Source organism: Hyperolius riggenbachi, chromosome 7 (assembly GCF_040937935.1).
Source record: "Hyperolius riggenbachi isolate aHypRig1 chromosome 7, aHypRig1.pri, whole genome shotgun sequence".
In the NCBI taxonomy this organism is placed as follows: domain Eukaryota; kingdom Metazoa; phylum Chordata; class Amphibia; order Anura; family Hyperoliidae; genus Hyperolius; species Hyperolius riggenbachi.
The window spans coordinates 166545365-166689543 of record NC_090652.1 but is presented as its reverse complement, the minus strand read 5'-3'; the positions used below and the strand labels follow the sequence as shown (position 1 = coordinate 166689543).

The window sequence follows — 144179 nt, the reverse complement described above, 5'->3', positions numbered from 1 at the left end:
GGTTTGCATACTGGCTGGAGCCAGCACCTGTTTGGTAAGTCATTTTTTTTAGTAAAACTCCTCAATGTTCCAAGGTGGCATTAAGGGTGCCTTAAAGTGAACCAGAGACAAAGCACCCTTATGTATATTACCATGTATATCTATGGAAACATTCGAGAAAACACCTACCCTGCTCTCTGTTTCATCCTTCACTGCTCAGCCGGCTTGTTATCAGCCCTGATAAAATCACAGAGTGAGCATTCAGTCTGGCTTTGCTCAGGAATCATTATAGCTGAGTCATTATAGCAGAGCCAGAAGGAGGCAGGATTGGGCTTGAAAAGACATCAGAGAAGACAGACTCAGCTATAATGATTCCTGAGCAGAGCCAGACTAAATGTTCAGTTGGGGATTTTATCAGGGCTGATAAAAAGCAGGCTGAGCAGTGAAGGATGAAGCAGAGAACAGGGTATGTGTTTTCTCTAATGTTCCCACTGATATATATGGTGAAATACATGAAGGTGCTTCATCTCTGGAACACTTTAAGTGGTTGCAGCTCTCAAGTACTTTGAGTCAGACAGGAGAGAAGCACTATATAAGTGAGATTTTTTGTGATTAATCTCATTTTCAAAGTGTATTCAGATCAAAAGAAAATATTGTATTTAATTGATTCAGAGCATAAAAAAATCCTACTACTGATCGTATGTATGAAAAAAAAAATCTCCCACGCCAATTGACAAATTCTTTAAGGCAATGATTGATAATGCGTTCACTCGATTTGGACCCACTAGCTTTTTTTCTCATGTATGGCAATCTGAATAATGTGATACAATACGATCATTGGCTGAAAGTTGCACTGTCAATGGGCACCTTTAACCACTTGCCGACCGCCCACAGCCCATGGGCGGCGGCAAAGTGGATCCCCTAAGGACCGCAATACGCCTTAAAGAGAATCTGTATTGTTAAAATCGCTCAAAAGTAAACATACCAGTGCGTTAGGGGACATCTCCTATTACCCTCTGTCACAATTTCGCCGCTCCTCGCCGCATTAAAAGTGGTTAAAAACAGTTTTTAAAAGTTTGTTTGTAAACAAACAAAATGGCCACCAAAACAGGAAGTAGGTTGATGTACAGTATGTCCACACATAGAAAATACATTCATACATAAGCAGGCTGTATACAGCATTCCTTTTGAATCTCAAGAGATCATTTGTGTGTTTCTTTCCCCCATGCACTGAAGTTTCAGGCTGCTCTTTTCTTCTTGCAAACAGCTTTGCCCTTGTTTGTAATTCCTCAGTATGTGAAAGCCCAGCCAGCTCAGAGGACGATTTATCCAGCTGATTAGAGCAGCTTCTCTCTTCTCTCTTATCTAAATAACACACAGGCAGTGTGCATAGAGGGGCCAGAAAGGGTGAGTTCATAGCAGAACCACAACACTGAAGAACTTGGCAGCCTTCCAGACACAGGCCGACAAGTCTGACAGGGGAAAGATACATTGATTTATTACAGAGACTGTCATAGTAGAAAGTGCTGCAGTTAGCCAGAACACATTAGAATAGCTTTTGGAACATGTAGGATGATAAAAAAACAGGATGCAATTTTTGTTACGGAGTCTCTTTAAGGCGGTGCGTCCTTTTGCTACGCCGGGGGAGCGATCGCGTCATTGATGACGCGCGCTTCCCCCGGCAACTGGCTCCGCCCACCCGCCGTAACATCCTGCCGGCCATACGGAAGCGCCGGCGGGATGTTAACCCCGCGATCGCCGCTACAAAGTGTATAATACACTTTGTAATGTATACAAAGTGTATTATACAGGCTGCCTCCTGCCCTGGTGGTCCCAGTGTCCGAGGGACCACCAGGGCAGGCTGCAGCCACCCTAGTCTGCACCCAAACACACTGATCTGCCCCCCCCCCCCCGCCCACTGATCGCCCACAGCACCCCTCAGACCCCCCCCCCACCTGCCCACCCCCCAGACCCCTGTTTGCACCCAATCACCCCCCTAATAACCCATCAATCACTCCCTGTCACTATCTGTCAACACTATTTTTTTTATCCCCCCCCCCCTGATCACCACCCCACCCCTCAGATTCTCCCCAGGACCCCCCCCAGACCCCCCCCCTGTGTACTGTATGCATCTATCCCCTCTGATAACCTGTCAATCACCTGTCAATCACCCATCAATCATCCATCAATCACCCATCAATCACCCCCTGTCACTGCCACCCAACAATCAGCCCCTAACCTGCCCCTTGCGGGCAATCTGATCACCCACCCACACCAATAGATCGCCCGCAGATCCGACATCAGATCACCTCCCAAATCCATTGTTTACATCTATTCTCTCCTCTAAACACCCGCTAATTACCCATCAATCACCCATCAATCACCCCCTATCACCACCTGTCACTTTTACCTATCAGATCAGACCCTAATCTGCCCCTTGCGGGCACCCAATCACCCGCCAACACGCTCAGATTGCCCTCTGACCCCCCCTTATCAATTCGCCAGTGCATTAATTACATCTGTTCTTCCCTGTAATAACCCACTGATCACCTGTCAATCACCTGCCAATCACCTATCACCCATCAATCACCCCCTGTCACTGCCACCCATCAATCAGCCCCTAACCTGCCCCTTGCGGGCAATCTGATCACCCACCCACACCAATAGATCGCCCGCAGATCCGACATCAGATCACCTCCCAAATCCTTTGTTTACATCTATTCTCTCCTCTAAACACCCACTAATTACCCATCAATCACCCCCTATCACCACCTGTCACTGTTACCTATCAGATCAGACCCTAATCTGCCCCTTGCAGGCACCCAATCACCCGCCCACACGCTCAGATTGCCCTCAGACCCCCCCCCCCTTATCAATTCGCCAGTGCATTAATTACATCTGTTTTTTCCTGTAATAACCCACTGATCACCTGTCAATCACCTGCCAATCACCTATCACCCATCAATCACCCCCTGTCACTGCCACCCATCAATCAGCCCCTAACCTGCCCCTTGCGGGCAATCTGATCACCCACCCACACCAATAGATCGCCCGCAGATCCGACATCAGATCACCTCCCAAATCCATTGTTTACATCTATTCTCTCCTCTAAACACCCACTAATTACCCATCAATCACCCCCTATCACCACCTGTCACTGTTACCTATCAGATCAGACCCTAATCTGCCCCTTGCGGGCACCCAATCACCCGCCCACACGCTCAGATTGCCCTCTGACCCCCCCTTATCAATTCGCCAGTGCATTAATTACATCTGTTCTTCCCTGTAATAACCCACTGATCACCTGTCAATCACCTGCCAATCACCTATCACCCATCAATCACCCCCTGTCACCTCCTGTCACTGCCACCCATCAATCAGCCCCTAACCTGCCCCTTGCGGGCAATCTGATCACCCACCCACACCAATAGATCGCCCGCAGATCCGACATCAGATCACCTCCCAAATCCATTGTTTACATCTATTCTCTCCTCTAAACACCCACTAATTACCCATCAATCACCCCCTATCACCACCTGTCACTTTTACCTATCAGATCAGACCCTAATCTGCCCCTTGCGGGCACCCAATCACCCGCCCACACGCTCAGATTGCCCTCTGACCCCCCCTTATCAATTCACCAGTGCATTAATTACATCTGTTCTTCCCTGTAATAACCCACTGATCACCTGTCAATCACCTGCCAATCACCTATCACCCATCAATCACCCCCTGTCACCCCCTGTCACTGCCACCCATCAATCAGCCCCTGTCACTGCCACCCATCAATCACCCCCTGTCACTGCCACCCATCAATCAGTCCCTAACCTGCCCCTTGCGGGCAATCTGATCACCCACCCACACCATCCGATCGCCTGCAGACCCGCAGTCAGATCACCTCCCAAGTGCATTGCATCTGTTCTCTCCTCTAAACACCCACTAATTACCCATCAATCACCCCCTGTCACTGCTACCCATCAGATTAGACCCCCATCTGCCCCTAGGGCACCCAATCACCCGCCCACACCCTCAGACCCCAGCCCTGATCACCTCGCCATTGCATTACTTGCATCTATTCCCCCCACTAATCACACCTTGAGACACCCATCAATCACCTCCTGTCACCCCCTAGCACACCTACCCATCAGATCAGGCCCTAATTTGCCCCGTGTGGGCTCCTGATCACTCGGCCAAACCCTCAGATCCCCCTCAGACCCCCTTCCGATCACCTCCCCAGTGCATTGAGTGCATCTATTTTCCCCTCTAATCACCCCCTGAGACACCCATCAATCACCTCCTGTCACCCCCCTAGCACTCCTATCCATCAGATCAGGCTCAATACAACCGGTCATCTAAAAGGCCACCCTGCTTATGACCGGTTCCACAAAATTCGGCCCCTCATAGACCACCTGTCATCAAAATTTGCAGATGCTTATACCCCTGAACAGTCATTTTGAGACATTTGGTTTCCAGACTACTCACGGTTTTGGGCCCGTAAAATGCCAGGGCGGTATAGGAACCCCACAAGTGACCCCATTTTAGAAAAAAGACACCCCAAGGTATTCTGTTAGGTGTATGACGAGTTCATAGAAGATTTTATTTTTTGTCAAAAGTTAGCGGAAATTGATTTTTATTGTTTTTTTTTCACAAAGTGTCATTTTTCACTAACTTGTGACTAAAAATAAAATCTTCTATGACCTCGCCATACACCTAACGGAATACCTTGGGGTGTCTTCTTTCTAAAATGGGGTCACTTGTGGGGTTCCTATACTGCCCTGGCATTTTAGGGGCCCTAAACCGTGAGGAGTAGTAGTAAACAAATGCCTCAAAATGACCTGTGAATAGGACGTTGGGCCCCTTAGCGCACCTAGGCTGCAAAAAAAGTGTCACACATGTGGTATCGCCGTACTCAGGAGAAGTAGTATAATGTGTTTTGGGGTGTATTTTTACACATACCCATGCTGGGTGGGAGAAATCTCTCTGTAAATGGACAATTGTGTGTAAAAAAAGTCAAACAATTGTCATGTACAGAGATATTTCTACCACCCAGCATGGGTATGTGTAAAAATACACCACAAAACACATTATACTACTTCTCCTGAGTACGGTGGTACCACATGTGTGGCACTTTTTTACACCCTAAGTGCGCTAAGGGGCCCAAAGTCCAATGAGTACCTTTAGGATTTCACAGGTCATTTTGCGACATTTGGTTTCAAGACTACTCCTCACGGTTTAGGGCCCCTAAAATGCCAGGGCAGTATAGGAACCCCACAAATGACCCCATTCTAGAAAGGAGACACCCAAAGGTATTCCGTTAGGAGTATGGTGAGTTCATAGAAGATTTTTTTTTTGTCACAAGTTAGCGGAATATGACACTTTGTGAAGAAAAACAATTCAAATCAATTTCCGCTAACTTGTGGCAAAAAATAAAATCTTCTATGAACTCACCATACTCCTAACGGAATACCTTGGGGTGTCTACTTTGTAAAATGGGGTCATTAGTGGGGTTCCTATACTGCCCTGGCATTTTAGGGGCCCTAAACCGTGAGGAGTAGTCTTGAAACAAAAATGACCTGTAAAATCCTAAAGGTACTCATTGGACTTTGGGCCCTTTAGCGCAGTTAGGGTGCAAAAAAGTGCCACACATGTGGTATTGCCGTACTCGGGAGAAGTAGTATAATGTGTTTTGGGGTGTATTTGTACACATACCCATGCTGGGTGGGAGAAATACCTCTGTAAATGACAATCTTTTGATTTTTTTACACACAATTGTCCATTTACAGAGTTATTTCTCCCGCCCAGCATGGGTATGTGTAAAAATACACCCCAAAACACATTGTACTACTTCTCCCGAGTACGGCGATACCACATGTGTGGCACTTTTTTGCACCCTAACTGCGCTAAAGGGCCCAAAGTCCAATGAGTACCTTTAGGATTTCACAGGTCATTTTGCGGAATTTGATTTCCAGACTACTCCTCATGGTTTAGGGCCCCTAAAATGCCAGGGCAGTATAGGAACCCCACAAATGACCCCATTTTAGAAAGAAGACACCCAAAGGTATTCCGTTAGGAGTATGGTGAGTTCATAGAAGTTTTTATTTTTTTTGTCACAAGTTAGCGGAAATTGATTTTAATTGTTTTTTTTCAAAAGTGTCATGTTCCGCTAACTTGTGACAAAAAATAAAATCTTCTATCAACTCACCATACTCCTAACGGAATACCTTGGGGTGTCTTCTGTCTAAAATGGGGTCATTTGTGGGGTTCCTATACTGCCCTGGCATTTTAGGGGCCCTAAACCATGAGGAGTAGTCTTGAAACCAAATGTCGCAAAATGACTTGTGAAATCCTAAAGGTACTCATTGGACTTTGGGCCCTTTAGCGCAGTTAGGGTGCAAAAAAGTGCCACACATGTGGTATCGCCATACTCAGGAGAAGTAGTATAATGTGTTTTGGGGTGTATTTTTACACATACCCATGCTGAGTGGGAGGAATAACTCTGTAAATGGACAATTGTGTGTAAAAAAAATGAAAACATTGTCATTTACAGAGATATTTCTCCCACCCAGCATGGGTATGTGTAAAAATACACCCCAAAACACATTATAGTACTTCTACTGAGTATGGCAATACCACATGTGTGGCACTTTTTTGCAGCCTAACTGCGCTAAGGGGTCCAAAGTCCAATGAGCACCTTTAGGCTTTACAGGGGTGCTTGCAATTTAGCACCCCCCAAAATGTCAGGACAGTAAACACACCCCACAAATGACCCCATTTTGGAAAGTAGACACTTCAAGGTATTCAGAGAGGGGCATGGTGAGTCCGTGGCAGATTTCATTTTTTTTGTCGCAAGTTAGCAGAAATGGAAACTTTTTTTTTTGTCACAAAGTGTCATTTTCCGCTTACTTGTGACAAAAAATAATATCTTCTATGAACTCACTATGCCTCTCAGTGAATACTTTGGGATGTCTTCTTTCCAAAATGGGGTCATTTGGGGGGTATTTATACTATCCTGGAATTCTAGCCCCTCATGAAACATGACAGGGGGTCAGAAAAGTCAGAGATGCTTGAAAATGGGAAAATTCACTTTTTGCACCATAGTTTGTAAACGCTATAACTTTTACCCAAACCAATAAATATACACTGAATGGGTTTTTTTTTATCAAAAACATGTTTGTCCACATTTTTTGCGCTGCATGTATACAGAAATTTTACTTTATTTGAAAAATGTCAGCACAGAAAGTTAAAAAAATAATTTTTTTGCCAAAATTCATGTCTTTTTTGATGAATATAATAAAAAGTAAAAATCGCAGGAGCAATCAAATAGCACCAAAAGAAAGCTTTATTAGTGACAAGAAAAGGAGCCAAAATTCATTTAGGTGGTAGGTTGTATGAGCGAGCAATAAACCGTGAAAGCTGCAGTGGTCTGAATGGAAAAAAAGTGCCTGGTCCTTAAGGGGTAGAAAGACTGTGGTCCTCAAGTGGTTAATCTTCTGAATTTGAAATAATCTGGAAGCAAAGATTTGTTGTAAATGTGATAGGAAATGTCTAGCAGAATATGTGACAAATGTTATGTTTTATGATTAATTCCTGTATTTACAGAGTGTATAAACCATTTAAAATACAAACTAATGAAATGAAGTACCTTCAAAACAAACATCAATTTTGAATTGATCTTCTTGTAGACTCAATCAGAATTTACAGTTGTACTTAAGAATAATAACTTTTGATGGTCTTCCCATATTTTATATGTTTTATTTAATCATGTATTGCAACTGTAATTATAACTGTTTCAAAATGTCAATTTGATTGATTTTTTTATTGGCTGTTTACACAGATACCTTATTTAAACCAGCAGATATTTTACCACCTGCCCAAACATATTGTTTTCAAACTTTAGAGAAGAAAATAAATTCAAAAGTACTATGTGTGAGTCTCTTTTCTGCAGTGTCAATGAAGTACTTTATATTGCAACCAAGCCCTAAAGGTGAATGACTTGTGCAGGAAACGGGGCTATCATTTTCTGACTGCTGGTGGCATTATTATTATTATTGATTACCATCTACAATCTCATTAGATAACCCCCCTCATTTAAAAAGTGAGACTCTTATGCGTCGTGTCATGTACCAGCAACAGCCTCTTGTTACCAGGAACAGGTAGAAAATAATATTTATTCAAATAAAAAACTTTTCCATTTATAAACCGCTAAAACGTTATAGGGTCTGATGCTATTCTGAGAATCACACATCAAACTGTGTGATATAAATGTTGCATTCGCAATATTCTATTGTGCATAACGCATAGCGTTAAAATTTCGTGATTATTTATCATTTGTGTGTTTTTTCTGTTTTTCTAGTTTTTTTGGCTTATTCCATTGTCATTTGCACACGTAAAAAGCAAAACAGTAACGTTAATTAGTAGTTTTATCTTAACACCAAGTTCCAGCAGGTCTAAAGTGAAGTGTTAAGTGACTTTAGTTTTTGTAATTATAATTTGAAAAGTGCATGTTACCGTTTATGCAGAGTAAGTAATCATTGATCAATGTTAGTTAATTTATATGTGTTTACATTTTTCATAGTTTATGTGATATGGGTAAACATATCCAAAAATGTTGTTTGATGTAAAATAGCATAATCAATAATAAATATTACAAGTAATTAAAATAACAAAATGTATTTTTATTCAGTAGTGTAATTAATGATTGCATTGATATTCTCAGCTGGCTGGATGACATAAATGTAGTGCAACAGTCATTTATTTTTACCTGCAAAGCCACAGAGTTAAGTTCTCTGACAGCCGGATGGAGCCATTTGGATCTGTCTATGCAGAATTTTGCAGGTTACCACGGAGCACAAGAAGGGCTTATTTGCGGGCTCACCCTAGAAAATATCGTTCTCGTCTTCTTTATGAGCATCTTTCTAGGAGAGAGGTTTATGAGCTAACTCGATTAAACCATGTTGGAATACAAACTGCTGACCTACAACCATACTTGGATCCCATATCAAGAATCAATTGGGCAATATCTGGGATGAGTAAGATGCTAGCCTGCCTGCAGTTTCTTGCAAATGGATCTTTTCAGAGACTGGGAGCCCTGACTTGTGGCATGTCTCAATCCTGCTTTAGTCATGTGTTATCCAAGTTTTTGATCGGCATGAGGACTATTACACCCAAATATGTCTGTATGCTTAAAAATACTCAGGAGTTTAATGCTTAGGTGGAGTTCCTAATGTAGTTGACGCAATTGACTGCACACATGTGGCCTTGACCAGTCAACTTGAGCACCTTTTTCGGAACAGGAAATATGGACATTCTATCAATGTGTAGGTTGTGTATTCTTCCATGAGAATACTACATGTGCTTGCGGGGTATCCTGGCTCTTGCCATGATGCCTATATTCGGAACTTCAACCTCTATCATCAGTTTCAGTCGAACACATACCCGGGTGGCTTTTGGGGAAGAACTGTATATTGAACTGTATATTATTGGGGAAGAACTGTATATTAATGTATATTAATGTTTATATATAACAGTGGTTTGCAAAAGTATTCGGCCCTTTTGAAATTTTCCACATTTTGTCATATTACTGCCACAAACATGAATCAATTTTATTGGAATTCCACGTGAAAGATCAATACTAAGTGGTGTACACGTGAGGAGTGAAATGAATATCATACACGATTCCAAACATTTTTTTACAAATAACTAACTGCAAAGTGGGGTGTGCGTAATTATTCAGCCCCCTTTGGTTTGAGTGCAGTCAGTTGCCCATAGACATTACCTGATGAGTACTAATGACTAAATAGAGTGCACCTGTGTGTAATCTAATGTCAGTACAAATACAGCTGCTCTGTGACGGCCTCAGAGGTTGACTAAGAGAATATTGGGAGCAACAACACCAGTCCAAAGAAGACACCAGACAGGTCAGGGATAAAGTTATTTAGAAATTTAAAGCAGGCTTAGGCTACAAAAAGATTTCCAAAGCCTTGAACATCCCACGGAGCACTGTTCAAGCGATCATTCAGAAATGGAAGGAGTATGGCACAACTGTAAACCTACCAAGACAAGGCCGTCCACCTAAACTCACAAGCCGAACAAGGAGAGCGCTGATTAGAAATTCAGTCAAGAGGCCCATGGTAAATCTGGATGAGCTGCAGAGATCTACAGCTCAGGTAGGGGAATCTATCCATAGGACAACTATTAGTCGTGCACTGCAGAAAGTTGGCCTTTATGGAAGAGTGGCAAGAAGAAAGCCATTGTTAACAGAAAAGCATAAGAAGTCCCGTTTGCAGTTTGCCACAAGCCATGTGGGGGACACAGCAAACATGTGGAAGAAGGCACTCTGCTCAGATGAGACCAAAATGGAACTTTTTGGCCAAAATGCAAAATGCTTTGTGTGGCGGAAAACTAACACTGCACATCACTCTGAACACACCATCCGCACTGTCAAATATGGTGGGGGCAGCATCATGCTCTGGGGGTGCTTCTCTTCAGCAGGGACAGGGAAGCTGGTCAGAGTTGATGGGAAGATGGATGGAGCCGAATACAGGGCAATCTTCGAAGAAAACCTCTTGGAGTCTGCAAAAGACTTGAGACTGGGGCGGAGGTTCACCTTCCAGCAGGACAACGACCCTAAACAAAGCCAGGGCAACAATGGAATGGTTTAAAACAGTGGTCAGGAACCTTTTTGGCTGAGAGAGCCATAAACGCCACATATTTTAAAATGTAATTCCGTGAGAGCCATACAATATGTTTCAAACTGGGACAGTACGCATGTGCAGCAGAAGGCTCACGCCCCTGTTGCCATGGTGATGTGTACACAGTTGATTCTCCAGGCAGAGGAAGTGTCAGACACGTCTTAAACTTCTCTTGGGTTTCAGCAACATCAGCACTTTCCCCAAGAGCCAAACAGGAGAAATACCGACTAACAGCTTGTACAATTAGCTAGCTGCCTTGGGGGATGATTTACTTTGTAGGACGAGATCCCCGCACTTAGGCCTTATAGGCTGCCTGTCAAGTGACAGGCAGCCTATTGGGCCAATCAAAGTGCATGGATCTCATCCTACAAAGTCACTGGACCTGACAGGGTCCAGAGTGGGACAATTGGAGCGGCCGTTAGTTTTAAGGGAGCGTAGGTAAGTTAGTAGTGCATGCTATAGCAGTAGCATGTCTACTTTGAAAATGTTACTTGCGCTGTCACACTAAGCTGCGCTGCTTGAGCAGTGTAGCTTAGTGAATCAACCCCTACTGATTCGTCTATGAGCCAGATGTAGCCATCAAAAGAGCCACATCTTGCTCCCGAGCCATAGGTTCCCTACCCCTGGTTTAAAACAAAACATATTCATGTGTTAGAATGGCCCAGTCAAAGTCCAGATCTAAATCCAATCGAGCATCTGTGGCAAGATCTGAAAACTGCTGTTCACAAACGCTGTCCATCTAATCTGACTGAGCTGTGTAATGATCCGCGCTGCTGTCTGCATAGGCAGACAGCTGTTTGACCATTGTTTAGGTCTGAGTGCTGCAGGTCTCTGGAAAAGAGACCTGTCTTCACTCTGTAAGTTTCTGCTGGTGAGGAATTTGCATACACTTGTCATGCAAATTGCTTAGCTGCTTCCTTTGATGGCTTGCAGTATAAATACCTTTTGCTCCCAGAATTCCCTGCTGGTCATGATGGTTTGTTCCTGCTACTTGCCTGGAGTCTCAGCCCTCTGCTCATTGTTGGCTATTATTGCTAGCTTAGAGTGAGTAGATACCCTTTAGGAGTGCTCCTTGCATTCCTGTTTAGTGCAGTCAGGATTGTGTATATTTGTACTGCCTATTCTGTCGTGTCTTGTTCTTGCGATTGTGCTGTCGCCAGCGGTAGCGAATCGTTCTGTCTTTCCTTTGCGATTGTCTTGTCGCCAGGAGCGGTCGACAGGAAATCGTTCTGTCTGTTGGGATCGCATTCACCCTAGCGGTAGTGGCGGTGGTTCCTTCTGTACTCTGTCTGGAAGTGTAGGCCAGAGCTGCGGTTGCTACTGGTTACTCCTTCTGTCTGTCTTGTCTGGAACGAACGCTTGCTGTAGGCTCGGTGAGGTAACCGTTTAGCAAGCGTTCCCGTACTCTACTCATTTTTGTGTTACATTCGTTAGTTAGGGTTGGCGCATTTTGTCTCTGTTGTGCTTTTCGTGCGGAGACCGCGCCATTAGCATGTTTCGTCGCTGTTGCGCTTTTCGTGCGGCGACCGCGCTTAGCGAGTGCGTTTGTTATTTTCCTTGGCGTTCTGATCATTGTTGTTTGCTGTGTCTTTCTCGCTACACTTGTGCTCTGTCTCTACTCGGTCTTGTGTCACTGTTGGCAATCGCCACTCTTGCGATTGCGTTCCCACTTGGTTTCCGCTGTTGTGTGTTCACCGTCGCCGGGTGGCGACTAGATTGGTGGACACACATACATTCTGTCTCTGTGCTCATTCTCTTTCACTGGGGGCTATCTTGCCCTGTATTGCTTCCCTTCGTACAATTCCCATCTGGCATCTGTGGCAGTACAGAGGCTTTGTTCCTCTGCACTCCACAGCTCCATCTGCCGGTGGGAATTCCCCTCTACATGTGCATTGCACCAAAGCTGGGTTCTGTCGTTTTATACGCTTGTGGAGGACTTCTTCTTGTGCGCTGACCACGGAAATAATTCCTCAATCGTTACAAGCTGGAGCTGTTTTGCAAAGAAGAATAGGGAAACATACCCTAAAAGACTGGCAGCTGTAATTGCAGCAAAAGGTGGTTCTACAAAGTATTGAATCAGGAGGCTGAATAATTACGCACACCCCACTTTGCAGTTATTTTTTTTCCATATGTTTGGAATCCTGTATGAGTTTCGTTCCACTTCTCATGTGTACACCACTTTGTATTGGTCTTTCACGTGGAATTCCAATAAAATTTATTCCGGTTTGTAGCAGTAATGTGACAAAATGTGGAAACCGTCAAGGGGGCTGAATACTTTTGCAAACCATTGCATATATATATATATATACTGTATATCCTATACTTTAAAATGCATCAACTGAATGGTTGTGTGTTCCTGGCTGTTTTGAACTGAGCATTAGAGATGGCCCGAACGGTTCGCCGGCGAATGGTTCCCCGCGAACTTCCGGGGTTCGCGATCGCGGGGAAACACTAACTTTTCCGGAAATTTGATTTACTCCCATACTGTATCATAAGGGGGTGATGAAACGCGGAAAAGTCGCTGTCTCTCAAGGCGAGGCGGCTGTTTCCGCGTCCAGCATGGCGTCACAACGCGGAAAAAACGCCGCATGCCGCTTAGGCAGAGCGGCGGAATCCGCATCGGAGGCGGCTCCCGCACTCAGTTCACTGGATACATTGCAAGATAGTACTGGTGTGGCTGGGACTGATAGTCCACCAAGATTCAGACTTACACGCGCGCGAGCACAGAGGCAGAGTTTAAATAGCAGTTAGAAGGGTGTCGGCTGACCAGCTGGGTCAGCTGACAAATTCCACTGCTTTCATTGGACCAGCAATTAGGGAGGTCCTGGAAAGGTCCTAAAGTATATATACTGCTGGTTGTTCACTTGCTCTTTGTCTGGCGTGCGATCACATATGTGGAAGCACCCAGATCCGTAGTCAGATCCGCAAGTGTGCCGGGACCAGCTGGAGCTGTAATCCTACACTTAGCTAGATTTTGTTGATAGCTTAAAGTACTAGTTTGATTGTGATTATTTGTTATGACTTTTGCCTGCCTTGACTACCCTTCTGAACTCTGATCTTGTACCTTGATATTTCTGATACCCTGTTGCCGAACCCCGGCTTGTTTCTAGACTCCGCCTCAGCCTCCTGATTCTGTACCTCGATATTTCTGATACCCCGTTACTGAACCCTGCCTGTACTTAGACTCCGCCTTTGCCTCCTGATCTTGTACTTTATCTGCCCGTGTGTGTACGACCTGGCTTGTCCGACCTCGAGAACCGACCTTACCGTTAGAGGCGGTTCCTCGCTCTGTTAGCGACCTTTCCTCCTGAGGGTCACTTCCAGACATCCTTCCTACTGTCAGTTTGACTCCTCCCATCTTGGAGAGCTCAGGTCTGCAGAAGGAATCTGTGCAGTACTCCTTGCTGCACTGAGGCCTAGTCCTCAAAGTGTTACTGTTATACCAAACAAAACACTCTACTCAGGTGAACAGAGGTTAGCTAGTATATCGGATTATCGGTGAGACTGCAGATCACTTATAATCTGGTATATATCTGTATTCCCAGTGATACTGCAGATCACCGGTAATCAGATCCTCTCTGTGCTTCACCGATCGTTACAGAACGCCAGACCAAATACAAAATGGACGCAAACACTGATTGTCTGGGTGTACTTGCCACTTCGGTGGACAACATCAATCAAGTACTGGGCGCCCACATAACTCTTATTGATGCCCTATCAGGGTCTGTACAAACCCTCCAGACATCAGTGGATCATGTGCGATCCTCTCCTAGCTCTGACATACGTATGCCTGTACCTGAAAGCTTTTCCGGCCACAGATCTGACTTCCGGAATTTTAGGAGTAGAGTATTGTCCTATTTTGAGTTGAGACCCCAATCTTCGGGTACTGAGACCCAGAGGGTCACGTTTATAAAGACTTTGTTGTCTGGCGACTCCCAGTCTTGGGCATATAGCCTGCCCGCCAGAGACAAAGCTCTTACCTCTGTAGAGGAATTCTTTAAAGCTATGGCAGTAATTTACGACGATTCGGACCTTGCTTTGACTTCTGAGCGGAAGCTCAAGCTTTTGCGTCAAGGCGAAGGTCCGGTCGAAGATTACGCGGCCGAGTTTAGGAGGTGGTCAGTTACGGCCAGGTGGGACACTTATGCCCTATTAGATCGTTTCTTGTCAGGGCTGTCCGATGAGGTCTCTGATTTGATGTTAAGCTAGCCCGAGCCCAGAACAGTCGATGAGGCCATCTCAGCGGCCATCCGAATCGACCGCAGGCTGCGCTACCAAAAACAGACCAGGGGTAGTTCCCATGTCAGAGGTGTATCTTACACTACGGTCCCAGTGACTCCACCTCCTACTATTTCACCTTCTCCCGTCTTGCCTCCATCCGAGCCGATACAGATTGCTCGGTCAAAATTGACCCAGGTAGAGCGAAGACGGAGAATGACCGAACAGCTGTGTCTGTACTGTGCTGAAGGGGGGCATATAGTACAGAACTGCCCTAACAAGCCGGGAAGATGCTACCGTTTAGGAGTGGTAGGGGGTAGCACCCTAGGTGCCCGGCTCATACCCTTAAACGAAAAACGTTTGCTCCTTCCATGTATGATTACATGGGGGGACAAATCTGAAGCCACAGAAGCTTTTGTTGATTCTGGCTCCGCGGCTAACTTTATGAGTTCAGAGTTCGCAGAAAAGTTGGGCATTCCGCTCACCCCAGTAAAACCACCTATCCAGGTTACTGCTGTGGACGACTCCCCGCTGCAAAGGGACCGTCCGCTGTCTCAGACACCAGAGGTGGAAGTCACTATTGGGGTTCTGCATAACGAAAGTCTAAGTTTCTTTGTATTACACATGACCACCTCCACAATTGTTTTAGGAATGCCCTGGCTGCAGCTCCATTCGCCACAGATTAATTGGGCTACAGGACAATTAACTAGTTGGTCAGACTTCTGTTCCCAACAGTGTCTAGGGAAGGTGACTTTAGGTCAGACCAAGTTGCATGTGGAGAGGGTTCCCGAGCAATACTCCGAGTTCTCGGATGTATTCTGTCCCAAGGCTGCTGACAAGTTACCTCCTCATCGCCCTTTCGATTGCCCCATCGATCTCCGTGCCGGTTGTATGCCCCCTAGGGGCCACCTGTATAATTTGTCTGGACCAGAGAAAATAGCGATGCAGGAGTACATTCGTGACAATCTAGCCAAAGGGTTCATTCGCCCCTCCCGGTCGCCTGCAGGGGCCGGATTCTTTTTTGTTAAGAAAAAAGACGGAGGGCTGCGACCATGCATCGACTACCGTGGCCTGAATAAAATCACGGTGAAGAATCGTTATCCGTTACCATTGATAGACGATTTATTTACGCAAGTCACCAACGCTAAGATCTTTTCAAAATTAGATCTGAGGGGTGCATACAACCTGGTCCGCATTAGAAAGGGTGATGAATGGAAGACGGCCTTCAACACTCCCGACGGGCATTACGAGTACTTAGTGATGCCCTTCGGGTTGTGCAATGCGCCAGCCGTCTTTCAAGAATTAATCAACGAGGTATTCAGGGAGGTGTTGGGTAGGTTTGTACTAGTATACCTTGACGATATACTAATCTATTCCAACAACCTCCCCGAGCACAGGGTCCACGTTAAATTCGTGTTGGACAAATTGAGGCAAAATATGCTGTATGCCAAGGTGGAGAAATGTATTTTCGAGGTGACCACTGTCACATTTTTAGGGTATGTGATCTCCACCTCAGGCCTGTCAATGGATCCTGCCAAGGTCACAGCTGTCCTGGAATGGCCACAGCCAGTGGGGTTGAAGCCCCTGCAAAGATTTTTAGGTTTTGCGAATTACTATAGGAGGTTCATAAAGGGATACTCCACGATGATTGCCCCTCTTACCAGTCTCACAAAAAAGGGGGCAGATACCAACCACTGGTCTCCTGAGGCTGTGGCAGCTTTTTCTCACTTGAAAAAATTGTTTTGCTCTGCACCCATATTGAGACACGTAGACACCTCTTACCCATTCATTGTGGAGGTTGATGCCTCAGAAGTTGGAGTAGGGGCTGTGCTGTCTCAACGCTCTGGGCTGCAGGGAAGGTTGCACCCGTGTGCCTATTTCTCTCGGAGGTTTTCACCGGCAGAGAAAAACTACGACATAGGCAACCGGGAACTTCTGGCCATTAAATTGGCATTTGAAGAATGGCGCCACTGGTTAGAAGGGGCAGAACACACGATCACGGTGTATACTGATCACAAGAATCTGGAATACATCGAGGGGGCTAAGAGACTAAGTCCCCGACAGGCCCGTTGGTCGTTATTTTTTACGAGGTTCAGATTTATTATCACATACACTCCAGGCAGCAAAAACATCAAGGCAGATGCCCTGTCCAGATGTTTCGAATTAGAGACAGCACAGCCCCCCGCTCCTGAGTCCATCATCCCGCAGAGGCTGGTGTTAGCAGCCACAGAGACCTGGGAGGATTGGACAAAGGTTTTGGGTCCCTTTCAGCAGGATGTCCCTGAGGGAAAACCGGAGGGGGTCTTGTTTATCCCACTGTTTTTTCGTCTACAGGTCTTACAAATGTTTCACGCCCATAAGAGTGCTGGTCACCCTGGTGCTGCCAAAACGCAGGATCTGATTGCCAGGTGTGCTTGGTGGCCTTCTATGGCATCAGACTGCAAGGAATATGTCAGGGAATGTGTGGTATGTGCCAAAAGTAAACCCTCCCGGCAGGCACCTGTCGGTACCTTACAGCCTTTACCCGCCCCGAGTGAACCATGGACCCACTTGTCCATGGATTTTGTGGGTGAGCTCCCCAGGTCTGAAGGCATGTCGGTCATTTGGGTGGTAGTCGACCGCTTCAGCAAAATGGCCCATTTCGTGCCTTTGAAAGGACTCCCCTCGGCCCAAGAATTGGCTGACCTATTCATCGTCCACATTTTCCGGCTGCACGGCATTCCGGAGAACATTGTGTCCGATCGGGGAGTCCAATTTATCTCTAAATTCTGGAGGGCATTTTGCCACCAAATGGGCATGAAGCTGTCTTTCTCGTCAGGCTACCACACACAGACGAATGGGCAGACTGAACGAATTAATCAGTCTTTAGAACAGTTTTTAAGATGTTACGTTGCGGAGGCACAGAATGACTGGGTCAAGTTTCTGGCTTTTGCAGAATTTGCGCAGAATAATTTAAAGAGTTCTTCTTCTGGTTTTTCCCCGTTCCAGATTGTGACAGGGAGGTTGCCCAAGTTCTCCCCTTTGCCAGTTGCCTCTTCTCCGTTCCCAGCACTGGAGGATTGGCAGAGGTCACTCAGGGACAATTGGGGAATTGTTAGAGATAATTTGCAGAAAGCGTTCCAAAGTCAAAAGGGTCAAGCGGACAAGAGACGTTCCATGGAATGGAAGTTTCAGCCAGGGGATTTAGTCTGGGTGTCCACACGTCACTTGACCCTGAAGCAGCCTTCTGCCAAACTGGGCCCCAGGTTTGTGGGTCCGTTTTATGTGACCAAAAAAATCAACAACGTCACTTATACCGTTGATCTCCCCGCCAGCATGCGTGGGGTGAGATCATTTCACGTATCCCTGCTCAAACCTGCAGTCCATGTGGGCCCTACTCCTCCTCCTCCTGTCCTGGTGGATAGTCATCCTGAGTTCGAAATAGAGAAAATTTTGGACTCTCGCATTGTCCAGAACTCGGTACAGTATCTGGTACACTGGAAGGGATATGGCATTGAGGAGAGACAGTGGGTACCGGGGACTCGCATGCATGCGGATGAGTTGAGGAAAGAGTTTCATGCCTTACACCCCGAGAAGCCTGGTAGGAGTTGTCCGGAGTCCACTCCTCGAGGGGGGGGTACTGTGATGAAACGCGGAAAAGCCGCTGTCTCTCAAGGCGAGGCGGCTGTTTCCGCGTCCAGCATGGCGTCACAACGCGGAAAAAACGCCGCATGCCGCTTAGGCAGAGCGGCGGAATCCGCATCGGAGGCGGCTCCCGCACTCAGTTCACTGGATACATTGCAAGATAGAACTGGTGTGGCTGGGACTGATAGTCCACCAAGATTCAGACTTACACGCGCGCGAGCACAGAGGCAGAGTTTAAATAGCAGTTAGAAGGGTGTCGGCTGACCAGCTGGGTCAGCTGACAAATTCCACTGCTCTCATTGGACCAGCAATTAGGGAGGTCCTGGAAAGGTCCTAGAGTATATATACTGCTGGTTGTTCACTTGCTCTTTGTCTGGCGTGCGATCACATATGTGGAAGCACCCAGATCCGTAGTCAGATCCACAAGTGTGCCGGGACCAGCTGGAGCTGTAATCCTACACTTAGCTAGATTTTGTTGATAGCTTAAAGTACTAGTTTGATTGTGATTATTTGTTATGACTTTTGCCTGCCTTGACTACCCTTCTGAACTCTGATCTTGTACCTTGATATTTCTGATACCCTGTTGCCGAACCCCGGCTCGTTTCTAGACTCCGCCTCAGCCTCCTGATTCTGTACCTCGATATTTCTGATACCCCGTTACTGAACCCTGCCTGTACTTAGACTCCGCCTTTGCCTCCTGATCTTGTACTTTATCTGTCCGTGTGTGTACGACCTGGCTTGTCCGACCTCGAGAACCGACCTTACCGTTAGAGGCGGTTCCTCGCTCTGTTAGCGACCTTTCCTCCTGAGGGTCACTTCCAGACATCCTTCCTACTGTCAGTCTGACTCCTCCCGTCTTGGAGAGCTCAGGTCTGCAGAAGGAATCTGTGCAGTACTCCTTGCTGCACTGAGGCCTAGTCCTCAAAGTGTTACTGTTACACCAAACACTACACTCTACTCAGGTGAACAGAGGTTAGCTAGTATATCGGATTATCGGTGAGACTGCAGATCACTTATAATCTGGTATATATCTGTATTCCCAGTGATACTGCAGATCACCGGTAATCAGATCCTCTCTGTGCTTCACCGATCGTTACAGAGGGTCAACTTTGACCCTCTACATCACAGTCAGCAGGCACATTGTAGCCAATCAGGCTACACTCCCTCCTGGAGCCACCCCCCACCCCTTATAAAAGGCAGGCAGCGTCAGCCATTTTACTCACTCGTGTGCCTGTAGTAATTAGAGAAGGGAAAGCTGCTGCAGACTCTCATAGGGAAAGATTAGTTAGGCTCTTGTAGGCTTGTTAGCTTGCTCCTTGCTGATTCTTATTGCTAAAAAAGCACCCCTCAACAGCTCTTTTAAGAGCTAATCTTGCTCTTGTGATCATTTTTTTTTGTGTGTGTGTGTCCCACTGACCCTTATTGCACAGACAGCCTTGGTAATTCCTACTGTGTGCCACTGCCAGCCAGGTCCAGCACATTCAGTGACTACCTGTGTGTGACAGGTGCACATTTTAATACCCATCACTGCATATACCTACCTGCTGTTCACAGTGCACCCACCTACCTACGTGAGTTGAGCACACGCAGTGTCACTGTGCCTGTCTGGTACCTGTCTGTGTGTGACAGGTGCACATTGTAATGCCCATCACTGCATATACCTACCTGTTGTTCACAGTGCACCCACCTACCTACGTGAGCTGAGCACACGCAGTGTCACCGTGCCTGTCCGGTACCTGTCTGTGTGTGACAGATGCACATTGTAATACCCATCACTGCATATACTGTACCTACCTGTTGTGTTCAGTGCACCCACCTACTTACTTGAGTGCACGCAGTGTGATATACCACTCTGTGCATACCTGCTAACTGCACCTGTGTGAGTGCACATTGTATTAGTCAAGTCAGTGCATACCTTTCACTTCATCCCCCCCAATATGGACAAAACAAAAGGCAGAGGCAGGCCACCTGGCAGGTCTGTTCGAGGTCGCGCTGTCGTGATTTTGTGCGGCCCTTGACCAAAGTACAGTGTTCAGAAGAAGGCACGTGCCATCAACCCCCAATATTGTCAGGACGTAGTTGACTATTTAACACAGAACACCTCATCTTTCTCAGCTTCCGCACAGAAGCGTGACATATCTTCCTCCTCCCGCTCTGATTCTGGCACCCCACTTAAAACACAGTCAGCCGCCACCACCAAAGTGCCATCACCCCAGGGCTCAGCGTTGTGGAAATTTTTGTGTGTGTCTGCCTCAGATGAGAGCAATGCCATCTGTACTCTCTGCCACCAAAAATTGCGCCGTGGAAAGACCAAGACCTGCGTAGGGACAACTACCTTACGAAGGCACATGATGAAAAAGCACAAACTGCAATGGGATGACCACCTGAGGAAAAGCAGCACACAAAAGCAAAGCCACACACTGCAGTGGAAGATACCAGGCCGAATTTTTTTCTCAGAAAAAGGCGATACCTAAACTGTACCGTGATGTTGAAAGGCAAGTGGTGACATCTCTAGCACACAGCGTTGGGTCTAGGGTCCAGCTGACCATGGATTCCTGGTCTGCAAAGCACGCTCAGGCCTGCCCGAAGACTTAGTCAGTCCCCACACACAGCATCTCTGCCTGCACGCCGTGTGACTGCCTGCCCCAAGACTAAGTCACTCCCCACATAGCACCTCTGCCCACAGGCCGCTTGACTGCCTTCTCTGCCACCACCAATAGGGTCCAGGACTCCAGGTGGATTCCTGAATTTTTAAGGCCCTGCTAGCAGCGGCCACTATAATAATTTTTCTGGTGCATGTACACGCCTGCCTAATTTTTCTGGTTGCACTGCAGCTGCAACAACAAAACAAAAGGCATGTACATGTGCCAATTCCCCTTCGTGATCATTACCTTGCCGCGGTGAAGGGGCTTGCGTATCACAATGAAGCAATGACCGCCGGCTATATGAGTGTCTCGGGGGGGGGGGGGGGGGGCACACTCAAGATAATAAGGTCATTGCTTCATTGTGGACAGACCATATTTGATCAGCTGGACAGTCACTGTTGTTCTCTCATTGCGCATCATCGTGCACAGCCACGGCAGTTAGAACACAGGGCCAGATCTGACAGTTTGCTGTGTGTGGTTCACAGAGGTTCTCATTGCATTTTAGGAAATAACAACTTTTTCCAACTGCCAAGCAAGCAGTGCCCTGTGTGCATATACGTCAGATTTTATTCAGTGGTGGGGAACGAGCAAGCGGGATGCATATGTGCCTGCATTGCGGGGGGTAGCGGCTGGGACCTAGCGCCCATTTTTAATCGGGCGGGCATTTTTTATAGTGTATATATATATATATATATATACATATATATATATATATATATATACATACATATATATACAGAGAGAGAGAGACACCACATGTACAGATTGACAAAATCTGAATGTTGTATGCCTAATTGCATGTGTTCCTCAATAAGTATGTTGATTGAACTACTAACTGCGAAAGCCTTTTAGCATTCGTTAAGATTTGACACTGAAAAGTGTGTTATGTTATGTTGTTTGCTATCACTATCAATCTGTATACATACATACCACATGTCCAAGAATTCTCGCCATTGATATTAGCAAGAAATGTATGTGTGATGTACGCTATATACGCTAATGCATTTTCGCATAGTGAGCAAAATCAAGTTGTTGAGCTTTAAAGAACATGTGGGTGTGACGGAATTCATCAGTTGCGTGCGTGCCGACGGCTGTTGCGTTACAGCATACGCAGTTCCAGTTGTTGAAAATGTAGAGGTGTGCTTTTATATTTATGTGTTGTGTTGTCTAATGTTCTGCGGCCTACTCTGTCCTTCTCCTGGCTAAAGCATGACTAAATACACAAGTGGCATAAAGGGCTTGCTACTTACTTGTGACTTCCTTCTGCTCCATAATAACATATATTTTTCTCTCGCTTTTCTCCTGCAGTCCTGTGTTCATCAGCAATGAGGGCCGGGCCATACTAAAATCGCATCTGTTGTGTTTTTCGGTGCATGCGGAGAGGACGATGACTGAAAAACCTCAGCCAGTTACCAAGCCTAATTGCTGTTGAACGGAGGACTACAGGAGGACAGCGAGGGACGCGTACATAATTATGTGTCTTGAGTAAGTCACAAATAATTAGCACTTCCTTTATGCCAGAAGTTTTATTTTATCCATAAATGGAGTCCTAAACTCGTCTTTATTTATTATTACATGTTACCATGAGGTATATAATTTGGGGTTTCATATGTTATGTTTTGAGGTAATAACATTTACATATGCTAATGTTGTAAACTGTTAGGGTGATTATTATTTATCTACAGTCTGTAGGATAGTGTAATTTTGTTATTATGTTTTTAATAAGATATGAACTGATTTGTATGGTGCATTAATATTTTACAGACATTCATCTTGAGTTCCTATGACTCCCTACACTCTCTATATGCCAAACGACCAATCGTGTTACGTCTTCAGGACGCTTTGATGCGCCTTAGTGGGCACAGGCATTCCATTGTACAGATCCAGAGCCAGTGGAGTGATTTAAAGTGACGGAAGGGACCTTATGTGGCATGGGTGAAGAGGCGTATTGATTGATGACTAATGTAATATAATATGACTGATGCTTTATTATGGTGTTATAATAATGATTTATCATATTTTTTATATTTTAATTATTTACATCTCAGCCTGGTTAGACTCTTTATTTAAAAATATTTTATGCCAATTTCAAGCAACTTAATTTATAATATTTTTTTTTTACTTTTCTAGATCAATGTGCACAACGTGCATCTTTTGTTCGCTCCTCATCATCATCTTTCTCAAGTACAGAGTCTCAACAAGTATCTGATGATGAACCCTCTGGTGTTAAGCTTCCTCCTGACTCCCATCCTCATTCTCCTCCAGACTCCCATCCTCATTCTCCTCCTGACTCCCATCCTCATTCTCCTCCAGACTCCCATCCTGATTTTTCTCCTGACTCCCATCCTCATTCTCCTCCAGACTCCCATCCTGATTCTCCTCCTGACTCCCATCCTCATTCTCCTCCAGACTCCCATCCTGATTCTCCTCCTGACTCCCATCCTCATTTTCCTCCAGACTCCCATCCTGATTCACAACATTCATCTGGACATATTTTACCTTGTGACTGTACTACTACTTCACACAACATGTACTCCTACACACACAATGTTTCTGTATCCTCATCCTCTTCAGATACTTTATCACAACATGCCACACACGCTTCTTGTGTGTAACACTCATACTCTTCCAGATATTCCATCTCTTACCAATCCTATATCACCTTCCTTACCTGATACCAAGTATACATTATTACAAAATATTAAGATCCAGTCCTCTGATTGGTCCAATATTACCACTACTAGTTACCCAGGCTCCATTCCCTCATCTCCAGCGACTTTGCAACAGCACATAGATCTTACAGTTAAGGCCTCTACTCCTACCTACCCTATTCCTTCCTCACCTTCACACCTTTCAAGTTGCCACAGTAGTAGTATTCAGGGTTTAATACTTACCTGGTTCACCGTACTTCATTCAGGCGGGTTATCACTGCGCCCCTCCCTCAAAATTGCAGCCATGGCAGGTTAAAAAAAAATGATGGCAGATCAGGTAAGTAATCAACCCTGAGAACTCCCCAATCCTGCAGCATTAAGACACAGCCTGGCATGACAGGCTCTGTCTTTTTACTTCAAGTACTCTTTAAAGGCTGAACCACACTGCAGAGTGCTTCAAAGAAAAATTAAGGATTTGAATGCAAGTCAATGGGAGTATTTTTTTAAAAAAAAAATGGCAACATTACCCCCCCCCCTCCCCCAACATCTATCCCTGAGAATACATCCCTCCTCTCTTTAGAAAAACATTGCCCCCATAAAAAACAGTACACTTCAACTGTGAGGGATATAATGGCTGCAATATTTTTTTCCTTTTAACCAATAACAGTTGCCTGGCAGCCCTGTAATCTCTTTGGCTGTAGTAGTATCTGAAACATATGGCTAATCCAGTCAGACTTCAGTCAAGCACTGTTTCAAAGGAAATAAATATGTCAACCTACATGTCCCTCTCAGTTCAGGTGTGCTTTAACCATTTTGGCCTTTTGGACAAGACTGTCACATCCAAAAGGCTGCTGCTGCGCGCTCCTAGGACCGCGCGCTCCCGTGCCGCCCCACGTTAGCCCGGAGATCAATGAATGGGAACATAGTTCCCAATCATTGATCTAAGTCTCCGGTAGAAAGACTGACAGATTCTTATCAGAAGCCGTGGTCTTTCTGAACAAAGAAGAAAAAATCACGCCCTCTTTATACTTCCTGTAAGCAAGAGTGCTCGCTTACAGGATGGAATTAAAAATTGACTGTGGCCATCTTGTGGCTAAATAGTAAAATTACATGTACATACTGTGAGAATCTGCTCAGCTGCCTGTGCAGACAGGCAGCTTTTTGACCACTGTTCAGGTCTGCATTCTGCAGGTCACTTGAAGAGAGACTTTTTGTCAGTATTGCAGCTTGCTGCTGAGGAATTTGCATACATTCGTTATGCCCCCTACCTGCCTCCTGTGATGACTGGCAGTATACAGGTTGGGATTACCCACAGTCCTTGGCTGGTCATTCCTTTAGGGTTTGTAGTAAACACTCCTAGAGAGTGTCAGCCATGCTACTTCTTGTTGAAGTTATCTTAGAGTAATTTCTGGAAAACTGCATTAGGCAGGTTTCCTTAGTGCAGTTAGGCTTGCTTATCTGTTTGTTTGTTCTGTTGCGATTGTCCTGTCCCAGCGGTGGTCGACAGGAAATGGTTCTGATCTCTGTTCTTGGAGTATAGCTGGTGCAGCGGTTGCTACCAGCTATCTCTTCTGATCTGTCTCCTTGGATCGCGCTAGCCACTTTCCGCTAGTGCTGTGGATCCTTCTGTTCTGCTACTCTGAACCTGGATCGCGCTAGTCACTTTCGCTAGTGCTGTGGATCCTTCTGTTTTGCTACTCTGTACCTGGATCGCGCTAGTCACTTTCGCTAGTGCTGTGGTTCCTTCTGTTCTGCTACTCTGTACCTGGATCGCGCTGGTCACTTTCGCTAGTGCTGTGGATCCTTCTGTTCTGCTACTCTGTCTGCCTGGATCACACTCGCCTTGCGCTAGTGCTGTGGATCCTTCTGATCTGTCTTCCTGGATTGCACTAACCGCTAGCGGTAGCGACTGTGGATCTTTCTGATCTGTGTTTCTGCTTGGAGCACACTTGCTCTGACGGAAGAGCGGTGGATCCTTTCTGCTTAGTTCCTGTTTCACGTTTGTCTGTCTTGTCTGATACGAACGCTTGCTGTAGGCTCGGTGAGGTAACCGTTAAGCAAGCGCTCGCGTTTTCTGTTTCGTGTTTGTCTGTCTTTGGTTAGTTAGGCGTGCTTGTCTCTGTTGTGCGTAACACGCGGAGACCGCGCACGAACGCGTGCACTGTTGCGAATGAGTGCGGTGTTCGCGTTCAGCTAGCGTTTGTTATTTTCCTTATCTTTCTCTTTGTATGATTTGCTGTGCCTTTGCTACCCTTGTGCACTGTCCTGCTCAGTATTGTGTCCCTATTGGCAATCGCCATTCTTGCGATTGCGTTTCCTACTTCGTTTCCGCCGTTGTGTGTTCGCCGTTGCTGGGTGGCGACTAGTTAGGTGGGCACACATTAGTTCTGTCCCTTTGCTCTGTTCCCTGTGGGCTATCCAGCCCTGCCTGATTGTACCTCATCCTGGATCTGTACAATTCCCATTTGGCATCTTTGGCTGTGCAGCGGCTGTGTTCGCCTGCACTCCACAGCGCCATCTGCCGGTGGGAATTGCCCTCTGCGGGTGCATAGCACCTAGCCTGGGTGTCCTCAATTATACGCTTGTGGAGAAAATCCGCCGCGTCAGCGCACGTCTGGTGCGCTGACCACGGAGACGATTCCACAATCGTTACACATACATTTTTTTTTTTAACACAAAACACAATAAATTACATTTAAAATGAACTGTTTACCTCCCACACTCCAAAAATACTGAATAAAAACTGTAACTAAAAAAAAAAATACAAAAGTTACAATTAAAAAAAAAAACATAAATTGTTACCTAAGGGTCTGGACTTTTTAATATGCATGTCAAGAGGGTATATTGCTAATATTTTTTTAAAATTATAAGCTTGTAAATAGTGATGGATGCAAAACTGGAAAAATACACCTTTATCTCCAAATAAAATATTGGCGCCATGCATTGTGATAAGGGCATAATTTAAATTGTGTAATAACAGGAACAAATGAGCAAATTAAATGTGTAGGTTTTAATTATGGTAGCATGTAATATTTTAAAGCTATAATGGCTGAAATAATGATTTATTTCCATTTTTTCTTAATATTCCTGTTAAAATGCATTTAGAAAAAAAATAATTCTTAGCAAAATGTACCACCCAAAGAAAGCCTAATTGGTGGTGTAAAAAAAAAAAAAGATATAGATTAATTAATTTTGATAATTAGTGATAAAGTTATTGGTGAATAAATGGGAGGTGATAAGATGAAAAATGCATAAGACGCATAAGATGAAAAACGACTGAAGGCTGAAGTGGTTAATGTCCCCTGATGTCCTTGGTGTCAGTGGTGGCACATAAAAGTAAAAATAATGTACTCATCCGGATTCCGGATATCCGGGTAACCCGGATATCCGACCTTCTTTCAGCTATCCGATTCGGATTCAGATTCCGGATTTCTGTGCAAATCTGGATAGCTATCTGAAGATAGTTGGCAGGCAATCCGGATATCTGTGGATATCCACAGAAATCCGACTATTGAGATACTGTAACTAAGGAGATGACATCATTGAGCCAATCAGAGGGCTCCCAGCAGAAGCCCTAGCAACCAATCACAGAATGGAACCCTGGCCAGCCCCACCTGACCTCATTGAGCCAATCAGAGGGCTCGCAGCCTAAACCCTGGCACCCAATCACAGAAAGGAACCCTGGCCAGACCCCCTGTATAATAAGTAGGTCTGCCATGATGAGAAATATCGTCCTTGCTTGTGAATGTTCACTGAGAGACATGCTCCAGTGCTGCTGGCCTAGCAAGTGCTGTACACAGTGATAACCCTAAAGCTGTTCAGTGATTAACCCCTTCACTATCACTACACTATTGTTATATTGTTAATTAGGTACAGCCAGCTAGCTTGATTTCATTCAGTGAGTGACAGTCAGAGTGTGTGCTGCAGGGCTTGCAGCAGCTGCTATGTGTCTGTGTGTGTGCTGTGCACAGACCAGGCCAGCTGCTGCCTGCTGGCCAGCTAGCCTTAGCTACAGTATAGGTTAGGTTAGGGAATAGGATTACTGTGTTATTGTGTAGTTAGTACTGTAGTACTGCAGTCAGTGCCAGTAGTTGTTAGAGTAGTAGTACTACTGTGTTAGCTTACTACAGAACTGCTGTGCTGCTGAGCAGTACCAGTGTGACAGTTAGTGTCCTCTCCTCTGCTGTCTGACTGTCACTCGGCACTTGGCACGTGGCACTTTGCACTTGGCACATTGCACTAGACACGTGGCACTTGGTACGTGGCACTTTGCACTTTGCACGTGGCACTTTGCACGTGGCACTTTGCACTTTTGACGTGGCACTTTGCACTTTGCAGGTGGCACTTTGCACGTAGCACTTTGTGCCATAGTTAGGTCAGTGCATGTCATCAAATACCAATCCATGGCCTCTACCCCTCCATCATGAGGGATGGAGGTGTAGAGGCTTTCCACATCCTTAGTTACCTGGAGGACCCTCCCTCTAAGTTCATGCCCTGTAATTTATCCAGAAACATTGACGTGTCACGTAAATATGATGGTAAGGCTTGGACTAATGGTTGGAGGAGACCATCAAGGAACTTGGCAATGGGAACAAAGATAGAACCCACCCCTGCCACAATAGGTCTTCCCGGAGGTCTGTCCAAACACTTGTGGATTTTTGGTAATATGTATAAATGAGGAGTAGTTGGATGTTTCTCCCTTAAAGTGAATGTTTACCAGTAAAAAAAAGAAAAAGTCAGATACTCACCTAAGGAGAGGGAAGGCTCGGTCCTAATGAGCCTTCCCTCTCCTCTTCCGGTGCCCGGTCCCGTGCAGGATCCCCCGTGGCAGTATTCGACCAGTTCGGTCAAATACTGCCACTTCCGCATGCCTTCGGGAGCTTTCGGAGGTCTTCGGGAGCACTCGGGCTCCGGATGACGCGGCCGCTCCATACTACGCATGCGCGAGCGCCCTCTATGACGCACTCGAGGGTACGTAGTATGGAGCGGCCCGTCTTCGGAAGCCCGAGTGCTCCCGAAGACCTCCGAAGTCCCTGCGGCGGCGGACGCGAACGGGGGAGCCAGCGCAGCACCGAGGGCACCGGGAGAGGAGAGGGAAGGCTCATTAGGACTGAGCCTTCCCTCTCCTTAGGTGAGTATCTGACTTTTTCTTTTTTTTAAAGGTACCCATTGGCTTTAAATACCTAAATAAACCTGCATCGATAAGACCTGTTTGCAATGCAGAATTTAATATACCATAAATTTTAGCTCAAATCATTAACACAGGGTCATATGCTATAGGTTCATAAGCCTCGGTGTCCGCCAGTTGCCAAAACACCTTGGCTTCATACATGAAGGTGTCCATCACAACTATGGCACTGCCTTTGTCAGCAGGGCAGACCATAATGGCAGTGTTATTCTGTAACATGCCTATTGCCCTACGTTGAGCGGGAGTCAAATTGCATTGGACCCTATAAGCACCATGCTGAAAGTTTTCCTCCAATTTCTTGAGATCCTCCGGGACTTTACTGATGTAAGTATCGATAATCGGGTGGCTGGGTGGCACAAAGTCACTCCGATTTCATAGACCCAAAGTCTTAAGTTCAAATTGTCCATCAACTGGAACCGATGTATTGGGAAACTGTGGTATGATAGAGAAAAAATGTTTCAACTTAATACACCTAAAAAAACGGTACAACTCTTGATCCAAATAAAAAAAATTAGGAAAATACAAAGGGGAATATGACAGGCCTAACTTCAGAACTTCCACTTTATCCACAGACAAGGGGTATGAGGAGATATTGATGACCAGGGAGTCTCTTACTTCCATGGTTTCAGTACTCTGGGGCTCAATGGTGGTTTGCCTTTGCCTGCGCTGTCACCCACCCCTTCTGACCCTCCCATGGCTCCCACGTTTGGGAATGGATCTCTGTAGCCTGTACTGGAGGCTTCAGATATAGGGTCCCCTCAAGAACCCGAGCCAGGAATTCTGGGTTTCCACCCTCGTGGAAGTTTACCCCCCTTCGGTCCCGGGTGTCGTGGGGTGGGTTGCTTCTGCCAGGCATAGACCTATCCGGATGTATAGTCCGCTCAATCCCGTGCAAACTTGCCCCTCTTTTCACTCTGTACTGCCTTGATAAAGTCCTCCATTTTCTTGCTCGGAGTATCGATGCATGTTTTGAACTCATCCGGAGTCATGTTGTTCTTGACCGGTGTAGTCAGTAGGTCAATTTTGGCACCTAGGAGTGGTAATTCTTGATGGATGCGTACAATTGTGTGTAACATCGCGTCGAATGACACTTTATTCCAGATGCAATCTCAAACCTTAGTAAATGCCACATCCTGTGGAAACTTGATGGGAGCAATCTGAGAACTGATAGCACATGGAATTGTTCTCACTCTGCAATATTCCTACAGGGTTTTTGCATGGAGACGAAGGTTAGCTCGTCGTCTTTTTACAGTTTCCAATTCCCTCTGGAATGATTTTACATCGGGAGCCTGCAGGAATTCAACTTCACCTTCATCCAGAGCCAAAATCTTAGAGGCTTGTTGTTCATTGTAGTAAAAAATATTAACAGTAGCTGTCTCAGTCATCTTCTAGCAATGGGCTTGTTTCACAAAGCGGTGCTAACTGTTAGCACTCTTGTGAAAAGCCCCTTATCACGCCAAAAGATGCTTAGGGCACGCTAAATAGCACATGCGCGCAAAGTCATGCACACAAAACTTTGCGCGTGCAAAGTCCAATGTGCTCGAAACGTCGCATCGTAGTGCGACAAAAACGGTGCACCCAATGCGCCTATAAGAGCGCATTGAGTGCGACCTTAATGTTTTTGTAGCATCGCGATGCGCCGTTTCACGCGCACCGGTCTTTATGCGCACAAACTTTTGCGCACTGGACTTTGCGCACGGCATGATTCACCTTTCTGCGGGCTAACTACTTAGCACCCTAGTTAGCACGCCCAAAGCCTTTAGGCGTGCTAACTAGGTTAGCACCGAATAGTGAATCAGGCCCAATGTGTTCACTCACAGAGACACTCCATGCAATAGTAACAAATTAAGTGAGGAGCACCAAGGCACAAGGTGGTGTGCCATGACCCCGTCCCAGTGTCTTTTGGGACCAGTGAAGTCAAAAGAATGAATGGGTCGGCACCACCAAAATGTATTAAAGCTCTTTTAATAGGTCATGAGACAGCAGTGACAGACGCTGTTTTGGGCTAACAAGCCCTTTCTCAAACTGTTTTCAAGATATGTGAGCACACACTGACACCATGTATTTATACACCCACTACTGTGGGTGGGTGCACAAATGGACCTGATGGGGAACTTTAAACATGTTTATAAGTCAAGAAATCACTCACCATCTGTGTAGATACACAAAATGCCATGCTGCAGCCTCAAACGGCACTGAATCGCACACTTCACTAGTCCCAAGAGACATTGGGACGGAGTCGTGGCCATGGACGTCCGCAGAAAATTTTCCAGGGGGGGCAAAAAGGGGGGGAGGAAAAAGAGCAGCGGAAAATTTGGGGTGCCGTTGGGGCTACGTCATGGGGCGCGCCGAAAAATGGGTGCGGTCATAAACCAAAATGTGGGTGTGGTTGTGGGTGGAGACAAGTTTACATGAACTAAGCAATGGTGGGACATTAGATTAGGATAGTGGTGGCGAACCTTTTGGAGGTCGAGTGTCCACACTGCAAAGTCATTTTACTATCACAAAGTGCTAACAGCAATTTAAACTAAATATAAACGTTTTAACTCATACATGAACATTATGGAAAATCCAAGTTGAAAATAAACTGTGAAGATAAACAATTTCATACATCCTACTCCTGAAAAGTGTATTCTTTTTTTAGAACCTCCCAGTTTCATTTTCTGTTTTAAAAAGCGGAAAAAGTAGGTTTAATGCTATTGTCTCATATGATGATGATTCAGCTTTTTCCATAGTCTCGCAGTTAGCAATCATGTGACCCCCAACAAGACAAATTCAGCAATCATGAGGCCCCCAACAAGACAAATTCAGCAATCATGAGGCCCCCAACAAGACAAATTCAGTAATCATGAGGCCCCCAACAAGACAAATTCAGCAATCATGAGGCCCCCAACAAGACAAATTCAGTAATCTTGAGGCCCCCAACAAATCATGAGGCCCCCAACAAGACAAATTCACCAGTCATGAGGCACATAAATAGACAGCATTTCACATAAATAGGCAGAATGCCCCCTTAATATGGTAGCATAATACCATAATAACACTCAATCTGACAGCAGTGGTTCCCCAAAAATAGGTAGCCCCAGGTCTATAGGTGTCCCCAGAATAGGTGGCCAGCGGTATAGATGTCCCCAGAACTGGTAGCCAGGGATAGAGATGTCCCCAGAACAGGTAGGCAGGGGTATATGTGCCCACTATATGTAGCCAGAGGTATATGTGCCCAGTATATGTAGGCAGGGGTGTATGTGCCCAGTATATGTAGGCAGGGGTATATGTGCCCAGTAAATGTAGTCAGGGGTATATGTGCCCAGTATATGTAGTCAGGGGTATATGTGCCCAGTATATGTAGTCTGGGGTATATGTGCCCAGTATATGTAGTCAGGGGTATATGACCCCAGTATATGTAGCCAGGGGGATATGTCCCCAGTATATGTAGCCAGAGGTATAGATGACCCCAGTATATGTAGTCAGGAGTATATGTGCCCAGTATATGTAGCCAGGGGTATATGTGCCCAGTATATGTAGGCAGGGGTATATGTGCCCAGTATATATAGTCAGGGGTATATGTGCCCAGTATATGTAGTCAGGAGTATATGTGCCCAGTATATGTAGCCAGGGGTATATGTGCCCAGTATATGTAGGCAGGGGTATATGTGCCCAGTATATATAGTCAGGGGTATATGTGCCCAGTATATGTAGTCAGGGGGATATGTGCCCAGTATATGTAGTCAGGTGTATGTATCCCAGTATATGTAGGCAGGTGTATATGTCCCAGTATATGTAGGCAGGTGGATATGTCCCAGTATATGTAGGCAGGTGTACATGTTCCCAGTATATATAGCCAGGGGTATATGTGCCCAGTATATGTAGTCAGGGGTATATGTGCCCAGTATATATAGGCAGGGGTATATGTGCCAGTATATGTAGGCAGGATTATATGTGCCCAGTATATGTAGGCAGGGGTATATGTGCCCAGTATATGTAGGCAGGGGTATATGTGCCCAGGATATGTAGTCAGGAGTATATTTGCCCAGTATATGTAGTCAGGGGTATATGTGCCCAGTATATGTAGGCAGGGGTATATGTGCCCAGTATATTTAGGCAGGGGTATATGTGCCCAGTATATGTAGCCAGGGGTATATGTGCCCAGTATATATAGCCAGGGGTATATGTGCCCAGTATATGTAGCCAGGGGTATATGTGCCCAGTATATGTAGGCAGGGGTATATGTGCCCAGTATATGTAGGCAGGGGTATATGTGCCCAGTATATACAGTATAGCCAGGGGCATATGTGCCCAGTATATGTAGGCAGGGGTATATGTGCCCAGTATATGTAGGCAGGGGTATATGTCCCCAGAATAAGTAGCCAGGTGTATATGTCCCAGTATATGTAGGCAGGGGTATATGTGCCCAGTATATGTAGGCAGGGGTATATGTGCCCAGAATAAGTAGCCAGGTGTATATGTCCCAGTATATGTAGGCAGGGGTATATGTGCCCAGTATATGTAGTTGGAGGTATATGTCCCCAGAATAAGTAGCCAGGTGTGCCCCAGCGGGAGGGGAGCAGCGCAGAGAAAAGGGAAAGCTATGTGCTTTCCCTCTTCTCTCCCCTCCGGAGTCCGGAACGAAGTGTGCAGCGGCTGGGCAGCGGGCGGAACTTACCTCGTCTCGTCCAGACCAGAGTGCGGCACCAGAACTTCCGGCGCAGGAGTGAGACGAGGTAAGTCCCGCCCGCTGCCCAGCCGCTGCACACTTCGTTCCAGACTCCGGAGGGGAGAGCGAGTCAGGGAAAGCCTCCTAAGGTGAGGGAAGGGGGGAGACGTCTGCCCTTCCCCGCTGTCCGCACATAGCTTTTCCTCTTCTCTGCGCTGCTCCCCTCCTGCTGGCTGCACGGGCATGCGGCCAGGGGGGGCAGCAGGCGCCCATGGTCGTGGCACACCACCTTGTGCATTGGTGCACCTCACTTCACTTGTTACTAAAGGACAGACAAACAGACAGGCAGAAGGAATGTTTGCCATTCGAATCACTGCCCCAGCAATAGCAAACATCCACACAGGCACAAACAAGTCAAACAGGAAGGAGTGTAACTAATAGCAACCGCAGCTATAGTCACATTCACAGGATGAGAACTAGCTGGAATGCAAGCCGGACTAGAAGGACTATGAAGTCCACATGATCAGAACTAGCTGGAGCACTAGCCAACCACACCATAGTGATGGCTGTGTCCAGGACTAGGATAATGATGTTCACAAGCAAGGCTAAACAAGGCAAGGCAAGACAAGGTAATTCTTGATTCAAACATGGACCCCAGCAAGCAGCTAAAACAAAGCTGAATGCTATGACAGGCAAGGTGTGATAGGAGGACACTTTTCTATAAGCAATGAGAGCAGGCATGCAAATGCCCACACAGTTGAATCGTAATCACTCAATTCTGTGCCAGTCTGATTGAAGGCTACAGGTTGACTGCAGATGGGAAAGACTCTCATTACAAGTGCATGCCATATTATGCAGCAACATGCATGTAGGAAATTCAGTGCTGTCTGGCTGCAGTTCAACTGCAGCAAGTCATGATAGCATCCTGAGCTGCTCTGAACTGCAGAACAATTGCAGATGGCAATTACACTCATTGCAAATGCCATCAAAACCAAACAACCAAATGCATGCAGAGAAAATCAGAACTCCCTGGTTGCATTTCCTCTGCAACCAACAGGACATGATACAGGAGAGATCCTGACAACTTTATTGGTCTGAGGAGCTTAGCTGTTGATTGACACTGACCATCTTTCATGGTTATCTGATTTGCTAAGATGTTCCTTGGATTAGTCACATTTTTAAATGTGCGATGTACTGTAGAAATTTGTTAAATAAAGAGATTTTCTATTTTTGGAAGAATCTCCTGGGGGGTGGTGGTCCTCTGTGGAAGTCTGAAATAGGTCCGACCTTGTGCTCTACTGAACTGACATGCACCTCTTTTAGGGCTGGTTCACACGGGCATTTTTGTGGCGTTTAAGATGCAGGGTTTTAGTAGCGGCATTTTTGGTATCTATCGTCATCCCAATGAAGTGAATGGGAGCGTTTAGAGCTGGCTTTTGCAGGCTTTCATGAAAGCCTGCTGGTACATCCCGGGAAACAATTGCAGAGACCCAAACTGCTAGCCTTGAAGGCTTCCCAAAAGCCTTCAAAAGCTAGCGTCTTGAACGTGGCGCTGAGTGAAAGCTCTGCAGAAGCACATGTGAACTAGCCCTTATGAAGTTGGGGGGTGCGGCCTGGAGACCACTGGTGAATAACTAAAACAAATGTTTATGACATTTTAGGTGAAAATCTAGAATGTGTACAGTTGTCATCCAATGTTACTTTTCTTTTAGCAATTTAGACGGATAAATCCCCACAACTTTCGCACGGCACCACTCAGAGGCAGCCTTTGGGGGGGCAAGTTGGGCGATCGCCCCAGGCCCTGCACCTGAAGAGGGCCCCGCATGTCATGTCCGCCATGTCCTGCTAATTTTGGTGGTGGTGAAGGAAAGGTCTACAGAAGTCTAGCTGTTTGTGTACTGAGCAGTGTGTCATTTACAAATACTCAGATCTTCTGATTTTGTTTTATGCACCTTATATTTTGCATCGACCTCCCTTGTATTGCTTAGGTTTTCATCTTCAGTATGCTTTACTGTACTATGCCATTTGCATTTTTGTAATGAATTTCTGCACTGACATGAAGCTTGTCAAATGTCAGATTAAGGTAACATGCAAGAGCCTTAGCCTCAGGGCCGCAGGGGCATTTAGGTAATTTCCTATGGTGGTTGGCTTAGTGGCCTTTAACAAGTTTTTAAACAATAATAAAGCATACTGCATTAGAGGTGGACAAGCCTGTGAGTGCGGTGGTACAGTACATGGCCTACACTTATGGCTCTAGGCCCCGCATATGACACTCGCCCCAGGCCCTCTAAGGGCACCTCTGGCACCACTCATTTGTACATACAATCTGTACATGAAGGCAACTTTGTATGTATGGAACATTGTAACTTAAGTCGTTTGTAAGTAGAGGATTGTCTGTACATTAAAGGTAACCTGAAGTGAGAGGTTACGTTTAATGTACAGGTGCGGGACTTCTGTGCTTATGCTCTGCCTCTAATACTTTAAGTCACTGGCCCAGAATAAGCATGTAGATCAGATTCTTTGACTGTGGTCTGATTCCACTGGCTACATGCTTGTGTGTGACTCAAAAACAACTAAAGCCAAAAACACTCAGTATGACAGCCAGTCAACTGTATTCCTTTCCCTACCGGTTCCCTTTATCCTCCTGAGCGGTATGCCCGACACTGTGTCAGGCAAGGAATTTATGCTGAATGTGGTATGCCCGACACAGTGTCGAGCAGGCCACTCAGGGGGTTTCCCTAGCTACAGGAGCCCCACTGTGTGTGTTAGCTAGGTGCAGGGGCTACTGTACATTATAGGCAGCGTCCGTAACTGTGGGTAGAGTGCCCCCGATCCCCCACCAATCCCCCGATGCAGCCGCCATACATATTGAGCCTCGTTCCAGCGAGCACCCCAGCCGGGCTGCACAGCGCCACATATCTTCCGGTATGCAGAGGATGTGTACTGAAGTCATGTGACTTCTGACGTCAGATGTCACATGACTTCAGCCCTGATCCTCCCCATACCGGAAGATATGCGGAACTGTGCAGAGAGACTGGAGCGCTCGCTGGAACAAGGCTTGGTATGTAAGGCGGCTGCATCGGGAGGATTGGGGGGGATCGAGGGGTGGGGGGCACTCTACCCACAGTTACTGCCGCTGCCTATAATGTACTGTAGCCTCTGAACCTAACTAACATACACTGTGGGGGCTCATGTACCTAGCTAGCCTATACTGGGAGATTAGAGGGGTTGGGTTGAAGGTCAGGTCACTATACCTAAACTTACTGATGCTGCCTATAATGTACAGGAGCCCCTGCACCTAACTAACTTATACAGTGGGGCTCCTGTACCTACTTAGCCTATACTGGGGGACACCTGTACCTAGCTATCCTATACTGGGGGCACCTAGACCTGCTTACCTACCTACAATAAGCTGCGGGGGATTTTGAAGGCAGATGGGCACCACGCGGTGGGTGACACAAGACAAGTAATGTATAAATGCACACACGGGAGTACATTTTTACATTGGGGGCAAGCGACGAGGCAACGGGAGCAGCCAATTCCCGAGCGATTTCATGTTGAAATGTATCGGGAATCAGTCTGCGGAGTATGGGCAACCGACCGATCTGCAGCTTGGAAGTATAAATGATCAGAGATTTTGGGGAGTAATTTTGAAATTTAGCTTAGATTTTTTTTGTTTCAAGCTTTTTTTGAACTAAAAATGTATACTAGACTCCTGCCAGGGCCGGCGCTACCATAGAGGCAAAGCGGGCAATTGCCCTAGGGCCCCAGACCCTGTAGGGACCCCCAAGGTGTCTCCCCCAACTTAAAGAGACTCTGTAACAAAAATTTCATCCTGTTTTCTACCATCCTACAAGTTCCTAAACCTATTCTAATGTGTTCTGGCTTACTGCAGCACTTTCTACTATCACCGTCTCTGTAATAAATCAACTTATCTTTCCCCTGTCGGATTTGTTGCCCTGTGTCTGAAAGGCTGCCAACTCTTAAGTGTTGTTGATCTGTTACGCACACTCCCGTGTGTGTTATTTTTCATTAGGCAGCCTCTCTGCTCTCTTATCTTTTACAAGCTGGATAAATTGTCCTCTGTTACGCTGTGAAAGGAGCTGGCTGCCTGGGCTGTCACATGCTGAGGAATTACAGACACCGGACAGAGCTGTCTGCAGGAAGAAACAATCAGTCTGTCACTCTTCAGTGGGTGAGAGCTGCAAGGGGAAGAAGGTAAACACACAAATGATCTATTGAGATTCAAAAGGAAGACTGTATACAGCCTGCTTGTGTATGGATGTATTTTCTATGTGTGGACATACTGTACATCAACCTACTTCCGGCATTGCCAATTAGCGGGCATGCGTTTGTAGCGCTCGCTATGCTACGCTGATAAGGCGTGTTAACTTTGATAAGGCATGTTACTGCTGATAATGAGTGTTAACTCAGATAAGGCATGCTATTTGACTTAGTGAATCAAGCCCTATGAGTGCATACACACATCCAATTTTGATTGGCCAATGATTCACCAATTTTACCACTAGTACCTACAAAATATGTTCATCGTTTTTAAAGTTTGTTGTCCCTTATTACATGGGGTTGGAAAAATTGGCCACTCTCTGACCAATCAAAATTGGATGTGTGTATGGTGCACCCTTAGACCTGAGTAATAAATTGTGCCTGCAATTTCCTCCCTGTCAGGCTTGGTGGTATATTCTCCACAGTCAGCACGACATGCATAACCTGACGTGGAGGAGGTACACACGCTAGCACAAGGAACCAGGATATACCCAGTTTAGTGGAGGAGAGGACTGATTCCAACAGGAGATGTGGCGCACAGAGCAGGCGTAGATCCGAACAGCCACAAACAATCCTTTCACTATAGTGGCTCAGCGCAAGGTAGCGCTGAGCGCATAAACCAGAACTCATAAGATCAGGACAGGAACAGAATGAACGCTTGCTTAACTAGTCACTGCTTAAGTGACAGCACGCGTCTATAACAAGACAGACTGGAATGAGGCAGCCAATGCGATTGCAGCGGTGGTGTGCCTCACAAGGACAGGACAGAATAGTCAGAAAATAGAGTCAAAGAAGGCAGACATAATACACACAAATATACAATAGGTATGATTTCCTAGCGTATTATAATTACAGCTATCGATGAACTACAAACGACTAACTGACATGTATATATCGGCGATAAACCGATATATGACATAAGCAAGGAACACTAACTAAGAACTGGAGCAGGACTAGGAAGGATTCTCTACTTCTATGCAGAAGTTAGCGCAATCCACGCAAGGTAACAGGAACAGGACTGAACTAGCTAAGCACGGGTGATCACGATACGTGCAACCTACCAAAACATGCTGTAAGCTGACTGACTGAACACAGGATATAAACAGTTCGTGTACGTATATATCAGCGACACTGATGTATTAACGTAACACGAATACAAGGAAAATAACAAAAGTGCTAGTATGCGTATATATCGGCGATGAACCAATATATGATGCAAGACAAGCAAAGTAACAAATACAGATAAACAGGAGCAAAACTAGAATGACTCACTGACTCCTACGCAGTAGATCAGTGCAGTCCACATGAATTAACATTAGAACTATGAACACAGTCTGGGGCCAGAGCAGCAGCAAGGCAGGCTTATGCTGAAGCTATGATAGCCCGTGGAGCCCTGCAGGAAGCAGATCTTTATACTGAGGTCATCCAATGGGAGCAGACATGCAGATTCCCACACAGGTGAATGGTAACTATTCAATCCTGAGCTGGCCAGAACTGCAGAGCCACTGTAGATGGAATCAGCAACTAGTTTGAGTGCAAACCAAACTATGCAAGCAAATGCATGTAATGACATAAAAAACTGCTTGTCTTCAGTAAAACTGCAGCCAGCAGTACATGCTGCAGACGTGATCATAACACTCCCTCTCTAAGCTACTGCCATTATTCAGCTGTTGCCATCTCTAGTCATGTGACACTTGTGACAGAATTAGTGAGTACAATCCATCAAGTGAATCCAGTCTATGCAGAGTGTACAAAGACTATAAACACAGCCATTTCTACGGGCGTGCGAATAGTGTGATCGCCAGATTGAGCGGCAGGAAGGGTGGCGCAGCAGCGGGAGCAGGCATAGCGTAGTTACAACTCACCTTCCACGATGCCCCACAGCCTCTTTTTTCTTCCTATTTCCGGTGTCGGTCCCGTTGGTAACAGTGTCCCCTGTGATGACAAGCAGTTACCAAAGTGCCAGATGCAGGAAACAGGAGGAAGAAAGAGGCTGTGGGTGTAACTACACTATGCCCACTCCCCCCGCTGCTGTGCCTATGCTGGAGGCACCTACCTATCTAACCTATACTCGGGGCACCTACCTATCTAACCTACCTAGCCAACCTATACTGGGGGCACCTATCTATCTAACCTATACTCGGGGCACCTACCTATCTAGCCTATACTGAGGGCACCTACCTATCTAACCTATACTCGGGGCACCTATCTATCAAACCTACACTGGGGGCACCTACCTATCTAACCTATACTCGGGCACCTACCCATCTAACCTATACTGGGGGAATCTCCCTATCTAACCTATAATGGGGTAACCTACCTATCTAACCTATACTCGGGGCACCTACCCATCTAACCTATACTTGGGCACCTAGCTATCTAACCTATACAGGGGGGCAACTATACTAACTACCTATATTGGAGACACCTACCTAACTAACCTATACTGGGGGCACCTACCTATCTAACCTATTATGGGGAACCTACCTATCTAACCTATACTGGTGGCAACTATACGTTCTACCCTATTCTGAAGACCCCTACCTAGCTTACCTATCTAACCTATACTCGGGGCACCTACCTATCTAGCCTACACTGGGGGCACCTACCTATCTAACCTATACTCGAGCCACCTACTGATCTAACCTATACTGGGGCACCTACCTATCTAACCTATACTGGGGGCACCTACCTATATAACTTATACTGGGACAATTATACTGACTACCTATATTGGAGGCACCTACCTAGCTAACCTATACTGAGGGCAACTATGCCTGGCTACCTATACTGGGGGACCTATAGCTGGCTAACTGTACTGAGGGCAACTAGACCTGGCTAACCTATACTGCGGGCACCTATAACTGGCTCCACGGGGAGGGGGGGGATTTTTACATCCTTGCCCTGGTTGCAATTTAGTCTAGAAACTGCCCTGACTATAAATACTTTACTAAAACTACAAAATATTAATTTAAATGAAACAATGATTACAAGGCACCACTCTTCACTTTGCCAAGCTTGTGGAGAGTTTTTGGAAAGTATGTGTGCTTATTGTCTTATTATATAATCAATCACATTCCTGTTTCATTGGCAAATCAGGGCTGTAAAATGACAGTTGCGAGTAGGATAAACATTTTAGCACAACTAACAATCATTTTCACATACAGTGAGGAGATCATAGCAGAGGACTGACTTCCTGTGCTGATGTTTACCACATAGATTTAAAGCATGAATTATTAAATACAGACAGCAGAAAAAGAAAACAGATCGCTGTCAAGTCCTTACAATCACTCATTACCACTGTGTATGCATTTACCTTGTTAAGCACATTTCATTATTCTATGTAATTATGTATTGTTGAAAAACATCCCAACTTGATAGGGCAGACTTAATTGGTGCTCTCATACACTGGATAACTAATTGCATCACGGTACAAAAAAAAATAAAATAGTAAAATGTGTTTACTAAATAAAGCACCGTGATTATTTTCCATTGATTTTAATACAAAAGCCTATCTCCCATCCCCTATGTAAATAGCCTGATCCATTTTCCCCCGAATTCTTGTATTTTTGGATTGTGTCCATCACTAGAACTTATGCTTCTTTCAGTCTCCAGGAAATTTAACATTTCTGATATCAATTCTGCCAGGGTTGGTGAAAATTCCTTCTTCCAGTTTTTAAATATTACCTTTCTAGTTACAAGAGCAAAATACTGTACTTAAAGAGACTCTGAAGTCTCCTAAAAACGAGTTTTTTACTTTAAAAACCTCTTTAACCTAATTGCCCCTCCTAAAACGCTGCATCCCTGCCGCTGACAAAGCCATAAATCACCCCAAATTACCTGAGGGACATCACAGGGCTCCTTCCGCATAGAGGCAGAGCTTTCAGCTTTCAATTGCAGCTCTGCCTCTACACGCGTCTATCAGAGCGGATCGCCACCTCTCCCCCACCTCTCTCAGTCTTCCTTCACTGAGAGGGGCAGGGGAGAGGCGGAGATACGCGCTGATAGATGCGCATGGAGGCAGAGCTGCAGCTGAAAGCTCTGCCTCCTCCAGCAGCAAAATCCACAACCAAGAAAGTAGTGGATTTTGCGGAGGTAATTAGGGGTGATTTATGGCTTTGTCAGCGGCGGAGATGCATCGTTTTAGGAGGGGCAATTAGGTTAAAGAGGTTTTTAAAGTAAAAACCTCGTTTTTAGTAGACTTCAGTGTCTCTTTAATTAAGGTATGTCTCTCAGTCTCCTCTTTTATCCTACACTGGCCAAAAAGGGCCATCATTGGATTGAATTGGCACCTGAGTTCAGTATCGCTTCTAAAGATATCAATATTCCCATCGACGAAGCCCAGAGCTCTGCTGTGACCCGGCTACTCACCATTGCCAACTCACTTGGACTTGTACAACACGCCAACACCCCCACTCACACTGCAGGTCACACTCTCGACCTTTTATTCACCAAATCCACCACCATTGCAGACCTTGACATCGCACCCTTTCCACCCTCAGACCATCACCTTCTCACCTTCAACCTCCTCACGGAAGGCACCTCCAAATTAGCCACCCACCCACCTGGTCGATGGCAGCGAGACCTACGCAAGCTCAACCCTAGTGTCCTTGCTGACCCCCTCCATGCCCTCTCCTCCACTCTCCCCACCCTAACCTGTCCTAATCTTGCTGCAGCTCAGTATCGCCAAACTCTCTCATCAGCCCTAGAGAAAGCTGCTCCACCAATATTTCGCCACAACCGACCCCCTAACCCCCAGCCCTGGCGCACTACCCATATTCGCATCCTCCAGAGGAAAACACGCGCCACTGAACGGAAATGGAGAAAAACTAGACTTAACCAGGATTTCCTACAGTACAAGACCAACCTGCTGCAGTTCCACACTGCCCTTGCTCATGCGAAGCAGGAATACTTTACCAAGCTCATCGGAGCACAAGCTTCCAACCCCCGGCGTCTTTTTGCCACCTTCAACTCCCTGCTTAAACCCACCCCCCCACCCTCCGTTTCCTCCCTCTCTGCCACAGATTTAGCCACCCACTTCACCAACAAAATTGTCTCCATCCGCCAGGAAATATCCAATCTCCAATCTTCACCTCCCACCCCCTCCCAACCAGCTCCTCCTCCACCCTATCCTCCCCTCACATCCTTCACTCCTACTACCACCGAGGAAGTCAACCACCTACTGCAGACTTCCCATACCACTTCTTCCCCCCTTGACCCCATCCCTTCTGACTTACTCCAGCCTCACTTCACGGAATTGGCCCCAGTCCTCACTACCCTGTTCAACCTCTCCCTATCCTCAGGCACCTTCCCCACAGACTTCAAGCAGGCCACTGTACTACCCCTGCTCAAGAAACCCTCACTCGACCCCTCGCTACCCTCCAACTACCGTCCTATCTCCCTCCTCCCCTTTGCCTCAAAACTCCTTGAGCGTCTGGTTCACAAACGCCTGACCCAGTACCTCAATGCCAACTCACTGCTAGACCCACTCCAATCTGGATTTCGGCCTGCCCACTCAACTGAAACTGCTCTCACCAAAGTGGTCAACGACCTTGCCTTAGCTAAAGCTGAAGGTAAATACTCCATTCTCCTCCTCCTTGACCTGTCAGCAGCTTTTGACACAGTAGATCATCCCCTACTTCTCCAGTCCCTCCAGTCCTTGGGCATTCACGATCTCGCCCTGTCCTGGCTTTCATCCTACCTCTCCAACCGCTCCTTCACGACCACCTTCAATGAGTCCTCGTCCACCCCCAACCACCTCTCGGTGGGAGTCCCCCAAGGTTCGGTCCTTGGCCCCCTACTGTTCACCCTATACACATCCTCCATTGGCAAGGTTATCTCCTCCATGGGTTTTAACTATCATCTGTATGCAGATGACACCCAGATCTACCTCCACACCCCTGACATATCCACCACTACCATGGACAAGGTCTCCTCCTGCCTATCCGCCATCTCCTCCTGGATGTCTGCTAGGTTCCTGAAACTAAATCTAGACAAAACGGAATTTATGATCTTCCCACCCCGGCCATCCACGAACCTCCCAGATGTGCATGTCACCACACTACCATTCGCCCTACCTCTCAAGCCCGCTGTCTGGGTGTCACCCTGGACTCCGCACTCTCCTTCACTTCCCACATCCAAAACCTCACAAAGTCCTGCAACTTCCACCTTCGTAACATCTGTAAGATTCGACCTTTCCTGACCTCTGCCACCACCAAACTCCTCATCCATGCCCTCATAATTTCCCGCCTTGACTACTGCAATGCCCTGCTGTCTGGTCTCCCTATGACCCGAACAGCCCCACTGCAGTCCATCATGAATGCGGCAGCCAGAATTATCCACTGCTCCCATCGCTCCACCACGGCAGATTCCCTCCTAGAATCCCTCCACTGGCTTCCTATCCAGTCCAGAATCAGATTCAAGATACTGTGTCTGACCTACAAATCTGTCCACAAAACCTGTCCAACCTACATTTCCGATCTTACTCAGAGGTACACACCTAGCCGCTCACTCCGCTCTCCCAATGAACTTCGCCTAACCGCCCCCCGCATCACCCAGTCCCATGCACGCCTCCAGGACTTCTCAAGAGCTGCTCCAACACTATGGAACTCCCTACCTCCACCCATTAGGGCAGCCCCCTCCTTCAACATCTTCAAGAAAGCCCTCAAAACTCACCTTTTCACTCTGGCCTACTACCCCTCACAAGTGCTCTAAACCTACAGCTGAACTCTGGTCCCCTACCATTCGTGTCCTTACCTCTCCCTCTAGATTGTAAGCCTTTGGGCAGGGTCCTCCTCCTTTTGTGTCCTACCTGATCTGGCACCTCCATTACTGTGAACCCATGCTATGCATCTGAGTGAACATAACTTGCCTAATCTCCATGCTTCATCCAGTGACTGACTAAGCATTACCTTGTACTAATACTGTGCTGTGTGATCTGGTTTTCTTGTATTCCTGTATTGTCATATTGCTGTATGTCACCCCTAAATATTGTCTGTAACCTAAATTAATGTTCAGCGCTGCGTAATATGTTGGCGCTTTATAAATACAATAAATAAATAAAGAAGAGCTTAATTTCTTTCCAGAATAAAACAATCTGTATATGTATATTTTAAATACTCCACATGCTACTAAAGATGTCATGCCATGAAATTGTATTTACAGATCTTGGGCAGGTCCATGTTTTTGATGATCTCAACCCTTAAATACTCTTTCTCATAATTGGATTCACCTGTGTATGTAAGTGAGGGGTCACTGAAGTTACCAAGCCAATTTGAGTTCCAATAATTAGTTCTAAAGGTTTTGGAATCAATAAAATGCCCAAATTTATGCACCTGCCTAATTTTATTTAAACAATTATTGTGCACTTTCTGCAAATCCAATAAACTTTATTTCACTTCTCAAATATCACTGTGTGTGTCTCGTATATAATATATTTAACTGACACTTTTATTGTTGTAACAACCAACGATTTATACAGGAAAATCAAGACAATTAACAAGGTTGCCCAAACTTTCGCATCCCACTGTATGCGTGTGCTCCTGCCGAAACTGACACAGATGTGATTGGTAAATGGGAACATGTGTTCCCTTACCCAATCAAAGTGCTTGTAAGTCCATGATCATTCCTGTAACAAAAACTGCCTGTGTGCTCTGAATCCAGTTCAGAGCACAAAGCATAAAGTGTGTGGGTACATCTAGTGGTAAAAACAAAACATAAAAAATACACATTTTACACTACATAAACATAAATAAATTAACCCCTTTTTTCCCATTCCCCCATAGTTACCATAGTAAAACACTACTTTAAAAAAATGACAGCATTTAAAAAAATACATAAATTGTTACCTTAGGCGGGACTCAACTTTTTTAATATGAATGTCATGGCATATTACTGTTATTTCACCAAATAAGGGCTTGAAATTATTGATAGGGTACAGTGAGAAAACAAAAAAACACAAAAAAAATTCCCCTTTATTTCCAATAAATATATCATCACCATACATTGTACTAGGAAGGATCTAGTAAAGCACCTCTCCTCTTGTGTGCAGTTGATGTGTCTTGGTCAGGTCTGGCAGCACCCCAGAACAATCTTGTGTAGAAAGGTATCAGACCGGTACCATCTGTCGTATTAATGCTCTTTTATTGATTAACGTTGCAATACAGCCATAATTGGGATGTTTCGAAGCTCCAGCTTCTTTCTCCAGCTAGGCTGAATGTCAAATACATCATAAACCCTCACCAATGCTTTATATAGTACACATATGAAGGATATAGCCAATAGCGTGGGTACATACCTCTCAACCAATCACTACGGTCCATACCAAGTCGGACCTGATGGGGAACTATGCTACTGGTATCCCATTGGACTCCCTTATGTGGCCACTCCTCTCGAAGTTTAAATCGGCTGGCCCCGGCGGCTATAGCCACTTCTATGTGCCGGCAACTACCCCTGTCTCAAACATCTGCCCACCACTCAGCGGACCTGATGGGAGACAGTGTGGAGTCATGTGAGGCGGCGTGACGTACCCCGTCATCATCGCCCACTCCAGCCGGCAACCAATGACGAGAGCCCCGAAAGAAACACATTGTGTGAGCACTCTTCTATGGCTGACATGGAGGATACCAATATGGAGGCCCTCATACTTTCCTACACAACAGAGGAGGCATAAAGAATTATTTCTCAAGTATCCACGGAAGTAGCCTATCTCAATATGGAAGATGATAAGGCGATATGCAAACAAGTTACAAAGATTGCCAAGATCTATATCCCATTTGAGCTACATGCTAAGACTCTAGCGGAGTACTATAGAACCAAGCGTGTTCCCAGAGAAATGCGGTCAAATGTAGCACCGATAATGTTCCCTACTGATCAGGTCTTTTGCCAAAAATGGAGCCTTATATGGAATAAAGCATCTTTTGATGCTAGGGTTCTCACAACAGAACGATTACAAGAGCAGTTACCTAAACTGGCTACACAATGCCAGAAACTTCAGGAGAAATTACAAACTCTAATCTCCAAAGAAAAGTATGATCGTTTTAAGATGGAACTTATTGTCATACTGGAAAGTCATCAGAAACAGATTGAGGCTACAAAGAGAGACAAATATCAATGTGATACACAGGATTACACCTCGGGGTATGTGTACCAATGGCAAAGAACGGTCCAAAGTAGAAGACCCATACGTAGACCACGTATCGGTGGAGTTCATGGTCCTTTACAAATGAAATCTCGACAGGATTCCTCAGATTTTTATACGAGTTCCTCACAGGAGGACCTCTCTGATTATCCATCAAGTGCAGTAGGAGGCGCAGGGGCGGGTGGAGGCGAAGGCAGCATCAGAGAACGACTCACGTCATGTCAGACCAAACCATACAAGAAAACACAGTGGTAAACATCTCGTCAGTGGTCCTTACTCCTGCACAGCTATCTGCACTCAACCATGGACTGTCTTTTGCACCAGTGCACGGTCCAGATCCACTAGAAATTTATGTTGACCTCCAAAGATTTTTTCGGTCCATCAAATAGAAATACTTTTTCTCCACTCCCAGGAAATTTCCATCAATGTTGCCCACTATTGACACTGATCATTTGAAATTACAAGATACTGCCCTGAGATTGAAAAGTAATTTTCAACCACCTTCCTGTCAAGTTATGGACATCTTTATTAAGAAAGTTCAAAATGAAATTGATACCTTATTGCGCACAAATAGAAAGAAAGGTTTTACAGTGTGTAACAATATTACAAAATCAGAAAGAATGGCCATCAGTAAATTGGCAGAGAATTCTGCTTTAACCATTAAACCAGCGGACAAAGGTGGAGCTGTTGTGGTGATAGACTCTATGATGTACCGGCAAGAAGTGTTAAGACAGCTCTCTGATCAGGCTACGTACCGATTATTACAGAGGATTCCTTAAAAAGAACATACAATCTAGGATTGCAATTGTTGTGAAATCCGCGGTGGACAATAATATAATTGATATTAAACTGGCTAATTTCCTTATCCAATCACACCCTATTACTCCAGTACTATATGTATGCCCAAAAATACATAAGAGACTAGATAACCCCCCCCCCCCCCCCCAGTAGGCCAATTGTTGCTGGAGTAGAGTCAGTGTTTGTACCTATTGCTAAATATTTGGACAAAATTCTAAGACCCTATGTAATATCGCAAAAGTCATACTTGCGGGACACTCCAATGTTTTTTAATATCTTGCGTAATCTGCAGCCAATTTGTGGGGATTGCCTGTTGGTGACGATGGATGTGGAGAGCCTTTACACCTCTATCCCTCATGATGGGGGTGTGGAGGCTGTCCGCTACATGTTATTGACTGCTTTGGATTATACCAAGATGCAGATTGAATTTGTGTGTTCCTTGCTGGAAATTGTTCTGACATGTAATTATTTCTGATTTGAGAATGAATATTATATGCAGATTAGGGGTACGGCGATGGGGTCGAATGTGGCCCCGTCCTATGCAAATATTTACATAGGCGTTTATGAGGAGATGTACATCCATTCAAACAAGTTGTTTCAAACATATGTCCTACAGTGGTTTCGGTATATAGATGACATCTTTTGCATATGGGCAGGACCACATTCGACCCTACAAGCTTTTGTCTCAGAGGTGATGGAAAAATGCCAGGAGATCAAACTCACAATACATAGCTCTGAGGAGCAGGTTAGTTTCTTGGATACTCTTGTAATAAGGAAGGAAAATCGATTGGTCGATGATCTCTATGTTAAGCCCACGGATGTGAACTCCCTTTTCCATTATTGGAGTTTCCATCCTAGGGCTACTAGGAGATCGGTGGCAATTAGTCAATTTCAAAGGGTACGGATGATTGCGGATGAAGGAGAGACTAGAGATGCTAGGATGGAGCAAATGCATGTTACATTTTTTAAGAGAGGATATCCACCAGATGTTGTGCAGAAAGTACGTGATAGGAAGTTAGGAGAGAAAGCCTCTAATAGATTGTATAAACTGGCTAAAAAAAAATTCCTTTCATCACTAGGTATAATACAGCCAGTTATGGAATAGCTAAAATTGTTAAAAAAAACACTGGTATCTATTATCTGAGAGCTTTCCACATGTACATCATTTTGCTAACCCACCATTTTTTTTCCTATAGAAGGGCTCACAACTTACGTGATCGTTTGGTACATGCAGATATGCAGGAAGCGGCTGGAGGATCTGGCCTCTCACGTAGGGGTACTTTCCCATGTCTGAATTGCGTTCACTGCAACTCAGTTTACACAAAAAAAGCATCCAGGGTCTAGAAACCAGGCAACGACGACTAAATATGGCAAAAATATAAATTTATTTAGAGGATGTATCCCAATTCAAAACAATAACACTTCACCAGCGTGGCTGGGAGGGAAACATATGTCAAATATAAAACATTGAATAAATATTAATCACACAGTGCAGGAGGAAATAGATGTCCACATCGAAAATGAATGACATACAATTGTGTCCAATTGTCATAACACTAACCAACAACACAGCCTACCAAATGAGGTTACCATAATGTATATCAATATATATGGCTGTTAGTGAAAAGATAGTAAAAGATGAAATAACATCCTCACCTCTCAAATGCACTGCCCCACTCAGCATCCGCCGGCTAAGGTGAACTCACATGTATCGCACCTCCTAACAGTGCTTCTTCAGAGATAAACATTAAAAGCAAGGATCCGCCATAAATACCGTGCTGGAAACGCCGCTAATCGATACAGGAGGCGTGGCCACGCCCCCTGTGCTTCACTCCGCTACGCGACCTCTCGGTCGTGTAGACTGAGCGGCGCACACCCGATGACGCTGTATGCTCAGGGTCAGTGCATAGAGCGGCTGGCGAAATAATGAATAAAGTTTGCAAAAAGCCATATAAAGGAGAAAGTCGCCATATAAATAGTATGAATACCAAAAAAGATATTAATAGTAACGGAAGCAATTTGGTCATCTGCATACACATATCAAATAAATGCCATCTTGTGGCTAAAAGATATATTACACACAGATAGTCATAATGAATTTGAACAAACATGATTCAAAGAGCGCATAGGACCTCTAGTGGTTAATAATTAATATGCAAGTGATGTAAACAATACACAATGAATTACAAGAAGAAGAGGAAATACAAAAAAATTATTTAATATATATAATAAGGTGCTAATCAAAAGTGAAGAAATTGATCATCAATGGTAGGTATATATATATATATATATATATATATATATATATATATATATATATATATATATATATATATATATAAAGTGTCTTGTGCTTGAAATTGATTGAAGACTCATAAGTGAAGGCAGGTAAGCGCGTCCCATCTTGTGCCAATTACAAGATGCAATAAATCTTGTTAAAAAAAACACAGGCAAAAAACAATGAATAAAAAAGCCATCAGTACAACAAATGTGAAGAGACCACTCAATGTACGCAACCATACTAGAGCTGCTTCCAAATATATACCACTACTCTGTATATATAACCATCAACAAAGTGATAAAGTGCAAATGTTGTGCAAATAACAATATTCCAGTGGTCAGTACTTACCACCGACACACTGGAACAACCTAAAGATATACAATCCAGTGTCAGTACGCACTTCTGACAGCTGGAGAGAGAAGTGCAAACTCTAAACGTGACAAACCACACGTGATCATCCATTGTCGTACTCACAACGACAAGAACGAAAAAAAGAAAAAATGAAACATATTAAGGTGCAAAGAGTTAGGCCTGGTGCACACCAGAGGAGTTTTTCTGAGCGTTTTGAGTTTTTAAATCTGCTGCTAATGTTATCCTATTTGTCTGTGCACACTGGAGCAATGAGGTTTTGTAAAAAACCCCATAGCATTACATTGGGAAGAGCTTTTGAAACCTCTAAAAGCTCTTCCCAATGCAATGCTATGGGGTTTTTTACAAAACCTCATTGCTCCAGTGTGCACAGACACATAGGATAACATTAGCAGCAGATTTAAAAACTCAAAACGCTCAGAAAAACTCCTCTGGTGTGCACCAGGCCTAAGAGTGTATGTGGACAAATGGACAGATGATTGTGTCTCTCCACTATACAACACCAAAAACACATGCCCTAGTAACAACCCCATAAAGAATGAATACATAAAAATAAATTCATTATTCTTTACTCACTTGCAAGGAATGCGCGTATATCAGTATGGAGGTGAATTGATATCTCGATTCACAATTCAACCTAAGGCTATTCATGTCAACATAATGGATATTTATGATACACCTGTCAATAACAAGAAGTTTATTTAGCATGAATTGCACTTACAAACATGAAACACAAACCAGGAAGAAAGCAGTCTATTGAGGCAAAAAACATGAAAAACTGGCTTCTTCATTTAGACCCTTTGGACTTCTCGTTTGTAACCTAAATATCCAACGTAGTTCAGAACGTAAAAGTTTATTAACAACATCACCACCCCTAATGTCAGTCCTAATTGTCTCAAGTCCACAAAATAACCAATCCCTAAGGGATCCTTGATGTACATTGAGTGCATGAGTGGCTAATGTCGTAAGTGTTTTTCCTCATTCCCTATCTCTGCCAGCCAATTTAACCACTGACTGATACTTCTGTAACGGAATCTTCAAGACATTCTTCGTTTATTGTGAGTACGACAATGGATGATCACGTGTGGTTTGTCACGTTTAGAGTTTGCACTTCTCTCTCCAGCTGTCAGAAGTGAGTACTGACACTGGATTGTATATCTTTAGGTTGTTTCAGTGTGTCGGTGGTAAGTACTGACCACTGGAATATTGTTATTTGCACAACATTTGCACTTTATCACTTTGTTGATGGTTATATATAGAGTAGTGGTATATATTTGGGAGCAGCTCTTGTATGGTTGCGTACATTGAGTGGTCTCTTCACATTTGTTGTACTGAAGGCTTTTTTATTTATTGTTTTTTTTTTTTGTTTTTTTTTTCAAGATTTATTGCATCTTGTAATTGGCACTAGATGGGACGCACTTACCTGCGTTCACTTATGAGTCTTCAATCAATTTCAAGCACAAGACACTTTATATATGTATATATATATATATCATTTTCTTCACTTTTGATTAGCACCTTATTATATTTATTAAATAATTTATGTATTTCCTCTTCTTCTTTTAATTTATTGTGTATTGTTTACATCACTTGCATATTAATTATTAACCACTAGAGGTCCTATGCGCTCTTTGAATCATGTTTGTTCAAATTCATTATGACTATCTGTGTATAATATATCTTTTAGCCACAAGATGGCATTTATTTGATATGTGTATGCAGATGACCAAATTGCTTCCGTTACTATTAATATCTTTTTTGGTATTCATATTATTTATATGGCGACTTTCTCCTTTATATGGCTTTTTGCAAACTTTATTAATTATTTCACTAGCACTGACCCTCAGCGCACAGCATCATCGGGTGTGCGCCGCTCAGTCTATACGACCGAGAGGTTGCGTAGCGGAGTGACGCACAGGGGGCGTGGCCACGCCTCCTGTATCGATTAGCAGCGTTTCCAGCACGGTATTTATGGCGGATCCTTGCTTTTAATGTTTATCTATGAAGAAGCACCGTTAGGAGGTGCGATACATGTGAGTTCACATTAGCTGAGAGGGGCAGTGCATTTGAGAGGTGAGGATGTTATTTCATCTTTTACTATCTTTTCACTAACAGCCATATATATTGATATACATTATGGTAGCCTCATTTGGTAGGCTGTGTTGTTGTTGCTTAGTGTTATCACAATTGGACACAATTGTATGTCATTCATTTTCGATGTGGACATCTATTCCCTCCTACACTGTGTGATTAATATTTATTCAATGTTTTATATTTGACATGTGTTTCCCTCCCAGCCACGCTGGTGAAGTGTTTTTGTTTTTAATTGGGATACGTCCTCTAAATAAATTTATATTTTTGCCATATTTAGTTGTGGTTGCCTGGTTTCTAGACCATGGATGCTTTTTTGTGTAACTTGTGGTAGTACAGTCCATGGATATGGATATGTCTATATTGCTCTGCTTTTTGATATTATGCACTGCAACTCAGTTATCAGAGCAGAGGAAATAATTCACCCCTACCGGGGTACAAAGTTTGAGATCAAGGGATGTCACACATGTGACTCTGCATTTGTAGTGTATGCCCTAAAGTGCCCCTGTGGGCTTTTATATTAAAAAAAGACTTTCATCTCTTAAACATGCCATACATGAGAAGCTAGTGGATCAAGCCGTGCCTTATTATTTTGTTCAGGCTAACCACAATGTTAGTGTAACGATTGGTGTCAGCACACAGAGAGAATCTGATTATGGATGATCTGCAGAATCACCAATAATACAAGTATGACTAACCTCTGGACACCTAATGAAGTGTAAGTGTTTGGTGTAACGGTAGGCTATCTCCCGTGAGGCGGGAGACACAGGCAGCTCGGTCAGGAACCACCTGAGGGGCAGGTGGCCCTCGGCTTTGCAGGGACTATCTCCTTGAGAGAGGGAATAGAGAGAACCTGGCAACCAGTGATACTTGGTGATCACATAACAGACTGTACTGCAGCCAGGGGACTCCAGAGGAGTAAAGGCCACTGGCTGCTAGCAGGCCGGACTCTCTGAGGAGCAGGAGTCCTAATAGCTAACTGACACTTGGTGGAATAGTGTCACAGCTAGTACAGATAGACTGAGCACTCAAGGGATGAGTGACAGCCTGGAGGGTTGGGCAGCCCAGGTCGGCAACACACGAGCAGATAAGGTACAGAGACAGAAGGCTGATTCGGTAACCGGGTACAGGCAGGGTTTGGCAACAGGTAGGCAGATATGCAGAGGTACCGAATCAGAAAGCAAGAGAGAGGTCGACAGAGCAAATAGTCATAACAGATATAAAGCACAGTCCTAGTCTGAGGTGTGAGGTCCTTGGTCTCGACAACCAGGAACTAGTCTAGAGAATAACTCAGCAATGACACAGTAATCCTAAGCTTGGGTGTGAGGTCCTTGGTCTCAACACCCCGGAACTGGTCTAAAGTATAACACAGTAATGACACAGTGATCCTAAGCTTGGGTGTGAGGTCCTTGGTCTCAACACCCCGGAACTGGTCTAAAGTATAACACAGCAATGACACAGTGAGCCTAAGCTTGGGTGTGAGGTCCTTGGTCTCAACACCCCGGAACTGGTCTAAAGTATAACACAGCAGAAATCTGGCTAAGTGTGAATTCCCAGGTCCACGTGGTTCTAACACACTGTGGGATCTGACTGAGGTCTGAGTGCTCACACGTAAGTATTCGCAACGGCAGACAACCAGAGACTGACCAGCAAGATCTATATATACTGCAGCGCTCCTCTGCGCCGCCCTGTGCCACTCAGCCAATCAGTAACCGCGCTGGAATCAGCTGATCGACCTGATCAGCTGATCCCTCTCCTACTGGCATAAAGGGCTTGCCTTCTTGCGCCCGTGCGCGTAGCTCTCCATCCGTGTGCACTAGAAGGCCCAGGCAAACTAGACGCATGCTGCTGTGCGGAAACCGCCGGTCTGAACGCGGAGACAGCCGCCCCGCTGCCAGACCGCGCGGCGGCATCTCTGCAATCCATTACAGTACCCCCTCCTGAGGAGTGGACTCTGGACACTTCCCACCGAGCTTCCCAGGATGTGAGTCATGAAATTATTTCTTGAATTCTTCCGCATGCATGCGACAATCTGGCACCCAAGTTCTTTCCTCCACACCATATCCTTTCCAGTGGACCAGATACTGCACAGAATTCTGCACTAATCGAGAGTCCAGAATCTTTTCAATCTCATATTCAGGTTGATCATCAACCATCACAGGGGGGGGAGAGGCATCCACATGCACTGTCGGCTTCAACAGAGACACATGGAATGATCTCACACCTCGCATGCTGGCTGGGAGATCAATTGCATAAGTGACATTATTAATTTTTCTGGTCACTGGGAATGGTCCTATGAATCTAGGACCCAGTTTGGGTGACAGTTGCTTCAGGGCCAAATGCCGAGTGGACACCCACACCAAGTCTCCCAGAGAAAATTTCCACTCTACGGACCGCCTCTTGTCTGCCTGTTTTTTCTGGGTCTGGAAAGCTTTCCCCAAGTTCCTCTTAACCATTCCCCAAATCTGCTTCAAAGCCCTCTGCCAATCCTCCAAGGCTGGGAATGGTGTAGACGCCACAGGCAACGGGGCAAACTTGGGTGATCTTCCTGACACTACCTGGAATGGGGAAAATCCTGAGGAGGAACTTTTCAGGTTGTTGTGCGCAAATTCCGCAAACGGCAAAAATTTTACCCAATCGGACTGAGCATCTACAACATAACATCTGAGAAATTGTTCTAGAGACTGGTTAACTCTCTCGGTCTGGCCATTGGTCTGTGGGTGGTAGCCTGATGAGAATGCAAGGTCCATATCCAGCTGATGGCAAAAAGCTTTCCAAAACTTAGATACAAATTGGACTCCCCGATCTGACACTACATTTTCCGGAATGCCATGCAGCCGGAAAACATGCTGGATGAAGAGATCAGCCAATTCCTGAGCCGAGGGGAGTCCTTTCAATGGAACAAAATGAGCCATCTTACTGAATCTGTCTACTACCACCCAAATGACCGTCTTGCCCTCAGACCTGGGGAGTTCTCCTACAAAATCCATGGACAAATGAGTCCATGGTTCACTTGGCACTGGTAGGGATTGTAAAGTACCAGCAGGAGCCTGGCGAGAAGGTTTACTCCTAGCACACACTGCACATTCTCTTACAAACTCCTTACAATCTGTTGCCAACGTAGGCCACCAAGCACATATGGCCAGTAAATCCTGAGTTCTGGTGACCCCGGGATGACCAGCATTTTTATGGGAATGAAACAAATGTAGGAGTTGCAGACAAAAAGGCAGTGGTACAAACATAACCCCATCAGGCTTCCCCTCTGGAACATCCTGTTGGTAGGGACTCAGAGTGACTGTCCAATCCTTCCAGGTCTCAGTGGCTGCCAAAACTACCTTCTGAGGTAGAATGGTCTCAGGGGCTGAGGGCTGTACTGTCTCGGGCTCGAAACACCTGGACAAGGCGTCGGCCTTGATGTTTTTACTACCAGGGGTATACGTAATTACAAATCTGAATCTTGAAAAGAATAAAGACCACCGTGCCTGACGAGGGCTAAGTCTCTTGGTGCCCTCTATGTACTCCAGATTTTTATGATCTGTATAAACTGTGATAGTATGTTCTGCACCTTCTAGCCAATGTCGTCATTCCTCAAAAGCTAACTTGATAGCTAAAAGCTCCCAGTTGCCTATATCGTAGTTTTTCTCTGCGGGTGAAAACCTACGAGAGAAGTAGGTGCATGGGTGGAGTTTGCCCTGCAAACCCGATCGCTGAGACAATACAGCCCCCACCCCGACCTCTAAGGCATCAACCTCCACGATAAAGGGGAAGGTGACATCCACATGTCTTAATATGGATGCAGAACAGAACAGCTTTTTCAGTGTACAGAAGGCAGAATGTGCCTCTGCTGACCAGTGGTAAGTATCAGTCCCCTTCTTGGTGAGACTGGTGAGAGGCGAGACCACTGAAGAGTACCCCTTTATAAACCTCCTGTAGTAGTTGGCAAAGCCCAAAAATCTTTGGAGCGCCTTCAGTCCCACAGGCTGAGGCCACTCCAAGACAGCAGAAACCTTTCCAGGATCCATGGAGAGGCCAGACGTAGAGATAATGTACTCCAAGAAGGCAACAGAGGTTACTTCGAAAAGACATTTCTCTAATTTAGCGTAGAGCAGATTCTGTCTTAACTTCCCTAGGACAAACTTAACATGTTTTCGATGTTCCAAGAGATTGGACGAGAAGATCAGTATATCGTCCAGATATACTAAGACGAACTTCCCCAACACCTCCCTGAATACCTCATTAATCAACTCCTGGAAGACGGCCGGGGCGTTACACAACCCGAAGGGCATCACCAGGTACTCGTAGTGCCCGTCGGGTGTGTTAAAGGCCGTCTTCCATTCGTCACCATCCCTAATTCGAACTAGGTTGTATGCGCCTCTCAAATCCAGTTTAGAGAAAATCTTGGCGTTGGTAACCCGAGTGAACAAATCGTCAATCAAGGGCAAAGGGTAACGATTTTTCACTGTAATCTTGTTTAAGCCTTGATAATCAATGCAGGGACGAAGGCCTCCATCCTTTTTTTTTACAAAAAAGAATCCTGCCCCTGCTGGTGAACGAGAGGGACGGATGAAACCCTTGGCCAAGTTTTCTTTGATGTATTCCTGCATTGCCAGTTTCTCAGGCCCAGATAGATTATAGAGGTGACCCCTAGGGGGCATACAACCAGATCTTAAATCGATGGGACAGTCGAAGGTACGGTGGGGGTGAAGTTTATCTGCTGATTTGGGACAGAATACGTCAGCAAATTCTGCATATTGAGTTGGCACACCTTTAACCTGAATCTTGGTGTTACCCACGGTTACTTTCGCTAAACAGTGATGATGACAATGGGTAGACCAGCTCGTTAGCTGACCTGAAGCCCAATCTATCTGAAGGGAGTGAAGTTGTAACCATGGCATGCCAAGAATAACGGTGGAGGTTGCCATACGCAGGACCAGAAACTGTAGACTCCCTTTATGTAGCACCCCAACACTGAACATCAATTCCAGGGTCCGCGATAAGGGATGTCTACTTTGCAGAGGAGAGTCATCTACCGCAGTGACCAAAACCTGTTGGTCTAACGGAAGCATGGGAACCCCCAAATTCTTTGCAAACTCGTAATCTATAAAGTTAGCCGCTGAACCAGAGTCTATAAAAGCTTCAGTGGTAACAGTCTGATCCCCCCATGTGACAGAACAGGGAAGGAGCAGACGATTATTGTTTAGAGGTAATAACTGCGCGCCTAGGGTATTACCTCTGACTACACCTAGGCGGCAGCGTTTCCCGACTTTTTAGGACAATTCTGTACCTTATGACCCTCCTCTGCACAGTACAAAAAGAGCTGTTCTGTTTTCCTGCGATTCTTTTCCACCAGTGTCAATTTTGACTGTCCAATTTGCATTGGCTCTGGCGGAGGTGAAACGGGTGGAGGAGGGGCGTAGGAGACATATCTTACAGTGCTCTTACCCCGGGTTTGTTTCTGATAGCGTAAACGGCGATCATCCCGTACTGCTAAAGAGATTGCCTCATCAATAGATTTCGGTTCAGGGTGTCCCAACATCAAATCAGAGACTGCGTCTGATAGCCCTGATAGAAAACAGTCTAATAACGCAAATGTCCCCCACCTAGCTGACACAGCCCACTTCCTGAACTCAGCTGCGTAGACTTCTACCGGATCCTTACCCTGACGCGAAGTCTTAAGCTTCCGCTCAGCAGTAGAAGCAATGTCCGGATCGTCGTAAATTATGGCCATGGCTTTAAAAAATTCCTTAACTGATGACAAAGCCTCATGCCCTGCCTGAAGGCTATATGCCCATGTTTGAGAATCCCCTGACAAAAGGGTCTTAATAAACGTAATTCTCTGTGCCTCAGTTCCTGATAAATTGGGTCTTAACTCAAAATACGACATTACTCGATTTCTAAAGTTCTGAAAGTCAGATCTATGACCAGAAAACCTTTCGGGTACAGACATATGCAAGTCTGTAACTAGAGGAGATCGCACTGCATTCACAGCCATTTGAAGGACCTGTATGGACCCAGACAAAGCAGTAATCTGGGTCTGATGACCGTGCAACACTCTGATGAAATTCTCCACCGAGGTGGTAAGTGCATCAAGATGGCTGTTGAGTGCGTCCATTTTGTTTTTCAGGTCTGCCGTTCTGTAACGATTGGTGTCAGCACACAGAGAGAATCTGATTATTGATGATCTGCAGAATCATCAATAATACAAATGTATACTTGATTATGGATGATCTGCAGAATCACCAATAATACAAGTATGACTAACCTCTGGACACCTAATGAAGTGTAAGTGTTTGGTGTAACTGTAGGCTATCTCCCGTGAGGTGGGAGACACAGGCAGCTCGGCCAGGAACCACCTGAAGGGCAGGTGGCCCTCGGCTTTGCAGGGACTATCTCCTTGAGAGAGGGAATAGAGAGAACCTGGCAACCAGTGATACTTGGTGATCACATAATAGACTGTACTGCAGCCAGGGGACTCCAGAGGAGTAGAGGCCACTGGCTGCTAGCAGGCCGGACTCTCTGAGGAGCAGGAGTCCTAATAGCTAACTGACACTTGGTGGAATAGTGTCACAGCTAGTACAGATAGACTGAGCACTCAAGGGATGAGTTACAGCCTGGAGGGTCGGGCAGCCCAGGTTCGGCAACACACGAGCAGATAAGGTACAGAGACAGAAGGCTGATTCGGTAACCGGGTACAGGCAGGGTTTGGCAACAGGTAGGCAGATATGCAGAGGTACCGAATCAGAAAGCAAGAGAGAGGTCGAGAGAGCAAATAGTCATAACAGATATAAAGCACAGTCCTAGTCTGAAGTGTGAGGTCCTTGGTCTCGACACCCAGGAACTAGTCTAGAGAATAACTCAGCAATGACACAGTGATCCTAAGCTTGGGTGTGAGGTCCTTGGTCTCAACACCCCGGAACTGGTCTAAAGTATAACACAGTAATGACACAGTGATCCTAAGCTTGGGTGTGAGGTCCTTGGTCTCAACACCCCGGAACTGGTTTAAAGTATAACACAGCAGAAATCTGGCTAAGTGTGAATTCCCAGGTCCACTTGGTTCTAACACACTGTGGGATCTTACTGAGGTCTGAGTGCTCACACGTAAGTATTCGCAACGGCAGACAACCTCCTCTGCGCCGCCCTGTGCCACTCAGCCAATCAGTAACCGCGCTGGGATCAGCTGATCGACCTGATCAGCTGATCCCTCTCCTACTGGCATAAAGGGCTTGCCTTCCAGCACGCGCGCGCGTAGCTCTCCATCTGTGTGCACTAGAAGGCCCAGGCAAACCAGACGCATGCTGCTGTGCGGAAACCGCCAGTCTGAATGCGGAGACAGCCGCCCCGCTGCCAGACCGCGTGTTGGCATCTCCGCAATCCATTACAGTTAGCCAATTGAAATACATGATCATAGAGCAGGCACCTTCTCTTAGAAGAGTGACCTGATTAAGAGACTCCTATGGAGAGAAACACATTGGATTAAATTACTTGACACCATGGAACCCAAAGGTTTAAATCAGGAATTGGATCTCCTTCCCTTTATTTAATTTATTTTATATTATGTTGTTTTGTATGTACCTCTGGTTTCCATGGTGGCAAATCTATGTTTATAATTGCGTTGTATCAAGGTGTTTTCTCTATGATCATTTACCTTGTTTATACCATGTTAGTATGTATCACACAGTGATGTGAGTCCTCCTGATGTCTGCCTAAACCTCTTTTTTCTGCTCTTGCGCAACCCCCCCCCTGCCCCCCCCCGACTGAAAGGAGTGGTTACATTTAACTTCAGGCTACGGCCTTGTCAGATATCAGATGTTTTAGACTACTTAAGTTCCTGGCACCAGGACATAAAATGGTTAACAGAACACACACAGACACAGAATGTGAGCACACAATATGCTAGTTCTTTACTTCACTACCTTCCTTATATCCTACTGAATACAGGGTTTTGCTCATGCGCAGTATATCATCATATGTCACCATAATTACAGAAAATCATGTGATTTACAAGAAATGACACAGTTCAATGATCACGGGGAAATATGTTATTTATGACCATACCGACGCTTTCCCAGGGACACTCAGGGGATTTACCAGAGAGAATTTGACTATTCTGGGTTTCATACAGCCAGCTCTTCCTGCACAGATGTGAGAGATGTAGAGATGTATGGCTGGTTGTTCTGACATTCTAATATCACTCTAATATCACATTGATCAGATACATGTATACTTGTATATGAAATTGATCTATATACTAATATATATATATATATATATATATATATATATATATATATACATATGTATACATATATACCTACATATCCTTTCAGTCCCCCCTTTGGTCATTTCTTCCAAAGGAAGAAGATGACCATACTAAAGCCAATACCTAAACCGGGCAGAGCTAGCATCACAGTGGGCAAAATTTTGGTCGTAGTCTCCTAATGGTCAAAACACGAATAGCTATTTGGTAAAGTACTCCTAACAAAGAAAATGATTAACCAACCTGTAACCTTAAACAACCAATTAAACAATGTTGGCCAATCTAATGGTCAAACAAATCAGAAAAATCAGAAAAGAACCAAATCAGAAATTACTCAGGAAAAAACCCAATAATTATTTTTCCTGATGCAGATTAGAACTAAGAACACTTCTCTTTCCTGATGTAATCTAGTAAAATCTTTTGCGGACTGCATGCATGGAGTAAGCTCATGTGTTTAATTTAGCCCGTGGCAGGAATATTTCTCTTAGATCAATATAAGGAGCTTTCTTATCTCATCACTTCTCCAAGAGAAACTTCCATCTGCTCTATTTTAGAAAAGGCTTGTCTGAATACTAGGCCTCAGATAGGCCAAAGTCAAAAACCCTTATAATAGCAACTAACTCCTGCATAAGGTGGCTATGCTACAAGATATGAGATTTGGGAGAGGGTGGTCTTGACTCTACAAAACCGTTTGACAGGCATGGCAGACTTCTCACCCTCCATCAGCCACTGTACTCCAAGCTATTTCTGTATTCTTTACTCTAAGTTACACACTCCTGTCAAAACAGGAGGTGGAAAGATAACACCAACCCAACTATAATCATACTCAGGCCTTAATGCCCAGAGTACAGAGGATGAGATCAGAAATACAGGAGTGCTGCCAGAACCCACTAAACAAGTCAAACGTAGCTACAGGCCTCAGTACAGGACATATTTGTGAAAAGGAATACACAGATCACAGCAGGAGACTAGGGAACAAGGCTACATGAGACCATAAACATCTCTGGCCTTCCAATTATCCCATATTAAATATACCAATCCGGTTGCTCAAGGCAACTGTGGTGCTGTGAAATTGTAGTCCATAACACCAATCATACCGACCAAAGCCTGTTATGCTTGCTCAGACAACAGATACAACTCTGATTTAGTAGGGGAAGGGAATATTAGCTATTTAACTTTTTTCCACAGTAATGGTAAATATCTATACAGACACACTACAAATCAAAGCAACAAAAGATGTAACCAATAGCAACCGCTGCCATAGATACTCTTTCAAGGTCAGGACTAGCAGGACAACTGTAATGATGGCTACCTTCAGATTTAACCATACTAGAAGGACTCTGCTAATCACACATATGGACACTTTCCAACTATATTCACAATCAGGATAGGACAAAATATAATACTCTAGCAAAACTTAGCAAGACAATTATGGCCAACTTGAATCTACTAAAGACCAAGGTATCAAAAAGTAGGAGACTTGTTCCCTGAAAATCGCCCACTGAGATCAGGCCTGCTGAATTATATGTGTAGTAACACATATGCGTATGCATATATATATATATATATATATATTTTACCGTCTGATAAATATACAATTTTATAGTTATTTGGGTTGAAGAAAGATGTGTGTACATGAAGTTCAACCAAAAAACAAAGTACAACACCAGCCCATTTCACTGCTGATCCAGAGGAAGGCAAAACCCTTATAAGGCATAGTGTAATTAGCCCCAGAAAGGAAAAAATTCCTTCCCGACTCCAAAATGGCAATCAGAAAAAAATCCCTGGATCACCAGTACTTGGCGTTATTTAGTAATTGAGATAAAAAATATCAGCTCATTACATATCAACCCATTATCTAACTTACAAAAACCCTAATCCTAATCTTTACCTAAAGGATGATATAGCAGAAATAAAGGCTTTTACTATTCAGAAAGCATTAACCCATAATGTGACTTACAACTAACTCCCATTCTATAATATCCTTAATATCGTGGCCCACCCCTCATAGCAGCTGATTCAATTATTGATCTAAGATCGACATTGAAAATATCCAATCCTTGATCAGACAAGTGAACCCTATCAGGGCGGAATAAGTTAGGCCGAGAACCCTCAAACTTATTATGCCAATAAGAAAAACCCCCTATAGCTGGCAGGGATTATTAATGAATGTCTTAATGGCCCTTAACCACCCTGGCGTTCTATTAAGATCGCCAGGGAGGCTGCGGGAGGGTTTTTTTTTAATAAAAATTTTTTTTTTTCATGCAGCCAACTGAAAGTTGGCTGCATGAAAGCCCACTAGAGGGCGCTCCGGAGGCGTTCTTCTGATCGCCTCCGGCGGCCATTAGTAACACGGAAGGCCACAATGAGCGGCCTTCCGTGTTTCGCTTACCTCGTCGCCATGGCGACGAGCGGTGTGACGTCATGGACGTCAGCCGACGTCCTGACGTCAGCCGCCTCCGATCCAGCCCTTAGCGCTGGCCGGAACTTTTTGTTCCGGCTACGCTGGGCTCAGGCGGCTGGGGGGACCCTCTTTTGCCGCTGCTCGCGGTGGATCGCCGCAGAGCGGCGGCGATCAGGCAGCACACGCGGCTGGCAAAGTGCCGGCTGCGTGTGCTGCTTTTTATTTGAGCCAAATCGGCCCAGAAGGGCCTGAGCGGCAGGCTCCGGCGGTACTGGACGAGCTGAGCTCGTCCAGACCGCTCAGCAGGTTAATCTATCTAGGGGAAAAATCCACACCCGTCTGGGAATGATTTCAGAGAAGATCAGTATACATTGGGGCATAATCTCATGAATTCTCATAAAATCATATTTCATACGGTGTAACAAATCAATAGTGTTAGCTTTACCTTAATCTTTCCCACCCAAATGACAAATAAGAATGTCTGGCGGAGGGAAGTTCCGCATTAAAGAAGTAACCCTACCAAAAAACATATTCCAAATCATCCCTCTAATACTGAACCAATAGATCATAAAGTTATTTTTAGATAAACCAAGGTTACAAGGTAATAGTTACTATTAATAGCTTTCCTACGAGCCCAATACACATAAGAATGTCCCACAATCCATACAATCTTCCTGGGTCTAAGATCCAGATCTTGTTCCATTCTTCAACAGACGACACAAGCAACTTTGAAACTTCTATTAGAGCACGCTGTTACTGTCCACTTGATGAAAAAGTCTCTTTTTCCAATCACTTGGCATTCAGGACTTAGTCGAACTACTTCACCCAATACCACGGATCCAGTAGGAAATCCTTCTGGACAGATAGCCTCAGGATAGCCTCTGGTCAGACTCCCTCTGGATGGATGCCTCTGGACAGACTACCCTCCGAATCGGTCTCTCTAAACAGGCTCCCTCTGGATGGATTGCCTCCGGATGGACTCTGGTCAGGTAGTCAGCTTTTACCCTCCTCAGGATAGATGTCTGGCAAGAAAGAAAAAGAAAAGAGTGCCAGTAAAAATCCAATAGATTCTTTATTTTTCCTAGTACTTGTAATACTAATATTATTCATACTCTCCACCATGAACTTCAAAATATACTTAGCGGATCTTTCTATGATCCCTTCGGATCTCTCGCAATACCCCGTACGTATGACGTCGCTGTACCCGTGCGAGTATGTGACTCCATACATGGCAGAGAGGATAAATTCCCAATGAATTTTTACACCATAATGAATTCCCATTTTTCATTCTTTCATTACAAGTCACATATCCATTTTCATTCCATCATACCTGCCACAATCATACCACAAACAAAAAATAGTGATGTATTTAAAGAATTTAGGTGGCCCTAATGCAATATCTACCTCGATACCCCTTCCTGCTACACCCCTAAATGGAATGACATGACACAGACCAGTAGGCCTGGACAGGGCTTGACTTGTATATAGACAACAAACTAATATGACAGTTCACATATTCCTCTTTCCCCCCTTTGACCATACATTAAAGTTACTTTAATGTCTGGTCAGAGTTAGCAAGCTACAAGGCATAATATGAGCAGGATCCCAGTACAGTGGAACAGTGGCCAGCACTGTCTCCCTGTAATAGGGTTGGGTCCCCTTTCAGATTTTCAGCCACAGACATACAAAGAACATCTATAGTGTCCCTTTTCTCAATAGTGGGCTCAGGGTGCTAAAGCTATGGTTGTCCCTGAGACACACTCTATATGCAGGAACAACACTAGAGAGACTAGGCTAAGGTCTCCTTACTAAACAAAATAGGTGCTGGCCTATAGAACAAGCAGAGGTGAAATTAAAATCCTGTCAGAGATAAAGTTTCTAATCAATATACTATAAAATTAAACAGTGTTTTTTTCCTGGAGATTTACCTTTCTTCAGAACAGTGAAAAATCTATAGTATAATAGCCATAACAACATCAAATAATTCTGCATTTTGTCAAAAGAAGTTTAAGCAAACTAAGAACTATTTTTCTAAGGATGATGCTGAGTGTAAGGATTTTTTGGGCTTAAAAAAACATATATTCTTACTAAATACAGGAGGTGACCACAAGAATGACCTGGACCCATATATTAAGCCTTAAATGGCGTCTCTGCTAAGGTATATGCAGTTTTCAGCATATACCCACAAATACTCTGATACAGAAAATTCAGTGTTTTTATGCAAATCTTGCTGACAGATCCCAAATTGCTTCATAGTTTTACAAATCTAAGATCAGATACAATATCTCCATAACAGTGATACTTAGAACCATTTAAATCACAATGTCGGCATTTGCGTTTTGTTTTAACAATGTGGCTTGGAGGAGCATTTTTTTTTCTTCCCTCTGTGTGGCGCAGAGAGATAGACTTAATTATTATTTGCGCACTGGCGGAGCAGACCAGCAAAATGTGGAGGATTTTATCAGAGATGAGGCAGAAAAAGTAGGTGTGTTTTTATATAAAATATCTATCTGTTAGGAGTTTTAATTAAAACATTCCCTATCAACATATGAGCAAAATATTCACTTCAATGTGTCTAAGAATGATAGCATTGAACCACTGAATATAATATATGAATCCTATATGACCCCGAAATATAATGTTATTTCAGTAGTGCATAGAAATTCTGTTCAAATGAACACCACTAACTACTACTTTAAAAAAAATGTGATAAAACTTCTAACTCTAATTACACATATTATGGGTCCAAGTGACAATTGCCATCATATCCATAAAGTTATTTAAGTTGTACCAAAATTCCCCCTAAATTGGCCCCAAACTACGATTTCACTATGTTACCTATGAAAAAATATCAGAACATCTTTTGGACACGATATAAAAACTCTAAAAATCTACCGTATATACTCGCAAGCAAGCCGACCCGCATGTAAGCCGACCCCCCCACTTTTACCCCAAAAAACAGGAAAAAATGATTGACCCTCATGTAAGCCGGGGGTAGGAAACGCTGGCCGCGTGATCCCCCCAGTATGTCCCAGTATAGCTAGTATAGTGCCCAGTATAGGTAGGTAGTGCTCAGTATAGCTAGTAAAATGCCCCAGTATAGCTAGTATAATGCTCAGTATAGCTAGTATAGTGCTCAGTATAGCTAGTATAGTGCTCAGTATAGCTAGTATAGTGCTCATTATAGCTAGTATAGTGCTCAGTATAGCTAGTATAGTGCTCAGTATAGCCAGTATAGTGCTCAGTATAGCCAGTATAGTGCTCAGTATAGCTAGTATAGTGCTCAGTATAGCTAGTGAAGTGCCCCAGTTTAGCTAGTATAGTGCTCAGTATAGCTAGTATAGTGCTCAGTATAGCCAGTATAGTGCTCAGTATAGCCAGTATAGTGCTCAGTATAGCTAGTATAGTGCTCAGTATAGCTAGTGAAGTGCCCCAGTTTAGCTAGTATAGTGCTCAGTATAGCTAGTATAGTGCCCCATTATAGCTAGTATAGTGCCCCATTATAGCTAGTATAGTGCCCCATTATAGCTAGTATAGTGCCCCATTATAGCTAGTATAGTGCCCCATTATAGCTTGTATAGTGCCCCAGTATAGCTTGTATAGTGCCCAATATAGCTAGCATAGTGCCCCATATAGCTAGCATAGTGCCCCATATAGCTAGCATAGTGCCCCATATAGCTAGCATAGTGCCCCAGTATGGGTGGGTAGGTGGGTAGGTAGGTGCTGTCCCTCCCCGCTCCCCCGCGGCTGCCGCTGCTATTACCTTAGGCGGCGCCGCTTCCTCTATCCCCGTCCTCCTCCGGTAACTCATTCACAGCAGCGCGCCTCTCGCTGCTGTGATGACGAGGAAACCATAGAGAGCGGCTTCCTGTAGCGGCGATGCCGTTACTATGGGAACCGCTCTCTATGGTTTCCTGCGTCATCACAGCAGCGGGGGGCGCGCTGCTGTGAATGAGTTACTTACCGGAGGAGGACGGGGATAGAGGAAGCGGCGCCGCCTAAGGTAATAGCAGCGGCGGCGGCCGCGGGGGGAGCGGGGAGGGACAGCACCTATCCACCCATGACTCGCAAGCAAGCCGACCCCCCAACTTTTGGCCCACTTTTGGGGGGTCAAAAATTCGGCTTGCTTGCGAGTATATACGGTATTCTGCAGTATGGGAAACTTCATTCACATACATATAGACCTAGGTGACAGTTGGTATCAATTAATTAATCTAATTTAATTTAAGGACACTAAGTTTCAGGAGAAAAATCATTCTTATTAAAAAAAAGTTTCTATACTAAACTTTTAAACTTGTTTAAAACCTGCCACATGTGTGTGTATAATTATTTGGCCCCCTTTGATCTGAGTGCAGTCAGTTGCCTATAGACATTGCCTGATGAGTGCTAATGACTAAATAGAAGGCACCTGTGTGTAATCTAATGTCAGTACAAATACAGCTGCTCTGTGATGGCCTCAGAGGTTGTCTAAGAGAATATTGGGAGCAACAACACAGTGAAGTCCAAAGAACACACAAGACAGGTCCAAGACAGGTCAGGGATCAAGTTATTGAGAAATTTAAAGCAGGCTTAGGCAACAAAAAGATTTCCAAATATTAATTTTACTAATCAGTTCTCAGAAATATAGTAAAGATCTATAACAACTTATATAACAATTTAGCATCGCTGGCGCAACCTATACACGGAAAATATACATAGAAACACACTGTTAGTCAAGAATAACATATAGACAAAACAGACGTGGACATATATAATTCTAATCACCGTTAGACATAATTCTTTAGCCAATTGTATATGGATTGAACTATTACTCCTCTCTCCCCCCAAGGGAATGACAGCCCAAGACTAATATACTATATTATATTCTAACCAAGGATGAACAAAATATTTTTCTTCCAGATATTCTGGCAACACAAAGGTACATAAGTTTCATCTATTTTAGGGATTGGCATAGGAAACATTTTGACAATATTTTGACCCATCGATCTAATTTCAGTTTTATACTATAATTTATTGGCCCTCTATTAAATCTATGTGTCAAATACAAATATAAGATATTGCCGTACCAATAGACAATTCGTATCTAGATAAATTATAATTTATATATTTTTCAAATTTATCAACACTATTTTTATCAATAACTAATATTTATCAATAATTCTATAATTCTCATCTCATGAGAACAAAACAAACTTTGTCTAGGGATTTTTCCTTTCTACAACTAAACTAAACCCAAACTATTTCTTAGAATTTAAAAACTTTTTTTTGTAACCTTACTAATAAAACAGATTATTATTTACAAAACAAACACAGACAAATAATCTAAAACATCTGAACTTTATCTGACATTATAAAAACCTTACAAAAATAAACTATAATAAACCCATCCAAAACCTAAGAAGAACTACAAGTACCCAAAAATCCATACCATATGGTGCCCTGTTCATTACCCAAATGAACACTATTTTCTTACCAAAAGAAAATATTTATTAACCTTTTCATGTCCCACATACAGTAGAATCACGTCGCTGGCATATGCCTGTGAAAGCCAGGCGACGTGATTATGAGACTGCCGGCTGTCAGGGCTTCCCGGGCGCGCGCACGCGCGCGTGCACGAGCCGGCGTTACCCGCCGGTGGTGTATGGATTGGAGTATAGGAACAAACGTTCCTATAACCAATCCAAATGTTCTATATATGAATGATCACCGCTGCACCTCGCAGCTGTGATCATTCATTAAAAAATGTAAACAACAGATGGTTTTTCGGGTGCAGTGCACGATCGCGCGCGTGTACGCGCGCGATCACGCGGATTTCGCTTGTAGGAATGATTGGTATGTAGGAATATACATTCCTACAACCAATCAATAAAGTTAATAAAAGTTAATATATGATAGATCACTGCTTCATTCATTGAAGCTATGATCTATCAATGAAGCCTGAGCCTAGCACGCCCCCTAGTGTCTCTTTTTGCCCAGTGATTGGTGAGTGGGAATGGGTTCCCATAAGCCAATCAAAATGCTTGAAATGTGAATGATGGCTGCTATAACCAATAGCAGATATCATTCTTATAATCTTAATAAAATGTTTACAAACATTTATTTACAGTAGCTCTGTCACCTCAGAAACCTGTCATTCTGTCTCTGAGGGGATTCTGATGTGACAGGAGCTGCTGATCTGCTGATCGTGAGCTTAAAGGGACACTTAAGTCAAACAAAAAAAATGAGTTTTACTCACCTGGGGCTTCCAATAGCCCCCTGCAGCTGTCCGGTGCCCTCGCCGTCTCCCTCCGATCCTCTTGGCCCCGGCGGCAGCCACTTCCTGTTTCGGTGACAGGAGCTGACAGGCTGGGGACGTGAGTGATTATTCGCGTTCCCAGACACATTAGCACCCTCTATGCTGCTATATGGTATATGATATATGCTATAGCAGCATAGATGGCGCTATTGTGGCCAGGAACGCGAAGAATCACTCGCGTCCCCAGCCTGTCAGCTCCTGTCACCGAAACAGGAAGTGGCTGCCGGTGGGGCCAGGAGGATTGGAGGGAGGCGGCGAGGGTACCGGACAGCTGCAGGGGGCTATTGGAAGCCCCAGGTGAGTAAAACTCATTTTTTTTGTTTGACTTAAGTGTCCCTTTAAAGTGTTTTATTGATTAAATTATATAGTTTTATACCCCATACCTAGGCCATTAACCCTGTATCCAGGGCCGGCCTTTGACCTGAGCGACCGGTGCGATCGCTCAGGGCGCCGGCTTCCAGGGGGCGCTCCTCTCCCCTGGCTGCGTGTTTTAATATCGATGCTGCCGCTGCGGCCCCGGCTGGGTACTCCCGCTCCGCCCCCTGGTGCCGCTGCTGGGGGTGATGTGCGTGCGCCGTGATGGAGGGGGGAGCCGCGGGGAGGGCAGCCCGACCTCTCCCTCCCTTCCTCCTCTGTGCTCCCTCCTCCGATGCAGACTGCAGCAGAAAGAACTCACCTCCCTGGTTCCGATCGCCGGCGCCTCTCACTTGCCGCTGGTATCTTCTACATTAGTTACTGATGCACACTAAACTTCCTGCTTAACAGGAAGTTTAGTGTGTATCGGTAAACTATGTAGAAGAGAGTAGACCAGCGGCAAGTGAGAGGCGCCGGCGATCGGAACCAGGGAGGTGAGTTCTTTCTGCTGCAGTCTGCATCGGAGGGGGGAGCACAGAGGATGGCCCGGAGAGGAAGGGAGGGAGAGGTCGGGCTGCCCTCCCCGCGGCTCCCCCCTCCACTATGCGGGGGGGGCACATACCTACCTACCTACCTTATACTGGGGGCAGCTACCTATCTAACCTATACTGGGGGCAGCTACCTATCTAACCTATACTGGGGGGCACCTACCTAATCTAACCTACGCTGGGGGGCAGCTACCTATCTAACCTATACTGGGGGCGGCTACCTATATAGCCAATACTGGGGGCACCTACCTATACTGGGGAGCACCTACCTACCTAACCTATACTGGGGGGCAGCTACCTATCTAACCTATACTGGGGGCGGCTACCTATATAGCCAATACTGGGGGCACCTACCTATACTAGGGGGCACCTACCTACCTAACCTATACTGGGGGCAGCTACCTATCTAATCTATACTGGGGGCAGCTACCTATCTAACCTATACTGGGGGCAGCTACCTATCTAACCTATACTGGGGGGCACCTACCTATCTAACCTATACTGGGGGCAGCTACCTATCTAACCTATACTGGGGGCAGCTATCTAATATATACTGGGGGCAGCTACCTATCTAACCTATACTGGAGGGCACCTACCTATCTAACCTATACTGGGGGGCAGCTACCTATCTAACCTATACTGGGGGTGGCTACCTATATAGCCAATACTGGGGGCACTTACCTATACTGGGGGGCAGCTACCTATCTAACCTATACTGGGGGGCAGCTACCTATCTAACCTATACTGGGGGCGGCTACCTATATAGCCAATACTGGGGGCACCTACCTATACTGGGGGGCAGCTACCTATCTAACCTATACTGGGGGGCAGCTACCTATCTAATCTACACTGGGGGCAGTTACCTATCTAATCTATACGGGGGGCACCTACCTATCTAATCTATACTGGGGGGCAGCTACTTATCTAATCTATACTGGGGGCACCTACCTATCTAACCTATACTGGGGGCAGCTACCTATCTAATCTATACTGGGGGCATCTACCTATCTAATCTATACTGGGGCAGCTACCTATCTAACCTATGTTGCAGGTACCTACCTATCTAACCTGTACTGGGGGCACCTACCTATCTACCTACACACTACTAAGCCCCCCCCATTAGTGTATGTGTGTGGTGCGCTCACACGCGAAGAGGATGAATGGGGGGGGGGGGGGCACCAAAATCTGGTTCGCTCAGGGCGCTGTGAAACCTAAGGCCGGCCCTGCCTGTATCTCCCATACCCTGCCAGCTTATCCCTAAGCTAAGCCCTTCTACCCACCTTTTTAAAACTTTTCTGGGGTTTACCTCAGTTTAACGTGTATATATAGGTTATACGTATATATACGTATATATTTTGCCCTACCTACCTATACCTAAAAAACCCCTACCTTTTTAAAAACTTTTCTGGGGTTTACTTTACGTTTCTGGGGTATAGATTGCCCTACCTACCTACCTAAAAAAAAAAAGCACAAAAAAAAACCTACCTACCTTTTTTAAAACTTTTCTGGGGTTTACTTTACTTTTCTGGGGTATAGATTGCCCTACCTACCTACCTACCTACCTACCTATCTAAAAACACCAACAAACAAAAAAACCCATCTACCTTTCCCAAACCCGATACTAAAATGACCAAACAGTTTTACTCGGCAGAAGAGGCATGCGCCTTCCTGCAAAACAGCAGCACAAGTGGGGAGGAATCTGAGGGCGCTGAGTGGCTACCAATAGATGACTCAGAGTCGATTTCCAATAGCGACTCTATGTCGGAGTCTGAAAGGCGACCAGCGCAGAAAGTCCGCAGAAGGGTGCAGTCTAAGGCCATCAGCGAGAGTGATTCGGGGGAAGAAGGGCCATCAGGTGCCAGAGAAGGGAGAGCAGTGGACACTGTTGCAGCAACCAGCCATAGCAGTCAGGGCGGTCAAAGTGCAGCCAGGCCACGGCAGAATAGAAGGCGAAAGGTACCTCGGAGAGACACTCAGGTACCACCTGAAATGTGTGATCTTGTATGGTCTACTCCAAATATGGAAGAACCCAATATCCCTCCTTTTACCGCAAGCAGCGGATTATTAGTTGAGACCGCAAATATGGCACCTCTTGATTTTTTTCAGTTGCTGAATACTGACCAGTTCCTGGAATATATCGTTGAGCAGACTAACATCTATGCTCAACAATTTTTGGCTGATCATCCTTCCTCTTATTACAAATCAAAATGGAAGCCCACATCCATCACTGAGCTTAAAGCTTTCCTTGGCCTGACTTTCAACATGGACATTACATGGAAACCACAAGTCCAAATGTATTGGTCCAAAAAACCAATACATTGTATGGCTATTTACCGGGCAACAATGACCAGGGGCCGTTATCAAATGCTCATGCGATTTCTGCATTTTAACAATAATGATAACGATCTCCCCTCTGATGACCCAGACCGTGACCGCTTATTTAAAATATGGCCTCTTCTCAATCACCTCAACAAGAAGTTTTGTGAGGTATACATGCCTGAGCAAAACATTTCAGTGGATGAGTCCCTGGTTCCCTTCCATGGCAGGTTAGCCATTAAACAGTACATCCCCAGCAAACGTGCCAGGTATGGGGTTAAGCTATATAAGGTTTGCGAGAGCAGGACTGGATATACATATGCTTTTAATGTATATGAAGGGAAAGACAGTCTGCTTGAGCCCGCTGGATGCCCATCATACTTGGGTACCACCGGAAAAATTGTTGTGGACCTGCTTAATCCATTTCTGCACAAAGGGTACCACTTGTACGTAGATAATTTCTACACAAGTGTACCGCTTTTTAAATTCCTGTATGCATCTGAAACTCCAGCCTGTGGTACTGTGAGGCCGAACAGGAAAGCAATGCCTCAGCAGGTCCTACACAAAAAATTGCAAAAGGGAGAGTCCTTCAGCCTCCGAAGTAATGAACTCTTGGCACTAAAATACCGGGACAAGAGGGACGTACTCATGTTGTCCACAATTCACACGGAGGCTACAGTGACAACGGTATCTCAGGGAGAAACGCAAAAAAAGCCAGTAGCCATTGCAGAGTACAGCAAGTACATGGGGGGTGTCGACCTCTCTGATCAGGTGCTTGCACCATATGCAGTCCACCGAAAAACCAAGGCGTGGTACAAAAAAGTCGGAATTCATCTCCTGCAGATGACATTATACAATGCTTTTGTCATCTACAAAGAATCGGGCAATGCGGACACATACATTAAGTTCCAGGAGGATGTGGTTTCAGCACTGATTGGTGAACCTGCTAATACTGCGCACCCCACAGACTCTCTGGAATGTGAAGATGTGGTAAGACTTCGTGATAGGCATTTCCCTGTGTCACTCCCCTCTAATCCATTAAAAAAATATTCTCAAAAAAGATGTAAAGTGTGTACCAAACACCACATCAGAAGGGACTCCAGATACCACTGCCCTAAGTGCCCATCAAAACCAGGCCTCTGTGTTAACAGCTGTTTTGAAGTGTACCACACAGTTCAAAATTATTAGCGATTCATCTTTTTCAAACTGTGTTCACTATATACATTTTGTCATCTGGTTTCCGACCCCTGGATTGGCTGACGACCATTCTCCGATTTATGACCCCTGGATTGGCTGACGACCATTCTCCGATTTATGACCCCTGGATTGGCTGACGATCATTCTCCGGTTTCTGACCCTTGGATTGGCTGACGATCATTCTCTGGTTTCTGACCCCTGGATTGGCTGACGACCATTCTCCGGCTTCTGACCCTTGGATTGGCTGACGATTATTCTCTGGTTTCTGACCCATGGATTGGCTGATGACCATTCTCCGGTTTCTGACCCTGGCTTGGCTGACTACCCTTCTCCAGCTTCTTACTCCTGGATTGGCTCAATTCATCCCTCCCATTTAATGCTGCCTCATAGATCTCCAGTGGTGAGTTATAATTTATTTGTCATTTAGTAATCATATATGTATGCTGTACATTACATAACCTTGCTGTACATTACAAGTCATTGCACACCTTGAGTGTAATGGTGTACTATGCACCCAGAAAGCTAAAGAGGTACCAATTTAATCTTGAAAAGCAAGATAGAATTTGACGTAAATAATATATATAATATACGTATGTATTTGACATGTATTAGGGCTAAGGCCTATGTCACCTGACTTTATTTTCATGACAAAAGTGAAAAAAAAACTGTAAAAAACAGCATTTTCAAAGTTATGTTCAAATTTCATGAAAACCGCATCAGTCGGACTGTTACAAAATGGCAATATCTGAGTAGACCTGAGTCTCTAGTTTTCAGAATGGTGACATTTGTGACATATATTGAATGTTCTGATGCTGTAGGGGCTTTGATAAGAAAGAATGACACTGTTACATCTGGTGAAAAAAATGGCCTTGAAAAAGTCATTGGTGCTACTCGTGGTTAAGAGGCTGCTGTGAGCCCAAATAGCTACCTGATTATGTATATGGGGTATCATTTTAACCGTGACATGCAAGAGAATACAATTTGAGGTATATTAGGGCTAAGGCCTATGTCAACTGACTTTATTTTCGTTGCAAAGTGAAAAAAACTGTAAAAAACAGCATTTTCAACGTTACGTTCAAATTTCATGAAAAATGCATAAGTGCGACTGTTACAAAATGGCAATATTTGAGTAGACCTGGGTCTCTAGTTTTCAGAATGGTGACATTTGTGACGTGTATTGAATGTTCTGATGCTGTAGGGGCTTTGATAAGAAAGAATGACAATGTTACATCTGGTGAAAAAAATGGCCTTGAAAAAGTCATTGGTGCTACTCGTGGTTAAGAGGCTGCTGTGCGCCCAAATAGCTACCTGATTATGTATATGGGGTATCATTTTAACCGTGACATGCAAGAGAATACAATTTGAGGTATATTAGGGCCAAGGCCTATGTCAACTGACTTTATTTTCGTTGCAAAGTGAAAAAAACTGTAAAAAACAGCATTTTCAACGTTACGTTCAAATTTCATGAAAAATGCATAAGTGCGACTGTTACAAAATGGCAATATTTGAGTAGACCTGGGTCTCTAGTTTTCAGAATGGTGACATTTGTGACGTGTATTGAATGTTCTGATGCTGTAGGGGCTTTGATAAGAAAGAATGACAATGTTACATCTGATGAAAAAAATGGCCTTGAAAAAGTCATTGGTGCTACTCGTGGTTAAGAGGCTGCTGTGAGCCCAAATAGCTACCTGATTATGTATATGGGGTATCATTTTAACCGTGACATGCAAGAGAATACAATTTGAGGTATATTAGGGCTAAGGCCTATGTCAACTGACTTTATTTTTGTTGCAAAGTGAAAAAAACTGTAAAAAACAGCATTTTCAACGTTACGTTCAAATTTCATGAAAAATGCATAAGTGCGACTGTTACAAAATGGCAATATTTGAGTAGACCTGGGTCTCTAGTTTTCAGAATGGTGACATTTGTGACGTGTATTGAATGTTCTGATGCTGTAGGGGCTTTGATAAGAAAGAATGACAATGTTACATCTGGTGAAAAAAATGGCCTTGAAAAAGTCATTGGTGCTACTCGTGGTTAAGAGGCTGCTGTGCGCCCAAATAGCTACCTGATTATGTATATGGGGTATCATTTTAACCGTGACAAGCAAGAGAATACAATTTGAGGTATATTAGGGCTAAGGCCTATGTCAACTGACTTTATTTTCGTTGCAAAGTGAAAAAAACTGTAAAAAAACAGCATTTTCAACGTTACGTTCAAATTTCATGAAAAATGCATAAGTGCGACTGTTACAAAATGGCAATATTTGAGTAGACCTGGGTCTCTAGTTTTCAGAATGGTGACATTTGTGGCTTGTATTGAATGTTCTGATGCTGTAGGGGCTTTGATAAGAAAGAATGACAATGTTACATCTGGTGAAAAAAATGGCCTTGAAAAAGTCATTGGTGCTACTCGTGGTTAAGAGGCTGCTGTGAGCCCAAATAGCTACCTGATTATGTATATGGGGTATCATTTTAACCGTGACATGCAAGAGAATACAATTTGAGGTATATTAGGGCTAAGGCCTATGTCAACTGACTTTATTTTCGTTGCAAAGTGAAAAAAACTGTAAAAAAACAGCATTTTCAACGTTACGTTCAAATTTCATGAAAAATGCATAAGTGCGACTGTTACAAAATGGCAATATTTGAGTAGACCTGGATCTCTAGTTTTCAGAATGGTGACATTTGTGACTTGTATTGAATGTTCTGATGCTGTAGGGGCTTTGATAAGAAAGAATGACAATGTTACATCTGGTGAAAAAAATGGCCTTGAAAAAGTCATTGGTGCTACTCGTGGTTAAGAGGCTGCTGTGCGCCCAAATAGCTACCTGATTATGTATATGGGGTATCATTTTAACCGTGACAAGCAAGAGAATACAATTTGAGGTATATTAGGGCTAAGGCCTATGTCAACTGACTTTCTTTTCATGACAAACTGAATCAAAAGCAATATAATTATTATTTTTATATACGCTGTGCCAAAGTAAAACATTTGTAAAAAGAAAGAAAAGTAACAGAATTGAAAAGAGAATACATACATTGTTACCTTAGGGACTTAGCTTTTTAAATATGTACACCATGAGGTCGTGTTACTGTTATATAATACAAATACTGGCTTTTAATTACTGATAACTACAATGAGAAAAGCAAAAACAAAAAATGGAAAAAATACACCTTCATTTCCAAATAAAATATTGTCGCCATACATTGTACTAGGAACATAATTTAAATGTTGTAATAACCAGGACACAAGGTCAAATAAAATGTGAGGGTTTAATCTTTAGCAACACTTTTTATTTTCAAACTATAATGGCTGCAAACTAAGGGAAAATTACTTTTTACATTTTCTTCACCATATTTCCATTATAATACATAGATAAATAAAATAGTTCTTAGCAAAATGTACCACCCAAAGAAAGCCTAATTGGTGGCGAAAAAAACAAGGTATAGATAATTTATGTGTGATAAGTAGTGATAAAGTTATTGGCGTATGAATGGGAGGAGTGTGAAATGTAGAAAATTGTTCAGATTTTTTAGGGGGAAAACCCCAGGGACGCGAACTGGTTAAAGTTGATCAGACTTCAAATTTATTAGATTTTTCCCAAAAAATCTATATTTCCCTTAGACCTACTAAGAGAAGCCCAATAGACTTACAAAAAGTCCCGTCTCCCTACTATTTTTTTTTTTTAAACTAAAATAAATAAAAACCTTATAACCTATATAATTAAAATTATACTATCAAAAAACACAAACTCCAAAACCGGATTCGTTTTGGTATCAACAGAAATTTCACATAAATAATATAGACACCTCTCTCTTTAAAAAAACAAAAAGAGAAATATAGTCATATTACTTACGTGAATTCTGAAGAAGACCATCCACGGCGAGCCCTCAGCTGAAAGGAGTGGTTACATTTAACTTCAGGCTACGGCCTTGTCAGATATCAGATATTTTAGACTACTTAAGTTCCTGGCGCCAGGACATAAAATGGTTAACAGAACACACACAGACACAGAATGTGAGCACACAATATGCTAGTTCTTTACTTCACTACCTTACCTATATCCTACTGAATACAGGGTTTTGCTCATGCGTAGTATATCATCATATGTCACCATAATTACAGAAAGTCATGTGATTTACAAGAAATGACACAGTTCAATGATCACGGGGAAATATGTTATTTATGACCATACCGCCGCTTTCCCAGGGACACTCAGGGGATTTACCAGAGAGAATTTGACTATTCTGGGTTTCATACAGCCAGCTCTTCCTGCACAGATGTGAGAGATGTAGAGATGTATGGCTGGTTGTTCTGACATTCTAATATCACTCTAATATCACATTGATCAGATACATGTATACTTGTATATGAAATTGATCTATATACTAATATATATATATATATATATATATATATATATATATATACCTACATATCCTTTCACCGACCATTGTTGATTATTTAAGAATTGTGAAGTATTTAGATACTTGTATGTTTACATCGGCATTCACAGGGCGAACCACTTCCGCATTCCATCTATGACGATGAGCGCTGACTCTGTCACCGCTCTCGTCATTGGTTGCCGGCTGGAGTGGGCGGCGATGATGGGATACGTCACACCGCCACACGTGACTCCACACTGTCTGCCATCAGGTCCACCGAGTGGTGGGTGGATGTTTGAGACAGGGGGAGTTTCCGGCACATAGAAGTGTCTAAAGCCACCGCGGCCAGCCGATTTAAACTTGGAGAGGAGTGGCCACATAAGGGAGTCCAATGGGATACCAGTAGCATAGTTCCCCATCAGGTCGACTTGGTACGGACCGTAGTGATTGGTTGAGAGGTATGTACCCACGCTTTTGGCTATATCCTTCACATGTGTACTATATAAAGCATTGGTGAGTATTTATGATGTATTTGACATTCAGCCAAGCTTGAGAAAGAAGCTGGAGCTTCGAAACATCGCAATTATGGCTGTATTGCAACTTTAATAAATAAAAGAGCATTAATACGACAGATGGTGCCGGTCTGATACCTTTCCATACAATGTACTAGAAACATAATTTAAATATAGCCAGGACAAATGGGCATATAAAATGTTTGGGTTTTATCTATGGTAGCGTTGTTTATTTTAAAACTATAGGGGATGGAAATAGAGAAATAGTGTATTTTTTTTTTCATTTTTTCCCCTTGTTTTTCCTTTTAAAATGAATAGAAAGTAAAGTAATTTCTAAAAAATAAAAATATATATATATATCCCACCAAAAAGCCTAATTTGTGGCAAAAAAACAAGATATAGAGAATGTATATCATTTAGGTGTGATAAGCAGTGATAAAGTTATTGCTAAATGAATGACAGTTAATAAAATATCAACCTTTTACATAAATAGGAGAGCCACCCACTTCATGTGTTTAGCACACTCACGCTGTGGGAGGAGTACAATTGCAACCAATTACCATACAACAACCATACTAAAGCAGTAGCTCAGTGTGCTTTGTACACAATGTATTCAAGCCATAGTCTATAACATATATCCAAGTATCAAATTGTAATGTGGGCAGCATTTCACCAGAAAATAATCGCAATGCAGCAATGTTTCACCAGAAAATAATCGTAATGAGGGCAGCGTTTAACCAGAAAATAATCACAATGTGGGCAGTGTTTCACCAGAAAATAACCGTAATGTGGACAGTGTTTCACCAGAAAATAATCGTAATGTAGCAATGATTCACCAGAAAATAATCATATTGTGGGCAGTGTTTCACCCGAAAATAATCAATGTGTTCAACGTTTCACCAGAAAATAATCGTACTGTGGGCAGCGTTTCACCAGAAAATAATTGTAATGTGGGCAGCATTTCACCAGAAAATAATCGCAATGCAGCAGTGATTCACCAGAAAATAATCGTAATGTGGGCAGTGTTTCACCAGAAAATAATCGTAATGTGGGCAACGTTTCACCAGAAAATAATCGTAATGCAGCAATGATTCACCAGAAAATAATCGTACAGTGGGCAGCGTTTCACCAGAAAATAATCGTAATGCAACAATGTTAGCAATGTTTCACTAGAAAATAATCGTAATGTCAGATCAAAGCTCAGCTCACCTTATTTCCTCTAGCCTGGACTAGCTGCTGCCTGCTGTGTCTGGGACTCTGAGGAAGACACATTGGGCTTGATTCACAAAAGAGTGGTAACTTATAGATCGGGCATTTTCACGCGAATTTTTGCATTGCGAGTTTTCACGCAAACCGATAATGGTTTAGCGCGCAAACGCGAATTTTTGCACTAAACTGATATCGTTTGCGAGTGAAAATTTGCGTTTGCATGCAAAAACATTATAGGTTCGCATGAAAATTCGCGATTGTGCGCAACGCAAAAATTCGCACGAAAACGGCCGTGCTATCAGTTAGCACTCTTTTGTGAATCCAGCCCATGAAATAGCCAGGTGTTTTGGGGCGGGGGGGGGGGGAACGCAGGATCAGTCAGGGGGGCACATCAAGGAGAAGGCATGGTCTCCTGTCTGCAGCCAGCGGTGACGCCCGAATGCTGGGCGCACATGTTTGACAGGTTGGGGCGGAGTTAGAGGCGGTGCCACACGAAGTAGACAAAGTACTTATGCGGCTGCTCGCTGTGAAAGGGAGGAGAGGGGGCGATCTGCCAGGTGGCATTGCGTGCATAGAGGTGCGGCAGCCGGCAGAGCACATGGCTATTAAAAACAAACACACTGCAGTAGCGCCCCCCCATCCCCCCACTTCCCCCTACCCGTGGTCCCCGCGCATTGCGCCCCCCTCTCCCAGCCCTCCCGGTGAACATTTGTACTTGCCTGGTGGTTGAAACGCCGCTGGGTGCATCGCTCTATGCGTCCAAAGTACGCGCTCAGGCGGCGGTTGAGGTAATGTCAACTGACATACTTGGTCGGCTGACACTTAGGCAGGCTTACTGAGTTGTGTCAGCTGACATCTCTAGTCAGCTGACATGTAGGTAGGCTTAGCTGTGGTTAGTGTCAGCTGTCAGATTAGTCAGCTGATACTCAGGCAGGTTGTGTGATTGGTTGCTGAGTGTATGGCCAGCCACTGATTGGTTGCTTCCCATATTTAAGTCTGGATACTGCACTGTTTCATTGCCTGTGATAGCGTCTGCTTTGGCTGATTGCTGGGTGCTCTGCTGTGCTTTGTACGGATTGCTTTTTGGACTTTGACCTTTGCCTGTTTCCTGGATTCTCCCTATTGCTGCCTGGACCGACCTCTTGCTTGTTTCTGACCAACCCATTTGCTGCCTAGACCGACCTTTGGATTGCCTTTTGACCTGGAAATTGTCTGACCGTTCTGTACTGCGATATATCTGATCTACCAAGTATGACCGTGGATTGTTTCTGGCCTTGCTATATTTTCCCTAGTCATTGCTAGTTCTGCCAGCCTGAATTGTCAGTTTGGTTCTGGTGGCTTATTTGCCTGCTCTAAGTTCAGCTCCAATACTTTGCGCCCTTAAATCCTGGGTGTAACTGTAGCTAGGCACGTGTTGTCTCCTCACCTCCCATTCAAGCGTGGACGCGCCACATAAGTTGAAGACAGCGGTGTTAGATTGGGGCATTGGAGCTGATCTGTGGGTGAATAGTCTGCCAGGCCTTACAGTACTACGTTTGCTGGCACCCCCTCCTGCTTTTGATGTGATATATCTGCCATGGTGTATCGAATAGAAGCTGTACAGGTTTAGGCTACTGAATCACTCTGCTGATAAACAGAGGAGACACGAAGTATGATGCACCAAATTTGCCTTGAGAAAGCCCTAAGAGGTGGGGTGAAACGCATCAGTAGGCATGATTTAGACTCACATGATTCTTGCCTACCCAACACACGTAGCTGCAAACTTGCATGGCATGGCTGGAACTTTGAATCTGGCAAATCTGGTCTGTAGTGCAGCAGCCTGTGATTCCACAGTGCGCTGGCGACAGATCAGAGGCAATCAAGTGAGAGAGTCTCACCAACTTACAGCAAGTATCATTCTTCACATATGATTATTCATACAGATATACCCAGATGTAATGCTGCTGTGCCTCATGTCAGGCTGTGAATAGGAAGCCTTATGCCGCGGTGAAGATCTCTTTTTTGGCTGGCAGTCACAGAAATTTCTTTCAAGCTATTACTTGAGCCTAATTAGATGTACCTATTCTCAGAAGCATGGGCCAACCAGCACCACCACAGTGTGCAGGGTGTTATGGTGGTGGATTTTATGGGCATTTTCAAGCAATATCACAGGCCAAGTGTGTACAAAGCACATGAATATAATTTGAATAGCCAAGTGTTTTAACATTTTCACCTCCTTTATACAATGCCCTGAAATCCTTATTTTCCTGGAGTCTCTCTTCATCCGTGCTTTAGCACATATATTGAAGATACTTGAGAGAAGAGGAGATACCCCTTCTACCTAACACCATAATGTTCTCTACTGCTCCAAATTATTTTATAATAAAGCCATTACTTTTACACCAATTTACACCAGTTGTCAGGATTCAGTAGAGCTCCATTATCCTACTTACAAATATTGCCCCTATATGCAGCTGTTGAGTACTTTAAAGGTAAAATCTGTATCAAGCCTGTCAGAGGCTTTTTCAGTGTCCACTAAAATACATACCACCTCCCTATTTATAGATTTGCAGTTGTAAATAAAGTTAATAGCAGTATAAATATTTTCCTGGATGTGCCTGTTTTTTTTTCGGAAGCCCATCTGTTGTTTGCCTAATACATAATTTGTCAGTCTTTTTAGTGTGGAGGCTAAGATTTGAGAGTAAATCTTTAAATCTACATTCATTATTGAAATAATATAAAAACAGGAACACTCCTGATTGATTTTTCATTGTTTATGGTATCACTGCAATCCTTGTGTTGTTTGAGCTATATGATATAGCATCCACTTTATCAGATGCATTCACCATAATAAAAAAAATGGTGGGCTAGTTCTTTGTAACATGAAAAACATGAAAAAAAAGAGTCCTCACTTGGAAAATCTTAGCATACCACAAGGGGTGGGTGTAATTACACCTCACTTCTCAGTGTGTTAAATCAGTGTTTCTCAACATTTTATTGGTATGTACCCCTTTTAAAACCCTGTACTCACCAAGTACCCCCTAGCATAGTAAACCGTATCACAAGTACCCCTTGACAAATATATATTTAATCGTAGTACATGATAATTGGTTCTAAACAATTTCCTAGCATTTACTATTGCTTTTAATTAGCTAAAATACTACTTTTGTGTGTTTAAATGAGTTTAATAATATTCTAAAACTCGAAATTTGTTATTCTTGGTTAAGTATGTCAAGCCTGAGTACCCCCTGGAACCATCAGAAGTACCCCCAGGGGTACGCGTACCACACATTGAGAACCTAGGTGTTAAATCGTGGAAGGGTCTGCAATTTAGTTACATAACTTTATCAATGGATAGAAAAGAAGGTGGATCTAGACCTTAGTATTCTAAAGTACAACAATGTTTATTAAACAGCCTTCACTGTGACACACGATCACTACAAAAATTAAAAAAGTTTTAAAATCATGAAATTAGGACTACACTGACTCTCATATCATCCATCATCCAGTTCTTTGACACATTTCTGATAGAATTCAATACCATAACCATCTCGCACTGAACTCTTGCCATTAGCAGAGAGGAATACTGCATCCATAAACTCCCATTCGGAAATTAGGGCCTCCAACTCTTCCTTCAGTTAAAGAGACACTTAAGCCAGAAAAAAAAATGAGTTTTACTCACCTGGGGCTTCTACCAGCCCCCTGCAGCAGTCCTGTGCCCTCGCAGCCACTCACTAATCCCCTGGTCCCCTGCTGCCAGCTAGTTTCGTTATTGCTGACAGGCCGGTCTGGACTGGCCACGTGTAGCTTTTTCCGCATTCCTGACTGTAATTAGCGCTATTGCGGGCCGCAACGCGTACAAAAATACGCGTTGCCGCATTACGCACGCATAGCTATGCGACAACGCGTTGAGGCCCGCAATAGCGCTAATTACAGTCGGGAATGCGGAAAAAGCTACGCGTGGCCCGTCCTGAAACTAGCTGGCAGCAGGGGACCAGAGGATTAGTGAGTGGCTGCGAGGGCACAGGACTGCTGCAGGGGGCTGGTAGAAGCCCCAGGTGAGTAAAACTCATTTTTTTTTCCTGACTTAAGGTTCACTTTAAGGAGGAGTGCATGATAGGTTAGCAACTTGGAGGAAATAATCAGTGAATGTAGCTGGCACCTTATGGTTTAGGTTAGAGAGATTGTAACAGTGATTGGTGAACGTTTCTTTGTCATTTATGTATTCAATGAAATTACTGACTGTCTCCCTATTCAGTATGTCTGTAAGGATTCTCCTATATCTATTTACCTTATGGATATATCTTTCTTTAGTTTATGGTATTCTTTAGCACAGCTTAGTTAAGTAAGTGTGATATTCTGGGGAAGTTGCGATGTTTAGCTCATGTTGGCAGAGGAGAACAAAGCAGAGAAGGGTCACAACATACCAGCCAGTGAGTCTTTTCAGGGTTAATATAAAGCAATACAGCTTTATTTGTCAGTCAAAACAGTGTTCAGAACAGAAACAATCCACCACATGGTGTATTTAGCAATCACACTGTAGGCACAGCACTCTGCTTCTGTGCCAACCCTGACCTCGGGTTACCTTCGGGGTTACTGCATACCACCGCTGTGTACTCTCAACAGCCACACCGGCTCTTCAATTACACCCTGCCACAGGCCTAATGGCAGTCTTCGGTCACTCACCTTTTCCAGGCTTCTCCTGGATTACAAGTACTGGAGTCCAACTCCCTTTAGCAGCTTCCCTGCTGCTACAGCCCTCTCTGCTGTACAGCCTTTCAGGAGCCTTCTTGCTCCACACACAGCCCACTGCATACTGAGAAATGCAGCTTCTTATGCAAATGGTGCAGGTGAGCCAGTTAACCCTCCCTCTGCCAGACTCAGGCCTGGGCTTGGAGGAATTGTGTGTAGGGCCCACCCTTCTCCCAATACACGCCAGTCCTGGATCCCAGTTAATATCCAGGATTTTTTTCTTCAAATCCATGCCAGAACTCAGGAGAGGTCTGCTGTTTACCTCACATAAGGAGTTGAGTTTTTAATTAGGTCAATTCTGCTTATGGTAGATTATGATAGCTTTATGATTATTGCTTCCTATTTTGCTGTAATTTATCATATGATCGTGTATCAATTCAAGTGGTGTCTCAAACCCCACATCAACTATGTATGTATTTGTCCTTGTATTGCTGAATGTCCTGATTGTGCAATGTTTTAAATGTCTCATGTATCAATGTTCCCTAATATTTATTTTGTACTATGTACAGCTCTACGAAAAATGATCATGTTTTAGTGTCTTTAATTTAGTCAACAGGTTGGATTTCAGTTTCTTTTTTCACTAGCCCTACTTCAATCTTGATCAATATTCTTTGCACTATGGCCCACAACATAATTTCTGTGATCTCCAGATCCCCAAATTATGACTGTGTTCAAAGTACTTGATGTCCTGTTTTAATAGATCTGCATCTACTCTCAAAATGTGTCCCTGATTAGGTTATTGAGCCCATATGAGTGTCATTATTACAGGGGAGTGATCAGAAAAAGAAAAATTCCTCATTTTGGCATCCATTACCTCCAAGGCCTTGGATTGTGGCTCTTCGTCAGCCTCTTGACTTTACAATATTTTTCAGACCGCTACTGAGCGAGTGCAGTGATTGGACCAATAACAGAGCCAAGATGCCACCTTCGAGCCCAGCGGCTCAAGTCATAAGAGCAGGCAGCCGTGATTGGCTTGTTAGGTTGCAGTGCTCCCATACTGATTTGCTGCATGACGTCTGGAAGTTGACACGAGCAAAGGAGGACAGAGGGGGCACTTAAAGTGGGGCAACTTTGGGCAATAAGACACATTGACTCCCCCACACACACTTTTGGAGAAGAAAAAGTGCATCTTATAGTCCGAAAAATATGGTAGGTTGTTTACTAATGTTATTTGCTTGCCACTTACCCTCTGCCTCAACTATAAATTCTCCCATCTCTTCATCTTTATGCCCTTCTTCAAGCACAAAGGGTAGCCTTGGATGTACTATTATCTCCTTACATTAAAGTGTATACAGGATAGTGTTTCTTCCTTCTCCTCTTCCTTCTAATCTATCATCTTCCCAGCCCCCCATAACACTAAAAAGAAGCTTGCTCAAAAGTTTAGAACACACTTGTGTATAATATAGCAATAATATTCACCATTATGCATACATTCACCATCCAGATTTTTAAAAAGTTACATAAAAATGCCCCAGTTATACATCACCAGCCAAGAAAATTGCCCCCAAAATATAAGAAAAGTAAGGATGAAAATCAATGCTTTAGGAATTTATCATTCTTTCCATTACACATTGATCTTTGTGGATGATATGACAATGTAAGTAACTAATATTACTTTTCTACCCTTACAAAATTTACCCACTGCCCGTCCCACCCCCTGAAAACCTTAATCTCCCACCCTATTGTTTCTCTCTTATAACTCTTATAAGTTATCCTCTGCTTCACCTCGCCTTGAGGGTCCGTTTCCACTATAGCGTTGCGGAATCGCCGGCAAATCACCGAATGCGAAATCGCATGCAGGTGCGATTCCGCATGCGTTTTTTGCCGCGATTTCGCATGCGAATTCGCATAGGTTAGGGTAACGCGATTTTAACCATCTCACAGCCTGTGTGAATTAACATGGGTACCTATGCGAAATCGCGGCAAAAAACGCATGGGGAAAACGCATGCGATTTCCCTATTAAATACATTGCGTGTGATTCGCCTGCATTCCACACGCAAGTGAATTCTGAGGGCTCTGCCGTGCAGAAAAATCCTGCACAGAAAAACGCACAGCAAAACTGACAAGTGGAAACAGTCCCATTCACTTGTATTGGCTGTGCGAATCTGCATGCGGGCAACGCATGCGGATTCGCGATAGTGGAAACGGGCCCTGAACCTCTCCGTTGGATTAATACAGTTAAAAAAAATCAGCAGTTGTAGAAAAGCATTTATCTGATCTAGTTCTCAACTTCTATTTCTAAAGATCAGGTTGTCTAAGTTGCAGTTTTACCAAAGTACCGGTGATATCTTCTGTACAATACCAGGTTGTAAATCTGAATAGAGTCATACATTTATGAATATCTTGAGCAGATAATGTTTTTTCAATGAAAGGTCTCCACTTTTTGTTTTTAAGTCCTTGTGTAATAAGGTGTCCAGTCTCTCCAAAGTAAGAATATGTGAGAGTTCCTCCTTAAGGTCCCATATAGTGGAAGTTGTTGTATACATCCAACGATTGTATATAGTTTTACGTGCTGCTATTATGATTAGATGGGCTTGGTCCGTTAATTTGGAATTTGATGTATTTTGGACAGGTTGGGTTTCTTCATAGTTGCATAGACAGAGTAAAGGATTTTTCTGAGTCTGTCTCTTGCATATATAGTTAATATAGGATATAACATCATTCCAGTATTTTGCTATATTGTGACAGAACCATAGACAATGTACCATGTCTGCATTTTGTAACCCACATTTAGGGCATGCTCCCACATAACCTACTGGAGGATTTTTGTATTTAATGTTAAACACATACTTGGCTTGATATAGCATCATGATGTGAGACCCTCTCCATGCTTCACTAATCATAAGCTTACGGAAATTATTGTTCCCTTCTAATATTTTGTCATCCAATTGAAGAAGGTCAAAATATTTGTGCCATGCCTTCATATTCTGAGTAGATAGACCCCGTGATTCGATATGTAGGAGATCTAATTGGATCATTGAGAGAGATTTTTTTTGGGACCTGGCTTGACAAAACTCAGTTATTCTAGCTATAGACTGAAAGGCTACATAAATTACTGCGTACGTATGATTGGATTTTAGCTACAGCGAGAAATGGTTATCAGTGATACCATATTTATTCTTTAGTTCTTTAATAGAGTACCATCTATGATTTTCTAAATCAAAGAGATTTCCCAATCTTAGGACTCCCTTCTCTTCCCATTCCGCAAAAGTGTCATGAAGTCGTGAGGGGTGAAAACTGGGATTTCCGTTCATTGCCATATATTTTGATATACACCAAGGGAGTTAAAATATTTTTCGCATCTCCTTCCAAGTGACACACAGTGTCCCTAAATAGAACATGACGGCGAAGGCGCGTTGGCATAGAAGCCCAGGTTGAATGTAGTAACCCCCGTAAGGGCCCATGGGGCTGCAATACTTATTTCTAATGCTAGGTTAGAGTAGTAGCTGGTATGAGACAACCAATCCCGTACATGACGAAATAGGCATGCTAGACTGTATCGTCTGATGTCAGGGACTCCCAATCCACCTTGGTTCTTAGGAAATTGCAAACGTGTGAGTTTTATCCTGGTTTTTTTTAGCTTTCCATATAATGTTTGAGAAAGCTCTGTTTACCAACTGAAAGGGAACCTTAACTGGCGGGGAAAAAATAATTCACTTACCTGGGGGCTTTCCCAAGCCTCCTGCAGCCGTCCTGTGCCCGCGCCGGTCCTTCGGTGCCCTCCGGTCTCCCTCCGCCGCTAAGTTTCGTTTTCGGACGACTGCCAGTCATCCTCGGGCAAAGCGTCCTCTTCTTCCGCATTCCCCGTCGTAAAGAGCCGTAAAGCGCGTCCGCATGAAGCCAAACGCGTCATGCGGACGCGCTTTACGGCTCTTTACGACGGGGAATCCGGAAGAAGATGACGCTTTGCCCGAGGACGACTGGTAGTCGTCCGAAAACGAAACTTAGCGGCGGAGGGAGACCGGAGGGCACCGAAGGACCGGCGCGGGCACAGGACGGCTGCAGGAGGCTTGGGAAAGCCCCCAGGTAAGTGAATTATTTTTTCCCCGCCAGTTAAGGTTCCCTTTAATGTCAGCATGTTTAATGCGTAGGGGTAATGTCTGTTGTGGGTACAATAGTCATCCGAAGCTCACCATTTTCAAAAGGGCTGTCCTACTCATGACCCACAGCGGGATATTGCTCCATCTATTTAGTTGGTCTAAGATTGACTTGATCAGAGAAGGATAATGTAAATCATATAGGGAGGCTGGATTTTTGCCTATATGTATACCCAGATATGTAATTTGGTGACGTACTATTTTAACCGGTAATGATTGATCCCTCGGAACCTCTGCCTTACGGGATAAGTAAAGTAACTCACTTTTGGACTCATAGATCCTGAAGCCTGATTCTTGTCCTATATCTGTAATGGGCTGAAGGATGGGATGATTTTGTGTTGTGGGATCATGAAGAAATATTAGGATATCGTCTGCAAATAAGAGTTGGGTTAGTTTGTGCCCAGCTACATCTATTCCAGGATTTATTTGATCTAACAGTCTAGCCAGGGGTTCCAGCACTATATTAAACAGTAAGGGCGAGAGAGGGCAATCTTGCCTGGTGCCTCTAGCCAAATGGATTGGCGAGGACAAAAACCCTGGAATGTATGCTCTGGCTATTGGAGCTTTATAAATCATTTTAAAAAGATTTAAGAATGCCCCTCCCCCCCCCCCCCCGAATCCCATCTTCACCAGCACCTTCTCCAGCCAGGACCAGTTAACTGCATCGAATGCCTTTTCAGCATCTAGGGAGGGCAAGGCATAATTTTTATATGTTGAAGGATAGGCTTTAACATGTTCCAAGACTGTTAATATTTTTTTCTGATATTGGTAACTGCTGACCACCCTCTTACAAAACCAACCTGATTTGGTCTGATTAATTTTGGTAGAAAATTGGCCAGCCTGTCCGCCATGATTTTTGTGAGAAGTTTCATGTCCTGATTGATGAGGGAAATAGGTCTGTATCATGGGCATCCGCAGAAAAATTTCCGGGGGGGGGGGGAGGAGCGGGGGAAGCGATGCGGAGCGCTTAGCACGCCGCACAAAAAATGTGCACACGCCGTGCCGAAAAATGGGTGTGGTCATGGACCAGAAAGTGGGTGTGGTCACGGGTGGAGCCAAATTTGCATGAACATAGCAGTGGTGGGGCATTAGACTAGGACAGTGGTGGCGAACCTTTTGGAGGCCGAGTGCCCAAACTGCAACCGAAAAGTCACTTATCTATCACAAAGTGCCAACACAGCAATTTAAACTAAATACAAACATTTTAAATCATACATGTACATTATAGAAAATCCAAGTTGAAAATAAACTGTGAAGATAAACAATTTCATCCATCCTACTCCTGAAAAATGTATTCATCTTTTTAGAACATCCCAGTTTTAATTTTCTGTTTTAAAAAGCTAAAAAGGTAGGCTTAATGCTATTGTCTCATATGATGATTATTCAGCTTTTCCCATAGTCTTGCAGTTAGCAATCATGTGACCCCCAACAAGACAAATTCAGCAATCATGAGGCCCCCAACAACACAAATTCAGCAATCATGAGGCCCCCAACAAAACAAATTCAGCAATCACGAGGCCCCCAACAAGACAAATTCAGCAATCATGAGGCCCCAACCAGACAAATTCAGCAATCATGAGGCCCCCAACAAGACAAATTCAGCAATCATGAGGCCCCAACAAATCATGAGGCCCCCAACAAGACAAATTCAGCAATCATGAGGCCCCCAACAAATCATGAGGCCCCAACAAGATAAATTCAGTAACCATGAGCCCTCCAGTTTAGGTAGTGACAGGGCCCCCCAGTTTAGGTAGTGACAGATGCCTCCTAGTTTAGGTAGTGACAGGTGTTCCTAGTTTGGTTAGTGACAGGAGCCCCTGAGTTCAGGAAGTGACAGGGACCCCACAGTTTAGGTAGTGACAGCTATCCACCAGTTCAGGTAGTGACAGGGACCACCCAGTTCAGGTAGTGACAGGTGCCCCCCAGTTTAGGTAGTGACAGGAGCCTCCCCAGTTCAGGTAGTGACAGGAGCCCCCCCAGTTCAGGTAGTGACAGGAGCCCCCCCCCCAGTTCAGGTAGTGACAGGGACCCCCCAGTTCAGGTAGTAACAAGGACCCCCCCAGTTTAGGTAGTGACAGGAGCCCCCCCAGTTCAGGTAGTGACAGGAGCCCCCCCCAGTTTAGGTAGTGACAGAGACCCCCCAGTTTAGGTAGTGACAGAGACCCCCCAGTTTAGGTAGTGACAGGAGCCCCCCCAGTTTAGGTAGTAACAGGAGCCCCCCCAGTTTAGGTAGTGACAGGAGCCCCCCCCCCAATTTAGGTAGTGACAGGAGCCCCCCCCCCCCAGTTTAGGTAGTGACAGGAGCCCCCCCCCCTAGTTTAGGTAGTGACAGGGACCCCCCCAGTTGTGACAGTGTGGGGGAATGGGGTGCATCTCCCCCCCCCTTCCCTCACCTTGGGGATCACCCTTCCTCGGCGGTCCCCCCTCCATAATTAAGTGGCTGGCAGCGGTCGGCAGCGAGCGGCACACTTCCTCAATTTCCTGCACGAGAGGGAGATCTGTGCGTCGCTGGTCTGACGTCACTGCCTAGACAAGCTGCGCACAGATCTTCCTCAGGAAGTACAGGAAGTGTGCCGCTCCGCCCGGTCCGCCGCTCATTTATGGAGGGGGAGCGAGTAAGGGGGAGCCCAAAGGTGAGGGAAGGAGGGGAGATGTCCCCCCTTCTCCGCCGCTGTGCAGAAATGCTCCCCCTTCACTGCGTCGGATGGGGGATTACCGAGGGGCGCCAGAGCCGCCACTGATTCGGCCAGGGGGGCCAGGGGGCAGCGGGCGGCCAGGGGGAGGCAGCTGCCCCATTTTGCCATACGTGCGGATGCCCATGGTCTGTATGAACCAGGATTCAGAGGTTCCTTCCCTTTCTTGTGTATTAATTTAATATAGGCTTCATTAAAGGAGGGTGGCATTACTTTCCCCTGGAGGACGTCATTGAAGATTTCTACTAATATGGGAGCTGCCTCTTTCTGCAAGATTTTATAAAAGTCTGAGGAGTAGCCATCTGGCCCTGGGGATTTATTATTAGCTAGGTTTTTGATGGTATTAACAATTTCTAAGATTGTGATAGGGCTATTTAGTTGGGCAAGTTCTTCCTCTGATAGGGCATCTACCTGGATGTCAGTTAATCTTGTATGGTCTAAAGGTGTAGGGGACAGTCTTTCTGCATACAAGGTGGAGTAGTATTGTTGGAAGCTATGATTTATCTGTTTTGGATGATGGATGGATGGACTGCCAGTTTCATCCTTCAATCTGAGAATGGAGAGGGGTGAGAAATTCCCTCTGGCTAAATTGGCTAATAGTTTGCATGGCTTATCGCCATATTTGAAGTATTTGAGCGATTGATAGGGTTGCTGTAAAATGACCCTAGTTTTGAGGTATTTATCAGTTATAATCTTGGATTGTATCCAACTATCCCTATTGGTGTTTGTAGTATTTAATTTATATGCCTTATAAGCCTGTGTGGGAAGCGCCAAAGGATATCCGTTCCTCTCGGTATCTGTTCTTGTAAATCTAAAACCACTGGGCAGTGATCAGATATAACCTTATCAGAGATAGTGACAGAGAGCATTTTAGTGAGAGCCAGAGATCCCAGGAACAAATAGTCCAAGCGAGAAGATGTGTTATGTGCAGCTGAATAGTGAGTATATTCTGTATTATAGGGGTGTAAATGTCTCCTGGCATCCGTCAGAGCCATATCTGTGCAAAAGGCTGGGGTGTAGTAGTTCGCTTATATGTTTGGTGTGTCTTTTTACCTGCACTATATTTCCTGTCTTCTACTAGGTCCATGATATTATTCCAATCCCCAGCTAGGATGGAATTGCGTAAATCTTTACCAGCTAGATTAGAGTGCAATGATTGTACGAAGGGTGAGCTGTCCCCGTTAGGACCATATACATTATATAACATGAAAGTTTCAGTCGGCATACGTATTGTTATACCGAGCTATCTTCCATCCTCATCATGCTGTACATTTGTGACTTCAGACTTAAATTGTTTATTTATTAAGGTTATCACGCCTGCTTTCCTACCCATCGACGGAGATCCGAAGATCTGACCTACCCATAATTTTCGCAAAAAGTGGAGCTCAGACTTCCTTAAATGAGATCCCAAGATCTGACCTATCCATAATTGGAACTCCGACTTCTTTAAATGAGTCTCTTGGAGAAGTACTATATCCGCACACATCTTGCCTAGATGTTTCAGGATCTGTGAAGGCTTTGCAGGTGATCGCAAACCATTCACATTCCATGTGACAATCTTAAGTGTCATTTATGCCAAGCATTATATGCAGCATGATGATGAAATTCAACAGCAGTATGAAACATCGGACATAGGCATTAGCTAGAGAAATTGATATGTACGAGAGAAACAATATAACACCCACCCCCCTTCCCAACCCCCCTTAACAAGGTTACCTATTTTAAGCATTCTGGTGGTAGAATTAGATGCTAGAATGCATATATTATGAGTAGAAGAAAACTGAACTTGAAAGATAAACCAAATAATGCATATAATCTGGTACCATTCAGGGGCGTTTCTAGGGTCCTTGGAGATCGGGGGCACCTGTGGGCACTAGGTGGGGAGGTGGCAAAAAATGGGCGTGGCCATGAGGTGAGCGGGCGTGGCCATGGGTGGGGCCAAATGTACATGAACTTAGCAGCGGTGTAAGCTACAGATAACGGGCCTGCCCATCGAAATATTGGATGGAGCCCCCTGTCCTTTATTTAGATAATTTACAATCAGTATATGCATAGATCAAAGATGTATACACACATACAAGTTTGATTGGTCAATCACTGACCAATTTTACCACCCCCGTGCAGTAAGTGGGCCAACAGACAATGAATTTGATGAACAGAGCTAAAATTGGCTAATGAAAATTGTATGCTAATACTGTACATACTGAAAGTAGCAGGGATCAGCATACAATACAGCTGGTTTACAATCAGTAAAGGCACAGAGTAACACCTTACACTGTACACATTGGAGGTAGATCAGCACACAGTGCAGGCACTAGAGAACAGCGTATTACTGTACATACTGTAGGCAGCAGAATTCAGCACACTGCAGCTAGCGTGTCAAAAATATGAGGATCACGTTGTGTGGCGCGCTTACTGCTCCGCACCGAAAAATGGGTGGGCCATGGACCAGAATGTAGCTGTGGTAATGGGTGGAGACAAATTTACATGAACCTAGCAATGGTGGGACATTAGATTAGGACAGTGGTGGCGAACCTTTTGGAGGCCGAGTGCCCAAACTGCAACCCAAAAGTCACTTATCTATCGCAAAGTGGCAACAGCAATTTAAACTAAATACTGTACAAACGTTTTAACTCATACATGAATATTATGGAAAATCCAAGTTGAAAATAAACTGTGAAGATAAACAATTTCATCCATCCTACTCCTGAAAAATGTATTCCATTTTTTAGAACCTCCCAGTTTTATTTTATGTTTTAACCACTTGCCGACCGCGCACTCATAACGCGCGTCGGCAAAGCGGTAGCTGCAGGACCAGCGACGCACATCTGCGTCGCCGGCTGCAGGCTAATTAATCAGGAAACAGCCGCTCGTGCGAGCGGCTGCTTCCTGTCAATTCATGGTGGAGGGCTCCGTGAATAGCCTGCGGGCCACCGATCGCGGCTCGCAGGCTAAATGTAAACACAAGCGGAAATAATCCGCTTTGTTTACATTTGTACAACGCTGCTAACAGTAGCAGTGTTGTACTAGATCAGCGATCCCCGGGCAATCAGCGGCCGGGGATCGCTGTCACATGACAGGCAGGAGCCTGTTAGAGGCTGCACAGGACAGATCCGTTCCTGTGCAGCCTCCGATCTCCGGGGCAGGGAGGGAGGAGAGGGAGAGGGGGAATCGTGCGGTGGAGAGGGCTTTGAGGTGCCCCCCCCCGCCAGCCACACGCAGGCAGGAGCAATCAGACCCCCCCAGCACATCATTCCCCCTAGTGGGGGAAAAAGGGGGGCGATCTGGTCGCTCTGCCTAATGTTTGATCTGTTCTGGGGGCTGTAGAGCCCACCAAGCACAGATCTCAGTAATCAGCGCTGGTCCTTAAGGGGGGGTAAAGGCTGGGTCCTCAAGTGGTTAAAAAGCTAAAAAAGTAGGTTTAATGATATTGTCTCATATGATAAGGATTCAGCTTTTCCCATAGTCTCGCAGTTAGCAATCATGTGACCCCAACAAGACAAATTCAGCAATCATGAGGCCCCCAACAAGACAAATTCAGCAATCGTGAGGCCCCCGACATGACCAATTCAGCAATCGTGAGGCCCCGGACATGACAAATTCAGCAATCGTGAGGCCCCCGACATGACAAATTCAGCAATCGTGAAGCCCCCAACATGACAAATTCGGCAATTATGAGGCCCCCAACAAATCATGAGGCCCCCAACAAGACAAATTCAGCAATCATGAGGCCTCCAACAAATCATGAGGCCCCCAACAAGACAAATTCAGCAATCTTGAGGCCCCCACCAAATCATAAGGCTCCCAACAAGAGAAATTCAGCAGTCATGAGGCACATAAATAGACAGCATTTCACATAAATAGGCAGAATGCCCCTTTAATATGGTAGCCCCCCAGGTTAGGTAGTGAGTGACAGGGACCCCCAGGTTAGCTAGTGAGTGACAGGTGCCCCCCAGGTTAGGTAGTTAGTGACAGGCGCCCCCCAGTTTAGGTAGTGAGTGACAGGGACCCCCCGTTAGATAGTGAGTGACAGGGACTCCAGTTAGTGAGTGACAGGGACCCCCATTAGATAGTGAGTGACAGGGACCCCCGTAAGATAGTGAGTGACAGGGACCCCCGGTAGATAGTGAGTGACAGGGACCCCCGGTAGATAGTGAGTGACAGGGACCCCTGGTAGATAGTGAGTGACAGGGACCCCGGTAGATAGTGAGTGACAGGGATCCCGGTAGATAGTGAGTGACAGGGACCCCCGTTAGATAGTGAGTGACAGGGACCCCCTTTAGAAAGTGACAGGGACCCCCTTTAGATATTGACAGGGACCCCGGTAGATAGTGAGTGACAGGGACCCCCGGTAGATAGTGAGTGACAGGGACCCCCGGTAGATAGTGAGTGACAGGGACCCCCGGTAGATAGTGAGTGACAGGGACCCCTGGTAGATAGTGAGTGACAGGGACCCCCGGTAGATAGAGAGTCACAGGGACCCCCGGTAGATAGTGAGTGACAGGGACCCCCGGTAGATAGTGACAGGCGCCCCCCATTAGGTAGTTAGTGACCGGGACTCCCCCCCTCACCTCGCAGCCAGCAGATCTCGATCAGCGGGCGACCCGACCAGATAGAGCGGGCACTGGACGCACCATGCTAAATATGCAGAAGTGATGTCACTTCCGCATATCAGCGGTGTACACTAGGTCCTAGCGCCCGCTTCATCTGGTCGCCGCTGATCGAGGTCTGACGCTGCTGGGGGGGGGGGCAGCGGCGGCCAGGAGGGGACAGCGGGCAGTGCCGGGCACCCCTGGGGAAGAGATCCAGGGCACCCCAGGACAGATTGGGGGCACGCGCCTCCCAAAATAGGGCTATCGACGCCACTGGTACCATTTAACATCTATCTGTAGCATAGGTATTGTCAGACATATCCTGACTAAACCACTAGCCACAGTCATCACTTTCACTTAAAGGGGACTTCACTTCTTTCCCACGTAGACTAGTCTCATCATCAGCAACCAGACAGTTTGTTTTTTATACCATCACGGGTATATCTGCTCCCCACTTCAGTTAGATAATAATTGCTTTCAGAGGAGGATAGAACTTGGATGGAAAATTGAAAAATAAGTAATAAGGAAAAAAAAAGTACATGTTAGGCGCGTGCTCTATTGCGGATCTTCTTGTTGTGATTGCTTCTCAGGGGAGTCACGCGGTGAGTTACAGGGTACTAACTTCTTGGCTAGGGTATTTGCCTCTCTCGGATCCGTTATAAATCGGTTTCCCCTATGTGATCTTGCAGGGTACAACAAAGCAAATTTGACGCCATTACTGATCAATGTAGCACAGGCAGGATTGAATGCCTTTTAGTGACTTCTGCAGAGTAGTCATTGAATATGCGCAGCTGAAAATTCTGGTACATGAGTGGATCTCTTCTAGATTTGAAGGCAGTTAAGATCTTCATTTTATCTGTTTAATCTAGATAGCGGACCATGACTAACCGTGGTCTGCGTGCCTGGTCCGCTGAGCGTTGTGGTCCCACTCTGTGAGCGCGCTCCGCTTTACATGTAATATCCAGGCCCAGTAGCTCTGGGAGCTCTCGTTCAACAAAAGCGAGCAAGTCATCTGGTTTACAAGTCTCAGGCAGGCCAACTATCCTCAGATTGTTCCGGCTGTCATGAATGATACGGAAGTCGAGACGAATAGCAATTCTGTATCGTTCCGCAAAGCAGAGCAGAATGTCACTGTGTTTAAACATACAATAGATGTCTTTTTCTTCTCTTCTGAGTGAAAGCAAACCCATCACCCACACTGAATTAGAGTCCCTTTCCTGGCCAGTGACACAGAGGTGTGAAACCCTAGCCAGAATCCTGGTGTAATACATCAAAGGTTGTTCTAACTGGTCACACTCAGATGATAATTAACAGGCAGTGGTCACGAGGCCTCACCAAAGACTCTCATCAAGGTCTTGAGGACCTCATCATACAGGACCAGTTACTGCACTGTTGTCCACCAGAGGTTCAGCAGTTTGTCTTGGAGTGGAAGCCTGAATCCACCAAAGCTGCCGCAGACCTCACAGACACTTTTGTGACTACCCGTGTACCGGACACCTGCAAACCTCCAACCCAGAGCTGGAGAGGGGGGAGACCTATGCAACCTAGCTCTCCTCCCCCTGCGAATCATGGGAATCAGGAGCCACAGAGGCCGGAAGCTGCACATGCTACTCATTCGCCTGATGCAACATATGTTCCAGCGTGTTACCACTGTGGACAGTGAGGACATCTCAAGTCTGCCTGCCCCGAGGTGAGGACGCCGTCTCCAGAGCCTAGCTCAGAGTCAGCTAGCCCACCCTCTACTGCACATGCCTACCTCATCATTGGAGCAGCAAATCCTCAACTTTCCAGAAATCATCAAGTCATGGAAGTAAACGACCAGATCGCTGTTGGTTTCTGCGACACAGGCGCAGAGCTTACATTGGTTCGCTCTCATCTTGTTGCCAGGGAGAATCTCCTTCCTAATGAGCGTGTTACACTTGTGGGAGTTGGTGGCACACACGCACGCATCGCCAAAGCTTGTGTTGTTCTCGATTGGGGAAGGGGGTACCAGACAAAAGTTGTGGGGGTGACTGATGACATCCCAGTGCCTGTGCTGTTGGGCACCGATCTTGGCACCCTACGATCCTTTTATGAACCTATGATCAACACCCTGAATTACCAGTCTGGACCTACAAGCTTGGGGAGGGACAGAGGAAGGCAGCTGGGGTAATGGTACCTAGCTCTCCTAGGGAAGGAGGCAAGGAAGAGGTACCTGTTTCTAACGGACAGCTGTCTAATCACTGTTTGTCTGATTCTGAACCTGTCACTGTTGTTCCTGATACATGTGTACATTATGTGAAAAATGAACATAACTGTGATATTGATGTTGTACCAAATATTGCTAAAAGTTTTCATGCTGAACCTCATATTACTAAAAATGATTCATGTTTAAATGTGATAGCCTCTAACCTAAGAGGTAACACTCTTGTTTTGCTTGGGTCATATCCTTGTAGGGCAGCGGAAGGAGGCCAGGTGTCAGAGCAGGCAGCTGGGGGCCTAGACCTCCCGTCCTGCTATGACAGCCAGAGTGCTCCACCATTGCCTATTACCAAACAGCTGGTGGAGACAGGCAGTTCCTTCCCTGTCTCACCCTTGCATGTCTCACCCTTGCAGAAGCCACCCAGTGCAAAACTGCCCAGAGGTCCACCCTCTATCCCTCCTGGAGGAGGGGCAAGCCTCGCCATCCAGGTGAAGGCTAATTCGTTTTTTTAAAATGTGTTCTAATGTCCACCTAGGTTGTGCTGACCAAAATGTTTTGCCAAGGTGTAGTCAGTTAGAGCAGGGGTATGCCACGCTGCTTCCAGATTTGTGGGATGGCACCCGAGAGTCAGAAAGTGACCTGGATGTCAGCCAATGACTCTCTCCCTTACAGGAAGTGCTAGGCAAACCCAGCCAGGCATTTAGAGGTAAGCCTGTTGGTGTGCATCTCGCCGTCCGCAAGGCGGACTGCGCTGACCTGGTGGGGGAGGTGTCATGAATGATACGGAAGTCGAGACGATTAGCAATTCTGTATCGTTCCACAAAGCAGAGCAGAAGTCACTTTGTGTTTAAACGTTTCACAGATGTCTTTTCCTTCTCTTCTGAGTGAAAGCAAACCCATCACCCACACTGAATTAGAGTCCCTTTCCTGGCCAGTGACACAGAGGTGTGAAACCCTAGCCAGAATCCTGGTGTAATACAAGAATCCTGGTGTAATACATCAAAGGTTGTTCTAGCTGATCACACTCAGATGATAATTAACACCCCAAAAGGTCCTTTCATCCAGGGGAAGCCAAAGGAAGCTAGCTCCCCAGGGGTCCACTGCCAACCTCAGACCAGTGATGCTCGGATACCCCTTTTTATTATTCGAGTTAGGTCGAATTCGAATAGTAAATTATTCGAGGTCGGTCGAATATTCGAGTCGAATATTTTTTACTATTCGATTCGACCTCGAAATTCGAGCTCACTACTCGAGTCGGTATTCGAGCTCATTATTCGAGCTGACTATTCGAATTGGCCGTGGCTCTGTAACAAAAATTACAACGTTTTTTCTACCATCCTACAAGTTCCTAAACCTATTCTAATGTGATCTGGCTTACTGCAGCTCTTTCTACTATAACCATCTCTGTAATAAATCAATGTATCTTTCCCCTGTCAGACTTGTCGGCCTGTGTCTGGAAGGCTGCCAAGTTCTTCAGTGTTGAACTGTTCCTCTATGCACACTCCAGCTTCTCTGCTATCTTATCCTCCTCTGTTAGGCTGTGAAAGTAGCTGGCTGACACATACTGAGGAATTACAAACACAGGCACAGGCAGAGCTGTCTGCAGGAAGCCTGTAATGTTCAATGCATGAGAGAAGCTGGGGACAGAAGGTAAACACACAAATGATCTCTTGAGATTCAGAAGTAAGGCTGTATACAGCCTGCTTGTGTATGGATGTATTTTCTATGTGTGGACATTCTGTACATCAACCTACTTCCTGTTTTGGTGGCCATTTTGTTTGTTTATAAACAAACTTTTTAAAACAGTTTTTGACTACTTTTAATGCGGCGGGGAGCGGCGAAATTGTGACAGAGGGTAATAGGAGATGTCCCCTAACACACTGGTATGTTTACTTTTGTGCGATTTTAACAATACAGATTCTCTTTAAAGGGAAGGTTCAGGGAGGGTGGAGGAAAAATAAAAATCAATTTCCACTTACCTGGGGCTTCCTCCAGCCCGTGGCAGGCAGGAGGTGCCCTCGCCGCCGCTCCGCAGGCTCCCGGTGGTCTCCAGTGGCCGACCCGACCTGGCCAGGCCGGCTGCCAGGTCGGGCTCTTCTGCGCTCCAAGTCCTGGTACTTCTGCGTCCCACGCCGGCGCTCTGACGTCATCGGACGTCCACCGGGCTGTACTGCGCATGCGCAGAACTACTGCGCATGCGCAGTACAGCCCGGCGGACGTCCGATGATGTCAGAGCGCCGGCGTGGGACGCAGAAGTACCAGGACTTGGAGCGCAGAAGAGCCCGACCTGGCAGCCGGCCTGGCCAGGTCAGGTCGGCCACCGGAGACCACCGGGAGCCTGCGGAGCGGCGGCGAGGGCACCTCCTGCCTGCCACGGGCTGGAGGAAGCCCCAGGTAAGTGGAAATTGATTTTTATTTTTCCTCCACCCTCCCTGAACCTTTCCTTTAAATAGCTTCCAACACTTGTTTTGGGGGTGAATGATGCAAGAAACATCTTTTTTTCCAAGTAACAACAGCAAGTGATTATGTGGGGATGTTCCTTTAAAAAAAAAAAAAAAGGTGGAAAGAGAAGTTGTGTCCAAAATTCTTTTCAGTACTGTATACTTCTTCTTCTTCTTCTTCTTCTATATCTTCTCCTTCTCCTCCTTCTCCTTCTTCTTCTTCATCTTCTTCTTCATCATCTTCTTCTTCATCATCTTCTTCTTCATCTTCTTCTTCATCATCTTCTTCTTCTTCATCTTCTTCTTCTTCATCTTCTTCTTCATCATCTTCTTCTTTTCTTCTTTTTCTATATCTTCTTCTTCTTCTCCTTCTTCTTCTTCTTCTTTTTCTATATCTTCTTCTTCTTCTATATCGTCTTCTTCTTCACTTATTTCTCTTCTATTTTTATCATTTTTTTAAAGAAATGCAGCTATTTTTGAGCGTAATAAATAGCTGGTGGCGCATGGTGGAAGCGCCATTGTATGTGCTCCCTGGCAGTGGAAACACACAGACAGCAGGAGGTAAATTCAGCAGCAGCAGCAGGAGGAGGATGATTGTGTGGCAGCAGGCAGTCAATGATGCAGGCAGCGAGACATAATAGGCTGTGGTACCTAGCTTTGGTACCAGGCCGTAAATACACAGCATGAGGTTCCAGACAGCGGTCGTGAAGACCACATCGTGTCCAATACACAACTGGGACAACACAGTTTTCAACCCGGACACCTCAGAAAAATTAAACCTTTTTTTTTTTTTAATGGTTTATTTTTTTTATGTTTTTTTACAGCAAATTACACATATAGCTATTGTTGGACGTAATAGCTGGTGGCAGAGTGGCAGCAGAAGGTAAAATCTGTGTACCCTGGCAGTGGGAAACACAGCAGACAGACAGCAGCAGCAGCAGGAGGAATGGAGGAGTAGTGTGAGTGTGGCAGCAGGTAGGTAGGCAGCGTGACATAATAGCCCTGGTACCTAGCGGTGATACCAGGGCTGTAAATAAACACAGCAGGAGGTCCCAGACAGCGGTCGTGCAGCCCACATCGTGTCCAATACACAACTGGGACAACACAGTTTTCAACCCGGGCACTCCTTCTTAACTTTGTTTACATTATAAATTTAAAATGGCCACTGTTGCCATAGTGACAACATGCACACATAACGTGCGGTTGTCATGACTACGGAACACTGTAATGTTCAGAGCGGAAGTTTCCGTGCACGCACGACCTGCGGTCAGGCGTATGGTACGCTGCATGCAAATATATGTACGCCAGTGATGTGTACACGGTGTCGCATACTAATTTGATCTCCTATAGTACGCATGACAGGAGGTGATGCGTACTTTGTGTTGCATGCAAATTTGGGTTATCTACAGTACGCATGACAGGATGTGATGCGTGCTTTACGTTGCAAGCAAGTTTTAGGCCAACACATGCAAATAGGCTCACCTCTGACATACACAGAGAGGAGGGTAGGTCCCTCCCCTCCTTGATAAGATGCATGGCTTGTACCTACCCTGTAACGAGCATGAATGTAATGCGTGCACACACCCAGTCTGGGCGTTTCCCCCACCAGTCTTCAGTATAAAAACCTGTGCCTCACAAGGCAATTCAGCTCTGACTTGGGCAGTTGCTGGGGGAATTGCTACTGGTGGGGGGCTTGCACTTTGTAAATAACTACTGTATATATGTATAGCACTCTTTGAAAAAGCCGTAGGGTAAAACATGTTAGAGTTCCATATTACAGCACTTTTGTAAATAGCACCTCATATCCACTCTGCAATCTCTCCAGTGTTTTCACTTTGCAGCATGTACCATACTACTAAGGGGCTCCCTATGCAGGTTATCAAGCCTGCATCTGAGCTTACCTTTTGTATATTCTGTATAGTGTAGTAGGTTTACATGCGACCTCTATGTGGAATAGCTACACCACAATCGTTTTTGTGGGGGATTAGCAAAGACCTCCACATTATATATTGGTCTCTGCACTTATGAGAAGTGTTCTAACCTACTAAGGAGTAACCTGATACGTTTGTTCCCTCCTCTTGAGCAAATAGCTCTTTTAGATATTAAGCGACTTATCTGTGCTTTCTAGTACCTATAGGGCCTGTCCCTCTTGGACTTAGTGTTTGTTATATATTTCCTGGTACAAAATTTTCTCGGTCTGTGTTTGAATTCAACCCGGGCACCTCAGAAAAATTAAACCTTTTTTTTTTTTTTTATGGTTTTTTTTTTGTTTTGTTTTTTTTTTAAAGCAAATTACACATATAGCTATTGTTGGACGTAATAGCTGGTGGCAGAGTGGCAGCAGAAGGTAAAATCTGTGTACCCTGGCAGTGGGAAACACAGCAGACAGACAGCAGCAGCAGCAGCAGGAGGAATGGAGGAGTAGTGTGAGTGTGGCAGCAGGTAGGTAGGCAGCGTGACATAATAGCCCTGGTACCTAGCGGTGATACCAGGGCTGTAAATAAACACAGCATGAGGTCCCAGACAGCGGTCGTGCAGCCCACATCGTGTCCAATACACAACTGGGACAACACAGTTTTCAACCCGGGCACCTCAGAAAAATTAAACCTTTTTTTTTTTTTTTTAATGGTTTCTTTTTTTATTTTTTTTTACAGCAAATTACACATATAGCTATTGTTGGACGTAATAGCTGGTGGCAGAGTGGCAGCAGAAGGTAAAATCTGTGTACCCTGGCAGTGGGAAACACAGACAGACAGCAGAAGGGCAGTACACAGCAGCCCACTGTAGGTGTAAAATGTGTGGCTACGTAATAGTCAAACTGAACCAGGCTGGCTTAGTAGTGAGCAGGAGCCAGGAGGTGGTAAAAGGTGGTAAGGCATATTAACGATGGTTCCGGCAGCCAGTTCATGTCCCCCTCTTGCCAACAACAGGGGCCAGGAACTCGCCTTCCACCCACGCCTGGTTCATCTTGAGAAACGTCAGTCTGTCCACAGACTTGTGAGACAGATGTGAGCGTTTCTCGGTGACCACGCCACCAGCTGCACTGAACCAGCGCTCGGACAGCACGCTGGAACGGGGACAGGACAGCACTTCCAGGGCGTACTGCGCCAGCTCGCTCCAGATCTCCAGGCGCTTGACCCAATACTCCATGGGATCAACAGGGGCATCGCTGTCAAGCCCGCTGTAGGACCCCATGTAGTCAGCCACCATGCGGGTTAGGCGCTGGCTGTGACCGGAGGAGGATGTTGCTGCATGCACCTCCTCTCTAGTCACTGCTGGAGCCTCTACAGTCCTGTAGAGCTCGTTGCTAAGAGACAGCAGGTCTGTGGGGCGCTTGCTGCTGGATGCAGGCACCTGCTGCTGCCTCTGTGCTGGCTGGACAGTGGGGGTGGAAGGCTGGGGGAAGGCTTCCTCCAAGCGCTCAACAAGGGCCTGCTGCAAGCTCCTTATTTGTTGCGCTGGGTCTCCTCCTGCAGGAGGCAGGAACTGGCTCAACTTCCCCTTGAGGCGCGGGTCCAACATCATGCTGATCCAGATGTCCTCCCTCTGCTTTATCTGGATCACCCTGGGGTCCTTGCGCAGGCACGTCAGCATGTGCGCTGCCATTGGGAAGAGGCGGGCCACGTGTGCTGGCACATCGACGGCAGTGCTGTCCTCATCCTCCTCCTCTGCCGCCTCATCCTCTCTCCACCCCCGCACCAACTCAGCTGCACTGTGCTGATCCCCCTCATCAGCAGCAAGGTCAGGGACCTCCACCAAGTCCTCCTCCTCCTCCCCCTCAGAGGTGGACTGTGCAGCTGCATGCCGCTCCTGCTGGGCCAAGGCTGCCGCTCCCTGTTCCAGCAAAGCATCAAGGGCCCTGTTCAGCAGACAAACCAGGGGCACCCACTCGCACACCATAGCATGGTCCCTGCTCACCATGTTGGTGGCCTGCAGAAAGGGAGCCAGCACTAAGCACACCTGCTGCATGTGCCCCCAGTCGTCATCGGGGACGATGGACGGGATGTTGCAGGTCTTGTCCCTTTTCTGAGCGGCGGACACAGTGGCCAGGGCAAGGTACTGGTTGACAGCGTGCTTCTGTTCAACCAGACGCTCCAACATCACCAGGGTGGAGTTCCAGCGAGTTGGAACGTCAAGGATCAGTCGATGGCGTGGCAGCTCCAGCTCCTTTTGCACGTCTTCCAGGCTCGCAGAGGCTGCAGCCGAGCGCCGGAAGTGACGCACAACATTCCTTGCCGTTTCCAGCAGTTCGCCCATCCCCTGGTAGGTGCGCAAGAACTTCTGCACCACCAGGTTCAGCACGTGGGCAAGACAGGGGATGTGGGTCAGGTTTCTCCTGTCGATTGCGGCAACCAGATTGGCCCCATTGTCGGCCACCACCTCTCTGACTCTGAGGCCTCTGGGGGTCAGCCAAATCCTCTCCTGCTCCTGGAGTTTGGCCAACACATGGGTTGCCGTCAGTTTGGTCTTCCCAAGGCTGACCAACTGCAGCAGCGCTTGGCAGTGGCGTGGCTTCACGCTGCTGCTGAGGCGGGGGGTTTGGCCAGGTGTGCCGGAGGATGGCAGAGGATCGGAGGAACCTGCTGCAGTTCCCCTGACCCTGCGGGGTGGCACCACCCACTGTGTTGCTGCTGCTGCTGTGCCCGCTGCTGCTTTCCCATCCTCACCCCCTTCCACCAAGCTGACCCAGTGGACAGTGAAGGACAGGTAGCGGCCTGTCCCGAAGCGGCTGCTCCAGGAGTCCATGGTCACGTGGACCCTTTCACCAACCGCGTGCTCCAGCCCTCGCTCCACATTGGCCATGACAAAGCGGTGCAGTGCAGGCATGACCTGGCGGGCGAAGAAGTGTCTGCTGGGGAGCTGCCAGTCTGGGGCTGCACAAGCAAGCAGCGCACGCATGTCGCTCCCCTCCTGCACGAGCGTGTACGGCAGGAGTTGGGAGCACATGGCCCGTGCCAGCAAGCCGTTCAGCTGCCGCACGGTGACGGCTGCTGGGTGGCAGAGCCCTAACCACCCCCTGGAAGGACTCGCTCAAAAGGCTCTGGCGTTGCCTTTTGCTAGCACGGGAATCAGCGGAGACAGCAGAGGAGGCCACTGAGGACTAGTGATTGGCGAACAGTGTTCGCCACTGTTCGGGTTCGCCCGGATTTTGGCCTGTTCGGGTTCGGTTCGGCACCCCCCGAACACCTCATGGTCTTCTTTGAACACAGCCGTGTCCGGCCGAACATAGCCCCCTATAGGGTCCCAGCATAAAGGGAGAGCATGCCCCGAGCGCGGGGGGGGGGTCGGAAATGCCCCCCACCCCTCCCCGCTAAGCTCTCCCTTCTGCCGGTACCCTATAATTAAATTTAAGTGCCCAAAAGTACCTGAGGAGGAGGAGGGCAGGAAGAGGGAAGCCGGAGTTCTTGGGCGCTAGTACCATCTGGTACTTCCGCCCTCTCTTGACGCACTTCCTGTTTACATTTGAAGTCGCGTCAAGAGTGCGCAGAAGTACCGCGATGACACGTACGAGGGTACGTGTCATCATGTAGATGACGCGTACCCTCGTTTGCGTCATCGCGGTACTTCTGCGCCCTCTTGACGCGACTTCAAATGTGAACAGGAAGTGCGTCAAGAGAGGGCGAAGCACCAGATGGTACTAGTGCCCAAGAACTCCGGCTTCCCTCTTCCTGCCCTCCTCCTCCTCAGGTACTTTTGGGCACTTAAATTTAATTATAGGGTACCGGCAGAAGGGAGAGCTTAGCGGGGAGGGGTGGGGGCATTTCCGACCCCCCCCCCCCACGCTCGGGGCATGCTCTCCTTTTATGCTGGGACCCTATAGGGGCCCAAAAGGGACATGTTCGGGTTGTGTTCGGGGGTCGGCTCGAACATGCCGAACATCAGGGGCATGTTCGGCCGAACCACACCGAACCCGAACATCCAGATGTTCGCCCAACACTACTGAGGACTGGCTGCCAGAACAGGCCTCAGTGTCGGCGGCAGGAGTTGCAGAGGGGGGAGGAGCAGTGCGTTTCCGCACTCCTGCTGGTGGTGCTGGAGGAGCAGGAGGGCGGGTGGCTGCTGTTGCTGCTGCTGCTGCTGAAGGCTGTGCAGTGATGGGTGTGGTGCCACTGCCAGCACCAGATGCCTTCAGCCTCTGGAACTCCTCATGCTGGTAGTAATGTTTAGCCGCAAGATGGTTGATCAGAGAGCTGGTGCTGAACTTTAAGGGGTCTGCACCTCTGCTCAACTTCCGCTGACAGTGGTTGCAAGTGGCGTACTTGCTGTCAACTGTGGGCATGGTGAAAAATTGCCAGATTGGTGACAAGAAAACCCCCCTACGGCCTGGAGCCACTGCTGCCTGTCTCCCTGTGGTGGTTGGGGGGGGGGGCTTGGGTGCGGCTGGTGGTGGTACTGGCAGATGCTGCTGCTGCTGCTGCTGAGCCTGAGACACTAGCAGGCTGTGGGACCTGCCTACTGCTGCCAATGCTTGCAATGATGCACCTCCTTGCAAGGCCCACAAGCGCATCCTCCTCCTCCTCCTCAGAGCTGCTGATGATGACATCCCCAGGTGCTGGTGGTGGCGGCACCCAGTCTTTGTCTGTCACCCCGTCATCATCATCATCCTCCCCCTCCTGAAACATGTCCTGCTGGGATGAAGTGGAGACTAACACACTTTGTTAATTGCGCCACTAAATTTGTGGTTTATTTATTATTATGCCCCTGTGGGGCCTTTTTATATAGGAAAAACAACACGTGAACTCAGAGAGCGTATCTCTGAGCACGTTAAGAGTATAAGAAGTATTAACTCCACTGCCCCTGTCGGGGTGCATTTCAGGCGATACCATGGGGGCGACCCCAGGGGACTAAGATTTGTTGGGATCGATCGAGTTCACGGTTCAATAAGAGGGGGCAATCTTGATAGATTGCTCTGTCAAAGGGAGTGCCGCTGGATTTTTAATCTAAGAGCCACTTCCCCCCCAGGATTAAATGAAATGGAGGGTTATGCCCCCTTTCTCCCGTTATAGACAGGCTCCTGTGAGTAATGTGAGGTTTTCTGCTGGGCACCTATACACTGCCTACTGTGTGCGGGACTGTACCTGTTTCCTTCTGGGTGTCCCAGCCTCCTGCTGTGGGCTGCCATGTGGCTTCAGCTCTAAAGAGCCCCATTTATCATTAATATTTTCTTTTGATACAAATGGCAGATGTGCCGTCTTTGTTATGAACTGCTTCTTATTTGCAGTTCTTACCTGGTAATATATAAAAAAACTGATAGATATGGGTATAACTGCAGATTGCATGAAATAACGAATGTAATAGTTTTTGTATATGGATGAGGTATGTGCTTATACATGGTCTGGTGTGACAGCTCCAAATTTTTTTTCCGCGCTGCTTTTTACCTTGGAGCCACCCGCTGTGCCTGTATCCATTCTGGCACTAGTTTGCCTGAGGCGCGGGTGTGCTGTCTTTGATGTCGGCTGGGCGGGTCCCTGCTGCCCCTTCCGCCCGCCGTAGTGCTGTGGGCGGATATGGGGTGTGTGTGGGGGGATCTGTCCCGGCCGGCGTCAAGCGTCTGACCATGCGCGCTCTCTGGCGTCTCCCCCGCCGCCGGGTTGCGGTGGACGGTTGTGGAGCGTATGTTGAGGCGTTCCTGATCAGCGCTGGGTACGCAGCGCGGAGGAAGTAGGTGGAGCCATGAATGTGTTGTGTCTGATTGGGCACAAGTGCCGTTATAGGCGGCTATCAGCTGTCCTTGGTGAGCCACGCCCCCTGAGGAAACGAGGAGTGACTCGTGAAACATGTCGGGGCTGTGAAGTGGCATCACCGCTGGCTTGCCTGACCTCCCGACTGCCTCTCCACATAGAGTCCTTTGCTGCTTATGCACTACTCGGCCTTCATTGATACTGTTCTCATCTGGAGGAGAAACTGCACGGCAGGTTGCTTGACGACACTCAAAGCAATGGATTGGTGAGCAGTGCGTATTACTACAATAACCAACTGTGGAACTGTTTGTGCTTAGCTCTTGCCATAGAGCTGCTCTGCTTGCCTGTGCTTATGGACAATGTATGGATAATCCACCTGCCGTGTAAATTGGACACAGACTTATGTATGACAGGATCCTTCTGCTTGTTCGTGGTTTGACTTACTAACAGTGAACTAAGGCATCTTCCTGCTATACTTACCAAACACCAATGTATGGGTGTCAATATTGCTCTTAAGTGCATGCTGCCGATTGCTTTTCCATCATTGCTGCTTATATCTATCCGACCCAGCACTATTGGCTGCAATCTCCTTTTTGTGATAGAAGGACTGCCTAGTGCCTTTTGGAACAAGGAGTTATTATTATGAATAGACTGCATATACAACAACGCTATGCATTTCGCACTGGCTACTTTTGCTCACAACAGGCATGCTAGTGCATTTTATTAATCAGAGCTCTATCAATATTGCAATAACATCCCGTTTGCCTTGTGCTCCTATACTAACCCAGTTTGAGTATATGTGCTAGAAAGCTGAGATTGTTGCTTGTGCGGTGGGGATGAATGGATGAGATGTGTGGGTTATGAGGTCAGGTTTATTTTAGATGTACTGTTTTTTGATATAATAAAGATTTACATATTTTTACTAAAACTACTATTGGCAATATTGCCTTATTGGTATGTACCCCTCACCGCCTTTATTCCTTCCTGCTCTGTTGGTTCTGCTGGGATGATGACCCCCCAAACTCCTCTCCTGATGCATGGATGGGATGCTTGACTGTCGCCACAGTCTTGCTGTCCAATCCCTCCTCCCCCAAAGTGCCCATCAGCATCTCCTCCTCAAAATCGCCAACAACAGCAGACAATTTACTTATGATGCCTGGGGTCAAAAGACTGCTGAATGACAGATCGTCAACTGACGGTGAACTGGCCTCCTCCCCAGGCCCTGCTGGGCGGCTGCTGCGAACAGGGGTGGTGGTGGTGGTAAGGGTGGAGGCCTCGGATGCAGAGCTGATGGCGGGCTGCTCATCCTCCGTCATCAGTTGCACCACAGTGGCTGCATCCTTTTCCTCAATGGGACATTTCCGACCCGGCTGGAGGAAAATAGGAGCAGGTACTACACGCTGCTGCTGTGTCTCTGCAGCATGAGTTGCAGATGTTCCTGCTGGGCGGCGCCCAAGGCGTCCACGGCCAGTGGCTATAGGCGGAATGTTAGCCACTGACGCAGCTGCTGTTGCTGCGGAACTGTGCATGGTGGCGCGGCCGCGGCTTGCCACAATGCTGCTCCCTCTCCTCCTGATTCCCTTGCTGCCCTTCCCCTTGCCCAAACCGCGCTGGCTGCCACTCCCAGACATCTTAGATGTTTTGGGCGTAAACAAAAAAGTTTTTTAAAAGGGCGGGTGAAAAAGTGGGGTACTTTAATGGAGTGGGTTAGTGGGTGAGGTGACACTAATCACTAAGTGATTAGATCGCTAAGTGATTACTAGTACAGTACAAATACAAAATACAATAATCAGTAATCAGTAAGTGTGAACAGTGAACAGTGAGTGTGTCCCCTAGTACACTAACTAGAAAATACAATAATCAGTAGTAATCAGATTCAGTAGAAGGAAATAGAGTGTGTGTACACTACAGACAGTGCACGCACACACACACGCAGGAGCTAGCCTATGAACAGTGACTGAGTGTCCCTAGTACAGTAAGTACAACTAGAAAATACAATAATCAGATTCAGTAGTAATCAGATGATTCAGTAGAGGGGAATACTATGTACTGTGTACACTACAGACAGTGCACGCACACACGCAGGAGCTATGAACAGTAACAGTGAGTGTCCCTAGTACAGTAGTATAACTACAAAATACAATAATCACTCAGTAAGTAAAGGACAAGACAGGGTAGAATACACAGCAGAAACACTGGTATAGATGAGAAATAAACTAACAGAGGACAGGAGGACAGCTGCCCACACAGGCAAGGCCCTGAGGCCTAAAGCTGTGTAAGCTTGCCTGCAGCAGCAGCTGTCTCTATGTAACACACACGCTACTAACTAAAATACAATCTCTATCTAGCTAACAACAATATAGGTGTATATAGCAGGTGTATGTGAGCAAAAACGCTAGGTAATTGACCACTATAGAGCACTTGCTAAGCCAAAGCACAAAGGAGCAGATCTCTCTCTGTACAAGTCAGGCAAGGACGGAAAAACCGAACATGGCGGCCGCTATTTATAGGGTAGGGGCTGGCCAGGGTCCCCCTCTGTGATTGGCTGCCGTCAGAGGGCCTGGGAGCCCTCTGATTGGCTCTAAGGACATCAATCTGGGCTATGACACTATTCGAGCTCGGTATTCGAGCTCGAATAGCGCTGTTTGCTCGAATAGCTCGAATAGTGAGTGGGCTATTCGAGTTCACTCGAATAGCCCATTCGAATAGCTGCAGCTATTCGAGCTCGGTATTCGAGCTCGAATAGCTGAAAAAGAGCTCGAATATTCGAGCTACTCGAATATTCGAGCTCTGCTGAGCATCCCTGCCTCAGACACATTAGCACCGCTGGGGAACAGATTTAAATGCATGTGGTTTATGATTTCGGTCTGTTAAATGAAAACCGTGTATAGCACAGCTATGAAATTAATATAGTCTTGTTCATTAAAATCTGCCCAATGTGATGATATAAAATTCATAACAATAACCCGTCTGGTTATTGGTGTACGACCCTTCTCGGGGGCAGGACAGCCTAAAGCACTCATGCAAGATGTCATATTAATCGGTATTTTCTGACAATTATGAATCTGCTATCCACCTAAATATGACCTGTATAGTTTATGAGTTAAAGTGTTTTACAATTTAAGCTCAAAATCCTCCTAGGAGGAGGTGGACTGTCATTGGTGGTTAATTCAGAGGGGGCAGGCATTGCCACACCCCCAAACCAGCATCATCAAAAGCCCATTGCCAGCAGGCGGACTTCAGTCCTCCAAATCCCATCTTCACGAGAGCCTGCTGCTGCTAACCAGAGGACCATGTGGTTATCAGCCATCTTGAAACTGTAACATCTGCTTGGATTACAAAATATACCTAAAGGCCTACGATTGTGAAACCCAGGACTTTGCATTTCTTTTCCCAGAAGGAAATATCCCCACACAGACTCCATTTCGGCTAAATAAACCTTTCCCAATTATTCCCTTTTAAAGCTTTGTGTGTGTATGTTCATTAGTGTATGTAAATGTGTGTAATGCATTTTTGTTATTAAACGTTTAAAAATAGTTTTTTTTTTATTTTTATGACCTGTTCCTCAACATACACAATCGTACTTACTCCTCCGAAAACTCTACCTTGTGTTCTAGAGTATCTTGTATTTATAACCCGTACGCTTGAATCGGGCACAGATAAACAGATCTGGCGCCGATCCCTGCATACAGCTAAGGGTTAACTTACAGTGTTCGCAGTGTGCTAATATATTTACAGTCATGTGCTGACTCACATGTGGTGGCAAGTATTTGAATTGTACGTGTGTGGTGAATCCTTTGGAGTCAGGACGCTCCTCTCAGCTAGTCGGTTCATAGATTGCGAATCCACATATGGGCATCTATGCGCAAAGCGACAGCGAGACCGAGTTTCTGACTCTGAGCGATTGACCCGATCAAGGACCGGCCCGTGCGGTCTATGACACCGGCGTGACCTGTTTTCCAGGTCATCAAGCTTCTCCATAAAGTCTCTATTCTGTTGCTCAAGCTCAAGTATTCTAGTGGCATGAGAATTGGTATGGCACTCATTTTGGGCTATACGCTGTTCATTATCATCTAAGCATGCAGAATGCGCTTGCAGTTGCTTTTTAAAAGAGGCTAGGGATCTTGTGACTGCCATCTCTACGAACTCCTGCAGGTCAGGGCGATAGTTTTAGCTGCTTCTATGGCCAGTGCCTTGTAATGTATGTCTCTTACCAGCTGCTCTTGTCTGCCATCCATGCTATCAGAGTCCCAGTCGCGGTCTGGTGTGTTCTTCTGGTGGCTTTTCCTCGCTGAAGCGCGAGTAGATGTCATCTTGGGTGGAGCAGGCCCGGTCTCGTCTGCTTCTTGGGTCTCTCTGTGTTTTCCGCAGGTAGTGGTCCATCCGAGAATTCCTCTGTGTTTGAGGAGTGTGTGCCACCCGTTAGAGGGGTGTACCAAGAGTTTGTTGGCTAGTAGAGCCTGTGTATTTCGAGCCGGTCTGGGGAGCTCCGCTAGATGCAACCAGCCATGCGGGCGCCGGAACAAGAAGTCCACATTCTACTTTTTAACCAGCAAACCCAGAGGTATGATGCTCTCATTTTTTGTTGAAGTAATATAAGTCTATTGTGAAGTCGGTTAGTGCTTCTAACTTGCTATCCTTGAGAGAATTATTAAACTCCCTGGTGGTGCATTTCTGTCTGGAATTATGAGTCAAAAGCGGTAAATTTTTTCAAGAATTTTAGGCCTCCACTTCTTAAGTCATAACTCACCAAAATATGTGAGAATAAAAGCCTGGTAGACATTCTGCATATAAATAAAAGAATAGAACACAAATTTGTAGATTTAATTGAATTTATGAATAAACTTTAAAAATTGTGAAACTGTACAAATAAGGCAGGCAGAGAGTAGTCGAAATCCAGGCAGACATCATTGAAGGCGGCAGGCAGAGAGTAGTCAAAATCCAGGCAGAGGTCAGTGGAGGCAGCAGGCTGAGAACAGTCAAAATCCAAGCAAAAAACGGTAACAGTAAGGCAGAAGCACTTAGTGCAGAAGCATGTGGGAACCAAAAGGCTATATTCTTAATATCCTGTGCTTTCAAATGAGCTTATCTGCCATCTCTGCCATGGCAGTCAGATGTAACAGGTGAGAGATCAAATTAAAAGTTGTGATTAGAGAAAAACGAGGAGGAATTAGACAAGCTGAACTATCTCTCTCTATATATATATATAAATACACACACACACACACACACACACACACACACACACACACACACACACACACACACACACACACACACACACATTTGAGCAGGGAATTCACTTTCCCGAGCTGAGCTCAGGATTACCGCTCTGGGCTATTTTTTCCTACCAGGTAGGTTAAAAAAGAAGCTTTTTAGCCCACAGTCAATGATGAAATAAGGATCTTTGGGAGAAAACAGAGAAATAAGTTTTCAAAATGTGCCAATGTCAGATTCTGCTTGTCTGACAGAATAGCACGTTGTATTTTGTCAAACTCCTACCGTAATCCAATCTTCACCCATGTAAGGTAGGAAGACGCTAAGAAAAGGAGCCAGCTAGTATTTCACTGTATTCACAGAGGAAATTTCAGACCCTGCTCACCTCCCTCCTATGCTGTTAAGGTATTAACTCTTTGTGGCCACCATTGCAGCTACTGCTGTGCAGAAGTCTCTTCATCAATTTCTGTCTAGCACCTCCCAACTCAAGTGTTATATAAAGCATCACCTCCAGTGTGTTTAGTAATATATTTAAATAAAAGACCACTGACAAATAGTTTCTTATTACAGTCAGGACATCTAGGAGCTGGTCAGGAAGATTAGACTGCTGAGCTGTGTTGCTGGCAATAAACATTAGTCTCTAAGCAGCAGAGAAAAGTATGTGGAGTCAGGTGATCACCTTTGTGCTTAGTTGTGAGAACACTTCATTAGTGGTGATCTGCAAAAGCTCTAAGCAAATGGCACATTTTTTACTTCCACTTCAGGACCAGAGCAATTTTCACTGCCCATTCAGTTCACATTGACTTGCATAGACAAATATCTATGCTCCTGGAGCAATAACTGGATCCTGGATCACATGACTGACTTTTCCAAAAGAAATTTCTCCAGAATGGCTGTATCAAGGAGGTTGGGGTTAGTCATCAGCGATAAGGTAACATTAAAGTCAGGAGGGGCTTAACAACAGAGTGGAGGTTAGGCATCTGGAAGGAGATGATGTTAGGGTAGGTGTCAGGAAGGGACTTTATCAATGGGAGAAGTTTAAGATTTGGTTTCAGGAACTGTATTTAGCATTAGAGGGATCAGTTAGAGTTAGAGGCAGTCAACAGGGAGGTGCATCAAAATGTAGGTAAAAACCCTGCCACAAACCTGAAATGGCAGAGAATCTTCAATAAATTTGGTGATAACCTGTTTATCTCGAGGTGGGTCCCAAACCAAACACACCAATACATACATATCCATAATTGCAGCTTATTGTTTCCATGTGTCCAAAAATAATGCATCTTGCCACCACAGTGTATGGTGGCTAGAAGCATACTTAAAGTAAACCTGAGATTAATTAAAAGAAGAAGTTTGTACATACCTGGGGTATTCTGCAGCCCCCTTCAGGCTGATCGGTCTCTCACCATCCTTCTCCGCTGCCTGGATCCTCTGCTATGGGTCTCGGATATTCAGCCAGTTGGGGCATTCTGCACATGCACAGCCCGGCTGCATGCACGTCTCCATCGGCAGGATAGTTCTGCACCTGTGCAGGTGCTGAACACTCCCGGCGAGGGGAGCATGAAGGCGGAGCGCGCCCAGCCAAACTGCTCCCGCCCTGACTAGCGGAGTGGGGTGGCGAGGGACCGATCATCCTGAAGGCTGGAGGAAACCCCCCTTATGTACACATTTCTTCTTTTAATTAACCTCAGGTATCCTTTAAATATACTTTATACCAATGCAACCAGGGCCTTTGGCTCATATTACATCTATAGCATTTAAATGTAAAAACAATAGCTATCAGGTGCTATAAACCAGCTGTTGTACTTATGTATTATTATTCATTTAGAAATTACAAGTTCCCAAAGTACAGTTGTATTTGCTCTGAAAGCTGCCATTATTTTATTCATAACTGGTGTATTTATATTGTAATGTACCCAGTAATGATTTTTGAGAAGTGTTTCTGTTCAGGACACATTAAAGAAGTTAATACATTGAAGAAGTTTCTGCACACAGTCAGGGAATGTTTACATTCCTCTCTGCTACAATGAAGTAAACAAAAGATAATGTTATCACCAGTTCAGATGCGGATCTCTCTGCAGGGAGCATTCTATGGAAAAAGTAAGTCCTGTGTTTTAACCCTATTAATGTTGTTCTGCTAAAAAAACGTTGGTAGTAAATTATGTGCTGTAAATAATCTTTTAGAGTAAAGAAGAAATGCTGGATTTGATACCAATATTTTATACCAATGTAGTATTGCACTAACGTATATAGCATATTTGTACACATTAGCTTCATCTGTGTTTTCTCTGGTCCACCCATCTCTTTTTTTATTGACATAAAATATGAATGTATTAGGGAAGGTCTGCATTGTATTAAAATTTTCATTGTAAATTATTATATTAAACTAAAATTCTTCAAAGAAATGTGTATTTCATACAAGCATGGTGATTTTCATGGTAAGTAACATACTTAGCTAATTCTCTAGGAACAACAGAAGATCAATACCATGATGTGTTTTCTAGGCCATATACTTCATTAAATATTTCTGTGCTACTAGAACCATACAGAGTATGACATCTATAACTTTGAAAATGATTGATTCTAATGCCAATACCAAGGGTTATGGCATTATTTTGCTTAATGCATGCATGGGTGATTTATAGCACGCATTTGACTTCACCAGTATTTCCCATCCATCCACTCTCAGTTTTAGTCAACATTAATGATTCCTCTTAATTCCATCTTGTATTGCTGATTTTGCTTTTTGTCAAAGAGTAGGTAAAGCACACCATCAATCAGGTTGCCAATCCTTTTAGGGAACAATTAGTTTTAAGAGTGAAGCATGCTCAAAATCTCTGTTTACTTTTTTTTTTATAAGCAAGACATTTTTGAAAAAAGTCTTAAGAAGCCATTAAAGTACATTTTTGTATTATTTTCCTAGATTTGTTATGAATGTAACCATGGCTTTCTGCAGGTCAATTATACATGCAGGTGACATAGAAAATAGGCATATGCTTTAAAATATTGACATTTGCTGCATTGCAGCATGAAATGAAAACACACACACTTTTCCATCTGCATTCACTCTGTTCAACCCCATCAGACTCAAGGTTGTAATTAAAACAAAAGGTGATTTTAATACTGATACAGAGGAAGTGATCCTTTATTCATCTTTGTGGTTATTTTTTTAACTGTTGCTGTTACTATATACAGTATCTTTCAATTATCTGTTATAAGTTCAATTGGGTGAATACACCTTATGTTGTGGCTGGATCTGATCTTCCAACTGTTGACCCTCCCACTGAAGGAAGAGGCCAGGAGTCAAGCGGCGTGCAAGCGTACACATGCCCCCAACCACAGTATTCATCCTGCGGCCAGTGATGCGCGTGCACATGCTATCAGAAGGACGCCAATGCTGGAACCCAGGAGCGTAAGTATGACATCGGGCCCATATGCAATTCACTTTTTCCCCTGAGCTTTCTCCAAGGTGATATTTTTCAATTTGTCAATAAAATGCCTTTTAAAGGGACTCTGAGCTCTAAATAAAAACGAAATTGGTACTCACCTGGGGCTTCCTGCAGCCCACCGTAGGTCAGGAGGTCCTACAGCATCCATCTGGCTCTTCTCCCAGGCCTTGCCTCAGAAATGGCTCCCCGGCGGCTCCCGGCGACACTGGGCCCGAGTGTCGGGCTCCTTATCCTGAAACATCACGTCTGTCGTCACCACGCCGGCCGCCTCGCGTCATCACAGCGGCCGCCGTGACAGTACTGCGCATGCGCGATGAAACCGTGCATGCGCAGTACTGTCACAACGGCCGCCATGATGACGCGAGGCAGCCGGCGTGGTCCCAAATTGGCAATACTTCCTTTCCAGAATATATAAAATTAAACTATTTTCCTTAAAATCATATTTTCTCAAATATGTTGTTTTGCTGATTAAAAAAACAATTTCTGTTTACCTGCTACTATCTGCTAAATAAGCAGTACTTTCCAGTTACAGCACCGGGGTTGGGAGTAAAGATGAGATGAAAGACTATTATCATTCAAGTCTCTGAAAGCAATTCAATGAAAGGTGTGCTGTTAATTTACTAGTCATCTAGTGACTTCATGAATGGCAGATGTGTCATTCATCAAAGCTCACTCCTCAGTATAAAAAGTTATGTGTATGACTTCCATCACTACAGCTGGTAAGTAGATTCATAAAATCTATGATTTGTAGTGTAACTGAAACTATATGACAACATAGGACATCCTGATGAAATTGGAAAATAAAACCGAAAGATACAGAAAACAAATATCTCAGTCCTAAGCCAGGATTTTTGTTATAGCTTTAGAGTGAACATTGATTTAACCCCCTCATCTCATTGCTTACTTCTCTTACTCTTTTCTTTTGGGGAAAATTTTCCTCACTTCTGTCCCAATGACAACATAGAAAATAAAAGTATGAATAAATGTATCCAACAAGGACAAAGATAATTTAATCTACACACACACACACACACACACACACACACACACACACACACACACACACACACACACACACACACACACACACACACACACACACACACACACACACACACACACACACACACACACACACACACACACACACACACACACACACACACACACACTGTTTTTAGAATGGAGGCTTGTATCCTCTAGCTAAATTTGAGTTCATTTGTTTTCCCCCTGGTGACATTTTCCTCACTTCTCATCCCAGTGACACACACACTGCCAGCAGTCAAGCCCTGGCTGAACAATTAAAATGAGGAAATTCAATCAAATAGCAATGACAGCCAGACAGGGATCATAAGACAAGACACATAAAATTTATACCGTGCTTTACTTCTGACGGACTCAAAACGTATCAGGGCTGCGGCCATTTAGGCGCTCTCAATGGAAGACCAGGATCATTAAAGAGTATTGCCAAAAGACTCATTACTGTTTAACCGATTGGCTTTAGCCAGGGTTTTTGAATCCTGGACAAAGACTCAAGCCCTCCATGCTCCATTTGAAAAATACCGCTTAAAGCAAACCTAAGGCAAGGGTAATGGAGGGGAGGGGGGGGGGGGGTGGGTCGCTTTCAGGTTTTGTTGAGGTTTTCGCTATTCAGGTTTTGAAAAGACAACTGAGAGATCTGGGCTCTGACTCTCTTCTGGTTTGGTGGTAGTGCTGTCCTACCATCTAATATTAGTACACTTGTGTTGAGTTATTTATTGGCAATTGTCAAATTTCTCTTGCTGATCTCGCTGACAGGCGAGAGCAATCCATTCTTTTTTGTTACAAGTAAGAACTACAAGTTAAAGAGACTCCGTAACAAAAATTGCTTTTTTATCATCCTACAAGTTCCAAAAGCTATTCTAATGTGTTCTGGCTTACTGCAGCACTTTCTACTAACACAGTCTCTGTAATAAATCAATGTATCTTTCCCCTGTCAGACTTGTCGGCCTGTGTCTGGAAGGCTGCCAAGTTCTTCAGTGTTGTGGTTCTGCTATGAACTCCCCTTTATGCACACTGCCTGTGTGTTATTTAGGATTAGAGCAGCTTCTCTCTTCTCTCTCTTATCTTTTACAAGCTGGATAAATTGTCCTCTGAGCTGGCTGGGCTTTCACATACTGAGGAATTACAAACAAGGGCAAAGCTGTTTGCAGGAAGAAAAGAGCAGCCTGAAACTTCAGTGCATGGGGGAAAGAAACACACAAATGATCTCTTGAGATTCAAAAGGAAGGCTGTATACAGCCTGCTTGTGTATGGATGTATTTTCTATGTGTGGACATACTGTACATCAACCTACTTCCTGTTTTGGTGGCCATTTTGTTTGTTTACAAACAAGCTTTTTAAAACTGTTTTTAACCACTTTTAATGTGGCGAGGAGCGGCGAAATTGTGACAGAGGGTAATAGGAGATGTCCCCTAACGCACTGGTATGTTTACTTTTGAGCGATTTTAACAATACAGATTCTCTTTAAGGTATATAAGAGTGATAGTCATGAGACTGCTGTTGTAGAGACGCTGGGGGACATTTATCAAGAGTGTCTGAGACAAACTATTGGTAGGTTTTCAGAAATCCATGCAGAACGGTCTCAGACATCTTAAGAAATGACTAGATAGTGCAGTTTCCTTCTAAAACTGTTGTCAAATAGGAGTTAGGAAGGTCTCTTAGACAGTGCAGTGTATGAGGGAAATAGGTGTTGTTGATGTAACCAACACATCTGCTGTATTGATACTGGCAGGCTCTAAGTGAGAAATTCAGCAAGGGGGAGGAACCCTTCACAAATCATGCCTAGCCTGCAATGCTGCACTATCCGTAGAACTGCTATAAAGCACTTTTTAATCTGCAACAGTTTAGGGATGGATTCGCACTTTTCTTAACTGTAGTGCAGCTCTAGAAATTCACGCTAAACTACAGCTGTTACATAGTATTTAAGAAGTTTCTTATTATCATGCAGAACTGCCCCATCTGCTGATTAGAACTGTTTAAGAAGAAAACACCTGTCAGTAATGCTGTAATAAATGTGGACCACTGTTCAATATATTAGGTTCTAAACAGGTTTGAAACAAGGAAGGGCATATGTAGAAGTTGCAGAAAGAGAGTCTAAGAAAGTAATAGACAGAGTGTATGTATCTCCCATTTTCTCCTATCTGCACTGCCATTTTCATCTTCGCCAGGATTTTCTCTCCTCCCTGAGACAGGTGCTCATTTGCTACTTAGGAAGCTTTTATAACCAAAAAAGGATTTTTGAAAGTTGATAACTACAGAAGGCCTGCCCTTTACTCTATTACTCAAAGTGAATGAAAAATATAAGTGAATCATCCCATAATAGCTGCAGTTGGTAGTTCATTTAGAAAAAGGTAGGTTATTTTGTTAGTCCATTATAAAAAAAATTTTTAATATAATTTTAAAAGAGATAGTAACCACCTTTCCATCTTATGTAAAAGATACAAAGGAAGTCTTAGAAACCTTTGACACTTTGGCTGAATGGAGCAGGGCATTGTGCTCTTTATTGATGTGGAATCCCTTTAGTCATCGATACTGCATTAAGCCAGTGTGGATGCTGCTGTATTCTTTTTGAGACTTAATGGTACTCTACTCTACATCCAAATGAGGGGAAGAGAAAACAACCGGTGAAACTAGCTGCCCGATATGCCACTACCTGCCACCAACTGAGAAGAACATGATACCCCATGAACTGTACAACCCTTATACTGCCCCCTATACCCAATATCACATGCCCCCTAGTGGCCGGACTGCTCAATGCCTTCCAATCTATTCCAACCCACAGACCGTCCAACCTGGTGGATGCAATCGATGGGCTGAAACCACTGGAATTCGGCAACAGACAGGCTAGGAGGAAGCGTGTGAGCTACAAGAATACAAACTACACACTATTTCAGGGTACAAAGCTGCCACCACCTCTGTAGAGGACAGAGGACCTATTCACACTAATTCTAAGACCTGCAAATAAAACGGTTAGAACACACTATTCTGACTATAACGAACCATACTTCAGGTAGCGTATCTTCAGAAGCTAGGATTCTTACTGGTTGGCTGAATACGCACAATGTCTGAGACAGACTGGCCCTATAGGTATAAAGAGAAGGTAGAGGTATACCTCAGTAAATAACTAATTAGTTGCATCACAAACGCCCAAGTATAGGGGCGGATGTCAATGGTGCACTTTCTTAATAGGGGTAGCACAAGCAGCACCTGTGGGGGTCCTGGCTGATCCCCCCCACTCAGCGTAGCAGGGTGGGGTGTAGCTATCCCACAGATGCAAGGTGTGGTGCACCACAACAGCAGAGGAGGTAAGGGGCTATGAACTAACTACCTACGGCCAGATAGTACTGGCCAGGGTAGAGCCCAACAGTACTGCCCAACTCCCCTGTGTCAAAAATCAAAAGGTGGATGACAGAGAGCAACGTGACCCCTGGTGCAAAGTGCTGTACAATTAAAACCTTTATATGAACATATTTCGCCCTCTAACAGGGCTTCCTCAGAAGGTGCTATACAAAATGTACATTATTTACAACAATGGTGAATAAAATATCTACACAGAGCCCCCCATCATCAACCCTCAAAGCTTAAAGAGAATCTGTATTGTTAAAATCGCACAAAAGTAAACATACCAGTGTGTTAGGGGACATCTCCTATTACCCTCTGTCACAATTTCGCCGCTCCCCGCCGCATTAAAAGTAGTTAAAAACAGTTTTAAAAAGTTGGTTTATATACAAACAAAATGGCCACCAAAACAGGAAGTAGATTGATGTACAATATGTCCACACATAGAAAATACATCCATACACAAGCAGGCTGTATACAGCTTTCCTTTTGAATCTCAAAAGATCATTTGTGTGTTTACCTTCTGTCCCCTTCTTCTCTCATGCACTGAACATTACAGACTTCCTGCAGACAGCTTTGAATGTGCCTGTGTTTGTAATTCGCTACTTTCACAGCCTAACAGAGGAGGATTTTTATCCAGCTCTCTTCTATCACTGATAAGATAGCAGAGAAGCTGCTGGCTTATGTAAATAAAACACACACTGGAGTGTGCATAGAGGACAGACACAGGCCGACAAGTCTGACAGGGGAAAGATACATTGATTTATTACAGAGACGGTGATAGTACAAAGTGCTGCAGTGAGCCAGAACAGATTAGAATAGGTTTAGGAACTTGTAGGATGGTAGAAAAAACGTTCTAATTTTTGTTACAGAGTCACTTTAAGTCAAAGCTGAGTTTGCCTCGTCAGGCAGCTGTTTATAAATATGGTGGAACAGGAAATGAGCACCGCCCTATTCCTGGGGCGTGTCCCCCATCCTCAGGCCACAACAAAGCGGCGGCACCCTAAAGAAAGGGATCCATTCAATACCTGTTGGTGCCCACCCGCTGTGGGTAGGGATGTTGTGGCCAGTACCCACTCTGATCGCTCCGATCACCCCCTAGCCCGCCGCCATCAGGCCTGGAACTGTCGCCCGGGGAATGTGGTGTATATCACCACCGCCCATTTCCGCCCAGCGTATGTATCTGGCGTCGGGTGTAGGCATGGTAACAGGTTTCAATGCGTCATTCCTGTCATATCCGGTTTTAGTTCTGTAGCCACGGCGACGGAATGCCGCCCTCCCATTGGTGCACGCGTGCACTGTGGCGTACAGATCCGCCTCCAGTGCACAATACACGGGGGCGGTCTGGTCGCCATGGCTACGCTACGTTCACCCGGCTGAATCCTGTGGTATACAGGTCCGCCTCCAGTGCATAATACACGGAGGCAGTCTGGTTGCTATGGCTGCGCAACGCTCACCCGGCTAGATCCAGGCACAGTGCGTGATGGCGCCACAGTTGTATACAAAATATGACACGCATCCTGTAATGCAGTGTATGCTGTATCGTATACTGGCAGAAAATGGGCATACTGACATAGTATAGGCATGCGGACATAGTGTCATGCACATAAGAAGCACAGATGCTGCGGCGCATGCACCCTGTAACTACTGGGGTGCGTAAGGGGGTGCTCGGGGGGGGGGGAGGGGGGAAAAGGAGAAGAGGGGGGGAGAGTAAGTGCTGAACTGTTCACCAATAAACAGTAGTGGAGAATTCGGGGGGCTGTATGGAATATGGGCAAAGCAGATATATCAAACGACACCTACGACAAGAACATTCAGGCAAGGGAAAATAAAGGTAGCTGAGTGGTCAACCCTATTCCTTTTGCATATGTGCACACCTCCTGTGCCCCGCGGGGGGGGGGGGGGCACAGGGAGCACACACATGAGTGTTAGAGAAAACATGCTAGATTAAAATCTTCATTCAAGCCCTTGGGGGCAATGGTCTCCAGGCGAAATATCCACTCAGATTCAATCTGTGTCAATTTACGATCAAAGTTTCCGCCCCTCTTGTCCTTTTTCCAACATTGAATACCCCAGAATGAAATGTCAAAACGGCGACCACTATGACGCTCATTCATGTGTCTCGCGAACGGGGTGCTGCTCTTATGTGTGATGTTGCCCACATGTTCAAGCACCCTTTCTTTGAATTGTCTCGTGGTTTTACCTATGTACCAAAGATTGCAAGGACATTTGGCTCCATAATCAACTCCTCGTGTCTCACAGTTGATGAATGATTTGATTTCAAAGGTTCTGCCACTATGTGGAGCTGTGAAGTTTTTTATGGTGGGTATGTATTTACATGCCTTACACCGACCGCATCTAAAGGACCCCATAGGTTTGGGGGGTAGCCATGTGTTAATTGGTGTGGAGATATTGGAAAAGGTACTTTGTACAAGCATATCTCGAAGGTTTGCCGACCTTCTGTATGTAATTGCTGGGAGAGAGGGCAGATGTTTAATAAGGTCCTTATCTTTTTGTAGAATAGGCCAATAATGTTTAATGATGTCAAACACAGCATGGGAGTGTTCAGTAAAGGTGCCAATAAGCCTGGGTGTGTTGACCTGTTGTCCAGCACTAGGATTGGCGGGACTAGCCCCATGTGGTGATCTCTTTTTATCGCCCAATGTTTCAATCCTGGGTGTATGTAAAGCTCTCCTGTATGCAGTGTCTATCACCTGTTCGGGAAAACCGCGTTGGCGAAATCGATTATATAGGAAGTTGCATTCCTTTTTGAAGGCACCCTCAGTCGAACAGTTTCTCCTAGCTCGTAGGAACTGGCCCACCGGTATGCTCCGTCGTAAAGAGCTAGGATGGGAGCTTTCCCACTTCAACAATGCATTAGTCGAAATGGGTTTCCGATAAATTTCCGTATCAATACATCCATTGTCATTAATGGTTATTTTCAGGTCAAGGAAGTTAATCGTTCTTTGATGGATTTCATGGGTGAATTTCATCCCTATTTGGTTGTCATTCAGGATGCTCACAAAATCCTGAAAGACAGAGACAGGCCCCTCCCACAGTATTAACACATCTTCAATGAACCTGCCCCAATATAAGATGTGGGACGTGAAGAATAACATCATCTGTAAAGACGATGCGATCCTCCCACCAACCCAGGAACAGATTGGCATAGGACGGTGCGCACGCCGTTCCCATTGCACTGCCCCTGAGTTGGTGGTACAGGCGCCCCCCAAACATGAAAACATTGTGTGTCAGGATAAATTCGAGCAGTTTGAGAAGTAACTTGTTATGTTCATGTAGGTGCTGTCCCCTTGTATCTAGGAAAAAATTAACAGCATCTAGGCCCAAACGGTGGTCTATACTGCTATAGAGGGCTTCAACATCGAGGCTTGCCAGACAGGTGCCGGAGGGTACCTTCATGTCCTGCAGCCTAAGTAGTACATCTTTTGTATCTTTCAGGTAAGATGGAAGTGTTTCCACAAACGGTCTCAGAAATTTGTCTACATATTGGCTTGTAGTATCAGTCACGTTATCCCTGCCTGAAACAATCGGTCTGCCTGGGGGAGGGGAGACGTTTTTGTGAATCTTGGGCAGAGCATAGAACACTGATAATACTGGAAATTCAGTGGATCTATAGAGCCTGGTATAATCGTCAATATCCAGGCAGCCTCTATCTCTCCCTTCTTTCAGAATGTCCCTCAACAACTCACAGTGTACTTTGAGAGGATTGTCTCTCATGATCGCATATTGTTCTCGATTATTCAATATCGTGAGGCACATTGATTCATACATTTCCCTGTCCAATACAACAACGTTACCACCCTTATCTGCGGGCTTAATGATTAGACGACTGTCACTTTTTAATAGATTCAGGGCCTGCCTTTCCTCTCGAGTGAGGTTGTCACGTACCGGGATACCAGCTGTATTATTTTCTAATGTACGTAGAGCACGTGTCACCATGTCCACAAATGTGTGGATTTGAGGATATTGGTTAATCGATGGGCAGAATGTACTTTTTGGCTTCACCCCACTAGGTGGTGCTAGAGTCATCGTACCCCCTTCATTTTCATTCAAAAGTTCTTGTAGGGCCACAAGTGCCTCCCTTTCATTAGAAGCACTTTTTTTTATCCTTAGCATCTTTGTTCTCAAACATCTTAATAAGTGTCAGTTTCCTGGCAAACAAGTGTACATCCTTGGTCCAGTCAAATGCATTGAATCTGGTGGTTGGTACAAAAGTGAGTCCCTTAGTCAGTAAGGAAATCTGAGTCAAAGTTAGGGTGACAGAGGAGAGGTTCACTACCCTCAATTCATCTAAACTACCCTGTGCAGGGTCAATAGAACTCGCATTATCCCCTTCTACCACTGATGGTTCGGTCTGCCCCTCCACCTGCCCGTGTAGCCCCATTGTTGTCTGTTTCTCAGAGTTTTGATATGTTCCTTTGTTTTTCCTGTATGGGGATCTTGATCTTGTTCCTCTACACATATTGATTTGGGATTGGTAGGGGTTCGGTCTAAAAAACCAGGCTGTTTGTCTCTAGGTGGGTTTCTAGGTTGTTTTCTAGGTTTATATTGACCAGGTTTTCTTTTATCACGTGGTCGCACACGGGTATGAGAAATTGAGGTGTTCGATTCGCTACCAGATTGTGTATCTGTCTCTCCACTGGCCTGTTCACTGTCTTGTGGTTGAGGTTGTGTCTTAATAGCCCATGAATACACTTTGTTAGTTTTAAAGTCCTGGCTATCTCTCATAAATTTCTTATGCTTCCTACTCTTAACTTCCTCTGTCAGTGCCTCAACCTTCCTCTGTAATCTCGACTCAAATTTTTCAGTCAGGATGTCCTGACAGCTCAAGCAGTACTTTTTGTTCTTGTAAGAGTTTGTCCCTTATTTTGTCTGAATATTTTAGTTCGTAGTCATATAGATAGCGCATCTGGTCAAGTGTTTGTTTGGTTTTCAATTCCTCCCAGCCTTTAATAAAGTCCACATCATCTGTATGTGAATTAGGTTTGGTGAGGATACGCAGACCCCTGACCGTAATCTGTTCCTTTAAGTAGATTTTATAAGAGGCCACCTCCCAGGAGGAACGTGTGAAGTCTTTGTAGGTTTTAAATATATCTGCAAAGACAGGTTCTATATCAGTGTCATTGTGTTCTTGATCTGATTCGCCCACATCACCATCAGCCCTAACCTGAAAGGTCTCCTTAGCCTCTTCAATAAGGGACTCGATGGATGGTAGGCCCTCAGATAAGTAGGCCATACCACTATAATGAGGGTGTTCGGCACACCAAAGATCAATGAAAAATCAAACACTAGCCGGAAGGGATGATACCAGGGAAAATAAAACACGCACAATGTCTGAGACAGACTGGCCCTATAGGTATAAAGAGAAGGTAGAGGTATACCTCAGTAAATAACTAATTAGTTGCATCACAAACGCCCAAGTATAGGGGCGGATGTCAATGGTGCACTTTCTTAATAGGGGTAGCACAAGCAGCACCTGTGGGGGTCCTGGCTGATCCCCCCCACTCAGCGTAGCAGGGTGGGGTGTAGCTATCCCACAGATGCAAGGTGCGGTGCACCACAACAGCAGAGGAGGTAAGAGGCTATGAACTAACTACCTACGGCCAGATAGTACTGGCCAGGGTAGAGCCCAACAGTACTGCCCAACTCCCCTGTGTCAAAAATCAAAAGGTGGATGACAGAGAGCAACGTGACCCCTGGTGCAAAGTGCTGTACAATTAAAACCTTTATATGAACATATTTCGCCCTCTAACAGGGCTACCTCAGAAGGTGCTATACAAAATGTACATTATTTACAACAATGGTGAATAAAATATCTACACAGAGCCCCCCATCATCAACCCTCAAAGCTTAAGTCAAAGCTGAGTTTGCCTCGTCAGGCAGCTGTTTATAAATATGGTGGAACAGGAAATGAGCACCGCCCTATTCCTGGGGCGTGTCCCCCATCCTCAGGCCACAACAAAGCGGCGGCACCCTAAAGAAAGGGATCCATTCAATACCTGTTAGTGCCCACCCGCAGTGGGTAGGGATGTTGTGGCCAGTACCCACTCTGATCGCTCCGATCACCCCCTAGCCCGCCACCATCAGGCCTGGAACTGTCGCCGGTGAATGTGGTGTATATCACCACCGCCCACTTCCGCCCGGCGTATGTATCTGGCGTCGGGTGTAGGCATGGTAACAGGTTTCAATGCGTCATTCCTGTCATATCCGGCTCTAGTTCTGTAGCTACGGCGACGGAATGCCGCCCTCCCATTGGTGCACGCGTGCACTGTGGCGTACAGGTCCGCCTCCAGTGCACAATACACGGGGGCGGTCTGGTCGCCATGGCTACGCTACGCTCACCCGGCTGAATCCTGTGGTATACAGGTCCGCCTCCAGTGCATAATACACGGAGGCGGTCTGGTTGCTATGGCTGCGCAACGCTCACCCGGCTAGATCCAGGCACAGTGCGTGATGGCGCCACAGTTGTATACAAAATATGACATGCATCCTGCAATGCAGTGTATGCTGTACCGTATACTGGTAGAAAATGGGCATACGGACATAGTATAGGCATGCGGACATAGTGTCATGCACATAAGAAGTTCAGGTGCTGCGGCGCATGCACCCTGTAACTACTGGTAGTAGTTACATAGTGGAGCGCAGCGTGACCAAGCGTCCAGGAGGACGCGAAACGGCCGTCGCTAGGCCCATCTCACTCCCACACTCCCACCTCCATTACTGACGGACAACCTACGGAAGTACAGATAAGTCTGCTATAATGAATAAGACATGAAACATGCAACACAGACAAATTTTGCACTATACTGTAACTGCACTGGCTTTTGCTCATATGCAATAAATGCACAAGTTTGGACGGATGATGCACGCTCTCTGCTCTTTAGTTTACAACTACTGGGGTGCGTAAGGGGGTGCTCGGGTGGGGGGGAGGGGGGAAAAGGAGAAGGGGGGGGAGAGTAAGTGCTGAACTGTTCACCAATAAACAGTAGTGGAGAATTCGGGGGGCTGTATGGAATATGGGCAAAGCAGATATATCAAACGACACCTAGCATGTTTTCTCTAACACTCATGTGTGTGCTCCCTGTGCCCCCCCCCCCCCCCCCGGGGCACAGGAGGTGTGCACATATGCAATAGGGATAGGGTTGACCACTCAGCTACCTTTATTTTCCCTTGCCTGAATGTTCTTGTCGTAGGTGTCGTTTGATATATCTGCTTTGCCCATATTCCATACAGCCCCCCGAATTCTCCACTACTGTTTATTGGTGAACAGTTCAGCACTTACTCTCCCCCCCCCTTCTCCTTTCCCCCCCGAGCACCCCCCCCCCCGGAGCACCCCCTTACGCACCCCAGTAGTTACAGAGTGCATGCGCCGCAGCACCTGTGCTTCTTATGTGTATGACACTATGTCCGCATGCCTATACTATGTCAGTATGCCCATTTTCTGCCAGTATACGATACAGCATACACTGCATTGCAGGATGCGTGTCATATTTTGTATACAACTGTGGCGCCATCACGCACTGTGCCTGGATCTAGCCGGGTGAGCGTTGCGCAGCCATAGCAACCAGACCGCCTCCGTGTATTATGCACTGGAGGCGGACCTGTATACCACAGGATTCAGCCGGGTGAGCGTAGCGTAGCCATGGCGACCAGACCGCCCCCGTGTATTGTGCACTGGAGGCGGATCTGTACGCCACAGTGCACGCGTGCACCAATGGGAGGGCGGCATTCCGTCGCCGTGGCTACAGAACTAGAGCCGGATATGACAGGAATGATGCATTGAAACCTGTTACCATGCCTACACCCGACGCCAGATACATACGCCGGGCGGAAGTGGGCGGTGGTGATATACACCACCTTCACCAGCGACAGTTCCAGGCCTGATGGCGGCGGGCTAGGGGGTGATCGGAGCGATCAGAGTGGGTACTGGCCACAACATCCCTACCCACAGCGGGTGGGCACCAACAGGTATTGAATGGATCCCTTTCTTTAGGGTGCCGCCGCTTTGTTGTGGCCTGAGGATGGGGGACACGCCCCAGGAATAGGGCGGTGCTCATTTCCTGTTCCACCATATTTATAAACAGCTGCCTGATGAGGCAAACTCAGCTTTGACTTAAGCTTTGAGGGTTGATGATGGGGGGCTCTGTGTAGATATTTTATTCACCATTGTTGTAAATAATGTACATTTTGTATAGCACCTTCTGAGGAAGCCCTGTTAGAGGGCGAAATATGTTCATATAAAGGTTTTAATTGTACAGCACTTTGCACCAGGGGTCACGTTGCTCTCTGTCATCCACCTTTTGATTTTTGACACAGGGGAGTTGGGCAGTACTGTTGGGCTCTACCCTGGCCAGTACTATCTGGCCGTAGGTAGTTAGTTCATAGCCCCTTACCTCCTCTGCTGTTGTGGTGCACCGCACCTTGCATCTGTGGGATAGCTACACCCCACCCTGCTACGCTGAGTGTGGGGGATCAGCCAGGACCCCCACAGGTGCTGCTTGTGCTACCCCTATTAAGGGAGTGCACCATTGACATCCGCCCCTATACTTGGGCGTTTGTGATGCAACTAATTAGTTATTTACTGAGGTATACCTCTACCTTCTCTTTATACCTATAGGGCCAGTCTGTCTCAGACATTGTGCGTGTTTTATTTTCCCTGGTATCATCCCTTTCGGCTAGTGTTTGGTTGGCTGAATAGTAGGGTGCAGCTGAGAAAAGTAATTGACTTAAAGTCTTTTATTAATAAATGCAATTTAAATAATTAATATGTACAAAAAAATGTTAAAAGTAACAATTAGAGAGAAGAGTAACCCAGTGTAAAATAAAAAGGGAAAAACTAAACGAAAATGGATACTTAAAGTTAGAAAAATTATGTTTGTTTGTGGAAGCAAGTTAAAGTCCTTTGTTCCAGATTTAAGGAAACACGGGAACTAACATTACGGTCCTCCAGCTGGTTTCGATCAGATGGAAAATGGGAGAACTCCTCCTCCCAGCATTCACCTTGATTTTATTGAAGCTAGTTTTGGGGTGGGACAAAGCCTGCCCCTTCAGGTTTACAAACCAATCACAGTCCATCTCCTTGGAGGAAAATTTTAGGTTTAAACTTTAGAACACTGTAATTCAAAAACGATAAATACCATATTTGTGCTGATAACAGATTTATACATAGTGGGTCTGGGGAATTTCCCAGAGACCAAGGACCACTAGTCTAGCCCAATTAGTTGCAGCAAAATGAATATCTCGGCTTTGGAAAGAGCAATGAACTTCCACGATATCTTAAAACGTGTGCAATTTCATCTGCACTTGAGTGTGGTATTACTGTAGAGATAGTTGGTGGCATTCTGTTACAATCTTACCAAAAAATGACTGGGTGTATTACCAACATGGGCAGCTCACAGTAGGAAGTCATGCTGTGGCCAGAGCCAAGATGTCTGCGAGACCCTAGTTTCTGAATAGGCCCCCTTGCTGTGGGATTCCTGACTTATCCCTTTGTAGGAGGCCATGTGTGTGTGTGTGTAATGGTCTTTTCCAGGTAACTGTTATAAGGTTAATTACCCTGTCTGAGTTGTTAAAGATACATTTGAAAAGGTCTATCTTGGTTAAACAACCTGAATAGCCAGGTTTCAAAAACACAAGGTCAACAAATACCATTAACCCCAAGTGATTTGCATTCTGCTATAACCACACTTACAGTGGGGATTGTACCGTTAATCACAATCGGTGCAGAAATCCGATTGCTATTGCGGTTTTTCACGGCTCGTCCATGACACCCCCCCCCCCCTCTTGTGGACTGTAAATCCCAGCCGCGCTGCGCAGAACTGTCATGCCGGCCAGCATGATGATGCGTAGCGACCGGTGTGATGACGTGGAGCGTCACCGTTCAGAAAGTGTTTTCTCGACACTCGGCCTGGGTGTGGCCGGTAATGAAGTTGCCAGCAGGACCAGGAGAGGAGCCAGGAGGACGCCGGGGGACCTCACAGCCTACGGTGGGCTGGAGGAAGCCCCAGGTAAGTTCATTTTTATCTACTGTTCATGGTCCCTTTAAAGGAGAAAATTACAGAAATTATTGTGGTGGAATTCTGTTTAAAAATTTTATTTACCTGTTTTCTGTACTAATCCTCTGTCTTTAATAGTGTCTGAATTACTGATCCACACTGAATGTGTACACCTTAGTTTTAATGTCATCCTTGCTCCACTGGCTATTGTGTGTTGCACATCACTCTGAAAAGTTCAGCCAGACAGCAACACAAATGGTACATTTTTTGAAAGAGGATAACAATTTCATCCTACATGTTTTTTTTAGCTTTCCGTTTATTTGCTAGAGCAATTCAATGTATTTGTTAGAACAATTCTAAACTGCATATAGTTAAATAATCAATGGTCACTGCTGTTTTTTGACCTAAACAGATTAACTTCAGTGAGAGAGTGCAAGAGTGACACCTGCAGGATTATATCAAACTCTATAGCTTTGCTCGAAAAAAGAGGCCTATTCTGAACAAATGCTTATGAGCTTAGGAAGAATACTTACTTAGCCCTAGAAGTCCTAAAGGAATGTAATAAGATTAAAAGGAGGGGTGGAACTGAAGCTGAATTTTGATGCAAAATTATATCCTCAATCTCTTTCAGTGTAACCCAACTAAAACCTTTTTGCTAACCCATGATAGAATAAATGTTCTTTTGTAAGCTTCTGATTGATCCAAACTCAATAGAAAAAAATTCAAAATCATAAACTGAAATGTTAACTAATTAAAGTGATCCTGTATTCAGAGCCCAGGAGAGCTGTGTTAGTAACAATGAGAATACATGGTCAATGAGATATTAATAGTTGAGTTGATGCAAAATAGTATATTAATATTATGGAAATGCATGCAGCTCAAATGTTTAAATGAATTACTATGTTTAATTAAAATAATCAATTACTAGGTGAAAATGGTCCAGTTCCAAGCTTTATAAATGTGCATATAATTAACATACAGTAATAAAAAATTGACATCAACTCAAAAATATTAACACCTGACTGACCATCTCTATCAATAAGTAATATTACAACCTCACCATTATGTTGATTTACAGCACGCTACTACAAGATTGCTTGGATTCAATTTGCTGTTTTTCTTAATTCATATTTTTTTTAGTTAATATTAATATTATATGGCCAGTTCACCAAAATAAAAATTAATTGCACATTACTGTAGAATTGTGGTAAACCTTGCTAAAAATATCTCTTTTGTGGGCAGTCCTTTCCATGGATCCTGAACATAATATGCACATTTAATCACATCAGGAGGATAACCAGTAACAACTTGTTTTGTGGACAATCCACTTTTTCAACAACTGACTACACTGAATTCTCACAAATGTTACATAGTACACCCATTAAAATTCACCTGCTAAAAAATGAAGGATTGAAATGTTGGGGGGATTCTGATTGTCTTCATCAGCATGCTAACACATGAGGAGAGGTCAGATATGGCAAACTGGCCTTCCGAAATATTTATAATGACATAGTGGATACCATTTACTAAAGTCACAATGAGCTGTGATCTTTGAGAGTGGCTACATTGAGAGTAGTTGTCCTATTTAGTAAAAATGCTCTAAAATGAATAAACTGTCTTTTGAAGCATCAGCATTTATTTCTTTAATTTAACAAAATGACATTTTTTAAATATCACTGTGACACATCTATTTCAAGAGTTTATTTTTTGTAATTCTTGGTTTTAACCACTTCAGGACCAAATGAATTTTCACATATCAGCACTGCTCCCATTCATTCGCCAATTACTTTATTACTAATAATGACACCTAAATGATCTATATATTGTTTTTTTTTTCAGGACAAATTAGCCTTTTAGTGTGTGATAATTTTGTTTAGTAATTACCTTATTTTCAATGCATTTTTAAGGGACAAATAGAGAAGAAATCCTGAAAAACACACTATTTCTCCATTTACATCCATTATAGCTTTACAATAAACAGTCCTAACTATAAGTTAAACCCACTAATTTTATTTGCTTATTCATCCTGGTTATAACAACATTTAGATTATGTTCCTAGCACAATGTATGGTGACAATATTTTATTTGAAAATAAAGGTGTGTTTTTTCTGTTTTTCTGTTTTGTTTTCTGATTGTACACTATTGATGATTATAAGAACTTATTTGCAAAAATAATAGTAATATACCCTCATGGCATACATATTTAAAAAACCAAGTTTCTAAGGTAACAATATATGTTGTTTCTTTCATATTCTGTCGCTTTGCTTTCATTTTACAAGTATTTTATTTTGGTACAGCATATGCAAAAATTTAATTGCCTTGTAACGATTGTGGAACTTTCTCCGTGATCAGCGCACAACGCGTGCGCTGACACGGCGGAAATCCTCCACAAGCGTGTAGTTGCAGGCACCCAGCGAAAGGTGCTGCGCACCTGTAGAGGGAAATTCCTGTCGGCAGATGGCGCTGGGGAGTGCAGAGGAACCAATCCTCTGTACCTCCACAAATGCCAGACAGGAATTGTACGAAGCGCAGAACGCAATCGCAAGAGAGGCGATTGCGAATGAGAACGAGCAAAGGGACAGGTTGTATGTGTGTGTGCGCCAATCCAGTCGCCACCCCGCGACCGCGCACACACAACAGCAGATATGAAATAGGAACGCGATCGCGAGAGGTGCGATTGCCAGACGTGACACAAGGCAGATCAGGACAGAATACGAGGGTAGCAAAGGCACAGTAAATAATACAATGAGAAGATGCGGAAAACAACAAACGCTAGCTAACCGCGAACACCGCACTCATTCGCAACAGTGCACGCGGTTATGCGCGGTCTCCACGTGATAAGCACAATAGAGACAAGCACGCCCAACTAACCATCGACAGACAAACACGAAACAGAGGATGCGAACGCTTAACGGTTACCTCACCGAGCCTCCAGCAAGCGGTCGTAGCAGATAAGACAGACACACGAAAACAGGGACAAGCGAGAGATAGGATCCACAGCCCTAGCGAAAAGTGGCTAGCGCGATCCAGGTACAGAGTAGCAGAACAGAAGGATCCCCAGTGCTAGCGAAAAGTAGCTAGCGCGATCCCAGGAGACAGAACAGAAGGATCCCCAGCGCTAGCGAAAAGTAGCTAGCGCGATCCCAGGAGACAGAACAGAAAGATCCCCAGCGCTAGCAAAAAGTAGCTAGTGCGATCCCAGGAGACAGAACAGAAGAGATAGCTGGTAGCAACCGCTGCACCAGCTACACTCCAAGAACAGAGATCAGAACCATTTCCTGTCAACCACCATAGGGACAGGACAATGGCAACAGGCAAGACAAGACAGAACAGGCAATACAGATAATACAATCCTAACTGCACTAGGGAAATCTGCATAGCGCAGTTTCAGGAATTACTCTAAGCTGATGTTCAAACAGAGAGCAAGGCTGACACCCCACCAGGAGTGTTACATAGGATGAAATCCTTATGAACAGCGAAGCATTGTGGGAAAGACATAGTACTTATAGTACACGCCTCCAATGAATGTGGCCAGGCAATTTGCATGACAACGTATGCAAATTCCTCTGCAAGCTCAAGCTGCAAAACTGACAGAAGCTCTTCTTTCCAGAGTCCTGCAGCATGCAAATCAAAACAATGGTCAAAAAGCTGCCTGCCTGCACAGGCAGCTGAGCAAATCATCACAGTACCCCCCCCCCCCCCTCCAGGGTCGAATTCCAGACGACCCTCAAAACTGCTATTAGCAACAGACTCAAACTGAAGACTCATGAAGGTCAGGACAGCCCGACAAGGTCCAATTCCAGAGTCAGTCCACCCAAAACCGACCTCATCGGAAACAGAAGCCACCGAAACATGCCCATCAGTACTACCAGTCTCAGTATAACACCCATCAGGACTGTGAACGCCAGAGAAGAAGCCATCGACACCCTCCAGACAATACCCACCACCTTCCAAGGAGCGTCCGAAAATACCAAACCTGCCACAATACCTGTTCGAAGTGTCCCTTACAACACAAAAGCCACCGTTGATCTTATCCAGTGTACCAAGCAAAATTTCTCCCGGAATCTCCCAGAACCTTTTGAAGCTCCACAGAGATCCCAAGAGGGCAGAACAATCACCAGGCTCACATGGAGAATTACCAAGAACCCCCATGGAACCAATGACAATTCCGGATTCAGAATTACGAGGACACCCATCAAGATCAAGACTTTCAGGGACCACTTCTGGGCATGCAAGCAGGCAGGCCATATCAGAGCATGTCTCCACCAAGGAAGCATCTGAGTACGCTGGTAACCGAGGCACACTTGGGCTTTCTGGGTCACAGAGCACCTCGGGGTACACTAGTACAGGAGAAACCTCAGGACATGTCGGGGAACTGCCAACCTCAGAGTCCGGCACGACAAGACCAAAACCAGTACCGGACAGAGAATCATCATGAGTGAAGGTCACAGGCACTGGACTTTCAAAAGAAGACTCGGATACAAATTCAGAAATTTCTGTGACAATAATATCATCATTGACTACATATGAGTGAAGCTCCATCAGAGCTGAAAAGGTAGCCAGCAAGGCAGCAATGCCTACGGAAGAGGGTAACACCTCAGAAGGACTTGGGGGGCAGGAGACATCTCCTACAAGTTCTGCACCCTTTGGGAGGAACTCGGAGACCTCCAGAACATCAAACAAGACCTCAGGAACATCATTTTTCAAGTTTTCTAAAAAGGATTCTGTACTATCCATGTTACAAGGCAAAACTGGAACTTTATTTTGAGAACAGGGCAGATGTCCCAGGGAAGGTTCCACCATAAACTGAGACTGAATTTCATCATCATGAGTGGAACATACAGGAATATTCACTGAACCACACACTGACTCCCTAACTTTAATTTCGCTGCACCCAGAATTCTGCGTAGCAGTCAAACTAGCTTGCAACTCCAAAACTGCAGAAAGACAGGTAAAAATAGCAGCAATACCTAGACGAGCCTCTAGGGGCAGGGCAGGAGATATTGTACAAGGCAATATTGACTCATCCAGAGTACAGGGTGGAGAGTCAGAACTTTCTTCAAAGGAAGAAAGGGACTCCCAAATGTCAGTGTGATTGGACATCATTTTGTTATTCATGGTACAGGGCAGGCTCAGAGAAACCCTCTCTGGACCCAGCAAAGACGCTTCAGAGTCAGATTCGCAAAACCAAAGTGCTGTCTCACTCTTAGACTCGGCTAACGATGTCGAATCCGAGGAGACAGAGCGCAAAATTTGCGAATCCAAGATCGCTTTAGGTTGTGAAACTGACGCTTCCCTAGCGCAAATCTCCGCGATCTGCGGAGCAGACTGCAAGGCATCTAGGACCGAAACACTGGAGCAACTGTCCCCAGGCAACGGGCCCTTACAGGTGTGAACAGGGTGGGACAGAGACTCATCTGCAGAAGAAATAGTGACATCAACAGGACAAACTTTATTAGGCATATTAAATTTACTTTTGACGCTGCATAGTCGAGAAACTTTCCCCATAGCAGGGTCACAGACAGAAGATCTCAAAGATCTGTTACTAAATGACAAAGGATCCCACACATCCTTGAGGAAACCGGCAGACTCATGCCGATCACAATCTGCAGGAACATCCGAGAAACAGGCATCAGATTGCACAGATTCAAACTGCACACTGTCAGGATAGAATCCTTCAGGATTCGCACAGGAGTCAACCACAGCGGCACACTCATTCATTTCAGATTGCACAAAGTCAAGACTCTCATGCCTTACCCCAGAAAGGCAGGAACAATCATCCGACAACGATGTCTCTTTATTGGAATCAATTGGTTGGTGTGTGTGCAACTCATCCAAAATCGTTTGCCATACATAGATCACCAGATCCACATCATCCTTGTCACATTCATCGGAATCAATCAGAAGGTACATTGAATCGAGACAAGCATTCAAGACATTTTCGCTTTTTGCGATGTAAAAATCGCAAAAGGCTTTCCAATCAAAATCGAATTCTTCCAGCAAGGCCCCAATATCCCAGGAAGCAAATGGGGGTTCAAACAGGCCAGTATCCAGATAATCTCCATAGGGGTGGAGTTCAGGAACAAGAACAGATTTTTTAACTGCTTTAATATAGTGTGCGATCCTACCTACAGCAGGATCCACATAAGCTTTGGATTGGGGCAAAAAACCTGGAGATTGAACAACATCATTACAAACATCAATAGGGAGTGTTTTATTCCGATGCTTGCGTTTTTTAGTTTTTCTCTTTTTAGCCACTTTGCATGTCTGCTGTTTAAAACCTGAAGTGGCAACAGACACATTGAACTGATTGTCATACTGAAAAGTTTTGCATGGAAGGGAAAGATCAGCAGACTTATCAGCAGCTACACACTCAATCAGAGCAGGTGGTAAGCCAGGCAGTTTAAACCAGTGAGAGAATATCACTGCAAGCAGCTGATACAGATCACCATTCCAAGAATTGATTTTTAACAAATCATATGCCCAGGTGAACAAATCGTCTTTTAAGAGCACATAGGAAAACAGAAGAGCCGACGTGGACGGATCAGAAATCTGAAAGGTGGGATTCAGACAAAACCTCACACATTCAGAAAGAAATTCCGCCTTGGTCTCTGAATTTAGCCTTTTAAAGCTCTTAAAGACACAGGACCCAAACTCGACAAAATCGTACAAATCAGAAATTCCGTCTACACTGGGGTTTTGGGTTGGGCTGTTCATACTGTAACGATTGTGGAACTTTCTCCGTGATCAGCGCACAACGCGTGCGCTGACACGGCGGAAATCCTCCACAAGCGTGTAGTTGCAGGCACCCAGCAAAAGGTGCTGCGCACCTGTAGAGGGAAATTCCTGTCGGCAGATGGCGCTGGGGAGTGCAGAGGAACCAATCCTCTGTACCTCCACAAATGCCAGACAGGAATTGTACGAAGCGCAGAACGCAATCGCAAGAAAGGCGATTGCGAATGAGAACGAGCAAAGGGACAGGTTGTATGTGTGTGCGCCAATCCAGTCGCCACCCCGCGACCGCGCACACACAACAGCAGATATGAAATAGGAATGCGATCGCGAGAGGTGCGATCGCCAGACGTGACACAAGGCAGATCAGGACAGAATACGAGGGTAGCAAAGGCACAGTAAATAATACAATGAGAAGATGCGGAAAACAACAAACGCTAGCTAACCGCGAACACCGCACTCATTCGCAACAGTGCGCGCGGTTATGCGCGGTCTCCACGTGATAAGCACAATAGAGACAAGCACGCCCAACTAACCATCGACAGACAAACACGAAACAGAGGACGCGAACGCTTAACGGTTACCTCACCGAGCCTCCAGCAAGCGGTCGTAGCAGATAAGACAGACACACGAAAACAGGGACAAGCGAGAGATAGGATCCACAGCCCTAGCGAAAAGTGGCTAGCGCGATCCAGGTACAGAGTAGCAGAACAGAAGGATCCCCAGCGCTAGCGAAAAGTAGCTAGCGCGATCCCAGGAGACAGAACAGAAGGATCCCCAGCGCTAGCGAAAAGTAGGTAGCGCGATCCCAGGAGACAGAACAGAAGGATCCCCAGCGCTAGCAAAAAGTAGCTAGTGCGATCCCAGGAGACAGAACAGAAGAGATAGCTGGTAGCAACCGCTGCACCAGCTATACTCCAAGAACAGAGATCAGAACCATTTCCTGTCAACCACCATAGGGACAGGACAATGGCAACAGGCAAGACAAGACAGAACAGGCAATACAGATTAGGGCTGAGCTCTCGGATTCCGAATTTTGAGTTTGCCATCGGAATTTGGCAGTTCCGAGTAAGCACTCGAAACTCGAAAATTCTGCAATTCCGAGTACCGAATTCGTGTTTACATTGAAGTCAATTGTGCTAAATTCCGTGGTGAATTGTGAAACCCCCTTACATGCTATCATCACCAAATTTGGCATGTATATTAAGCAGATGAGTAGGAACATGGTAAAAAAATTTATTTTTTTTTGTGAAAACAGCTTATAGTTTTTGAAATAAACGATTTTAAAGTTTCATAGGAAAAATGATTTTTAAACTGTGTAAAATGACACTGCTGCAGAGCAGGTTACTGCATTCCGAGTTCTGTATACATATTGTATACATTTCATGAAAACAGACAGCGTGGGGTCCCCCCTCCCAAGCCTCCTTAACCCCTTGTCCCCCATGCAGGCTGGGATAGCCAGAATGCAGAGCCCCGGCCACGTGGGGCTTCGCACCCTGGGCTATACCAGCCCGCATGGTCCATGGTATGGGGGGGCTCTGGAGGAGAGGGGCGGCCAACCTCCCCCTCTCCCCCAGAGCCCTTGTCCAATCCATGGACAAGGGGCTCTTCCCCACCTCCGGTGCCCCAGGAGGAGGTGGGGGCCGCCGACGTCCTGGGGGGCTCATGGTGCCATCCGGGGTTCCCCTTTAACAAGCGGACCCCGGAAGCCGCCCCCTCCCCAGGAGAAATGAGTATAGGGGTACACGGTACCCCTTACCCATTTCAGCAGAGTTAAAAAAAAGAAATAAAAACATGACAACGAAAAAAGTCCTTTATTGTTCTAAATTAACCAGGGATACTTACCTTGGGATAATCTCACGCCAGTAACCTCAGGAGTGGTCCCACGCCAGTATCCTCTTAGGACATCTCACCACCCTCCCACACTGACGAACTCCCACCACTGAATGGTCACAGTCAGCCTCTGCATCTGTATAGCAGAGGCTGAGAACACGAAAATGTTGCCTTTAAAACAAGAAATTTCGGCAAACAGTGATGCAATCAAAATGGCCACTGGGAAATCCCCGATCGCTGGAGGCCACACTAGAGTGGCGAAACCAGTGATTTTTCACATAGATGGTGGGTCCAGGTGACCAGAGCAGGAGGTGCCCTAATCCCCTGGACCCACCCATTCATGTGAAATAACGCGTATTCTGACACTCTGAGGTGGCCTCCGGGGAACGGGGATTCCCCAGCAGCCATTTTGTTTATGACACTGTTTGCCGAAAATTCTTGTTTTAGCAAACAATTTTCGTGTTTCTAGTTTATGCAATACAGATTGCAGAGGCTGTCTACAGCCATTCATCCCCAGGAGTTCTGCAGGATCGGCAGGCGCGCGGGACCTCCTAAGAGAATAGAGGGAAGCACAGCGCAGGAAGGTGGGAAAGTGGGCACAGAGCGGCGGGGAGGGGGGGAAGCCTCCCCTCCCTCACCTAGGGCCCCCCCCCCCTTGCGCACTCCCCCCCCACCTCCAGAATTTCAGCCAGCCAGCGGAATGGCTTACCGAGAGCGATAGCTCTGTGTGCCGCTGGTCTGGTATTCTGCATTGACACTGTCCAATCACGCTCTCGCAGTACTGCCTGTGAGAGCGTAATTGGACAATGCAATGCAGGAGACCAGACCAGCAGCGGCACACAGAGCTCTTCTCTCGGTAAGTGATTCCCGCTCGCTGCCGCTGCTGGCTGCAATTTTGGAGAGGGAGCACGGAAGGTTGACCCTAGGTGAGGGAGGGGGGAAGGCTTCCACTCCTCCCCGCCACTCTGTGCCCACTGCCCCCCCTTCCAGCATGGGGGCCCCCACTAACTGGTGACCTGCCTACCTAAACTGGGGACACTTATAGACCTGGTTATATCTATACTGGGGACACCTATATACCTGCCTACCTAAACTTGGAAACTTGGCAGCGAGCGGGAATCACTTACCGAGAGAAGAGCTCTGTGTGCCGCTGCTGGTCTGGTCTCCTGCATTGCATTGTCCAATTACGCTCTCACAGGAAGTACTGCGAGAGCGTGATTGGACAGTGTCAGTGCAGAATACCAGACCAGCGGCACACAGAGCTATCGCTCTCGGTAAGCCGTTCCGCTGGCTGGCTGAAATTCTGGAGGTGGGGGGGGGGAGTGCGCAAGGGGGGGGCCCTAGGTGAGGGAGGGGAGGCTTCCCCCCCTCCCCGCCGCTCTGTGCCCACTTTCCCACCTTCCTGCGCTGTGCCCCCCTCTATCCTCTTAGGAGATCCCGCGCACCTGCCGATCCTGCAGAACTCCTGGGGATGAATGACTGTAGACAGCCTCTGCAATCTGTATTGCATAAGCTAGAAACACGAAAATTGTTTGCTAAAACAAGAATTTTCGGCAAACAGTGTCATAAACAAAATGGCTGCTGGGGAATCCCCGTTCCCCGGAGGCCACCTCAGAGTGTCAGAATACGCGTTATTTCACATGAATGGGTGGGTCCAGGGGATTAGGGCACCTCCTGCTCTGGTCACCTGGACCCACCATCTATGTGAAAAATCACTGGTTTCGCCACTCTAGTGTGGCCTCCAGCGATCGGGGATTTCCCAGTGGCCATTTTGATTGCATCACTGTTTGCCGAAATTTCTTGTTTTAAAGGCAACATTTTCGTGTTCTCAGCCTCTGCTATACAGATGCAGAGGCTGACTGTGACCATTCAGTGGTGGGAGTTCGTCAGTGTGGGAGGGAGGTGGGATGTCATAAGAGGATACTGGCGTGGGACCACTCCTGAGGTTACTGGCGTGAGATTATTGCAAGGTAAGTATCCCTGGTTAATTTAGAACAATAAAGGACTTTTTTCGTTGTCGTGTTTTTATTTCTTTTTTTAACTCTACTGAAATCGGTAAGTGGTACCGTGTACCCCTATACTAATTTCTCCTGGGGAGGGGGCGGCTTCCAGGGGCCGCTTGTTAAAGGGGAATCCCGGATGGCACCATGAACCCCCCAGGACGTCGGCGGCCCCCACCTCCTCCTGGGGCACCGGAGGTGGGGAAGAGCCCCTTGTCCATGGATTGGACAAGGGCTCTGGGGGAGAGGGGGAGGTTGGCCGCCCCTCTCCTCCAGAGCCCCCCCATAGCATGGACCATGCGGGCTGGTATAGCTCAGGGTGCGAAGCCCCACGTGGCCGGGACTCCGCATTCTGGCTATCCCAGCCTGCATGGGGACAAGGGGTTAAGGAGGCTTGGGAGGGGGGACCCCACACTGTCTGTTTTCATGAAATGTATACAATATGTATACAGAACTCGGAATACAGTAACCTGCTCTGCAGCAGTGTCATTTTACACAGTTTAAAAAACATTTTTCTTATGAAACTTTGAAATCGATTTGCTCAAAAACTATAAGCTCTTTTCACAAAATTTTTTTTTACCATGTTCCTACTCATCTGCTTAACATACATGCCAAATTTAGTGATGATGGCATGTACGGGGGCTTTACAATTAACCGCAGAAGTTAACACTATTTAATTCAATAGAAATGCACTCGGAACACGAAAATTCGGAACACGAAACTCGGTTTTCGCATGCGGTACACGAAATTTCGACGAAATCGGAATTTAGCTGTTCCGATCAGCCCTAATACAGATAATACAATCCTAACTGCACTAGGGAAATCTGCCTAGCGCAGATTCAGGAATTACTCTAAGCTGATGTTCAAACAGAGAGCAAGGCTGACACCCCACCAGGAGTGTTACATAGGACGAAATCCTTATGAACAGCGAAGCATTGTGGGAAAGACATAGTACTTATAGTACACGCCTCCAATGAATGTGGCCAGGCAATTTGCATGACAACGTATGCAAATTCCTCTGCAAGCACAAGCTGCAAAACTGACAGAAGCTCTTCTTTCCAGAGTCCTGCAGCATGCAAATCAAAACAATGGTCAAAAAGCTGCCTGCACAGGCAGCTGAGCAAATCATCACATGCCTTTGATTCAGTTTGCGACTAAAAAGAATACACAAGACATGGGCCTCAACCCTAAAACTTTCTTAACTCTATTCTAGTACTTTTCACGGTTAAAATGTTACTACATATGTCTCTTGTAGTTTTGCTAAAACTTTCCCAAATTTCATCATAATTTAGAAAATTACATTTTTATGTTTGATTGAGTTTGTTCGTACCTATTTTTTAGGTGATGTGTGTCCAAGCTTTAAGACACAACAAAATGTATTCTACAACTCATCTTGGTTAAAAATGATACCATATGTTCCTCATTTAGTAACAAAGAGATGGTGCACTCTCCACAAATACACTGGATGTTTATAAACGTCCAGTTGTCATTCAATGGTTAAGCAATTCTACCCAGTACATTACTATTGCTTTTACTTATATACTGCCAACCTCTTCCATTACTATTGTTTTTACTTATATACTGCCAACCTCTTCCATTGCCATTGTAAAGAATACAGGAGCTAGAAATTAGGTACCTTTCTGTCCTGCACCCTCACATATTTCAGTTAATGCAAGGGAAGGTAAAAAAAATCCTTTACAAGGTTAACCTTTAAAGGGAAAAAACAATAACAAATACAACAACAACAAATAACATTTGTAGAGCGCTTTTTTCCCATAGGACTCAAAGCGCATAAGCATGGCTCAGACCATTGTGGTACAGAGGAAGAATTTTATAAGTCCGGAAATGCCAGGCTAAACAGGTGGCTTTTCAGTCTGGATTTGAATAGCTCCAGGGATGGTGCTGTCTTTATTGGGTGTGGCAGGGAGTTCCAAAGAGTAGGGGCAGCATGACAGAAGGCTCTATCTCCAGATTTTTTGAGGTGCACTCTGGGAGTGACCAAGTTTATAGAACTAGCTGATCTAAGGTTGTGAGAGGTGTGGTG

General features: G+C 45.3%; 1 protein-coding gene across 1 annotated transcript; it reads left to right on the top strand.

Annotated features, from left to right (window-relative positions):
• Positions 1–72096: 72096 nt before the first annotated feature.
• LOC137526123 (piggyBac transposable element-derived protein 4-like) lies at positions 72097–124619 on the top strand. The gene is made up of 2 exons (XM_068247343.1): positions 72097–73776; positions 124500–124619. The coding sequence occupies exons 1-2, from the start codon at positions 72097–72099 to the stop codon at positions 124617–124619; spliced, it is 1800 nt and encodes a 599-aa protein (XP_068103444.1).
• Positions 124620–144179: the final 19560 nt, after the last annotated feature.

Coding starts and splice junctions, on each gene's coding strand:
- LOC137526123 (XM_068247343.1), top strand. CDS start 72,097: ATGACCAAACAGTTTTACTCGGCAGAAGAGGCATGCGCCTTCCTGCAA. Junction 73,777..124,499: donor CTCTGGAATGTGAAGATGTG/GTAAGACTTCGT, acceptor GGTTATTTTCAG/GTCAAGGAAGTTAATCGTTC.